This window comes from Fukomys damarensis, unplaced genomic scaffold, assembly GCF_012274545.1.
Source record: "Fukomys damarensis isolate Sample0158 unplaced genomic scaffold, DMR_v1.0_HiC HiC_scaffold_16, whole genome shotgun sequence".
Lineage (NCBI taxonomy): Eukaryota > Metazoa > Chordata > Mammalia > Rodentia > Bathyergidae > Fukomys > Fukomys damarensis.
Window position 1 is genome coordinate 131,673,541 of NW_022900928.1, and position 129,514 is coordinate 131,803,054.

At 51.2% G+C, this 129,514-nt stretch overlaps 1 protein-coding gene and 1 long non-coding RNA gene across 2 annotated transcripts; both read left to right on the forward strand.

Moving 5' to 3' along the window:
- Window positions 1-21,668: 21,668 nt before the first annotated feature.
- On the forward strand, window positions 21,669-32,344 carry LOC109118121. The gene is made up of 3 exons (XR_002025411.2): window positions 21,669-22,007; window positions 31,468-31,518; window positions 32,137-32,344. It is a non-coding gene; the product is annotated as an uncharacterized LOC109118121 (long non-coding RNA).
- A 13,158-nt stretch (window positions 32,345-45,502) lies between these two features.
- Sh3bp4 (SH3 domain binding protein 4) lies at window positions 45,503-66,837 on the forward strand. The gene is made up of 5 exons (XM_010626110.3): window positions 45,503-45,746; window positions 50,277-50,493; window positions 55,398-57,757; window positions 63,036-63,224; window positions 63,829-66,837. The coding sequence occupies exons 2-5, from the start codon at window positions 50,376-50,378 to the stop codon at window positions 64,051-64,053; spliced, it is 2,892 nt and encodes a 963-aa protein (XP_010624412.1). The 5' UTR covers window positions 45,503-45,746; window positions 50,277-50,375; the 3' UTR covers window positions 64,054-66,837.
- Window positions 66,838-129,514: the final 62,677 nt, after the last annotated feature.

Genomic DNA, 129,514 nt, shown 5'->3' on the forward strand with positions numbered 1-129,514 from the left:
TGGTGGGGCTGGCGTGCAAACCCTAGGCTTGCTGTGTAGATGGGCCGGCCGTGTGCGTGCGTGCGTGTGTGTGTGTGTGTGTGTGTGTGTGTGTGGCGCGGGTGGCCCTGGCTCTTGCCGGTGTGGGCCCCCGCGGAGACTCCTTTCGGGAGCTGCCCAGAGCCTCCCGGCTCTCTGGCTGCCGAGAAGGTCGTGGAGCCTCCGGGATCAATGACACTCCGAAAGGCATGCTGTGCTGGATTCTATTCGTACCTGTTCTTTCCAAGTTGTTCAGCAAATCGGTCCTATGTGATGATCAAGCATGATAAAGTTCTGGTAACTTTCGTTCTGTTTACAAAACCAGCGTGTGCAGGAGACGTGGGAATCCACAGCACAGCAGAGCCATCCTTGGTCCTGTAGATCCCACCGGCCTTTCATATTTACATTCCTGGGGTCACAGCCGCGCCTTAAGTTACAGCTAAGCCCTTTCTTGCTGAAACCAGCCCTTCCCTCTCCACGCTTGTGAGTGTGCTTGTCTCCAAAGTTTGGGGTTTGGCCTAGCTCTCCGTGCAGCAGTCTCTACTGGCCATGAGTCCCTTCGCAGGGGCTGGTTCTGCCTGAGACTGTGCACATGGGATGGGAGACCTGGTGCCACTTCCCCCTCTGTGGCTTTGTTTCCTTGCCTTGTAAAAATGATGGTAATGACCTTCAATCTGCTTCTTGGGCCATCATAAAAATTAATGCGTGGTTTGCAGGGCGCTTGACAACCCTTATGGACCGCGGCTGTACTTCAGATGCTGGGGAGCATTTTGCTGTTCTATACTGGCATCCAATAAAACAAGCTGCCTCCTACCTGTACACCCTCCCTGCCTAGGAAACAGACCCCGGGTGTGTCAGATGGATGCTGGGGGAGTAAGTAGTTCCTGGTGCCAGCCTGTACGCCAAGCCCCTTCCTCTAGAGCAAAGGGGCACCGGCTTCCAGCTCCACTGCCTGAGCCTGGTGCTCACAGGGCTGCTGTGGAGGGAGAGGCTGGTGCTGGGAGACCCTCGAGTGACCAGCCTGGCTTCCCAGGGCCGGTGTGCGGCTTCTGCTTACTCAGAGAACAATGCCTGGCTTGGGGCTCAGCTGCCCAGTGGCTTCTTTTGGCCTTCTTTGATTTCCTGTTGTCACCAGGAGGTTCAGGCGGGGTGGTTTAATGCCCTTGAAAACAGTGGATAGGGACCCACACTGCCTGGAAAGCCCAGGCACCACAGCCCCTGCAGGGGGAGGTCCAACTAGCTTTCCCTAGAACCAGTGTGGAGGATCCTCTGGGCTCCAGCAGGCCACCCTTGCATAGTTTCATTTTTATTGTTCTTCACACCAACCCTTTGTGCCAGGCCAAGTCTAGCAGCATAGTAGCAGATCGCAGCCCAGATAGGTTTGGAAGGACCCTGAAAGTGGGCTGGATAGGTCGCTGATAAGATCTCTCTCCGGCCCATTGTCCGGTAATACAGATTGTGTTGTTAATTTTCTGTGTGGAGAGAGTAAAGGGAACTCTTCCTGGAATTTCTTCTTTGCTCCGTGCTAATCCTGCAGCCTCGAATTATTTCCCTCTGGGCTGTTTGAATAGACTTTCTTCTTATTCTAATGTTGGTTCTTAGTCTGATAATAAGATGTGGGTTAATGCTGAATGGGGTTTGTGTCCTTGGGTCCTGAGAGACCTCCTTGGTGTAACTCCTCCCCCAGCCACCTGGCAGCTGTGTCCCCTCTCCCTGGACCCACGGGAGGTTGGAGGCTGGCTGTACCCTTGGCCTGGTTGCGCCTCAGTAGCCAGTTCTGTGGGTTTCCCTTCCATTTGTTATCGTCAGACTCGGGTTCTGTTGTGATTTTTCTTCTGAGAGTTGGAGTCAGGCCCCTGGGACAGTTCCCAGGGCCCTGGAGATGGGCACCAGAGTTTCTTTGTCCCAGCCCGGTGGCCTGACAACCAGGAAGCAGGAAAGGTCAGCAGGCAGATAACCCCACTCTACAGGGAGTGCTGGGGGCACTGGGCCATCCCCGTGTATGCTGCAGCTTCCAAGGCTGGCTCTTTGCACAATAGAAGTCCAACCCAGTCAGCACCCTTTGGAAAGGTGACAAAATAATTCACAGAGCCCACAAGACACCCAGTGAACAATCCAGCTACTTATCCAGTGTCCTCCAGGAAGCCTGGGCCTGCTCAGGACCTACGCATGTTACATAACTCAGCACCCCAGCCCTGGGGAGCAGCTCCTAGAGGAAGGGGTGCCAGCAGCCAGCCCTTAAAGGACAGGGGTGCAGCATGTGGAGAAACGGAGGAGGGAAGGGCGAGATGCCTCACAGACCACTCCCCTCCCACCCACCCGGTGCATGAACCTTCTAACACATCTGTAAACAAATGCGGCTTGGAGCGAGTAAAATGGTGTGCTGGGTCCATCTGATGTGGCTCAAAATTTGGGGTGTCTGGAGGGATATGAAAGAAAATGACTTTTGGAAGGCTCGTGTACACACTTCCCAGTCTCCACGCACTGTCGCTGCAGGTAACTCCTCCATTCTCAGTCCAGTGTGTGCTCAAGCCGGGATTTGAACTGAGATCTGGCCCATCCAGAGCCCCTGATCACACCCAGTGTGCTGAGACTGAAGAAACCAGTGCTCTTGGTCATGCATTTGGGAGCTTGGGGACACAGGCCTGGCTATGGCGGATGCGCCTCCTTGTGCAATCACAGATGAGCTGGTTCTCCCTGGGTGATGAAACCCTACATACCTGGGCAGCCTCCTCAGTCAGTGGTGGAAGGCATCCAGGGTGCACTCGTTCCCTCACCCTGGCTACAGGGTAAGGCTTGATGTGTTTGGAAGATTGTGATTTGAAGAAGGGGTAACTCAGACAGGATCCGGTAAGGAGTCTGTCCTTGTACGGCAGAGAGGATTCCGGGCAGCTGAGGTCACTAGAATGAGATTATAGGGAGGCTGTTAAGTAAATATGAGATAAAGGCTCCACCTTCTTCCTTGCGATCAAATGAATGACATCGTAATGAGATTATTCTTATCTGCACTATAAAAGGTTGTCTCAGGGGAACCCTTTGCTGATGATACCTGTCAGCCCAACTACTTGGAACAGGTTTGAAAGAATCCTTTCTTTCTTTCCCAGGATTGTACCGATCCAAATTCTGAGTCTTCTCCCTGAGGCTCATGGAGCCTCCTGAAGTCTGCAGTTCTTAAGCACTTGTGGCCTGGCACATGGGAGAGGCGTCCGGAGTATGGTAGGAGGGAACCTGCTGTGGAGAGACAGCCCAGGTGGTACATCTGCCCCTCTCCACAGTGCATACGCTCCCACCACGGCTGGTTCCAAGCAGCCAGTGGGAGCTGGGGTCGGTGCTAAGTATTTAACAGCCTGTGGGAGCTGACAGCAGCACCTTCTGGGGTACCGAGCAGCCCTTACAAGATGATGAAATAGTCGCTTACCCAGTGCTTGGGCCTTGTGTGCCTAGGAAGAGCAGAGGAAGGCCTTGGTCACTGAGTAACCCAGTGTGGCAGCGAGGGCAGAGTGCTGCAGAACTCACCCAGAAGCACAATGGCAGACTTTCAGCCTAGTGGATTAGAAGAGCTTTCCCTGCATGTGTCTGGGTGGGTCTCATAGACGTACCCGTGGGGTCTCTGTCCGGTCCCTCCCCACGTCCTCTCTGGTGCTGACCTCCTGCCCTGCTTCTTGGCTGCCCAGAGCCAAGCAGCTGTGCTCTACCGCACCTTCCACCATGATGTTCCTGCCTTGCAGCCAGCCGACTGTGGACGGCACCCCCAAAGGGAATGCAGAGTGGAGCAGGCCTGGTGTAGGAATGAGCCAGAGAAGAGGGCTGGGTGGGGCGTGGCAGGTCCTGGACCTGAGGCCCAGGGTTGGGATTGGCTGCGTAGAAGATGTGCCAAGTTCCCAGGAGAGGCTCACGGTTGCCTGTTGCCTGTCTGACCTCAGCGGCCCTCTCCCTCTGCGTGGTGAGCAGCGCGCATTGCATTGCTTGGGTGAAGAGCAAAAGTGTGGCGGGTGCAGCCGGGCGGGAGGTCCTGGGGGGCAGGTGGGCCATGGAGCAGATCTATCTCCAGGCTAAAGCAGAGGCCAGGAGTCCAGAGCAGCTCCCGCCAAAGAAAGAAGCAACTTGGCTGCCGAGGGGCCGTGGATGAGGACTTCCTAAGAGCCCTCAAGCTTGGTTGTACACGGAAGTAGATTATTTCTTCTCCATCGTCATTAGCAGTAAAATTACTTTAAAATGTGAGAGCTCTCTTTGGAGACAGCCAGCGCGAGGCAGGGGCTGACCTGCAGCTCAGAGCCAGTCTGAGTTGGCGGAGCTGGGAAGGGGCAGCATCGGCGGGGGGGCGCATGGTCTAACAGGGCAGGGGTGTGTGAGACAGGAGAACGGGGTGCTGGGGGCTTGGAGTGAGTGCCATCCTGCCTCTGCTCACCCAGGCAGCGGCGACAGGTGCTGCGTGTTCCCAAGGCCAGCCAGGGCAGAGCTGGGGGTGAAGTGGGCCATGAGCCCCATGCAAGCGGGACCTCTGGGTAGTGAAGCACTGGAGCCTTGTGGGTTTGGTTTGTAAGAACCTTATCGCTGTGGTAGTGGGGAAGTGTCTAGGAGGAAGAGTTCAGAGCTGAGGCCACTCGAGAGATGTGTGATATGAGGAAGAGGACCGCGGTTTGAGACGTAAGACAGGCGGGCAGGAGCCAGCCAGGGTAGGGTCAGAGCACAGGGAGCTGGAGTGAGGGACCCAGAAGGGCTGGGCATCACAGGTCCTGCCGGGAGGGTCTTTGGGAGCAGCTGGTTAAAGAACTTCCCAAATACCTTCCAGGTTGCTCCTCTGAGACTTGTTTCCATCGGCCTTCATGGGGGCTTGGGGGGACCCTTTGACAAGGAGATGCAGTTCCTGGGATGCCTTTGACTCCCTGGGTCTGAGGTCAGGAGCTGTCCCGTTCCCCGTAGGCTTGGTGCTGCATGGGGACATTTTGTTATCTGTGTGACCTCAGGGCAGTGTCACCAGGGAATGTGAGAACACAGAGAGAGAGAGAGAGAGAGAGAGAGAGAGAGAGAGAGAGAGAGAGAGAGTGGGAGAGAGAGAGAGAGGCTGGCCAGTCTAGCGAAAGCAGGGTGGTGACTGTCGAACATGTAGTGACAGCTCTAATATTTGCTTTGTAGACATCTTGACAGTTTAAAACTTACAATGTATGACCAGAATAATTTCTGGCCTACGAATAATAATCAGCTTACTTATAAGTGCTGTCAAGTGGCCATCCCCGGAGTTGTGTGCAATTTAATTTTTAATTCAGGCAGTCATGGCCTACCTCTGTTTACCCATTTTCTGCTGTCATCCATCCTCTGTGAAAGGATTTGAATTTTTAATAGCTTCAGGCTATGAATAGGTACAAGGAGCACCCCAACCTTGTGTGCATTCAGACTTAAAATCACCCTAAGAATTATAGCCTCGACTCCACAGGTGGCAGCAAATATTTGTATGTGTCCTCAGCATAGATGGGAAATAAAGGTCCCTGTTGGACTCTGAGGACACTGGTTGGAGCAGGCACGGTGCATGAGCAGTTCACACGGAGCAGGGCCGGGGGCCTGCTCCCTCACAGCCCAGCAGCTGGCTCAGGGCGCTGGTAGGAAGAGCGCAGCCCTGTCCCTCTGGCTGCGGCCTGCTCTCCCCGTCCACGCCCCTGGCCCCACCCCACATACTCCCTGGACACGTTGAATCTGTCGTGTTGCTCCCGCTGTCTCAGTGATCTGTGTTCCAGGCCTTCAGGAGAGGAAAGGGCCACTGCTGGACCATTAGCTCACCTGTGCAGTACAGGGTCAGTTCCGGACGGTAGGCGCCCACCGTGGGTGCCCTCAGGAGACCATCATGGGCTGGTCCTTCGCCGCAGGCCCCGCTCCCAAGTGCTCACTGTTGCTTCTGTGTTGTTGGGACACAGGTGTGATTTTGGAGCTGTTGCGTTAGGCGAAAGGACGGTTACCGCGTGGGGATGCAGCAGCCACACTCCTGACAGCTGGACTTCTCTGTGACTTCAGACTCTGCCTCCGTGTGTCAGGCACTGCGGCACCTCTGCAGGTGACTGCGGTCAGTCAGGTGGGAAGCAGGCTGCTGCGCACACCAGAAGTCACCTTGCAGTGGCTCCTTGTTTTGAGTTTTTAAGTGACTGTCACCGTTCTCTGACACCCAGTACCTGGTTTCTGTTTTGTACCCTGCTGTTGTTAGGGACAGTAGCAGGCAGAGAGTTGCTCACAGGCTGGATTACGAGAAGCCTTTTTTTCCCCCCTGATGGCCTCACCACGGCCTTTTCTTGTCCTGTTTCCTTTTCGGGTCCGTCCAACCCCTCATCAGTGTGCCTGGCCTTGAAGTTGGTGTGGGGTTCCCGGGTTCAACCTCTGGTCTGTGATGCAGTGGTCACAGCCCTGGCCTGTGCAGCCGGAAGTCAAATGAGATTCACACGTCTCCGGGTGGGTCTGGGCCTGGACTTAACCATCCTGGAGCTCTTCAAGACTGGTGACCTCTTTGGGATTTTGGGTGCCCTGTCCTTTGTTCCTGAATATTGAATAGAGAGCTTTTATGACGGGGCCGCTGCACCACCAGAAATGAATAGAGTTGAGGCTGCGGTACCTGTACCAGTGCAGTGTAGCCCTTACACAGTAGGTGTGTTTGCTCTGTTGCTTGAGCTGGGAAGAGGAGCAGATCAGAGGGAAGAGAAGCCCCAGGGTCAGGGTCAGGGCTGAGTGTCCTGTGGCCCGCAGCTAGAAGGACCGGCTGTGCCCCCGGAGGCCTCTGTGCCTTCCATGGCAAGAAGTCCTCGCCTGCAGGGCCGCCCTGAGCAGGGGCAGACAGAGCCATCTGAGCCCAGGCGAGCGCTTCATAGAGAGATGAACCGCCTGGGAATCACTTCGTGCCCCCACCACAACTCAAAGGAGAGAAAGAATTATGAAAGAGAAAAAAATTTTGGTCATTAGATATTCCCCCCCGCTTTTGGATACTGAGGATCAAACTCCAGACCTTGTGCTTGTGAGGAAGGCGGCGGCACCACTGAGCTACATCCCAGCCCAATATTTCTCTTTTTCAATTTTGAATTAATTTAAAACACAAGCTCCAGGAGCATATGTGTTTGTATTCTGTTCCATGCATTCACTATAGTTGAGTAAAGATCCAAATTGATTATTAAGCAAGTACTTTTTGTCCCTTGTATTATTCATTCAAGTAATTGCATGTTCACTTTAGAAACGTGAGAAGATATTAAAGGAGAAAAAATTCACATCAGTGAATTCCTCCCACCCTGATGGTCCTTGCTGTGCATGTTTTGGGGTGAGGTTTTGAGAAATCCTCATTTGTAGACGTGGATCTTAGCCTTCCACTGTGTTTCTGGCACACAGTAAATTTTCAGCAACTGCAGTGTTTGTTGAATGAATATTAAGCTTTCTAAGGTAAGCAGCCTTTTAGAACTGGCATGGTGTCAAACCCTGTAATCCCAGCCCTCAGGAGGTTGAGTCAGGAGGAGCCTGAGGCCAGCCTGGACTACATAGCAAGTTCAAGGCCAACCTGGATTACAAAAGAAAAAATTTGAAAAAAGTTTTACCTAAAATAGTTTGGCATATTTTCACATCAATAAGTACAAGTTTGCATCCTCATTTTTAGTATAGATAGTCACCCTGAGCCTTTAGCAAATCCTTATGGAGAGAGAATTCCTATTTTGAAGCTACGAACTGCCGTGCAGTGAGCTGTGGCCCATCAGTACAGGCCTCTTTCAGGCTGTGTTCAGTTTCTCCTTGGAGTGAGTCTTCTGTTTGCCCCATGTCCCTGAAGAGCCTCTCCCTGTGCCATCAGTGAGTGTCAGGCTACTTAGGAGAGAGCCTGGTGCCCTCTGCCTCAGATCGGTGGCTGAGCTTCCCCAGGGTCAAGAGGGATTGAGGGATTGGCGACTGTGCCCCTGATCGGCTGTGACAGCCGGCTCCCTTTCCCCAGGAGCAACTCAGACTTCTGAGCTCCTATGTGGAGGAAGCTCTTAATGCTGCTGCTGCTGTCGAGGTCATGCTTTGATTTCTGACTGCGGGCCGGTGTCCCAGGCCTGTGTCCTGGCAGGCGAAGAAAGCTAATTTATGGGTGGAATATTTCTTGGCCTGTCTTCTGCCCGTGGCCTTGGCACCTGCTGTATTGTGAGTCATCCTCCGCTGGGTAACATGAGGCAGCACTTTGGGGGCCGTGTAGAACCCTAACCAGGGTGAGGACAGGGCCCAGCCAGCCTGTGCAGGACCCTGGGGTCCTCAGTTCTGCACATTTGCTCCGAAGGGTAAGGCCCTTTTCTTCTGGTGTGAGCGAGGAGGCCTGAGAGCCCAGCCCTCTCTTGTCCTCCAAGCTTCCTCCCTGCTGTCCTGTTTGACCCATTCGTTGCCTGATTGGGGGCAGAGGAGTGGGGAGACCACCAGGGACAGCGTCTGTCCCTAGAGCACTGTTTCTACCAGGAAGGAAGAAAGGAAGGAGAAGGTGTGAAAATACTGGGGCTGGGCAGGGTCCTCTCACCCTCGGTGTTAGTTAGGGCCAGCTCTCCTGAGAAGCTGCTAGTGAGTACCGAGAAGGCCAGCAAGCAGGGATCTGGGGGTGCTCAGGGTCCAGGAGGGGGCTTGATGGGCCCAAAGAAATAGGATGAAGGCCAGGGCTGGCACTTTCTGGGCACTCCTGGGAGAGATGCCAGAGGCAGGTGGCCGGATCAGACAAATCCTTCTGGGCTTTGATCAGCTTTGAACCTTATCTGAGGACACTGCAAGACTTGATTAGATGAATGAGCCTCACTTGGGAGGCCAAGGGGTGGCCTGCCCAGGGGGTGATATAGTCAGGGTAGTGACCTGGCCAAGGGACCATCTCTCCAGGGGGTGACATGCCTGGGGAGTGACCTACCCAGAAGGTGGCCTGCCTGGGGGGTGATCTGCCCAGGAGGTGACCTGGTCATGGCCACAGGGTGACCCATCCGTCACACCTCCTTCCCACTTGGGTCCCTTTGGCACAGCCCCAAGAGCCCTGTGCCCCAGCTAGGGCCTCCACCCATGACCCACTTCAGTGACCCTTGTGTGGTGCTTCCCTCTGGACCTGTTGTGAGAGTTCCATAAAATCATCCCTGGGTGAACTTTCTACAACACTTCAAAGTTACTTTTAGTACCATAAAACAACACAGGGAAGAAATTAAGCCACCAGCTGGGTCATTACAGAGGCCACCGCCTCTTCATACCCCAGAAAGCACAGGTCCCTGATGAGGAATGGAGGCTTTCAGGGTATGGACACATCAGGAGTACCCAGGTGGACCCGGCCCTCCTGGGAACCTGACTGTCCCCCCTGGCTGGCCAGCAGCCCTGGTTTTATTGTGACCAGGTCTCTGATGACCAGGAACTGCTAACCAGGTGCGGCCTCCGGTCGGCCAGAGAGACGTCTGTGTTTCACCTGCGTTAATCCAGCAAAACCAGTCTTTTCCCCCAAAACCTGAGTCCGGCACTTGCAGCCCAGAGGGAAAGCTGAAAAGTGAGGTCATAAACACCAATTTGTTTGTCATTAGCAAAATTGTCTAGAAATTGGCCACTTGCTAAATTGGGAGCTGATTGTCATCCTGGCAAGATGGGGGTGGGGTGGGGTTATTTTGCTGAGCCGGAAAATGGGGAGAGCAGTGTGATTCCCGGGCGGATCACTGCATGGGGAGGCTGAGTAACAGGTGATGGACCCTTTCAGAACAAAATACCTATTTGCTGCTCAGCGAATGATTGTAGTTTAGGCATTATGGGAAAATCTGCACGCGTGTGACTTTGAATATGTCAGATTGTTTGTGGCTGTCCTTCGCCTTCACATTGTGCTGCTGAGAATTGCAAATTAGCAACTCCATAGAGCTTGCAAATGGGACCTGGGAGGGAATGTACAAAAATAATAGTGGTTGGCGGGTGAGAGTTGGCACGGAGTGGTTTGGGGTGGTCATTTGCTCACCCCCTCTGTTGTTATTCAGGACACAAAGCAAACTGCACATTTAAAATATTTCGGGAGAAAGAGGACAAGAGGAGGAAGCAGGCAGTACTTGTAAAATCCTACTATACTAGAAGCTTTCCCGTTGTTGAGACAAAATTCCAACACGGCTTCAAGGAGGAGAGGTTTATTTGGCTTGAGGTTTCAGAGGGTTCCGTCCATAGTTGGCTGGCTCCAAGGCAGAAAGGACCAGGCAGGAGGGCATGGAGGAAGAAAACTGTTCAACCCCTGCCAGCCAGCAGGCAGAGAGGCAGAGAGGCAGAGAGGAGTTGGCAGTAAGATACACCCTTCCCACTCACTCCACGGTGACCACCTCCAGCCGGGCCCTGGCTCTGACAGCACACTAGGCTGTGAAATCATCAGGGGATGAGTCTCTGTGATCCAGTCACCCTCCAACAGCCCCTGCCCTCAGCACATGAGACTTTCAGGGGACATTTTGGCTCCAAATTATAACAAGACCCTAGAGGCAGTCACTGTACCAGATTGTTTCACTTTATTTAGCCCCCAGGTTCACCCACTGGGGTAAATGGTCTTGTTCACAAGTCACCGAATGTGCCCGTGGACTCGAGGTGTCTGAAAACACCAGCAAGCACAGCATCACCTCAGCTGGGTGTTAACAGTGGGAGCTAGAGACCCAAGGTGCTGGCTTCATGGCTTTAATTTTATGCAGTTGCCACGTCCCACATCTGAGGATGTGTGAGCCTTGGGTGCCATTTTGATTCCTTTGTCTCCTTTGAATTATGAGGGCCCAAGAAACTTCTGAAAGAAAGTCATCTCTCTGGATGGCAAATAGCCTCGGTAGCAAACTGATTCAAATGTTATCTGCCTGGCAAAGAAGGTAGAAGCTCCACTTAATTAAGGTGCCTATATTCTTGGTAGTGGAAGTGTTAACAAATGCGTAAGACCTCGCTTTGCTGACAGATCCTGCTCGAGGATTCCCCCCTCCCCAACTTCCCCCGGCCACCCTTCGTGCCTGAGGTGCGTGGGTTGTACTCACATGGTGTTTTCCATGTGCCACCCTGTGCCTTCAGCATGGTGCCTAGAAACACTTCGTTTTTATGACACACGTGTAGAGCATAGGGACTCTTGCCATCCCATTGACACAGATAGGGAAACTTAAGGCACAGAGGGTCATGGGACGTGGGTGATCCAGAAAGTGAGGTACAGGGCCCTATCACACTGGGTTCTGTCCTGTGGGCCCCCTCACATGTTGCAGATGCCTGCCCCTTCCCTGGCTTGGTCCCCGATCGCCCCACAGCTGGTAGAGTGAAGCCTGTGACTTCCAGACTGCGCTGCACAGGACAGTCAAGGACTTGAGTCAGCTCAGGGATAGCAGTGATAACTAGAATGTTCCAGATCCTTCTCTCTGGGAGTGTGAACTCTACTCAGGGGGGAAATGTGGTTGGTAGCCATCACCCCCAGACCATGAGGTGTGGTCACCGGGTTTCCCCCGCCTTCCTAGGGCCCAGCCTGGACCATGAGATGTTTTTCTTGCTGGACCTTGTGAGGAGACTCTAGGTTTTGTTCTAATGTCCTCTTAAACACTTTTCCTCCTCTTAATTTCTCCTTATCATCTAGTATTATTGTGTTGGGGCCAGGTATGGCTCTATGGATTTTGCTGCTTCGAAGAGTTTATTGAAATTTTTCTTTGATTGTCCTGTGGATACTGGCAGAGCAGCTAGATTTCCCCTGGGTCGTGGGACTTGCTTTGGATTGGCCGAATCGAGGCTTTCTCCGTGCTGTATTTCACATTGCACACCAGGTGTTTCTCTCCGTCCTGCTCTCTCAGTTTTAAGGGACGGGTCCCTGTGTGCCTGTGGTTTATCATTTCTCTGAGTCAGCACTAACCATTTTTCTCTTGTGTTCCGGTTTTCTGCCAACGCAGTTGGGTGGTTTTGTTGTTTTGTAGTTTCATGGATACAAAAGTCCTCACGTGTGTAATGTTTTCAGTCCTGAATTTTACTTTTTCTGATCCCTTTTGGGAACAGTCCTGGTGGCTCTCGGCCCTGGTTGCAGCCGCATTTCTGGATCCTTCATACATATTTGGGGTGACTTCACTTGTGCTGTCTTTCATGTGTCTGCGCCTTGCAAAGGTGGCATGCCAGCCTTTTCTGGGCACGTGTGGCTGGCTTCTCTGATGCACAAAGGTTGCACATTGTCACGTGTGCTGGTGGGTGCCACAGTGTGTCACAGTGTGCCACAGTGGCGGGGAGTTGTGTGGCTCAGAGCCCTCCCCTCCTCTTCCTGCTCGTGCATGCACACAGTGGATGTGCACACAGTGTGCCCAGCTTGCTGCACACGGGCAGGTGCCCTGGTGTCACTGGAGAGCCGGCCTTGCTTTCCAGATGGCATGCGCAGGCCGAAACTCGCCTCCCAGCATATTGTCTCTTGGGCTGGTCCTGTGGTGGCATCTGGTTCCCCTGTGAAGCGTGTGTGGCCTGCGGCTTCCTCTTGGCCTGAGCCCTCTGCCCTGCGGGTGGGGGGGCATCACCGCCCCCGTAGCCCAGCTGCTCCTGCTCCTGCTTCCTTCCCAACGCATCTCTACTTCAGTCCAGCGGGCCTGGCAGACACAGCTGCTGTGGACAGCGATGCCACCACGTCCCCAGTGGTATCCTGGCTTTGCACCTGCATTTAAGGGAGTCTTGGGGCGCTTCTCTGTCTGGGACAGCTGACAGGGCTGCTCAGGCCTTGCCCACCGAGATGAAAACACCGGTCCCTGCTGCAGTCCGCCTCACTGCCATTTTGACGGGGTGGTGGTTCAGAGCTGGGGTGTGGCCGAAACTGTGACACCTGCATAATGGACCTGCAGAAGCCGGCCAGTGCCACACTACGAGGACAGTGGTGGCTCGGGCTTTCCTGTCTGGCTGTGTGGAGTTCCCAGGAGGGCCTCTGTACCATTCTGTGTTCTGTGTGTGGCTCTGGGGGTCAGGATCCGCTTTGCCTCCTAAAAACAACTGGGGAGGGCCTGACTTGCAAACAAGGCTTTAGTCCCTTTTGTGGGTTCTGGGCCGCCTGGAAAGGAGCCCGATTCGATTCGGCTGCGGAGGGTGTTGCCAGGCACCTTGCTTCAGAAACTGGCTTTTAAAAAAAGGCGCCTGCTGTATGGCCTCCTTGCTTATTTTTTACGTTTTTACATTTTTAAGTTTAATGAAAGATGATTAACCGCCATTAGCATTTTAAGCATACAATTCAGTCGTGTGTAGTCCCTCCCCGGTTTTGCTTTTGCGGTTCTGAAGCTCCGCCCCCTCCTGAGCCTGGTGACCCGCGGCTCACTCCCTGTCCTCCAGGGGGCGCCACAATGTTTGCCCTCGGTAACCGCTGACCTCAGAAGTCTACCTGGCCTGTGGTATGTGGAAGGTTTTCGGGCTGAGTGCTGCCCCACTGTGTGGGAGCACTACCCGGCTCTGCGGATGTCTGGGTGTCCCCGACTGCCTGGGAGTCTTCCTTGCACACTCTGCTCTGGGTCCTTTGGTCACATCCACCGGTGGTGTTTGTTCGAGACACCTGTGTCCTTTTCTCCGCAGCTGTCTCAGCTTCCACCTTCCCACCAAGGTGGAGGGATCCTCCTGCCTCAGCCTCCGGAGTGGTGGGAATACAGGCGTGCTCCACCACACCCAGCTTCACTCTGTTTTTGATAGTTGCAGTCTTCCTGGGTGTAAGGAGGTAGACAGAGCTTTGGCTTTGGGTTTCTCTGGTGATTACTGTTGTGCCTGTCCTGGTGACCTCCCCTTTTCATTAATGTAGATTTCCTGTAAGGTTTTTATTTTCTTTCCCTCTTTTTTTTTCCTTCGGTACTGGGGATTGACAGTGCCTTCACACTGATCTACATCCCGATCCCTTTTTAAATTTTTTTGTGTGTTGAGAGAGGGTCCCTCTAAGTTACCCAGGCTGCATTCGAATTTGTGATCCTCCTGCCTCAGCCTCCCAGAATGTTGGGATTACAGGCTGAACCACACCCAGCTGGTTCTTTTTCTCTCAAGGTATAAGAACTATTCATGTTAAAAATGAAAGTTCAAGTGACTTGTTTTAGCTGTCTCCCGCCTTCTCCCAGCGCGTGTTTGCGGGAGCTCATTTCTGCTGGACACATGTGAAAGCAGTCCTTCTGTGGACAGTGGGCACAGGCTGCCTCCCAGCGCTGCTCCCCACGGTCACCTGCACCCTCACGCGTGTTTAAAGGCTCAGCACAAGTGCAAACTCCGTGACACACTGAGATTCATCACGGGGATCATCAAGGACAGTACACACCAAACACACACCCACCTGGATCACAATCTCTGTGACGCGTGGAATGGCCAGGGGTTGCCTTGATGCTGATAATACGTGTGCTTAGGCTGAAAGATTTCGAACATTGAGACAGAAGTCTGTCCACCTAGGCCCCGCGACTGTGAGGCACATCAGTGGAGAGTAGTGTTTCAGTTCTGCAGTCCACCTTTGTCACCAGGCGGGATAAGGTTGGTGTCCACAGGTGACACAGATGTCACCGCAGGCCACCCAGCCATGCGGCCTTCCTGGGCACGGGGTGGGAGTTGTTCTCTGCCCCCCACCGATGCAGCACGCAGCCACCTGCCCCTTGTGTGCCGGCTGTCACATCCCGTCTAAGATCACAGTTGTCCCCTCCACGTCTCCCGCCAAGGTGCAGGCTTCATGGAAGGTGCTGCAGCACAGTCTGGAGGTCAAGCTGCTGGGCAGGAGCCGACTGCCTCTCTGGGGCAGCGCAGACCTTAGGTGACTCGCACTTTCCAGGGAGGTGAGAACTGCAGCTGGTCAGACAGTGCTCACTGTCTCACCTGGCTCCCTGCAGCCTCTCCTTTCTGAGCCTGAAACTCCACCCCTTTTCACTGCGCTGAGGTGCCCTGTGGGGGGGATTGCACTGCACTGTGCACACCGCCTGGGGACGTGGGGCTGGCCGGGTCCTCCAGCCTCAGTTTGGCCTTGATGCTTCTGCCTCCAGTGGGCTGGAATGACCCTTCCAGGGCCTGTGTTCTGGTGGGCTGGGGGCTCTGCTTGCTCCATGATGCATTTGACAGTGATGGCTCCCTGTTGCCCACCACCCTGGTGCTGCAGGCCTTCTTAGCATGGGAAGAGCGTGGGTTCAGCAGCCCAGCCTCCCCTTCTTGCCTGGCTGTGTGCTGGCTCGGGGTGGGGGAAGAATGCACTGGTCTGTGTGTCTTCGCTGACGGAGACCCGGCTTGGGTTTCACCACGGCCGGCCCTGACACGCGGAGATTCGTCACGGGGATCATCATAAAGCACCCCGATTAGAGGCAGCGCGGAATGTGCCCTGCACTCCATCCTGCCTGGGAGCTGCTGAGCTGGGCTTGGGGAGCCGTGGCCTTCTGGGGGCGTCCCAGGGACTGGAAAGGCCAGGGTTGGAGTGCCGGCATTTCTCTCAGTCCTGCGTGGTGCAGAGTCGGGCTTCGACATGGGTGTCAGCTGTTCTCTGGGCGGGGCGGGGGTGAGGGGACACCATCCAGAAGTCGGACTGCCCCTGGGCCGCCCGCCCCTTCCCTCCCACGTGTGGGGCCCACAGTCTGGTGCCTGCTCTGTTTCGCGGGGGTGCACCTGGTGCTAGGATGCTCAGTATGTGGGGAGACTGAGCCCCATGCACTTCGCCTGCACTTTAGGGACAAAAGTGGCCTAAGGATGTTTGTTCCGCATTCGATCGCCATCTCTGCTCCCAGCCCCCCTGCCCCTCTGCCAGGAGGGTGAACTTCCTTTCTGCAACTTCATCTTCAGGGCCCTTCAGCCAGGGCTTCCATGTCCTCCAGAGAGTGATCTCTGCTCAGGGCCTGTGACTGTGCTAGGGATGTGACATGGGTGGCTGTGTCTCCTAGGGACGTGGATCTCGGCATCATCCACCCTGTGACTCCTGAAAAGGATGCCTGCGGACCCTCTTACTGTCGTCCAGCACAAAGAGTGACCCCTGCAAGAGGCTGAGACCACCCCAGTACCACCCTAACCTGGCCAGGATCAGGAAGGGGCGCCTGGGCGGGGACAGTGGTGTCCAGGCCCTCGTAGAAATTGTGTGTCATCTGTCACCCTCATCCACAAATTCTGCCACTCAGAGTGTAAGCGCTGGTTGTGCTTGCAGCCCACGGATAGTTCCAGGCAGCGAGCACAGGTGCTTGTGGGGCTCCGGGCGGGCACACAGGAGGCTGGCAGGTGTCTCCCAATGCTGACCTGGGCTGCCTGTGGTTAAGCCAGAGCTCCTCTTCGGGATCTGTGCTTCCTGTCTGTCCGATCGGGCCATGAGGAGAGCAGTTCCCTCCTGAGCGTCCTCTTCTGAAATACATGGTCAGTGCCCCCAGCGCTATCAGAGCTGTCTCACATCGGGGTTCTGGAAATGTCATGGCCATGACAGTTGTCTGTCCTTGTTGTCCTGGGTGGGACCTGGGAACAGGAGAAGGCACATCAGGGAAGGACTCTAGGGAGGCCCTGTCTACGGGCACTGCTTGCTGGGCGGGTCTTCTTCAGTCCAGGCCCTGGACTGTCAGCCCAGCAGTGAATTCTCTGTTCTCCCCTGGCCCTAACGTAGGAGGTGAGACACAGATTATCTTTTAGCCGAGTGAACTTGAGACAGAGTGGAGAGGCAGGTACAGTGGCTGCTCTGAAATTCAGAGCCCAGGAGGCCCTGGAATGGCCGGCCCATGTGCCAGGTGCTGTCCAAGGCGCTGACAGTCCCCTTAGCACCTTGGGGGCCGGTGTGCATTGTGTAAACCTCATGTGAATCCAACCACCTGCTCTATTAGGTGCTTGGTTGCTGTGCAGAGCGAGCCCAGCATGGGAAGTCTCTGTGTGCTGCGCACGTGCACAAACACACTCGAGTGACCTTGCCCTAGAGCGTGTAATCTTAGGGAGGAGGCTTTCTCATGCAACCCGCGGGAGCAGAGCTGTGCTCTGGGATCTCAGCACTCTGTGTCTCTCCGATACCAGTTTTGTTCATGGAAATCTCCTGGAAAGAACTTATTAAAATGCAGATCCTGGCGCGGTGGCCCAGGATGGTGTGGGCATTTCTGCTGCCCTGACTTCCGACCTGACACAGCTCTCAGCCTTGAGGGCGCTCAGCGACCCCGCACGTCCCTTTTGGCCTTGGCCGAGCTGACGCAGAGGGTCGGCCAGCTGTGCCTGGCCAGACAGGGCAGTTGCAGCTGCGGGTTACAGGGACAGCCCTGCACCAGGTGAGTGCCGGTGGCACAGTCGGACCCGTCAGGGCGGGAGGACACCACAGACTTGCAGGCGGGCACTTTAGAGGCCCCCTCTGGCCTTTAGGTGATATTCTGGAGCTGTCCTGACAAGGACGGAACTCAGGGAGCTGTGAAAAGAGAAAACCATGGGCAGTGGGCGTAGTGGCGCACACCTGTGATCCCAGCACTCTGGCAGGAGGAGGAAGAGGAGCAAGTTCAGGCCCCACCTGGCAACTTAGTAGCTTAGACTCTGCTTTAAAAAGAGGAGGGTTAGGAATATGGCTCAGCGTGAGGGCCTGGGCTCAATCCTCAACACCACCACCAAAAAAAAAAAAAACCCCCAAAACAAACAAACAAACAAAAAACAACACAGGAACAGGGCTCCCGGCCAGCTGTGGGGTATAGCTCTCTACTGGGTAGCTCCCAGGAACACATGTAGAGTTCTCAGTGACCCCCAGCCTTCTTGCTTCTGCCCCACCCTTCTTTAAGAGCCCAGAGCTGCTGTGATGTGACCCAGGCCAGGCAGCCGCCTGCTGTCCTGGCAGTGCCCTGGCCCCTGGCAGCCCCGTCCCTAGTACTGGGCTTCCCCGGAGCTGCCCCCTCACACACTTCAGCTGAAAAGTAGGAGATCCCGTCTGGTTCCAGAGAACATTCCTCTGCCAGATTCCTGAGAGCTGAGGTGTCTCTGGGTACGCAGCCTCTCCTCACCCAAGGTGCTGAGGGAAACAGCCTGTGGCTGTGCAGGGCCTGCCGTTGCGGCTTTCCGGGGACCTGGGTGCCTGTCCACCAGCCTGGGCGCTGTGGCCGTGACAGCTGTGGTCCTGTGTGCCTGTAGCAGTTCCGTCTTGCTCCAAGGGACTGTTAATATCTGAGCGTTTCCTGCCCTGCCCGGAAAGGGCACCATTCGTTGATTTGTTCATTCATTCTTCATTCAGCAAGGATCTGGTGTGGAGGGCAGGTAGCAGTGCACGACACAGTCACTGCCCCTGCAGGCACTGGCTCACTGCTGCGGCGACCAGACGCTGGCCGGGCTCCTTGTCTGCCGCAGGCCTCATGCCTCTCTCTCCCAAAGCTCTTCTGTGTGGCAACATTGGCACGAACGAACCAATGTTTGGCCAAACAGGATGTGGTTGTGGGTGGCTCCCGGCTTCGGGCAAACCATGGTTGCTGTTTTCAGTTGTCTCCAGAGGTGCGGCCTGCCTCCCACAGCAGTAGGCACTTCGGAGTCCTGCAGGGGAGCCCTGGCCAGGTGAAGAGAGGCTGCAGAGCTGTGCCTGTTCCTCAAGGCCAAGAGGTGGGGAGAGCTGGAGAGTCTGGGTTTGGCTTGGCTAGTGGGGAGAACCGGATTTCTGGTGGCTGCTGTGCTTCTGGGCGCTGGCCGGCAGGAGGTGGGTTTGTCAGCAGGAGCCGCCGAGCTTCGCAAGGCCCCACTGTGTGCAGAGCACCTGGCCTCCCTTCCCGGGCCTGCAGAGGCCCAGCCGTGAGGTCCCCATGCTTCCAGTAGATACAGATAACACTTGAAAAGATTTGGGATAATTAAAGCACTACGAAAACAGCGAAGACTTGCACAGGCTTGTGTCGCCATGGCCCAGGCTGAGAAATGGAACTCCAGCCTTAACTTTGATGCTCCAGACTCCTGCCCCTTCCCTCCCTCCCAGGACAGGTCGCAGGTGCCCTGAGCAGTTCCTCCTGTGTGTCCGTCCTGATAGTCTTTCCTCAGCTCCATTTTTGTTTCAGCACCTAGAGTTCTGTCCGGAGCAATATTGTTTTTGTGTTTTAAACTTTTATATAAATGGAAGTCTCTGTTTGTGGATGCCCCTCTCCCCACCCTAGAACAGAACTGGCCTAGCAACCTTCTTCTAGTGAGTAGAATTCATCGAAGTGGTGATGTCCCTCCATGCCTAGGTTACCTGGTACCGCAGTGACTTCCGCACTGCTGTGCTGGCTCTGGTGACACAGCTGCTGTGTGGAGAAGCTCCATGGCCAGGGATGCAGGTGGCCTTGCACCAGCAGCCAGCACACAGCTGGTGCCCTTGGCCCTCTGGGAGAGCAGTGCCTGCAGCCAGCACCCAAGTGGGCTGGGAAGAGGATGAGTCTCCACCCAGCTGAGCCATACATGGGTCCCTGAGCTACGGAAGCAGGAGACGTGATGGGTTTCTGTCCTTGTCATTTGTTGTGCAGCAACTAAAACGCAGTCTTCCAAGAACTCTTGTGTGTTCTTGAGGTTGGTCTGTGTCGATGTGTGTGGCTGGCACCGGACCTCCCGGGGGCAGCAGTGCTCACCACCCTGCACTGTCCCGAACCTCACTGGCCGCCAGATCTTTGTCCCGAACTACAGGCCAGCTGCTCTTCCCTGGCAGGGTTCGTCCACCTTCACCTCCATCCACCTTTGCCCCTCCGGGTAGTCTGAGGGTGTGAGATGGTATCTGATTTGTTTTTAGCTTAGGTTTTCCTGTTTCCCGTGCTGCTAGATCCTTTTCAGGGTTTTGATCTATTGAATCGTAGGAGTACTTTGAACTTTCTGGAAAATAAGCTTTAGTCTTGTGACTGCCAGTTCGTTTGTGCCTCACCCTCATGAGTCTTTAAAATCAGCAGGGTGCATTCTGTCTGTCTGTCCCCGGTGGTGGTGCAGCAATATGCAGAATTCTGTACCCAGGCCTTCCCCAGGCTGGGCCTGTGGGATGGGGCTCCCCCATCATGGGACCTGGTCCAGCCTTCCTGAGGTGGACCCTGTGTGGCTCATCTGGGACATGTGGGCTGGGCAAGACCCCTTGCCTTCAGCCCAGACAGATGCAGGCTCTGGACTCTCCCAAGGTGGTGGCAGCGCTCTGTAGGAATGCGGCTGTGGGTGTGTTGAGAACCCATGCATTCCTGGAGGAAGTTAAAATTAGAAAGAGCTGCTACATTTCCTGCCATTCAGCCGCAGCCGGCTGGTGTTTGTTTGCACAGGGCTCCTTTGGTAACAATCTGCAGTGGGTCGCTGGAGGAATGCGGGGTGAAGTCATGATTTTCAGGATGGAGGTGAGCGGTGACCATGGCGACCTCTGTTGTGGGCGTCACCGCTTTCTGAGTCCTGTAGAAAGACTCTGGACTGGAAAAACATTGAAACAGTCTTCTGATCTCATCATTAGCAGAAACTTTCCATATTTATGTGTTTGTTTGTTTAATTATTTTAGAAAGCAGCTCTTTAGTGGTTAGTATCACGGAGTGGGTCTTCCAAGTTCAGCTGCTGGTCTTCCCTCCACCCTACTCCTGGGGGAAGAGGAAGTACTTCTTGTCACTTCCTGTAAGGCTGGACTTCTTGGGTACCAGGATTGGCCAGTAAAAGTGTAATAGTCAAGTATATTTGGGACATACACTAAAAAATTACATGTCGTGTCCCCTGAATTCAAATTTAAACGAGTCTCTGGTTTTATCTGGAGACCGTAGCCTTCTGGACCGTACTTTACAGTTCTAGGTCACCATGGTGAGTCTCACCCAGCCATGGAGGTGCGTGGCCTACTTGTGGCTGTTGGTGTCATCCGTGGGGACCACTATGGGTCCTCTGGGCCTGTCCACTTTCATGTTGGGGTGCTGACTCGTGCTGATGCTGAACTGGCGGCTCCCACTTAGGATAGAGCAGCATGGACTTTAAGGGAGGCCAGGGGAAGGTAGTCCTCAGTGGGTGCTAAGAGGCCGGAAGTGTGTGCTGAGCGGGGAGACCTTCCACATGGACAGGGAGACCTGGCTTCAAGAGGTCTGGGTGGCAGCAGAAGCAGGATGCTTTGTTCATGCACCAGGGAACAACACCCCAAGTGTGGGGACCCTGGGTGTCACGCGCACCTCGCCAGCAAGGAGCACGCAACACTCAGGATTCTTCTGATGCACGCTTTATTGGAGGTTCTTCTACATTCTTCAAGATGGCGGAAAGACCCCGAGCCGGATGCGAGCCTGCCTTTTATAGCCTCTCGGGTGACGTGGCCCATTTCTATTGGTCAATGCCGGCCTGCGTCATTCTGACGAACCAAGCGCCTCTTCTGCGCATGCGTGAACCACCGTCACCGGCGGACTCACCTCCGGAATTCATGCACAGCATGAAGAACCCGGAAATAACGGCGCGTGACATCTCCCCCTTCCTTAAAATAACTAGAGCTCAGGAGGAGCCTGTCAACCACCCCAGAGGCCAGGGGAAGGTAGTCCTCAGTGGGTGCTAAGAGGCCGGAAGTGTGTGCTGAGCGGGGAGACCTTCCACATGGACAGGGAGACCTGGCTTCAAGAGGTCTGGGTGGCAGCAGAAGCAGGATGCTTTGTTCATGCACCAGGGAACAACACCCCAAGTGTGGGGACCCTGGGTGTCACGCGCACCTCGCCAGCAAGGAGCACGCAACACTCAGGATTCTTCTGATGCACGCTTTATTGGAGGTTCTTCTACATTCTTCAAGATGGCGGAAAGACCCCGAGCCGGATGCGAGCCTGCCTTTTATAGCCTCTCGGGTGACGTGGCCCATTTCTATTGGCCAATGCCGGCCTGCGTCATTCTGACGAGCCAAGCGCCCCTTCTGCACATGCGTGAACCGCCATCACCGGCCGACTCGCATCCGGGATTCATGCAGGGCATGAAGAACCCGGAAATAATGGCGCGCGACACCTGGGGAATGGGGAGTCTGTGTTGGAGACTTAGCCCTTAGCCGAGCCCAGCTGACCCAAAACTCAACTGGCTGGAGGTCCCTGGCCCCAGGGGAGCTTTCTTCTCTGTTCCGGTAGCAGGTGCTCTCAAAGCAGGATGTCTGTGTGTCAGGTGCAGGCCTAAGGGCTGGAGCTGGAGCACAGGTGGATCAGCTAAGACAGGTGGGTTCCTGAACCAAGAACCACACAGCTCACTGAAGTGGTGCTGGTTCCTCAGGAGGAGTCTGCAGCTCCCCACCCCGCTTCAAGGGCTGCTCCTGCCTGGCCTGCTGGGCTTTGAGGACCCGAGTTTGCACCCTCTCGTTTGCATCCACTTGTGTATGTTGTCACGGATACTCTAGAAGTGATCTGTTAACACAGATTCACAGTGCCTGCCAGGCTTCAGCGGCTGCCATGTGCTCAGGTGAACAGTACAAAGATTGTGCCTTTGTGGGCATTTATTCTGGTGGAAGAGATAAGGAATTAACAGAGGATAGATCAGGAGTGTCAGGAGTGACAGGTAAAGCTAGGCGCAGGAATGAGGCAGAAAAAGTGGTCAGCTGTACACTCTGCCCAGAAGTGATCCACGTTGGGTTATGCATTTTTTATGTAAAGATGCCTGTTGGGGTATAAACACCCTTTGTGGTTTTTTTTCAGACTTAGCCTGAGTATGAATATATCCTGCTAATGGAACAAAACACTTGTCTGACCTTCTGAATTGGGGTTTTCTGGCACTCAGAGCAGCCCGCTGGCTTGGAGAAATACAGAATGCTGTGCTTGTTCCAGCCACTCAGCCATGTGTCGGTGTCTCGGCCAAACGCCCCACTTTACATGTAACATCAGTTCTGGTTTGTGACCCCAGAAAGCAGATCCTGGTCCGAAGACGAAGGTGCTAATGTTTTGGGGGAATTGGCTGCTGGCAGCAAGTGGGAGGAGAGGAACCTGTAGGGCAAAGTGAGGAAAGAGAAAGCAGTTGGCTTGCGGGAGTGAGCAATCGGCCACTGAGAGCTGCAGCATTGACCACAGGGCTGCCCCCCTCCACAGGGGTTCCCTGCAGCACCGGTGAGGTGTCAGCCCCTGGAGGGCTGGGCTGGGAGCAAAAGCAAGTCAGCGGGTGAGAGTCCCACTTCCTGTGGTCCCCTGGGGTTTGAGAGAGTGATGTCCTTCAGCTCCGTGACAGGCGCTGGACAGGGTCTGCCTTTGGGGTGCAGACCGCAGTGTGGGGGGCATCTGGAACGTGGTGCAGGTTAGATGCAGGAGGAGAGACACACAGGCATGGCCCACCTTGTACCTCGCACCCTCCCTGCTCGGGTGGCCCCTTTGAGACGCCTGCAGGAGCGGCTGTTTTCCGCCTTGTTCCATGTGCCTGTGAGCAGCTTTGTGTCTGCGGACGTCTCCATGGATTGCATTCTCTCCTGCATTTTCCAAGTCACCAGCCTCATTGCCTTCCTAAGAGGGGCCGAGGACAGGGGCTGGGGGCACGCGTGACACTGCAGCCATTGGCTAGCACTGAGAGCCACAAGAGAGCAGCGGGTGTGTACCTGTGCTGACCTCCATGCCTCATTTAATTAAGGTCAGGAGAGACAGATTCAGAGCACTCGAGGGTGGATGGGCCGATCACGGAGGCTCAGGGCTGCACCGCTGTGAGGGACGGGGAGAATAACCCCAGGCTCCGTATCCCCATAGCCCTGGGCCGGTGCCCCAGAGACCAGGACCTGCTCTGTGCTGTTTCATCCTGAGGGAATCCAGGAGGAGGTGCCCTCACCGGGGAAAAGTACTGTGCCCTTTGACCAGCTGTGTTCGTGGGCTGGGAATATTTTAAAAATCAAATACACAGTAATTTTATTCAGGTTTTGAGATTTAGCCAATGTTTTTGGCCAGTGATTCCCTTCTGACTCAGTTTCCACTTCTGATCTGAGGACTTGTGATCTGAAGGGGGTGGTCTGTGATGTGTCCTCAGGTGAATGAGCCTGTGTCGCTGGGGCTCGATCCTGGGTCCTTTCCACTGAGCTACACCCCAGCCCTTTTGCGTTTTATGCTGAGACAGAGCCTCTCAAGTTGCCCAAGCTGGGCTCAAACGAGGTTCCTGCCTCAGCCTCGCAGAGTGCTGGGATTCCAGGTGTGCACCTGGCTAGGCCTTCTAAGCCAAGAGTGTCCTCACAGTCCAGCTGTAAGACGAGGCCCCCTGCCCCTATACAGGGCTGAAGAGAGAAGGGCACTGTTAGTCCCAGTGAGTCAGGCAGGGAAGGAAGTTGGATCTCGCTGAAAAGCTGCCTTGGGTGTCCACAGCCGACTTTCTCTTCTCTTGCCCCTCTCACTATTGCTAAGGTGAAGATTTGACCGGCAGGAGGGAGGGCCCAAGAGGTCAGAAGGCTGGACTGTCCCAGCGCTCCGTCCTGGTGGTCCTGGTTGTGAAAGCTCTCGGGGTGGGCCGTGTGTGGCTTTGGACATAGGAGGCAGTGCTTGATGGGCATGGGTGAGCTGAGGGACCATGGTGGTGTCACTATCTTATCAGTCACCTGGGAGGTCCAGTGACTGCCCCAAGCCCAGCCTAGGCAGAGCTGGGATTTGAGTCCATGTTGACACAAAATATGGATCTATAGCACAGTGGACTTTTCTGAGTTGCTTTTAGCATTCTCGACATTTGTTGGAGGTAGAAACTCTCAAGACTGGAAGCCATAAACTCCTTTATCTGCTTCAGGCAGGATGTTTGGCCTTTTTCCCACTTCTGGACTTGGCAGTTTTGTAATCCCTCGGGAACAGGGGAAGAAAGAAGGAAACCCTGGGCCCCACACCCTCCCCTGCAAACACCCAGCCTCCCTGCAGCCCACTTTGTCTTCGGGTTGTTTTCTCTGTCAAACAGTGCTGTGTTTTTCAAGGTCTCAGCTGCTATCTTTGGGGGATGCTGCCTCGTGGTCTGGACTAAACCATTGGAGTGCTGGTTCCTCATCTGCGGAGGGACCCCGGTGGCACCTGTCTCACCCACCACACAGGTGTGTTGAGGAAAGCAACAGAGGGGCCACATGGAAAAGCACATTATCAAAGCGTACAATCATGTGTTACGCCCAGGGTTCCCCAGCGCCCCCATGTTTTCAGGATTCAAGGGAGTGACCAGCACTCTGTGCCATAGCAGTTGTCTAGGTGACTTGGTCCATGCCTTACTTGGTACAAGAAATTAAGTCCCACACCTTGATTTCACAAGAGTTTCTTTAGGATTCTGCTCTATATTTGTCACTAGGTATCTGGTATTTTATGTTTCAAAGAAGAAAGAGACAGATTCTTTGCCCTCTATATGGTCCATGGGTGAGTAGAGAAGGGAAAGGAAGGAAAACTCACTGGATATGAATTCATAGAGAAACCTCTTTTACAGTTGCATAAACCAAGGCCCAGAGACTGTAGGTAATTTAGGCAGTTCACCAGGTGAGTCTGAAATGTGAGCTCCTGATGATCTTGAGACCCCCATTTATCAGGCTGCCTCCCGGCATGAGGTAGCTCCTCCTTGTGGTGCGCCCCGATTTCCAGGAGGAGGTTCAGCGTCAGGCCTGAAGCACACAGCCCCACAGGAAGCACTTCTTCGCCAGCTTTCAGGTGCCGATTGTCCAAACATTAGGTCAAAACCTCCAACCCACCACTGGAGCCCAGAACTCTGAACCAGATCCCATTGTGAAGGCCCAGGTGATTGGTCAGTAAGCTGAAAGCATTAGTCAAAGTCTGGGAGAATAGCTTTTTTCAAAGTGAAAAAAGCAAATGCACCTGATCTGCCATCATCTAACTGCTGGGTGCAAGTCTTGCCCGAAGTGGATTTGGCCACAAGCAGGATACAGCTTTTGGTTTCCAGTTGAAAGCAGAGCATGGAATGACAAAGTGACAAAGCCCAAATCCAGTGGAATTTTATTGTATTTTCTTCAGGTGCTTCTCGTGCAGTTTGAGCATGGTTTTAAGTGATTCACCTTTATGGAGTTTTTCTGAAATTTTCCACTTGAGTTGTCATGGAAGCCACTTCCTCCACTCATGACCATTAGTTTGTGACTGGGGCCGCCAGCTCAGCCCTGTGGGAGCAGAAGCCCAAGTAAAGGGAGGAAGCAGCCACAGCCATGGTCAGCAGGCCTGGTACTATGAGGGCACAGTCACAGTAAGACAGATGCCAGGAAGGAAAAGCATTCAGATAATGTGGCTGCAAGGTCTCAAAAACCCATTGCTAGATCTTGTCCAGGTTCCAGGTAGGGGCTCCCAACGTGCAGAACCAGGGGTTGGCCAGGCAGATGAAGAAGTGAACTTGGCTGCTGTCTCTTGATACTTTTCCCCTAACTGTGCTTAATATTTGGTGGGTTTTTTTTGTTTTGGGTACCAAGGATCGAACTTTGTGCTTGTGAGGCAGGTGGTGGCACCACTGAGCTACATCCCTGGCCCCTATGCTTAATATTTGGTATAGATTTAACACAGAAAAGAGGAAGGTTATATCATCATATTCCTTTCTTCATTCTCAGTAAGATTTGAAATTTTATGTGAGTATAAGGTAAGCAATTCAGATCTGTATTCCATGTAAGAGAATTTAACTGTACATCAGGTGAGATTTCATTTACTTTCTCTTGGCTACATCATCTCTCCCTTGCCTAAATACTTTTTAGTGTCAGTTCTAGTATCAATGTTGATAGCATTAAATATAAAGGCTGTACCTGGTCTACTGGTTATTTTCCCAGTTTTATGAAAGCGTCTTCTCCCACAAACAGTGAAAACCCTGGGATTAAGTCCATGGCCAGGCTGCAGAACCCTGATCCAGTCTTGGGTATCATCTGCCTGACACACTGACCCCAGTCAAGTTGACCTGCATTTGGAGGAGATGCAGGAGCTGCTGTGCTGCCCAGAAACCAAGAATGCTGTTCTCTTTGGGAGTCAGAACCAGCTCTAGATAAACACTTGGATGCTGATGTCGGGCCTATTCCTGCCTCCCCCTCTGGCCTCGTCCTCCATTGTTTACATTGCTCCTGCTATTTCTGTTCTGACTCCCTTGGCCACCATACTTGGCCAGCCCCACTGTGCTGATGAGTGAGTGCTGCTGCCCTCTGGCTTGAACCTACAGCACCTAGTGCCATAAACACTGCATAAGTGGAACTGGCACAGAATGGCACCTGCAGACCTGTCTGCAAAAGCCCAGGGAGCAAATATTCCCAACTTTGTGGGCCACAAGCTCCCTGAAGCTGTTCCTGCTGTAGCACAGATGTGGCTTAAAGAAGATACAGACGAATCGGTGTGGCTTGTGCAGTAAACTTTAGACATTGCAGTCTAAACTTCGTATAGGGCTCACATCATGAAGTAATCTTTTGATTCCTGTCCTCACTCTCTTATGACTTAAAAATGTACAAATATTCTTTGTTCCCGGGCCAGACAAAGACAGGTGGTCAGGCTGGATTTGGCCCATGATACAGCCTGCCTCTGCTATAGGACAAGTCTTCATTTAATTCTGCTCCTCTAGCACTTGTGGATGGAAGAAGGGAACTCATTTCTTACCACAGAGAAGCTCCAGTGTGTATGTAGACAGATGCAGAAGTGACCTCTTTGATGGATCCATCAATATCTGCTGCAGTGACTGTAATCCAAAAAGTAGGTTAAGGAGCTTTCCCAGTGCCCAGGAAGCAACTGTACAGTTGCTTCATCTCTGCCTCTAGGGTCTCTGTGGATAAAACCTTAGGCTGCATTCAGAGGTTGTTGGCTGAAATTAGGAAACCACCACGGTCCTAACTGAAGAGGCTTTTGCAGAGCGCTTTCTCTCAATGGTCTTGGAAATTGGCAGGCTGGTGAGAACTTCTTTCCTATTTTGCAGATACGTTATGATGTATTTGCATCGTAGGAATGTCTGAATGGAGAACCACAAAACTCTGGGTGGCTTGGCCAACAGGAATTTCCTTTCTTAGTAATCTGAAAGTAGGAACTCGAAGATTAAGGTACAAGCATGTTGGTCTCTCCTGAGGTCTAAGAGGAAGAATCTGCAGCTCCTGCTGCATGCTGGCAGTCCCTGGCTCTCCAGCCATCGCCCACCACTGTCATTGTGTTCATATGGACCCCTGCTTGTGTGCAGGTCTGTCTCCAGTTTCCTTTTGTAACCAAGTCACTGAGTCATACTAGGCTAGCATCCTGTTCTCACTTCAGTCTGATCATTCCTTCAAGATTCTGTCCCTAAAGAAGGTCCCATTCATTCTGAGGTGCTGGGGCTTAAGACACTAACATAAGACTCTTGGGCAGACACAGTTCAGCCCATACTTTGGAAATAGAGGTCCTGGCTGAGGGTCTTGATGGTGGCTGTTGTGGAATTAGGATTTGAGAGTTTCCATCTCTTCATGAGCATAGTTTCTATCTGAATGTGGGGGTGAGGACCTTGGCCTCCTGTCACTATCCATCCAGCTTTCCAGGTAGGACTAGCTCTGCAGTTTTGCATCTGCTGAGACTGTTGTTGAGGCAGCTACTTAGAAGGGCACACAAGGGATGTAAATGCCTCTTCTGTGGGGCTGTTGCAGAAGACACTGGTGTTTTGGATTCCTGTAGTCTTGGCAGAGTGGTTTGTTGAGACTCCCCAAAGTCTGACTAATGACAACACTGATGCATCCTAACCAAGCAGAGTTAGGCACCTTAGACCTTGTGCAAACTTGCTCCTTCTGCATTAAATCCTATGGTTGACTTTTGGGGCCATGGAGACTGATGGGGTCACTGGAGTGTGGTGGCTCCTCATGCCTTCTCTTCTTAGGAGAGCTGGACCCTATCCAAGGACCTCGGACTTCAAGAGAGATGGAGTGGGGACTGTCACACAGTCCATGCAGCATGGCGGTCCTCGCCAGCTCTCCCACACTCCTCTCCAGCCTGGAGGGAACTTGGCTGAGACCTAGGGGCCAAATAAACTCAAGTCCCTGGGGCCATAAGTAAAGGTCTTCCCCTAAATAACCTGGTGGTTTGAATGGCCCTTGTGCAGAAATGCTGAGAGAGTCAGCACTTTAAGCCGCAGTGCTGTAGAAAGAATGTGAACATCTCACTTTGTCTAGATGGGAGCCTGGCAACTCTTTGGACTGGAGAGTGGTGGCAATGGGAGTATTCCAGCCAGTGCTCACTCTGTGCCTAGGAGTTGGACAGTCACAGAGCCCAAGATAGGACCCGAGACAGCTGACCACTTTGGGTTACAGCTCCTTGGGGTTGCTCTTCCCGGGCCCTTACCCTGTCCCCCCCATTAAAGATGGCCTTCGCTCCATGGAAAGCTGGGGCTGCAGGTACTTCACAGACAGTGGGGCGGGGCTGGCGGTGGGCAGGCTCTCTCTGGGCATAGGCACAGGGCCATGGCCGGCTCTGGAGCGCCCTGCAAGGGAGCTGAGTGTCTTGAAGAACCCTCAGCACCACTGGGAGAGGCTCCCTGGGCTCATCTGGGAGGTGCTCTGGCTGGTACCAGCCATAGGTGACTTCTTCAGGTCTCTCTCAGAAGATGTTCTGCTCCCGTGGGAGAGAGAACATTTCCTCAGAGCTCCCCTAGTGTTCTCCCTTTCTCTAGGCCTATTTCGGCACCTTTTAACCTGATGAGTTTCTAGACTGTTCTGTCTGGAAGAGTGTTTGGAGATCATCCAGCACCAAGCTGCGAGTGGTGAACATCCCCATCAAACCAGGCTCCTGCTGTCCATCACAAGCACCCCTGACTCCCCCGGATCCCTGTGGTTTCTCTGGAATGGAAATCTTCCGTCATGCTTGGGAATGCATTTTTCATGTGGCTGTGGCTCTTCTCTGGCTTACATTTGCTGGAGCCATGCTTTTCCTGTGCCTGTGGTGTCACACATTCCTGTGTTTAGGAGGCCCATCTCTGTCTTCTGTGAACCTTTTCCTACAGGGCCATGTTCGGGGTCCTGGTGGGATTTCTTTTGCTGTTAGGCATGCATTGCAGCCCTAAGAAGACTAAGCAGCTGCCAGGCACCTCGGGCAGCTCTCGCCTACTGGCGGGCCTGGGATGCCCTTTAAGTCACTTGTTAGATGCCTGATGATACCGGCCTTGCAGACAGAATGATCTTGGGGACGGGAAGGTGTCCAGAAGGAAGCCTTCCTCTTCCCCAGCCTGGGAGGCTCCAGGTGCCCAGAGTGGCTCTTTGCTCCTGTCTGAAGGCTGGTGACTCCTGGAAACTTGCGCTGCCTCCTTCCACCCCGCCATGCTTGGCTGTTGGTGGTCAAGTCTGCTCTGGCGATGTCAGCTCTGGAGCTGTGTGGACTTGGGGAACACGATCTGCCCCCAGGGTCTGAGGAGGAGACCCCACCACTGCCCCATGCCTGAGTTTGGCACAACATTGCCAGGCAAAGGGAGATGGGGCAGTAGGCAGAATAATTCGCTGCTGTCACAGAGCTGACTGTGAGAGACCTGTAAAGATTTCAGGGGCTCGGTGGGGAGTCAGCAGAGACTGGCAGCCATGGGGTCCCCATGAAGCCCTTTGCCAACTCCGCAGCAGCTCTGGCCTGGGACGGCCCCTCAAAGTTGTCCCTGAGCTGGATGTGGGGTGAGGGTGGGCCTGAGAGGGCCTCACGGGGGTTGTGCTGACACTGCACTCAGCAGTGTGGCTCTGGGGGTCCTGCCACGTCACGTGCAGGTGCACCTGGAGCAGAGTCCCTGCCTGGATCTGGCTCACATCATCTTCTGTCTTTAGTGTCTCCCTCTTCCCCAGACCCAAGGCCAGGCCCTGGGACTCCTGCTCTGACCTGGGGAAGCCGGTGTCCTCCCCCGGATAGTAACGCATTGGTGGTGCCTTCATGATGTTGGCATGGCTGCAGTGCCCAGACCTGAGCAGGTGACAGGTCCCACCCCTGTCAAAGGGGAGAAGTGGCTCTGGGGACCTTCCACAGGCAGCTCCCTCCAATTCTTCAGCCACCAGTGTCCCCAGCACAGGGAGGTCGATCCTCATCCAAGAGGCCGTTGGGAAGCAGGCACCTGCTTGTGTCCTGAATGGCCCACCCCATTGGCTTACTTTCCATGAATTCCAGTTCTCGCTCTACTGAGAAACCGGACCGGCAGCCTGTCAGCCAGCACAGGGCCCAGGTTGGCTGTCCTTGTGTGTATGTATACAAAGGAGCTATTGTCTCCATGAGGAAAGACATTGTGGGAGTTTCCCAACAGGGCATCCAGTGACCAGAAGGCTCCCTGTGGCCCTACAGTTACAGGTCACCCCTGTCCCCTTGCGCAGGGCTGGGGTGGGGGAGGGAGAACAGTCGTCCTTGAAGCACAATGGTGGAGAGCACCAGGAGGAAGTGTTAGCTGGTGTTCCTGGGGAAGGCTGGGCTACAGAGTGCGCTGGTGTGGGGATCTTGGTTATTTCCGGGCTGTTCTTTACCTTACTCTTGGTGGCCGGGAAGGGAAGGCTGCTTTGTAGAAGCAGCAGGTAGGGTTATCCACATGTGCTGTGCCACCTCCTTTGTTTAAAAGCCTCCAAGGAGCCTTCTCTCCGGGTGGAAAGGGCTGGATATGAGGTTGGAGGAGTTGAAAAGTAGTTTTGAAGCAGGTTTGAAGTTTTAAAAGCCCTTCCAGATAACGTGGAGAGCCACATGAATTGTTTCAGGGTTTGCTTTAAATCTCGAGTGCCCTGATCCAAGGAGGGAGGCTGCTTAGGATTTACTCTCTCCTGGTCTTTTATAGCTGGACTGTGTTCCCCAGGGCACTGTGTCAGCAAAGCTGGTGTCTGACAAGGTGAGGAGTGCAGGGACTGCTGCTATCAAGGTCAGACCTCAGCCCTTGAGAACCCTGGGGTTTGAAAGACCTGGGCCCCTGAAGCAGAAGACTCTTGCCTTATAAGTGCAGTCCTGGACTTCATGGCTGTCTGTTTGGGTTGGGTGAAGCCTGCCACATTCCTAGCATTCTTCTGGCCTGGCATCCTTGGCCAGAAAGTGGGGATTCCTGAAACCAACTGGCAAGAGCTGAAACTTGGTTCCCCCTAGAAACTCCCTAGAAACTCGGCAGGTTCCAGTGCCAAATGCAGCCCAACGCCCCTGCTTCCCTGGAATGATCTCTTGCTGGGATCTGGGCTGGGGAACAGCAGGATAGTAGAAGAAGCCCTCCCTGGCCTGCAGTTCCCTGGGTGGCATTCGTGTGTTTAACTTTCTCTGGTAATGTGGTGGGGTTCTGGGCTTCCTGGGGCCTGGTGAGGGAGCCAGCCCTGCGGGGGTCGGCCAGGGAGCAGACAGGAGACTGAGGCTGCAGAAGGCTGGATCCCCAGTTGTCCTGCTGCTCCCCAGGGTCTGGGAAAGCTGGCTCCTGCCCACTGTGGTGGCATCCGCTCAACACCTGTACATCTTGCCCATTTGACAGGGAAGCGAACAGCTCCAGAGAGCCCCTCTCTCCACTCCAAGCTCAGAAGGCTGTTAAGGAGCTACGGCCAGGAGTCCCACCGAGACTGTGCGCCCCTAAGCCACCCTTCCTGGGAGGGTGACGAGCCAGGGGCATGTGCTGTGCCCTAGATCCTTCAGGACAGAGTCTCAGATGTGAGCCCTGCAGGCTTAAAAATAAACTGACGCAGTTTTTTTTTTGAATGGTGAATGCACTTGAAAGTCCAGGACAGAATGAAGGAGTGGATTGGGCAGTGTGAAAGGAGGGTGCGTAAGCTGTGGTCGCTGGGCTCCTCTCTTTCTCCTGGGTGATCGGGCAACGCCCGCCTGCGCCTTGCTGAAGTCACTGACAATCCTGCTCTGTTGTACTTGGGGTCTTGTACCCCTCCCCACCTCCTTCGACGAAGGCTGTCCCTGCCTATGGTGCTGTTGGGATTTGGTGGACTGTTAGGAGACACACCCAGTACAAGGAAGTGAGGGCACTGGGTGTGTCCTTGGAGGGGACCCTGGGACGCCAGCCTCTCCTCTCTGCTTCCTCACCACCTTTTGGTAAGCAGCTTCTGTTGTGCTCCCTCCAAGACACACTGCTGCCATAGTCCCAGAGCCACACAGCCGGAGGACCATGGACTGTGAACCTCCAAAACCAAGAGCTTTCTTTAGAAGTTGAATTTCCCAGGTATTTTGCCATAGCGACGGGAAGTAAAACACTGAATTCAGGGACCACAATGAGACAGAACTCTATACTTTTCTAATTGGGTGCCTGCCTGCTTGGTTTTTGGTGAAATTCACCAGTTAACCATTTCTAAGTGTGTGGTTGGTCCAGTGTCATATCTAGGGTTATGCAGCTGTTCCCTGTGGAGTTCCAAATTGGCTTCAGGTCCCAGGGTCTCAATCTGTAAGGAGATCCACTTACAGACAACATAGCAGCTAAGGCTGGTGACTTTGGCAGCGCAGCCCCCAGGCCGGCATGGACAGTCTCCAGCCAGTGACCTGTAAGTGCTGACCATGCCTGGGGGCCCAGCGTGTGCCCTGGGTCAGGCCTGATCTCGCAGTTGCCAGCAGATGGCCAGGGCCAAGGAGAGCAGAGGGCCCTGCGGCGTCTCAGCCTCTGCACAAAAGTGTTCAGGGAACCCACGCGGCCTCGGTCACCACCAGGGCTGGAGCTGGGTGAGGCGAATGAAACCCAGGAATCAGGACAGAGAGAAACTGGAGCCACTCTGCCTTCCTGTAGGAAGGCTCCCTTTCATCTCAGAAGCAGCAGCCTTGCCTCTCCTCCTGGTCCTGGCAGGCAGGGCTGAGGACAGATGAGGCGTTTTTAACATTCTTGGGGGTTGGGGGATAAAAGGTGTGAGTTGAAGAAAGATCCCACTGTCATTTATTTCAAGAGCCTGTGAGTCTTTTGAAGAGCAGGACTGAGACTTTGAAGACCTTTGCAGTCTAATCTCTATCTGTGAGCCGGACCCTCCCCCTTTGTTAGACCCTAACTCAGAGTTCACTGAGCAGACTGCCCTTCACAGGCCAGCCACAAGTTGTCCCTGAGGCTGGAGCCAGGACCCCTGCCACACCAGAACCCAAGGTTTTTATATATAAGCTGCTCACATCCTCCCATGTGTTTTAAAGCATCTGTCAATTAAAATACTAACAGTGTAGATTCTGTGTAAATAGTTGTGCTGTGCAGGTCAGGGAACCTGACGAAAACGTCTGCTCATAGATGCCGTATTATTTCTCTAAATATTTTTGGTCTGAGGTGAGTTGAATCCACTGACACAGAATCTCACTTGGACCGACTGTGCTTCATTCCTGGGTCAAAGAAGTAGCTATACAAAGAGCGCGTGACTTTGATCTTCTCGATGTATAGAAACATTTAGATTCTGGCCATAATACATTTTTGCATGAATTAATCCCACTGGGACCTGGAATTTTCCCCCCGAAGTGATGGGAATGAGTGTCTCTGAGGGATCTGGGAGACTGGTAGGAGTCAGATGTGCATGCGGGCTGCCTCCAGAGGGAGACCAGAGCCCAAGCTCAGGGCTCCCTGGGAAGCCCGCTCCCAGAACTGAAGCTGCCCTTCCAGAGCAGCACATTCTCCCTCCCTTGAGCCTCTGCCCGCTCACTGCCCCGCTGGCTCTTGAGCCAGTGCACGGCTGTCCTTGTAGGACCTGCTTCCCAGGCTGCCGTGGCTGATCCAAGGCAGAAGCAGGACCACAGGGCCATCCCCGGCTGGCGTGGGCCCCCAGGGACTCGGGGAGGTGGCCCGCGCCCATCCTCAGTGGGACTCATTCGTAAGCTCCCTCCACTCGCCCTTCGCCCCTTCCCTCCTTCCTCCTTTCCTTCAGAATCTGCCAGACCCTTGTCTTTTACCCCCTGGCCTCACTGTGCTCCAGTATTGACCAGAGGCCTCAGCACCCCTCGTGGGACTTCTCTGTGGGTGTTTCTGATGCAACCAAAGGGGTCCATTACCTTTCATTGTGCGCTATTTTCCCGCTACCCTCCCGACCTCAGGCTGCCCTCTTGGTCTGCAGGGCCACTGAGGTCAGAGGAGAGATGAACAGGATCCTGTGGCCGGGGTCAGTACCCTGGGGCTCCTTCTGAGTTGAGCAGCTGGCCTCCGAAAGGCTCAGCAGTGTTGCATGGCACAGGCCTCGGGTCTGGTCTCACTGTGTCCCCGCTACCACTGCCCTCTGCTGCCTGCAAGGCTGGGCTGGTTCTTCCTGCCTTGCCTCTGGGGGAGGCTGCTCACAGGCCTCATTCTGCCCTCTTCCCACTCCCTGCCCAAATCCTCAGGCAGCCCTGGACTTTGCTCTTAGTAAACACAGCCTGTTTTGTTTTGTTTTGTTTTTTTTCTTTCACCTCCATGGCTGCCCGAAGTCCTCTACCACTTGGTCCCACTGTGTGTGAGCCTCACCTGTGCCTGGCGTGGGATGAAACAAATCATGAAAAGCACCGCCTGGAGGATCTCTTGATGCTCCACCATCGCACACTGGTCCAGCATCGGCCCGAGGAACACGGGGACTTTTGTCAGTAGAAAGCAGGTGTGAGGACCCTGCGCACATGACCCTGGTTCTGTCCTTGCAGGGGATGGTAAGGCCTTGAGAGTCTGTGCAAACTTCTGCAGGTGTCGCCATTGCCCACAGACTCTGCAGAGCCTTTGTCCTATTCCAGAGGGATTTACACCCTCAGGAACATCACTACCACCGCCATGGAAGAGGGCCCAAGACAAGACTGTGCATGTGGAGATGTGGAGAGCTGGCCTAGCGAGGGACTGAGCGTCCCCTGGCCCGCAGTGCTCAGCTGTAGGCAAGACACAGGTAGAAGCCAGCAGGAAGTCCTTCTTTCCTTCCCAGCTTTCATTTCTTTGCTTTGTCAAGCGCAGCTGTTGTGTGCACCCTCTCAGAATGGGGAACACCTGGCTTCCAAACAGTCTGTGGACTGTTGTTGAACTTGGACTCACTTGCATCTCCTGGGAGCTGAGGGTGCTTTCTGGGTGGTTTAGAACAAACCCAGGGCCAGGTCCCAGTCAGTAGAAGGCGACTGACAGGGTCCTCAGGAGTGTGCAAGGGTCTTGGTGTCTGATGCTGGTGCAGCTTCCACAGGAGGGGAGCCGTGAGCTGTGGGTCCTGGGGCCGTGGCCAGGTTGGCATGGGCAGGGCCTGAGAGCGGCGGTGGTGCCCGTGTTTGAAGAACTCTCCCCCAGGTTCATTTTATTTCAGTCTGTACTGGCACAGCTGGCAAGGAGATTTATCTCCCTTGATCTTCCCAAGGCCAGTGGGTGGGCGGGCGGGCACTCATTAGCAGCTTCATTTTACAGATGAAGAAACTTGTGCCTTCAAGAAGCCTCCCAGCAACTAAGTCAAGGTCAGAGCCCACAGGGCTGGGCCCAGGGGAGCAGGCTGGTCTTGGCACCATCATGCTACGGCCCCAGGGTTTGCTTTAGGCTCAGGACAGAAGGCCAGGGAGGGTTCTAGAACCACAAAGCTGAGGTAGCAGAATCCAGGGGGCCTTAGGAGCTTCTGGAAGGAATGTTGAAACCCTCTTCCCACCGGCTTTGATCTCTTGGTTTCAAAGGGATTTGATGTAACCGGAGCCCCATCTGCAGGTCAGGAGGGAGCGAGGGAGGTGCATCTGCAACAGCTCCCTGTGAAGTGGTCGGTCACCCAGCTTGGGCGCCATGTTCCTGTAGAACACTTCCCCCATCCCCGCCTACATAAAGAGGCTTCAGGCTGATGCACTGAGCTTCCCATCCAGTGGCCACTTCCCCTGTGGTCACTTCGTGGCTGACCCTGTGCTGTGTCTGTCCTGCTCTCTGTCCTTCCTTTAGGGCCACACCAGAGGCACCCAGGGACTGGGCCAGGCTGACCCAGGGAAATGCCTCAGTCACTTCCCTTGTCGCTGGGACAAAACACCTGCAGCACAGAGGAGGGGGCGTTTGTTTTAGTTCCTGTTTTAGTCAGTAGTCCGCGGGCCGTCTGCAGTTACCCCCATGTGGGCTATAAGGACTTGGTGTAAAGACTCAGAACCTTCGGAGGCTGTGGTGGCCATGGCTGGAGGAGTGTCATGTCTGACCCAGGTGCCTCCCTGCCCACCGCTGCACCGGGCCCCAGCCCACTCCTGCTGAGCACGGTCCGTTTAGATCTCTTTGTGGTTTCTGTGGTTTCTGTGGTTTCTGTGACTCACCCCAGTGACAGCAGTGTGCTGTCAGTACAGACGGTTTCTGAAATGAAGGTGTCTTTCCAGGCTGTTCTCTGCCTCTGCAGTATCCCAGCCCCACCGCAGCCTTACTGGTGCTGGGTCTCCTGAAGTTGACTTTGCTGCATCACCAGGTTTGCCATTTCTTTAAATTACTACTGGGGTATAATTGTTAATACTGTAATAAACCATTTTTAAAGTATTAGGATTCAGTGAAACTAGGTACCTGACGTCTAGTATGCTTGACATAGCTTTTGACTTTGTGACTTGGAGCTTCTACAGTTAGGATGGTTCCATTTACAGTTATCATCAGTCTACAGTGGGTTTATGAGGACATCCTGAGTCAAGGAACTGTAAATTGAGTCATGCAGTTTATGACCTTTTGTGAGTGTCTTCTTTTATGTAACCTGATTTCAGAGCTTATCCATGTGGTGTGGATCAGAACCTTATTCATTTTTATGGCTGTGTAATATTCCGTTGTGTAGCCAGACCACCTCTTGTTTATCCATCTGTTGATGGCCATTGGGTTGCTTACAACCTTGGCTGGTGTGTGTGAATATTACTGCTAGGGTTGGCTGTATTTTGTTCTGATTTTATTCTAAGCATAGCTTCCCCTCATCCCTGAATCCTTGAGGAGACTCCCGGCCTTAACCCCTGCTTCTGTCCGTCATCTCACAAGTCTTTGGAGCTGGGGTTTGATGTGCTGTGCGCCTCCCAGGTGTGAGTGTGGTGGAGCTGCTCACACCAAGCCGCACAGACCTGCCCAGGAGCTGAGTCCCGGGGCCACTGGGAACCACTGCTCCCTGAGTGCCTTGGCCCTGGGCCCTGCTGGCGCCATGGGGAGGATCCCCGGGCTGCTGTGTGCCTGCCTGGCAGCCTTGCCACACCTGTGGTGACAGCTCAGGCTTGATGGGAAATGACTGTCAGGAGCTGGGGGAGGCAGAGGCAGGCTCATCCCTGCCCTGCAGCTCTGCCCAGACTCGGGCTCCCAGACTGGGGGTCCCTGCCCTCTCTCCCGGTTCTGTCTGCCCCAGTGTATTGCCATACCCCTTGCCCCGTGAAAACGGGCCCTTTCCTGTTGCTACCCCAAATGATCTCTCTCCTGTCCTTTCCTGTGAAGGCCTCCAGAGGGGCCTCCGAACCTGCATTCCAGCTTCCCACACCCCCAGCTCCTCAGCCACCTGCACTCCCTGCATTGGGATGCCAACCGCCGCTCTGTGTTAGCTCTGCCCAGAAGAGCTGGCGGGAAGTGAGCTGTGCTGACTCTGCCTGGGTGTGGCGAGGCAGGAAGAGAGCGAGCCCATGCTGGGCATCCATCCTGAGGTCCTCCCTATGCCCAGGCACTCAGCTCCCTCAGTTATTTGGTCCCCGGCCTGGGCTATAGCCTGACCCTGGGAGGGTGGGAAGCGGCTCTGCCCTGTAGCTGCTCAGCCCTCTGGCTCCACGCTAATCCGAGCCATGGCCACCTGTCGTGCCCTGGTGTCCTCTGGCATCTCCTTCGTGGAGGGGAGGCTGTGCTGAAAAAACCTCAAAGGGCTGCTTGCTGCTGATCCCACCCAGGTCCAGGCGGGCAAGGATGGGCATACACAGGTGAGGGGGACTTCAGGGAGGTGAGGAGGACCTGCCACCGGTGTTGGAACATGCACCCTGACACCCCTGAAAAGTACTGCAAGGAAAGCAGAGGGGCAGGCGGCTGGCACAGGAAGGACCCTTGGAGCACAGCACTCCGGCCCCTGCAGGCTTCCAGGGGGCGCCTCGCTGGGCACTGGCTCCAGGGTGGGTGAGGAGGAGGGCGGAACAGGGGCTGAGAGCTCCACCTTCTACAACTGGCCTTTTTTTTGCGGGGCTGGATTTGTTCAGAGAAATAGTTCCCTGTGCAAGTTAGGCATCCTTAGCTCTTGGGGACTGTAGTTTAGGACAGTGCACACACTCAAAGGTGCTCTCCAGGCCCGAGCCTCCTCGCTCACAAACCTGCTACTGCGGGGACCCCCCACCCCCACCCCGCACTGTCAGGCTGCTCAGCACTGACTCCTGGCACTGGGCTTGGCCTGCTTGGCTGGGGTGGGCTGGGTCCAGGTCCTGAAGACCTTGGACAAGTGGGCTTGATTTTTATGCCCCTCGGTTTCCTCATCTGCAAAGTAGAGGTAATAATCTGTCACACACACAGGACAGCTGGGATATTTAGATGAATTCACCTGCTGAAGTGGACCCCAACAAACACCATGTGCTTATCTCCTGGGGTTGCCGGAGTGAGTTATAAAGTTGGCCGTCCACCTCCACAAACCTCAGCTTCAACTGACCGTGGGAAGAACATATTTCACCCCCAGGTTGTACGCACTGAATATGTACGACTTCTTGTCACTGTTCACTAAACAATAGAGTAAAGCAACTGTTGACACACCATTCACCTTGTATTAGGTACTAGAAGTCATGCAGAGAGGATCTGAGTGGTGTGAGGATGTGGATAGGCTCTGTGAATACCGAGCCCTTCTATAGCTGGAACCAGGGCATCTGCAAGTTCTGGTGCTATACCTGTGGCCATCCTGAATGAAACTCATCCTTTCGGATACCGAGGGACAACTGGGTCCCCAGCTAGGTGGTACCACACCAGAAGGGTTTATTCTCTTTAATCTGGAATGGAGGGGGCATCACATCGGCTGCGCCAGGCTCCCTCCGTGGGCTTCCCGGAAGAAGACCCCTTAGAACAGGCACCTGTGCTAGGCAGAGGGAAGCCCGTTGTGAATGGAGCAGCTCCTGAGAGGCCACAGTGCTGCCCTGGCAGACATTGTCCCGCTGCCCAGGTCTGAGAGAGACCCAGGGTCAAGTCAGCACCTGATCAAGTGATTCTGTCCGTCATGGGGACTGCAGACCACGCAGCCTCCAAACTGGTGACTTGATCTCTCTGCAGTGAGGGTGTCACAGGTCTGGGAGCTGCTTGGGGCTCCTGGGGACAGCTGGCCATGAGCGTGGGAAGGGCCCTCGCCCTCCCTCTGTGGACAGGGGCTGGGGTCCATCCTTCTTTTCATGCAGGTCAGCGACTGACAGCCAAGCAGGGGACCCGAGTCGGCAGCAGGGAGACACACGTCCACGGTGGGGAAGAGTGTGGCTGTGGTCTCATTCCCTGGAGACCCCCGAGCCTTCTGCTGAGTGCCCCTCGTCTCCGCCCTCGTTTTTCCACTCTGTGTCTACCTAGAGAAAGCAGCGGCCATGCCCACCCAGGGGTCCAGCAGGGAACACGAGCGAAGCCCCTTTCTCTTGCTGTGGGGACCCAGGTACTCAGGCTACACTCCAGGGCCCAAGTCCTTTCCTGCCACGCCAGGTCCCCAGCTCAGTCCCTGTGTGGCAAGGACAAGGAGGAGGACAACACCAGTGCATGTCCGTGCTTCCCTGGATGTTGGGACAGAGCCGAGGGCCACAGCACGGACCACGCAGGTCTCGGGATGGTGCTGTGGCCTCCCATTGTGTCTGGGCTGCGGGAGTGTACATTGCGGGGCGCAGAAGATGGGCGTGGATCTGCTCACAGGACAGTCGTGTCTCTAGACAGCTCTCTGTGCCCCAGTCTTTTTCCGGAATTCCTGACTAGATGAATCAGAGGAGGTGTGGTTCAGCTGGTGCAAAAAGGCACATTAATTAAGGCCCTGAACATTGGTTGGCAGGGCTTTCCCGGCCAAGGCCGGAAGAGTCTCTCTCCACAGGCCTCCTGGTTTGCTTCCTGGCCTGTGCGACTTGCTCCTAGCTCTTGCTCCTGGGCAGATGTGTGTTGGGTTTCAGTGCAGTGTGGATGTTCATGGGCATTTGCTTTTACCACTGCCGGCTCTGCTCCCCCGAAGGACCGGTTTTCCAGCAGTGTGCTTCCTGGGCATTTTAGCGTTTGCATTTTGAGGCGCGGTCTGGTCTCCTGAATGGCTGAGCTGCCCAGGCTTGGCTCCACCTTGCCCACTACACTCCTCCAGGGTGCTGGGCTGGCCACTCCCCCAGCCGCTCCCTGAACTGCCATCCCTCTCAGAATTACAGGCCATGCCGAATTTATGAGCAGATACGTAATTAATTGTTTCCACATGTGGCTTTTAGGTTGAACCCCATAAAACTGCTGACATTCAGCCAGTTTGGGGTTCTTTCTGAAACACAGCTGGGACACTCACTTGGGCCCATGCCCACACCCCATCACTGTGCATCAAACGCCTTCCACATAGAACTCACCATCCCCCACTCCCCCCAACAGGACTTGCTGGTGCCGCTGCGTGAGGCCAGATTTCCACAGCAAGCCCCAGGGTCTCGGGCCACCTGCGGTGTCTGGGAGGTCATCACCACAGCTGGGGCGGGGTGGAGATGGTACTTTCCTGCACCTTATCATGGTGGCTGAGGTCACTCCGCAGGAATCTGAGTACTGCTGTAAACACAGCCTCTGTTGTGGGTGCAGTGCTGAGCTAGGGGCCAGGAGTCAGCAAAACTTCGGCCCTGCACCCTCCTCTGGTGGGGAGCAGCAGGAGGCTGTGCCCCTGGGTCTGCCTTGGGGACACACAGGAAACAAGTGGCTGCTTTCCTGTTTAAAATAGGTAGCCACAGGCTCTCATGGGACACAGCCCAATCCTGCTTTGGGGAGACTTCACTGAACGGCCAATACTCTCCGCCACCACCACCCTGACTTGTGATCTTTGGCGAGCAAAAGTTCCTGGAGATTTTTGATCAGAACAGCATCCTTAAGTGGATTTAAACTTCGAGTCTTTCTGGTAGCTGAGAATCCGTCAGCCCAGTGTTTCTGGGCCAAAGGAGAGCAGAACACGGCGATGTGGAGCCCTGGCTTCCTGTTTCCAGACCTCACTCGTTTCCTTGAGTGACTGAGTAACGCCCAGTGGGTCCCTTGTAGGGACAGGCAGGGTTCCCTGGTAGAGCTCACCTTCTGAGAGAGCCAGGAAATAGACAAAGTGGTGGTGGACGGGAGGCCAGTGCAGAAGAGAAATCAGAAGAAGGGTGCGAGCGCGCTGTTGTGTGGCCAGGGGACCCGAGGCTGGGACAGTGACCTGAGGCCAAGGGTGCAGAGTTCTGGGGTGCAGAGCTCGGTGACCAGAGAGGACCACCAAGTCCTACGGGAGAGTTGGTCCCGGTTTCCGGCCCGTGATGCTCTAGGGAGAATGACTTGGGTATGTGAGTGTGAGGGGACCCAGGAGACTGACTGGTGGGAGGTGCTTCAGTGAACCCAGCTGCTCATCAGGGCGCAGGTACCAGGATGACAGTGGGGGATGACTGTCACCCAAGGTACTGCTAGACCCAAGGTACTGGATTCAGGCAAAGAGGAGAGAGAACTCTCAGTGTGGGGATGGTGGTGTTGGTGGCACAAAGGCATGAATTTCATGGTCACCACAGTTTGTCCTGCTGCGGCCAGCTCAAACTGGAAGAGGCCCAACCCCAGAGTATCTCACAGATCACATCCGTCAAGCCACCTCTTCGTGTGGCTTCTAAAAATGCTGAGGTGGAGAACTCAATGACTTACCTTTGCCAGCAATAATTCCCTCAGAGTAGGAGAAAGAGATAACATTCACAGTCAAGACACTGCCAAACTCAAATCTAAAAGTTTTTCAAGTGTTCTGGAAGTGTTTTCTGGAAAGAGTGATTTTTTTTTTTCACTAAGTCACCAGCCGAGAACTTGTGGTGGGTCCCAGGCTCTGAGTCTGACAGCTGGACTCCGGTCTGCATGGAGCCTCACTCGCTCCTAATCTTAGCACGGTGGTGGTGAGGTCCCATGGCCCACCACTTGTGTTTTATAAATAAAGCTTTATTAGAACATGGTCACCATCACTTGCTGAGTATCATTTATGGCTCTTTTCATACAAGAACAGAATTGAGCCTTTGTGATAGAGAATGTTTGGGCCTGAAAGTTTAATTTGCTCTGTATCCCTGCAAAGAAAATTAAATAAATAGAAACCCACCATGTTTCTAGAAGAAAAAGTGAATTAGAAAAAGTGAATTTCTAGAAGAAAAAGTGTTAGTTGTTACCAATGCAGTACCTGGAAAAAAAATTACTGTGGGATTACTTTTTTGAGGGAATTAAATGGTGGGAAATCATTACTAAATTGTCCTAAAGTTCATTTGGAACAAAAAAATTAGGGGAAAATAACTGGTAGACCCTTAAAGGAGACTAGTCCATTGGTATAGTTCCTGTACACGGTAAGACTGCTGTAGTTAAGTAAGGGTGGATCACGTTGTAGGAATCGGCAGGCTAATGACGTGAAACTGGCCCTCGAGTCTGTGACCATTAAAATGCATGAAAGTGACATTACATCAGTCAGAGGAGATGTGTTGTTTCAGAACTCCATGAAGGAATAATTGCTTAGCTCTTGGCTAATTAATTTTGTGAAATTCCTCCCTGAGAAGCAAAATTATTTCTTTGTACACTAACGTCAGCACACAAACCAGTTTTGGGTTTTTTTTTTTTGTTTGTTTTTGTTTGTTTTTGGTTTTGTTTTTTTCTGGTACTGGGGATTGAACTCAGGACCTTGCACTTGAGAGGCAGGCGGTGGAACCACTGAACTAAATCCCTGGCTTCAAACCAGCTTTTTAAATGAAGGAAGATAGGTGGGAACGCTTCCCTGACTTGTTAAAGGAGGCCTTTCCCCAGTGCAGGGTCGATAGGAGTGCATCGTGGAGACGCTGCCAAGTTAGCAGATGGTGTAGTGTGAGCACCGGCATGGGGAGCATATCAGTGATTGGGGAGGTGAAGTTTGCAAATGCAACTGAGCAAAAGCTGCAGAATGAGAGTCCACGAGGGAGAAAATAAGAAGTAGCAGATACAGTCAGTGTTGCCCAACGGGGCACGTTGTGAGAGACTTGTCAGTAGCCTGTTTCTTCGTGGTTCAGAAAGCTGAGCGAGAGCTTATGCAGCTAAGACGGGGCAGTTACCAGGCTGCCTGGTTCCCCTGGACTGTGGTTCATGCATTCAGCCAGGACACCAGCATCTGAGAAATTTCTAAAGGAAGGCAAATTTACACTCCGACACTCTCACCCCCGTCAGATTGGCTAGGCAGGACCACAGCATCCCGGAAAGCATTTGGCAAGGCTGCAGGAAGTTGCCGTGAGAAATTCATCCAAGGTTGGGTGCAGAGTGGTTGCTTCTGGGTGCTTTATCGTAGGAACTTGGGGAGAGGAGGAGGAGGAACAGGGTTAGGCTGGCTTTTGCTGGCAGAACTGTGGACGGGCCCAGTTGGCCTGGTCCACACTGCCTGTTCCTGACATCTTGTCCCTTCTCAAAACCTCCTTCCTCTCAGGTGGCCTGTGTCCCTAGATCTACCCCAGATCGCAGAGTGGGCTGGGAAGGCTGGCGTCCCACATGCTGGATTACAACGCACCTCATGCCAGGGGCTCCCTCAAGGGTAGGCTCCAGGACCCAGTGCCTGCCCTCAATGGGGCTTGCAGAGCTGGAATCATCAGGGCTGGCTCAGTGAGATCAACAATGGGGGGTTTGTTTTATAAAATACAATTTTTAATTATAAAAAGACAATTTAGAACATTTTAAACAGGAGGAAGAAAGCTTATGTTTGTCACCTGGTAAAGAAGTGAGCATTCAGAACAGAATTTACTTCTCTGTCTGTCTGATGTTCCTCTTTGAAAACCAAGTAAGAGTAAAATTTTGTGGATTTAATTTATCCTCGTATTACATCGTATGGACTTTGCATTCTATTAAATAGTCTCAGACAGTGTATTTCAGGGCTCTTTTCCCCATTCAGGAGATACACACTCTCCTTCGGGTGTCGTGAGATCCAGGGCTCCTGTATCTGTAAGCACGCTGTCCACGTCCTTCATTTTCCAAGCACAGATGTGTTTGAGGGGCACTAGTCGGGCAGGGGAGACAGAATTCACTCCTCTTGCCTTCCCCTGGTGAATATTGGTGGTGTGTGGATCTGTGATGGGCTTACTGCTCCGAATATCTTGATTAGTAATTCAGGAGCGTGGTGGCTCATCCGTAAGTAGATCCATCCATTCACTGCCACAATTTTGCTGATTGCTCACTGGACAAGGCCCTCGGTTCTCAGTCATGTAGTGGGTGGCACTGAAGCTGCTCTCTTCCGCAGCAGCCGCCAGTCTGCCTGGCCCAGAGCCTCACGCTTCTCCAGTGAAGCATGGAGGGGCCTTGAGTTCCCTGTCCCCACGTAGTCGCCCTGCCTGGCAGTGCCCTGAAGGTTTGTGCATGGAGAGCTGGGCATCCCGGGGACGGCCGTTGATCGCCTTCCAGCCTTTCCTGGCCCAGCTCTGTGCTCCTTGGTTTTCCTTTCGCCTTGTCCTGTCTCCGAGGTATTCGATGCCCGTCTTGAACAGGAGCCACAGACTCGGTGCGTGGGAGTCACTGATGAGGACTCGGCAGGTACACGGCCACCCGAGACCCTAGAAGCTGCCTCCTCCTGCTCATCCCCCTGAGGAGTCCAGGGACATCCCTCCCGGGACACGCAGCCTCCCTCCCTCACCTAGGCAGGAGTGGGCCAGCCAGAGCTGCCTCCCAGAGAGGGATCTGAGGTTGGCTGGAAGTTTCTGTGAGTTCTCAGGAAGCACACACACTTTAGGTCTGTCTGAGGCCATAATAATGATGCCTACAAAACGACCCTCAGCCTCCAGCAGTGCACAGACTTGGAGAGCAGAGTCTACATATCCTCTTTGTTAAGGAGTGTGGCACATCGGGCCCGCATGTGGAAGTCACAAGCCCTCCTTGTGCCCTTCTGTGTCTTCAGCTAGGAGCTGCCAGGGTCAGGAGCTGGATGAATGGGCACCGCGGAGATCACTGCATTCTCCTCCCAGCTGGCACTGGCCCAGAAGCCTGGTTGGTCGATCACAAGACCTCCTTCCCAGACTGCCTGCCGGCCGCTGCATCTCAGGCCTGACCACAAACCACTGTGGACACGAGCGGCCTCTTTATCCCAGGTTTGGGGGGCACTTGAGGGGCACAGTGGGGTTAGTCTCGAACCCTGTGTGGTTTTCAGCAGGAGGGTGACAGGGCGTCTGGGGACAGATGAAGGCGCCACATGGCACAACCAACACACAAGGTGTCGCTGGCCAGCCGTCTCCTCCCACATCCTTGAAGAAAATGAGAACGCTGCCCTGTTCTTCCCAGCTGGTGGCAAGTAGTGGAGAGAAGGGAGCAGGTCCCACACTCGGCATTCGCTGTGGCATGGGGACCTGTGGTGCTGAGCCAGCAGATGGCCCCATGCAGCGGCAGAGCCACCAGGAAGGAAGGAAGGAAGGAAGGAAGGAAGGAAGAAGGAAGGGAGGGAGGGGGGTGGGTGACCAAGAAGAAACAACGAGCAGAATAGCAGCTGTGACACTCTCAGGATGGGCGCAGGACAAACCCCTGGAACATACCTGGGGTCCCGGGAGGGCTCCGGCATCCCATTTCCAAGGGCACTCCCTTGCGGCGTCTGTCCATCTGGAAAGGGCAGGGATCACAGCCCTGTAGGGCTGTCGAGAAAGTGGGGTCACGAGCAGCCCAGAAGTCTTGAAGGGAACAGCAGCCATGTTAGACCCGGGGGCCACGGCATCCCGTCGTCCCCTGTAGACTTCAGGAGCCCCCGGGCCCTGTTCCCCCAGATGTGAGGAAGCACTGGAGTGCGTCTATGCACTGAGAACAATGATCCTGCAACTGGCGTGGTGGAGACAGAGGGACTGCCCCTCCCGGCCCCTTGCAGGACCCACAGGTCCCAGCCTTCCCAACCCCACGCTCTCTGTGTCTGTGTCCCACAGGGATTTCCCAGAAGCAGACTGGGCTTGGTGTCTGTCCCCAGTGCTGAGCACGGACCCGGTTCCTAGAACCTGTGCTCCTCCTCGGCGCTGCGGGGTGACCCTGTGTGACATCCAGACGGGCATGGCACCTCCAGGTCCAGGGTCTGGACCTGGAGAGCTCGGCTCCCAGCCCACGGTGTCCTGAAACATCCTGCAGGGACACTGGCAAGCGAGTCCGGTGTCCAGGTGCCCAGGGTGGCTCCTGCTAATGTCCCATGGGAGGGGGCGGATTTGAAGTTCCTGCGGGGCCACCCCTGGACATGCCAGCACAGGGCCCTGTCGCAGGTGGCTTTACCTTCACTGAGGGAGAGGTGGCTGGGTTTGAACCCGGTGGCGGCCAGAATGACCCTGTAGAAACCAGACATTCCCCGGAGCACCCTGCTTTTAGGGGGTGGCATGGGGGAGGCTGGTGATGGAAGTCACACTTTCTGCAAGCTGGAGGAAGTCGATGAAGTCAGCTGGATGCCTGGAAATTATAAGTACCTTAGGGCAGGGTGGGAACTGGCGGGAGGGACCTGGAGCCACACTTTTAGGCCAGTGCTAGCTGCCTTTTGTGAGACCTCACCTCCCTGGGCTCTGTGCTGGGACCCTTCCTGGGTGGGCTTGTGGTTCAGTCGCTCCTGGGACAGAGGCCACCCCACTGCAGTAAATGTGGACTCTGCAGAGTGGCACTACCAAAAGCCAACACTGGTCCTGCCTTGTCCAGCCGTGCCCGAACCTGGTGGGCAGAGGGTAGCCGTGCTTGCAGGGCTAGGCCATCCCAGAGTGTGCACAGGGCCACCTCAGCCCAGCAGGAGTGAATTGGGCTGAAAGGTTACATTTCAGGGAATGGGGCGAGAGAGAAAGTATGTGTCTAGTGCTGATGAGAAAGGGAAGGAGGAAAGGGTGAAGGGTGTTCTTGTAGCCAGAGACCTACATGAATGGGAAGTCCAGTCAGTCTGGTGAATAGGTAGGCTGGGCTTTTCAGGCTGATTAGGGGCAGCATGTGCAAAGGCCCTGTGGAAGAAGGGGCTCCGTGCCTCCAAACTGGGAGGAGTTGGAGGAGGGAGAGATTAGCAGGAAATGGAATCCAAGAGATAGCAGGGGCCTGTAGCACAGAACCTGGAGGCATTGTAAGCACACCCTGAGAGTTCAGAAGTCTTGGAATTTAAATAGAGGCTTGGGAGTGTGGCTGCTGATTGAGGAATGGACTGCAGGGTGCAGGGCTGGACACTGGCATCCCTGGTAGGGAGGCGCTGATTACTGTAATTGAGCTGAGATGATGGTGGTGAGCAGGTGCTGGGAAGGGTCAGACCAAGGGTAAGCGGCCCGGGCAGGTGTGTGTGTGTGTGTGTGTGTGCACATCTGGCATTTCAGCTGGTTGAACAGTGCCATCAAGGACAGATGTGGTGGGCTAGGCAGAGCTGGGCCAAGCCGGGAGCTGGATTTGGATCTGAAATTCTGGGTGCCCCTTTGGCACCGAGGTGCAGGTCTTGGTGCAGGCGGGGTCCAAATCAGGGGCCCAACGGGGACCTGGCAGAGTCCACCGCACTGTGTGGTGCAGGTTGCCGGGCACAGGCTCTGGGGCTCCTGAGGGCTTTCCCAGCCCACAGCCACCCCTCCCCACTCACGTCTGGGAAGACAGCTAGTGACCAGCCTGCTCCTGCTGCCCCTCCTGGTCTTCAAACATGGCTAATTATGGGCACGAGGGTGCATCTGCGCAAACTGGGGGAATAGCGGGGAAAACCTGCAGGAACTGTGGTGGTGTGTCCAACATTCTCCTGTAATAAAGTGAAAATGGACAGGTGTGTGGCCTGGCAATGTAGGCAGAGCCCGGGGATTGCTCATAAGTTACGACATCCATGAATTCTGAAATCCGGAGTCCTGGGGAGCAGGCGGGGCCCAGGAGGGCAGTGGAGGAGCCCGAGGCGCCAGAAGCACAGGAGCACACACGCACAGGTCAGGCAAGTCGGGGCTGCTGTTTGGCTCAGGAAGCCAGGAACAAGGCTGGAAGGTGCGGGTGAAGCCGGGCGTGGAGAGATGGCGCCTGGCCCAGGGAGGAGCGGTGAGCAGTGGTGCCCTCAGAGGCTGTGAGGCCTCCAAGGGCTGGGTGGCAGGAGTCTCAGGGGCCGGACAGCCGCAGGCAGAGACAGCAGACTCCGATCTGGACGAAGTGGTCAGCAAGGCGGGGAGCAGTGATCGCGGCAGCCACCTCTTGTCCCTTGCGTGTTACCCTCTGCCTGCCCTCTTGAAGGACCGCGGGGTCTGAGGTCTCCACTTTGTCCTGGCGCCGGCTCAGGGCTGCAGCTCTGTCCTCACCCACAGCAGACAGATCTGTGATTCATCTCGGGGACACTGTGTCTCCCTCCCAGCCACCTGCAAGCCTGGCTCTACTTCCCGGGCAGCCCTCATGCTCCTGAGGAGTTAGGAACCCCAAGCTTCCGGTCCCTCCCTCTTCGGTGCTGACACAACACAGTGTTTGCCGCCAGCGCCTGGTTTTCCGGTGCAGAGAATTTTGAAGTGCCTGCTCCCTCTGCTGACCAGGACCCCTGCAGCCGCCCCGGCTCTCCCTGCTGTGTAGTCCACAGACCACAAACCAGAAGCCATCAGAGGCTCCAAGAGCCTCAAGGGGAAGATGGAGCTGTCACCATCCATCTCTGGGCCTGGCCAGGCTCTGGGGGACCCGTCCTTGTCACCGCCAGCGGTGGGCCTCATGAGGGGGCTGTGCCTGCTGTGTGAACACTGGGTCTGTAGCACAGTGACGGCTGTGCCAAGGGCTGCAGAGTGAGTGAGGCTGTGCCATGGTGGCCCCCGCTTGGGCTGGTCTAACGCATCTCCGGGCCGGGAGCCAGAACCCAGTGAGAGGTTGCTTGAGGGACGTGAGTGGCAGAGGGGCCGGTGGGGCTCACAAGAGAAAGAGCACGCCGGGCAGCCAACACCTGCATCCTTGCAGCAGGCCTCCCTCCCGATCCTCCCACATCTGCAGGAGCACGGCCTCTGGGTCTGGAGATCAAGGAAACCTCTCCAGCCATGGGCTACCCATCTGGCTCTGCCGGGGCAGCACCCAACATGCACCGTGGCCTTGCTGTGCATCCCAAGCACCTCCCTTGGTGGAGCTCCCCGCTCCTTTGCCTTTCTGAGCCCAGTTATCTTGGGTGACATTCGCCCTGCCCTCAGCCCCAGCACTGTGGGCAGCGGATCTGCCTGGTTTTGTGGACAGCATGGGAAATTCACCCCTTGGGAATCAGCTCTCAGCTCTTCCTGTTTCCTGTCCGCGGGCCCCCAAAAAGGGCCCCCCACATCAGTCACCTCCCCCTCCCCCTCCCCCAAGCCAGCGGCCCCTACAGAATCACCTGCTGCTGCTCTAATGACAGCACCAGGGTTCAGTGCGCCTGGGCATTGCACACACATGGAGGCCACCGTTTGCATTTTGAGGGAGATTCCTTCCAGCCCCTCGGATGCGCAGTCTCCTTCCTGTGCCCAGGAGCGAGTAGTGTGGGCCATGCAGCCCTGCGTTGTCCTCTCACTGGCAGCTCAGATGGGCTGGCAGAGACTAGAACACAGTTCCCAGGCCCTGCTGTGCCTGGAAGAGCAGCTGTGGACTGGGTGGCACAGGAGAGCCAGCAACCGCACTCTGTGGGGCAGAAAGAGGAGCCCTACTCAGGGCAGATTCTCCTTTTCCCCTCTTTGTTTCAGGAAGAAGCACACTGCCAAGTTGACACTGGAAGCCACAGCCGCCGTCGAGTGAGGGAGGAGGCATGAGGCCCTAGCACCCAGGTGGGCAGGTGGTCCAGCATGGCGGCCCAGCGGATCCGGGCGGCCAACTCCAGCGGCCTCCCCCGCTGCAAGTCAGAGGGGACCCTCATCGACCTGAGCGAGGGGTTTTCTGAGACGAGCTTTAATGATGTCAAAGGTGAGTGGGGAGGCTGGGCTGCAGGCCCTCAGACCAGGAGCCTCTGCTCCACCATTTACCAGTGTCACGGGCACATGATTACGCCTGGGTCTCTGGACCTCATCGTGTTACACATGCAGCCTGGGCCAGCTCTCGGTCTCACTTCTTGGTGTCTGCTGTTTGAATGTCCCTCAGTAATGAAACCCGCCCCATGAGGACCTGTGCTGTCCTTGAAGGGTTCTGGTGACACTGTCTTTGTCACTCTCATCGCTAGAACACAATCCTGGACACCCACATTTTAAAACAGGAGAGGTTTATTTTGGCTTAAGGTTTGTAGAGGTTTCGGTCCACAGCAGGCCGGCTCCAAGGCAGGGTGGTATGGCACAGGGGCCTGGCGGAGGGGAGCTGCTCAGGGCATGGTGGACAGGAAGCAGAGAGAGCCAGGGAGGAGCCAGGGAGGGGGAGGAGCGCTTCTAGACCACAGCCATAATGCGCCCCCCGCAGCAGCCAGCCGACTGGATCACTTCTGAGAGCCCCCACCTCGGGGCACACGTAGATATACATAGTAGCAGACAGTAAGGTAGGGCTAGGAGGTGGAGAAATCTCAGAGTTAGGAGGGTGGAGAGCAATGAACTATTAGGGCTCACCAAGAAATAAATGTTTCTGTAACAAACTGCAGTCCCCCAGATAAACTCTTGGCCCTGGCCCGGTCCACGGGCTGGGTTTACATCTTACTCATCACTTAGCTGCTCCTCTCTACTGTGTCCCTGGAATCTCCCTTCCCATTCCTGGCCAAGCATCGCTTTAAATGTTCTTTAAGAGACTAGCCAGGGAACCATAGGTTTTAAGACAGCGACAGAATCCGTGGGTCACTATCAATGCCAGAACCATTTCTTTTTCTAGTCTGGTAATGGCCAACCTTTTCTTTACAACCCAAGGAGTCAGAGAGGCTGAGCATGAGTTTTGCGGTTTGGACCAGGGTCCTCAAGTGAGGAACAGGAAGTTGGATTTTAAAAAATAATCAATGATTTGAAGACAGTGAGGAGAGCCAGTGTCTCAGCCTGTGAGGGCCACAGGGCCAGGGGACCTCAGGCTGTGCCCAGACCCTTTGGACTCTGATGCCTAGGGCCAGCAAGTGAGCTAGGCCACAGCCCAGGTAGCAGCTTCCCAAACACATCCTCCTGGTAGAGACTGCACAGGGTGACCAATTTCCAGCCCAAATACCTGCTGTGAAGCCTTCTACCCTGGTGAATGTTTTGCTTGCATAAAACAGAGGCAGAGGGGTAAAAAATGTATCTTCTGTGCCCTTAACTTCCTGACACCCAGGGGAGTTATTGTATTAAAATCAAGGTAGCTGAGGGCTGGGGATTTAGCTCAGTGGTTCCGCTGCCTGCCTTGTAAGTGCAAGGGCTTGAGTTCGATGACTGGTACCATTAAAAAAAAAAATCAAGGCAGCTGAGAATGTGGGCAGCGTCCCCCTGAATTCATTAAACTCGAATTCTGTGGGGATTTTTGGCGCTGAGTGGGGTGGTCCCAGGTGCTTGGTGGCAGTGCCTGGGGGGTGTGGCTGCATCAGGGCCACACCCAAGGGTCCCGAGGGAAGGAAGGCCCCTCACCCTCCAACAAGCCTGTCCTTGAGTGATATACAGGACCCCTTCTCTTCCAAGGAGAGTGCTTGGAATTTTAAGTGAAGCCGTTCTTATTCTCCGTGAAGCTGAAGAATTCTCTTCTCTTATTCTCAGTGAAGCTACAATGATAATTTGCATGGATACGTTTTAGGCTGTGCACAAAGCATGCTTAATTGCTTTGAGTTTTTAAATTTTAAAGATAGTACTGTAAGGGAATTAATTATTCTGGAGGAGCATAATAGGGATATGACTTTGGGAGTATTCTAACAAGATTTTAATGGCTGACAAGCTTATTTAATTCTCATTGGGTTTCTGATTCCTATTTCCGGTAGAAATGTCAAGGAAAAAAGCAGTTTGCGTTACCAGAGACCATGAGCAGCCACAGAAGTGGGAGTGAAAGGGCCTGTGTGCTCCCCACCAACCTCACCTGGCCCAGTTCCTTCCCCCACTTCTCCCTCAAAGCCCTCCTCGGCACTCAGGAAGCACCACTACTCTGACCTTTTCCTGGCCGCCCATCTCTGCCCCTCGAGGCATGGAAACCAGAATTCTGCTTGCCATAGGGCCTCTTTCCCCAAGGCCTGCCCTGAGCCCCAAACCCCACTCTAACCTTCTCTCCCCACTCCCCCACCCCTGTTCCTGGGGAACAGTCGTCCCCACAGGATTGGAGGCCCTGGTTGCAGATGGCTCCGCCCCATGCAGGAGGAAGAGGTGGTGCACCAGGGCCAGAGCAGCCCTGCAGACAGCCTCACCGGGGTGCCCGTTCCCGGTTCCCACAGGCTCACACCCTTTTTTGTCCAGCCTCCTTTATCACACTCAAATGTGAAGGTGGATTGTTCCCCACAAGTCTTCGGATCTTAGCTGTGAAGCTTCGAGCCGGGAAGCTGTGGTTAGCCAGTCCATCCGTCAGTCCTGCCTTTCTCCTGCTGATCTGTTTGATGCCAGCTGATTTCTGCAGACTCCAGTAGTGGACCTTGACAGGGAACCTGGGACTGCCCCACACCACCCTCTTTTGCTGCCGCTTTGATCCCCTCCCCTTCCCTCTCTGATAAATTTGTCTCTGCTGCAGTTTTATAGCAGAAGGGCACAGCTCAGGACACTGGCTCTGCCCTTGGCCGGCACCTCAAGCCTGCAGCGAGATCTGGCCTCTGTGCTGCTCAGTGTGCCCAGCGCCTGCCCATCCTTACCACACACCTGCGAGTGCCAGAACAGGCACAACCATGAGCAAAGTGGGCTGTGGCACTCACGCCTAACGGAGAGGGGAAGCCCTCTCTCCCACAATGACCGACAGAAAGTAACCATCCCATAAGGTGCATCAGTGGAAGGATAGCTTTTTCTCCTACTCTTCTTGGGTGAGGCCTCTGACTTCCTAACAATGACAGGTTGGCAGCTCACTTAGTAGATGTTTTACTCGACACAGAAGGCTTCCTTAGGGAATGCAGAGCCAATTCCAGGCTGAACTGGGTGTGTTACCCCAGTTTTGGGAAGCACGTAGCGTAGTGAGAAATGGCGCTGTTCTGTTGACAGCAGGCTCAGGTGTCCTGAGTGGGGGAGCTGTGTGTGGGTCCCCTGTGTCTTGGGACACACCTTACCTAATCCTGAACCACCCCGGGACCTAGTTTGGCACGCTAACAATTCTGTGCACATTTTTCCCCCATGTAATCTTTGTTTCTCCCAGCAAACCTTCGGAGTCAGGGGACAGTTTCCACTGCCCTGCAGTGAGAGGGGTGGAGGTGTCTGTTCTCAGGAGTCACTGGGGGGCTGACCACCACCACAGTGAATGCCTGACCCACGCGCAGCCTCCCAGCCCAGCCTCCCTCAGCCCAAGAAGCTGCTTCTCCTTACAAAGAATCATGGGCCCCAGTGGCCGCATGGCTCTTAGGGTCCTTGATTGTAGTCCGGGTCTTGAGATCCCAGAGCCAAGAGCTGAGGCCCGAGACAGAGGGCTCAGATGGCCCCCCGGGAGGGTGGGGGCCGCTCTGTCACCTCATGAATGTGAAGGCATAGAAATCCCCTCTGTTGTCTCCTCAGACTTTGCCAAGGAAATAGAATTTAGTTTTCCTTATTCCCTTTCAAAGACAAAGGAGCCAGGCCAGCCAATGTGGTAGAATAGAATATTGACTTAACAGCACATTAGAACAGAGAAAGGTTTGGTTCAACCAAAAAGTTACTCCTTTGCTCTTTTATATAAGCTGTTGGGGAAAAGAAAAGTCCTCTTTCCCATGCTTGCTCCAGGAAGCCAGGGCACCTGCAGGCAAGGCCACAGCGAGAGGGGGCTGTTCCCCTGTTTCCTCCAAAGGGACTTCGTCCTCCCAGCTGCACTAGGGAAGGGAGAGCACAGGGCCCTGTGACAGCCGCATTTCTCAGAACACCCCTTTAGACGGCTCGTCTGTGCTGTTCCTGTCGCTGCCAGCCTCAGTAACCATCATAACTTAATGCCGAGAGGCACAAATGGGCTTAGTTCATTTTGGGAGAGTCAGTGTTTTCTGGCTGCGCAGACTGCAGTACTGTGATCCGAGATCACTGCCCCGACATAAACCACTCAGTGCCACGTGACGCAGGGGGTCCCTTTCCCTGCTGTGACTCTGACCATTTAGAATGCAGAGGCAACTGAGCTCAAAAATCATTATCCACTGATAGAAACACTTTGGGAAGGGGCAGTTGGACTTGGAAGCTTGGGGACTGGGCCTGCTTATGGGGAACCCGTGTCCCCATTCCTGTGTCCTCCACGGGAGGAGAGCCACTGCGAGGTGTGTTTGAGGCCCCTTATTTCCAGTCTGCAGCTACATGCAGTGGATCACCCAACTCCTGATGTCGCCGTGTTTTCTAAGAATCTCACACTCAGCCTCTCTTTCCAAATAGGAACAATTCGGGGAAGAAGTTAGACAATGTAAAGGAGATGTTCTGAGCCAGATGTGGTGGCATGCTCCTATAATCCTAACACTCTGGGAAGCTGAGGCAGGAGGATCGCAAGTTTAAACCCAGCGTGGGCAATGTAATGAGAACCTGTCTCAAAATTTTAAAAACACAAATACAGACATTCTGAACATAGAGGAGCGCACTTGCTGTCCCGCGGTGCGGATCGCCTTTCTGTGGGTGATGGACAGACTTCATCCACGGCCTTTTGGTGAATTGGAGAGTGAGCAGGTGTCAGAGTGCTGGGTCTGTACAACACAGGCTGCCTGCCAAGTGGCACCTGGGGCCTCGTGTAGTTTGCTTCTTATAGTCTGTCACCTCCCCACTTCTTAGCCCACTCATCCCAGAAGTGACTCACTGCCTGTCCCTCTGTCTCTCTGGCAGTGCCTTCTCCCAGTGCCTTGCTAGTGGACAACCCCACACCCTTTGGGAACGCCAAGGAAGTGGTCGCCATCAAGGACTACTGCCCGACCAACTTTACCACCCTGAAGTTCTCCAAGGGCGACCACCTCTACGTGCTGGATGCGTCTGGTGGTGACTGGTGGTACGCGCACAACACCACCGAGATGGGCTACATCCCCTCCTCCTACGTGCAGCCTGTGAGCGCCCGGAACTCCACACTGAGTGACAGCGGCATGATTGACAACCTCCCAGACAGTCCGGACGAAGTGGCCAAGGAGCTGGACCTGCTCGGGGGGTGGACAGATGACCAGAAGGAATCGGGCAGAGCCTACAGTAACAACCCTTTCTGGAACGGGGTCCAAAAGAACCCATTTCTGAACGGGAATGGGCCATTGGTAGCCGGCTTGGATGAACTGAACCCCAAAAGTACTGTGGATTTGCTGCTTTTTGATACTGGCACATCCTCATTCACCGAATCCAGCTCGGCAACCACCAACAGCACCGGCAACATCTTTGATGAACTGCCGGCCACGGACGGACTCCACGCAGAGCAGCCAGTTAAGCGAGACAACCCCTTTTTCAGGAGCAAGCGCTCCTACAGCCTGTCGGAACTCTCTGTCCTGCAAGCCAAGTCGGACACACCTGCGGCATCCAGTTTTTTCACAGGCTTGAAGTCTCCTGCCCCCGAGCAGTTTCAGAGCCGGGAGGATTTTCGAACTGCGTGGCTGAACCACCGGAAGCTGGCCCGGTCTTGCCACGACCTGGACCTCCTAGGTCAAAGCCCTGGCTGGGGCCAGACTCAGGCCGTGGAGACAAACATTGTGTGCAAGCTGGACAGTTCCGGGGGTGCTGTGCAGCTGCCCGACACCAACATCAGCATTCATGTGCCCGAGGGCCACGTCGCCCCTGGGGAGACGCAGCAGATCTCCATGAAGGCCCTGCTGGATGCCCCGCTGGAGCTCAACAGCGACAAGTCCAGCAGCATCAGCCCCGTGCTGGAGGTCAAGCTCAGCAACCTGGAGGTGAACACCTTCCTCATCCTGGAGATGAAGGTGTCCGCCGCGGTGAAGAGTGACGCACTCAGCAGAAGCACAGTGGCCCTGCAGTGTCTGCGGGGCGACTCCAAGGAGGGGCCTTACGTGTCCGTCCCCCTCACCTACAGCTACGGGGACACGGTCCAGGTGCAGCTGGACAACTTGGAGCCCTGCATGTACCTGGCCATTGTTGCCCATGGGCCCAACATTCTCTACCCTTCCACTGTGTGGGACTTCATCAGTAAACAGGTCACCGTGGGGCTCTACGGCCCTAAACACATCCACCCGTCCTTCAAGACAGTGGTGACCATCTTTGGGCATGACTGCGCCCCCAAGACCCTGCTGGTCAGTGAGGTCACCCGCCAGGCCCCCAGCCCTGCCCCCGTGGCGCTGCAGCTGTGGGGGAAGCACCAGTTCGTGCTGGCCCGGCCCCAGGACCTCAAAGTCTGCATGTTCTCCAACATGACCAACTACGAGGTCAAGGCCGGCGAGCAGGCCAAGGTGGTGCGAGGCTTCCAGATGAAGCTGGGCAAGGTGTGCCGCCTGATCTTCCCCATCGCCTCGCACAGCCCTGGTGAGCTGTCCGACTTCACGCTGAGGGTGCAGGTCAAAGATGACCAGGAGGCCATCCTCACCCAGTTTTGCGTGCAGACGCCACAGCCGCCCCCCAAAAGTGCCATCAAGCCCTCCGGGCAGAGGAGGTTTCTTAAAAAGAATGAGGTGGGCAAGATCATCCTGTCCCCCTTCGCCGCTGCCACCAAGTATCCCACGTTCCAGGACCGCCCGGTGTCCAGCCTCAAGTTCGGCAAGTTGCTGAAGACGGTGGTTCGGCAGAACAAGAACCAGTACCTGCTGGAGTACAAGAAGGGCGACGTGGTGGCGCTGCTCAGCGAGGAGCGCATCCGGCTGCGGGGCCAGCTGTGGACCAAGGAGTGGTACATCGGCTACTGCCAGGGCAAGGTGGGCCTGGTGCACGCCAAGAACGTGCTGGTGGTTGGCAAGGCCCGGCCCAGCCTGTGCCCGGGGCCCGAGCTGAGCACGTCAGTGCTGCTGGAGCAGATGCTGAGGCCCTGCAAGTTCCTCACCTACATTTATGCCTCGGTGCGCACACTGCTCATGGAGAACGTGAGCAGCTGGCGCGCCTTCGCCGACGCCCTGGGTTATGGTGGCCTGCCACTCGCCTCCTTCTGCCGGGCCGAGCCGGACAGCGAGCCGGAGCGGGTGGCGTCCGTGCTGGAGAAGCTGAAGGAGGACTGTAACAACCCCGACAACAAGGACCGCAAGTCCTTCCAGAAGGAGCTCGTGATGGTGAGTTCTGGGCGGGTCAAGCGGTGCGGCTGTGGGCATTGGGCGCCGGGCGGGGTCTGGGCCCAGGTTCTGCTGCCCGGTGCCCTGGCCGTTGGCCGGCCGGGGTTGGATGTGCACCCGGGGCAGGAGGTTGCATGTGTGACCCTGGGGAACCCTGGGAGAGGAGTGCACGGGCCCCTCGGGTCTCAGCAGGGGCTGGCGGGGGCGGGGCAGGACTTGCGCCCTGCTGCCTGGGGTTGGCTCTTGGGAGCTCTTGTGTGTGATCTAATTCCCAGCAGGCTGTGGTTCTGAGGGTGGGAGGCTGTGTCCAGAGTCCCACCTGACTTGGATGTGGGGCCTCGCTCTTCTCACCTGCAGCTCCCCTCAGCCTTGTCCTGGTGTCTTGGTGAGGCAGGGGGACACCCTCAGCTGGACCAGGCCTCTGGGAGCAGAACTTAGTGTCCCACAGCAGGGCCAGCTGTAAGCATGTCCTGAGCCCTTCTGGCACCCTGCAGCAGCCTGGCTGTTCCTGCCCCGCTCCCTACAACCCCACCCCTGTACACTGTGCTGGTGGGCACCCTGGGGGCATCGGGTGCACACGTTACCCCTGCCCTCTCCCTGGCAGAAGCAGGCTCAGCCTCTCCTTCTGGTGGAGCCCTTGCTGGGTCCCCTGGACACCCTTGTGACTGAGTCATGCTCCCCCTCCTGACCCTGTAGCTTTGATTCATTCTCGCTGACCACAGGAGTGCTGCCGTCCTGCTCCGGCCTCACCTCAACCCCTCTTGTGTGAGCCCCCATCTGACTGGGCAGTGAGTGTTTAAGTTTAAAAACTTTATTACAATAAAAGATACACTGAGTCTCCCTCAAAAGCTCTCCCTTTGTTTGAACACACTCACCCATCGTCCTGGCCACTTCCTGCAGCAGCTCTGGAGACCTCTTTCCTGGTGTCTTCAGTAGTGCACTGTCCTGGCTGCCTTGATGTCCTGAATCAACTCAAAACATGGTCCTTTTCATGGGCCCCATCTGAGGATCCCATGTCCTGTCCCGCTCGGCCAGGCTGGAATGCACGCAGTCTGTAGAGAGCCTGCCCCGTAGCCGGCCCGCCCTCCTCCTTGGGAGGTCCCATTCAGCTGGCGGCAGACAGGTGTGCAGAGCGTGTGATCAAAGCATACGGTGAGTGTTTACATTAAAAGTAGGTGCTACCGTAAAGCATACTGCCACAGACACCCCCCACCCCCACACCCTTGCTATAGAAGCACCCCTCCCACTGTTCTTGCCACTTCCTGCAGCAGCTCTGGAGCCCTCTTTCCTGAGTCTCTTGATGAGGTGTGATAAAAAATACAGCCAGTGCTGGCCCATGGAAACACAGTGCAGGAGCTCACAGCCAGCAGACCTGAGGTGTGCAGAGTCAGGAGACAGAACTGGATGTGTCAGGGCAAGGGTGGCCAGGAACGCCCTGTGGTTGGCACACTGGTGTCAAGTGGGGTGGAAGCCAGCCTGTCCTGGAGGCGCTGGGAACTGGGCAGAGGCAACTGGGCCCTGCTCGGACCCCTGTGTGCTCTGTCCTTGGCGTGATGTGGGTCCCTTGGCCGCCATCACCTGCGTGCAGTTCAGAGCAACCGGCCTGCAGGACAGACTCCAGAAGCTGGGCCAACCATGCTGGCTCCCCTGTGAGTCCTGGCCTCATGCTCACTCTCCATGATTGAAGGGTTAGGAGTTTTCATGGGACATGAGCAGTACTGATTGTCCCTTCTCCTGCAGTGGGCAGAGGTGAGAAAGGAGCGGCCGCCCGGCTCCAGCTCCTCTCCCCTCTCCGCTGTGGGCCAGCAGGGACACAGGAGGTGAGCTGTGTAGTCTCTTCCTTTCAGTTTGTTGTGAAATGATCAAATTGTTTCCTCCACTTGCCAACGCATCTGGAGAACTTTCCCCTCTACCCAGTGGAGGAGGAAATGAAACCTGGCCCGGGCTAGAACTTGGTTGGCCCCAGGCAAGGTTGGTTAAAGCAAAACTGGTTCTGAAGCTGGGTCCCAGGGCTTGGGAGCAGGCAGTTGCACTTCTCACCAGACTCCTAGAACCGAGGATGACCGCCTGGCCCAGAGCTGTGGCCATTTCCAGGGACCAGTCCCCTGCTGGGCATTCGGGGTCCTCCAGCCTCAGCCGCAGCTCCAGTCTGCCTTCCCAGCGGGGACACAGCCCTGATGAGCTGGCAAGAGCCCCTGTGGTGAGCCAGGGAGGAGGTTAGGGATGGTACCACGTGCGGGGTGTGTCCAAATCCTGGGCTCTCTCCACAACCATCAGCTTCCTTCCCTGCCCTTTTGGTCCTGGGAGGCCTGGCCCCCACCTCCCCTCTGGGGATGCCCTGGCCCAGCTCCACAGTGCTGTCCCTGCTGCTTGGAACTGCTGCCCTGCGCCTGCTGGGCTCCTGGGTCACACACACCCTGCTTCCGTTCTCTGTGCCTTCAGTCCCTGTCTGCGTAGTTTGGGAGCCTTTTTTTTTTTTTTTTTTGGTACCAGGAATTGAACTTGGGTCTTTGTGCTTGCAAGACAGGCCACCAAACCGCTGAGCTAAATCCCCGGCCTTGGGAGCCTGTTTTTATCAATCCCCAAAGGGAGCTGCATAACGGAAGGCGTCTGCCTGTTCCCCTAGTGGGGCTCCTGTCCTCAAGAGCACCTAGGTCCCTCCCCGGCAGCCCAGGACTGTATGGCAGAGAGCAGGATCCAGCCCTGGTGCCCAACCCTGGGGGTGCTGGGCGGTGCTTGCAGCTATGCTGGGCTGACATTGGCCCACAGGAGGCCTCAAGAGGACAGAGTCCTGGGTCTGGGCCAGGGAGGAGCTGCTGAGTCTCCACAGACACAGGACCTATGGGAAGGGGACCCTGGAATGGGCACCTCAGGTCTGAATAGCAGAGAGCACCAGTTCTGCTGCTGGCTGAGGCAGAGGGAGACCGCCTGGAGGAGGAGCCAGGTGAGGGCTAGTGGAGGTGCTGGACTCGGTTCCCACTGAATGTCTCTGGTGTGTGCTTGATGCTTCTCCCTGGAGAAGGATTCATTATGAACAACCACAGGAACAAGACACCCTCAGACTGCTTTCTTTCCTCCCCGAGAGATTCGGAGTATGGGAGTGGTGGAGCGGATGTCTGAGGGATGCGTAGGAGCCCACCACGGGGAAGGGTGGTTGGGTCAGGGTGCACAGCACAGGCCAGAGCCAGGGGCACAGACCTGTGAGTGGGAGAACGTGCCTGGAACCCGGGATTGTGGAGCAAGGGACGGGGGTGACCCCCGCAGTGGGTGCTCTTCTGGCCTCACTGATGAAAGCCAGTCCACCTTGATTTTCTCCCACATAAAGGCAGTGTGCTTGGCTCTGTGTGGAGCTTCAAGAACACTGCACAGGAGATGTGGAGAGAGGCACAAGTCCTGCTGGCGTCAGTAAGCCCCACCATACCCTGGGTGGAGCGTTTCCCACAGCTGTCCTGGGACACAGCACCTCTGCTGCCCCATGGGGAGGGAGGAGGACTCAGCCAGCCACAGGAACGGGGCAGCGAACAGCAGGGCAGGGGCCATGGTGGCCTTGCGGCCCAGGGAGGGAGTGCTGGAGGGCCTGGGCCAGCGTCACAGCCGATCTTGGTGCCACCACCAAAAATGAAGCCCCTGCCTGCGGCAGCCGGAAGTTGGCGCTGGTGTAGTTTGGTCCACTTGGCAGAGACACAGAAGAAGTAGGGGTGTCATGGGCTCTTCAGAGGACTTCTGTTAGAAACAAGACCCACTGCAGGATGCAGATCTGGGGGTACTGTCGGGTGGGAGGGGAGGGCCCAGGGTAACCCCAAGAGCTCAAGAAGCTGAGAGATGGAGCTAGAGGGGGAGCCAGGGGTTCCCCGTGACTGGAGAGAAACCAGCTCTTTTCTCAAAAGTTCTTGCAGCTGGGGCCCCAGGGTCCCTTCAGGAGGCCCCATGGTGAGTGGTGCTACTGGCTGCACTCTCAGGTGCACATGGGGCCCAACATGCTGGGATGCAGAACCCGAAACAGTACCCACTGCATTCCCCTAAGCTCCAGACAGTGGGCATCTGGGCCTGTGGGCGCCCATCCTTGTGAATGCCCTCCTGGGACACAGCCATGCCATCTGTCCTCTGTGGCTGCTCTCAGGCCACATCTGCAGGGTGGAGAAGTCACTGGAGAACGTGTGGCCCACAGAGCCACTGCATCTGCAGTCTGTCCCGATGTGGGTGACGTTTGGTGGCCCTGACCTTGTCATGGTTCTCTCGGAAGGAAACTCCACCTGAAGTCGGGGTTGTGCTGTATTGGTGGGGACTTTCCTGGTGCATCTGAGCACCCCGTGCAGCCCAGGGCTTGCGCCTCCTGCCACGAGGCATTTCCATTGTGACAGTGGTGTGCACTCAACACTGCCCCGTAGAGAATATAGTTTGCCCCCTGTTGGCGGTGCAGGAGGAAGCCGGCACCGAGCTTCACAGAGGATGGGAAGGGCACCGAGGTGAGGGGAGCAGGACACATCCATCTCAGTTCGTCCACTTCGAGTGGAGCCACAGCTACCCAGCAGAGCCAGACTGGCTGTGCTCTCAGGACCTTTGCGTCCATGCCCAGAGCCTCTGGGAAATAGCGATTTGGGTCGCTTCTGCCAAGAGTCAGAAGCAGGTAACTTGGATGTGTTTTGTTGACTGAAAATAAGCCCACCTTCGGAACCAGGCAGCTGGACACAGGCTCTGGTGTGTGTTTGGTGTGGTTCAGTGACTTGGTGTCAAACCTGCGGTCACCCTGCAGCTGTGTCCCAAGGCCCACACAGCACCGAAAGATTAAACCCGTACCCATCCTTGTCCCCACCCCACCTCCACCCATGCACTTGAAGGGGTACAGATGGGGCCTTCTGTTTTGCTGAAGCACAAACCTGGTCATTTTATTTTCTTACAGCAATGTCTAGAATATATCAGAACTCAGGTCAAAAACCATAAAGCCTAGCACACCCAGGCCATATTTGTTTGGTTCCAAGCGGTGCCTCAGAATTGGGTGGCCGGTGACCAGAGCCCTGGGAAGCTGGGCCCAGCGTCCACCTCTGGGACAGGCACAAGTCTCTGCCACACAGTGAGGAGGACCCAGGGGCAGGACCGCCCTGGGTGCAGGGCCCCATGTCTTCCCTCGGCACTGCTTCCGGGGTGAGGGACGCAGTTGTCAGTGGCCCTGACCAGCATGACCTCCCTCCGCTGACTGTGTCCAGAAGAGGCCTCCTCCTTGGCCGGACGTCCCCGCCGAGCCGTCCCGCCTGCCTCATCTGTGCCTCTTCCTCCCCAGGCCTTGCTGAAGATGGACTGCCAGGGCTTGGTGGTCAGGCTCGTCCAGGACTTTGTGCTCTTGACCACAGCTGTGGAGGTGGCACAGCGCTGGCGGGAGCTGGCCGAGAAGCTGGCCAAGGTCTCCAAGCAACAGATGGATGCGTACGAGTCCCCCCACCGGGACAGGAATGGGGTGGTGGACAGTGAGGTGAGGCTCCTGGTCCCTAGGGACAGTGTTATGGCCATGCTTTGTGGAGGGCCGGGAGCTGGAGTGGGGGACAGGACATGAGCCACTACCATTCTGGGCCAGGCCGCTTCTCTGACTAGCAGACGCTGCCTGGGGGGACCTCGCTCAGTCCCCATGTGTCATGGGGTGCTTGCTGGACGGCAGCTGGGGCTCAGGACACCCCAGGGTGGGAGGTGCCAAGAATGATGCTTGGTGACCTTGGATGTGTGCAGAGGTAGGGAAAGTCATGAAGATGTCCTGGCTGTGCAGACACACACCCTGTTTGCCTGCCACTTCCCTGGGCTCTTCTCTGTCTGTTTTTCTTGTGGTACTGGGGGTTAAACCCAGAGCCTTCACACTGAGCTACGTCTCCAGCCCTTTTATAAAATTTCAAGACGGTCTCCCTAAGTTGCCCCAGCTGGGCTCAAATGTGCATCCTCCTGCCTCAGCCTCCCAGAGTGCAAGGATCGTGGGTGCATCACCACGCCCAGTCCGCTCACTCCTAAATGTCCTGGTAACCAAGTGAGCAAATGTCTCGCCTCACCTAATCTTTTCCCCTGTTTCTGTTTGGCGGCTACACCCCTAGGCCATGTGGAAACCTGCCTATGACTTCTTACTCACCTGGAGCCACCAGGTCGGCGACAGCTACCGGGACGTCATCCAGGAGCTGCACATCGGCCTGGACAAGATGAAGAGCCCCATCACCAAGCGCTGGAAGCACCTCACAGGCACTCTGATCCTCGTCAACTCGCTGGACACCCTGCGGGCGGCCGCCTTCAGCCCCGTGGACCACGCCGACTTTGTGATCTGAACTCGTGCCCTGTCCCGCCACGCCTGGATCACGAGTCCTGGGCCAGGGTTCTGCACAGCCCTTGACAGGCAGGTGATGCCGGCCGCCTGGGACGGAGACGCGGGCTGTTCCCTGTCCAGCCGGCCTCTCCACTGCAGGTCGTTGCCAATCGAAGAGCTTTCTATTTGTTGAAGTGTACATTTAAACTTAAGATCACTCTTTTGTAACAGACTGGGGAGGGGACATGTGAAATGTGGTATCTAATTTTATAATGGACCAGGAAGGTTAAAAAAACAAACGTGGTAGGTGAGATCCCATTGTGTTTCTATGTTGTTGGGAGACCTTTTTAAATTATGTGACAGATGTACATAGGTATTTAAGGGCCCCGGGGCTCTGACTCAGCCACCCTGTCACCCCCCTCCTAAGTGTGCACAGGTAGATCGCGTGGCAGAGCTGCGGTGGTGGGTGGGCAGTCACTCGCTCCCTCCCCGAAAGGCCCCGCCCCCTCCCTCCCCTTCTTTTTCTTACCTTCCTCCCTTCACCTCCTGCGGACTCCCTGCCCATGCACACAATGTAGAAGCTGCTGTGAGATCTGTGGGCCGCTAAGTCCGCAGGGTGGTGCCGGGTGTAGGTGAGCTATCTCTGCCTCACTGTGTGTCCGTGCAGAGTGCAGAGCTGGGAACTCTTGGCCGCCGGTGGGGTCTCCACCCCCACCCCGCAGACCGGAAGCCACCAGGCTCCCCGCCCACGCGGAGCCCTTCCCAAGCTCTGGGTCCATCTCATCTCAGATGTACACCTTCCCCTCCTGGTGCTCCCAGAGCCCCGCAGACGTGAGCAGCAGAAGGGAGACCACATTCTGCACGGAAAAGCAGCTCCTCGGAGCAGGTCGAGCGCCTTGTGCAGAGGCGTGTGGGGTTACCTTAGTAACCTCCCATTTGGGGCTCAGCTTGGATCTGCTGTGCTGACCCCATCACTGGTGCCCGGCAGGTCCGCACAGTAGCGACCTTGGGAATGGGCTGGTCTGCAGGGCTGTTGGGTCCTTGGGGATGCCCGAATCTCTTAACCTGCTCCTTGGAAATATTAATTACGTAGGCTAATCAATGTATAATCCCTCCTTGGGCTGAAGCATTGTTCTGTAGCTGCTGATTAAGACACTGAAGAGCAGCCCACGAAAACAGCCCTACACAACTTATGCTGTGAGAGGAGAACCGAGTCACCCATCCCCGTCATCACACAAAAGTGCCACTCCACTCCTCCATCTGGCCCAGAGACGTCCCTCCCCTTCTCCCCAAAGAAGAAACGAAACCAGTTGCACCTTAAACCATGGGTATTTTTCCTCAGGGGCTTTAAATAGTTTTCCTATGCAACATGTCTTGTAGCACAAATTAAATTCTACAAAAGTTGCAGTAAATTTTATCTGGATATTGTAACCTGTCAGGTGTGTGTGTGTGTGTGTGTGTGTGTGTGTGTGTGTGTGTGTCCTTCTGTGCCCACACTGTGAATAAAACAAGAAAATCTAGTGGAAGCCCGGCCAGTGGCAGTGCGACCGCAGGCGCGGTGAGCAGCTGCTTCCTTGCTGCTTGCTGCTGCTGTTACTGCGCTCGGGACACAGGTGACACTGTCATTCGCTAGGCAGAGGCGGCCAGCGCCGCACAGAGCAGGCCCAGGGAAGCCTCATGTACCTGAACTCGGTGACCCTAGCCCACCGGCAGGGCTTTAGAAACAACTGCGTTGTTTCCGTGTGCACTACGTGTTTCAGGAAGTAGCAGAGGCCCTGCCTGGGAACGCCACACTGCTGGGAGACAACAATGGGGTACAGGAGCTGCCCCAGCCCAGCTGCAGGGAGGGATGGGGCTCAAGGAAAGCCCACTTGAGAAAGTGTCCTTATCCAAGGCCCAGAGGCTGAACAGGGAGCAGCAGAGACCAAAGGCAGGTGTGAGCTGGGACCACGGGCCACACAGGACTAGGAGAGGCTGAGCCCTTCTGCACGGCTCCCTCATGGGGCAAGAGCCACACACTCTGGACTGTCCCCTCTGCACGTGTTCATCCGGCCTGGCATGGGTTGGCTGTTTCCTAATCTTCCAGCTCTGTCCCCTTCCAACAATGGTTCCCAGAATCCAGCAACTTGTATCCCCCAGATGTTCCCAGGGCTGTGACCTGACCAGACCTTTCCTTTCTCCTGTGTCCTCAGCCCCACTCCTTCATTCACTTTTGTCCTGATGTTGTCACCCCCACTTCCTGTCCACTTCCTTCTGTCTCTGTCCCCTGTCCACAGACACAGGAACCTTTCCTGTCCCCTATCTGTGGCCCCCGTCCATCACCTGCAGGTTGCACGCTGAGCTCTGATGATGGCAACCTTGCGTTTGCGCACCCCAGACCCTGGTGCAGGCCATTTGTAGCCTGAAGGACTTGATTCTCTGCAAAGTCGCAATGGCTTTGAGTATTGGAGTAGACAGATGGGCTTCCCACTGTGTTTGCTGACGATATAAAAAATAAGGGAAAATGTGACCACTAAGGAATGCGTCAAACCCAGCTCAAATTCTAAGAGGTCAAAGAGGAACATTACAGAGATGGGACTCTGAAGTTTGTCCCACGCACAATCACATTTCTTGATGATTTGTCCTCTGGTACCAGTGAAACATTTTTGGTTTAGTCCATGATTTATGCAGCAATAGAATTCAGCTTTCTGTAGAACAGATCAACAGGATCCCATTTGACTCTCTTTTGCCATAGGACCCCCAGCCCCCCAGCTATCTGCTACAGGCTGTGATGCCTCAGAATTATGTAAAGGCATAAAATAAAACCTGGGAGAACACAAAAAAGCAGTTGTAGATTTTAAAAAATTGTAATGCAGTAATATGTTTGTTTCTTTATATGTTAGATAACTTGATCTTGTAGTGAATCTCATATCCGCCAGAAACTCGGGATGTGATGAGCATTCAGATATCGCCAGAATGCTAATGGGTATTAAGGTCTGTGAGATTGCACTGGAATGTCTTTAGCCTCACAGAGTGTCCTCACCTGCCTATGTTCTCAAAGGAAATGCTAATGCTCAGTTAGGTATTAGTGAAAGTAAAGATGCAGTTGTCCCACACACAGGCACACTCATCCTGAGGAAACAAGTCACCTAGATTTGCTCTTCATGTTTTCATGTTTTCTGCTCTACACTAGTGAGGATGGCATTTTTAAAGATTCGCTTCTCGGATTTAATATTCTGCCCAGTGGGGAGGGAAAGCCTACCATTTAGTTGGTTGTGCCTGTGACTTCAAGTCTCTAAAGTCATTTTTCCTAATTCCCTGTCCCAGTTGGTTTACTTTCTTGAAAAACTGTACTCATAGGTACATGATAGACAGACAGCTGACAGAAGACCTATGTAGGCACTGATGGATATACATGTGTGCTGTGATCTTCGGTGTGTTTCATTTTGGGGAGCAGTGAGAGACCGAGGGTGCAGAAACACCCCGGGGAGCTGCGGCAGACTGGCAGAGTGGACACACTGCCTATGGGTGTGTTTGTGGATTCTCCGTGTGGCACACACATGGTCCAAGGGAGTCCACAGAAGAACCGGTCCTGGACCTCCACAAGTTCCTCCATTTGGGAAGATCCAGGGCCAGGAGCAGATGCCTGAAGCTCACAGCCAACTCACAACTCTGTTGGCAGATCTGGAACACTCAGAACACAAACTGACAGCTTCCCTTCCAGCTAAATACATATATGTGGCCAACTCCACCAGTGTGACCGGCCTGTACCATGTGGCACCTGACTCCAGGATCAGCAGCTTGCATGAGGAGGTCAGGGTCTTAGCAGAAGCACCCAACTTTTCGGAAAGCACTGGCCACATGGGCAACCTCCAGGTCCAGCTGTGGCACCAGTGGACACCTGTGGCCATGGCAATGTGTCCTGGTACTTGGTAGGCCACTGCAGTGGTACATTCCTCACAAGAGCAACTCTGGACACTTCCTAGAAGCTTAGCCTTGGGTGGGACTTCAGCCCCCAGTCCTTGTGAATTTCCCAACTGTCCCATCGCTACAATATGTACATTAGCACCTTGACTTATTGAACTCTTTAGGATGCAACTGCGAAAATCAGGCTCCTTTGGGGTCTTCTCAGACCCTCCCCGCCATCTGGGCTACCTTCCCTCCCTTTGATTTCCACAGCCCTCTGCCTTCAACACCACTATGCCTTGAGTCTGTGCACTCCAGACTAGGAACTGGGTGAGGAGAGAGTCACGTGTCCACTCAAACTCGTGTTTGGCCAGCTGTTGGATGAATGACAAGTGACCTCGGCAGACACTTCTCTTGGGTAAACAAAGGCCAGGCATTAGTGCTCAAATTGCTTTCTTTTATCCTACACAAAGGTGAGTTTTGTGGGGAAAAATAGAAAGTTTTCTAGGAACTTCTGTGTTGACTTGCTTTAGTCCACCAGTCTTCCTAGTATAATATTACATATGTTTAGCTCAGCTGAATTTCACACTTTTGAACAGCAAGCATTTGCTTTACTTTTCACACACCCACATGTGTTTTTTGCACCCAAAGTGCAAAGTCGGCTCACACCCGATGTGTAGATCATGACACCTAGGTGCAAATAGCAGATGCAGGCAACTGCAGCCCCAGGTGAGCAAGTCCCCCTCCCCTTACGCAGTTGCCCTGACACCCAAGCCAGGCAGGAAGCCCAAGGAGGGGCAGGTGGTTGCCTGGCAACACCAGGATCTCCATACCCTTCAATCTAGGGTAGAAGAGATCTAGGGGACTGAGCCATTTTCGACTCTGGGCTTGTTTGGAACCAGTGAGCACAGAAACAGAAATTTACAGTAAAATCTAGGCCAACATGTCAGGATAACGACTTTTGCACGTGTCCAGAAGTGTGGTGTGGACAAGGACTTTGTGTGGATGGTGAATTCATCACCATATAATTATGCATTAAAAAAACCTCTTGGGAAAATCAGATTATAGCTCTCTGAGGCCTTTCACACAACATCTTTACAGATTCCTAATTATCACATGTTCCACGTGATGGAGAAGTTGAGAAATTAAAGGCAGAAAAGGTGATGAATGTGTGTTGAGCGAGTCAGGGCATTTGACCTAGTTAAAAATAATGCACTTGGATGGACCATGGAGATTTATGTGTGTTTCCTGGGATCTGGGAGGCGGCTATCATTTTTCAAATATTAGGTTTGTGCAAAATGCAGAGATGCACTGTCAGCTGACATCATCCCGCCCTATGCAGCCTATCAAAGCAGAATAAGAGCAAATGTGTTTTGCATTTAGAAAATCAGACCCAAGAAAAGTGACTCTTCTTTCTCTTCAGGTCATGCATCTGACAGCTTCCGAAATTCTGCTTAAAATATCAGTGGAGACCTTTGACATCATCAAAGGCAGTTTTTTCTCCCTCGGTGAAAGAGCTCGAATTGTGCTCTCATTTAATGGCATTATTATCAGAATATCTTCAAAGTATAATAGTTTTCCTTGCATTGTTCAAGTTTTACAATACTCTTTCTGACTCAAGTACTTTGCAAGTCACTCCGATCACAACACAGCTCTGGTTGAAATATAATTATCCCTGTGGGTTTGCATATATTTTCTTCCATTCACAGCTCTGAGAGAAGGAGGATTTGGGTACCAGCCTTGTAATCCAGAGAAAAGGAAAAAATTCAACTAAGATCACCTTTCAGAAAGGTAATTTTAGTGGCTGCTGTCCTGTTTCTTTAAATGGAATCCAGGGATCGCTTGAACACAACCCACCAGGTCTTGCTCTAAAATGCAGGTCCCGAGGCCTTGCCAACTTTATTGAATTGGATATTTGTGGGGCTCAGGAACCTGCATTTCAGCAAGCTTTCGGTCCAAATCGTAGGAGTTCTGCTGTGCAAGAACAGCTTTTTTGGGATTTACAACAAAACACTGGAGAGAAGGGAAACCGCTTTCTGGACAGGAGGGTGGGTGTGGACGCCCTTAGTGATCCCTGCACTGTAGCAGCAGTGGCTGCAAACCTTTCCCCGGCTGTTCCTGTCCCTCTGGCAGTGACCTCCTGCTGAGTGTAATTAAAATCCAGGCCCTTGTTTCTCCAAGTCTTCCCTGAAACAGTTGTGTCATTGCTGGGATGGCTGTGCAGCTGGAGGGACGAAGGCCTGGAGCCTAGCAACAGCCTGGTCTCCTGCCCCTCTGTGCTCCCCAAGATGTCAGATTTAGGTCCCTCACTGGACAGTAGGCTGAGGCAGCTGCCTACCCAGCAGAATGTACTCGGGCACGAATGTCCCAGCTCTTGGGGACCAGAGGCCGCCTGTCCCCAGGGAAGGCACTGTGCAGAAGATTCGCAGCTCCCACCCTAGGCACCCACAAGCCTTACAGAGCTCTGTCTTGCCTGCAGGGCCTCAGTGAGCTCCTGGGCAGTGGTGGGCACAAGGGCAACTTCCTGGGTGTTTGTGTGCCTACACCAGGGGTCTCCAACCCAAGTCCTGTTCACAGCCACCAGATAATGATGACCCAGACACTTACTCAGTACTCACTCTGAGACCATTGGAGTCCTAGAACCCAAGAGAAGGACAGATATTGACTCATCTGATCCCGGTACCCTGGCACTCAGTTACTCATATGATTCATGTTATATAGATGAGAAAGGGAGACACAGAGAGGTTGAGGAACTTTCTCAAGCTCACACAGGTCAGAAGGCTAGTGCTGGGGTCCAAATACAAGCAACCTGGTCCCAGATCCTCGCTGTGTCCTTTCCCCGCCACTCTCAATTGAAGTTTTTCTGGGAATCAAGAGCCCCAAAGAGGAGGCCGGGGTGTGCTGGATGGCAGAACGCTTGCTTGGTATGCTTGCTAATGGGTCCTGGGTCTGAGTCCTAACACTGGGGTGGCTGTGGGAACAGGAAGTAGAGAAAGTGAAGACATGAATAACTCAAATCAACAAATGGAAAGAATGTCATTCCCTACTTCTGGAGTGCTGTGTGAAGATGAGTAGGGATGGGCTTGGGCTTCGTTTCCTTTGGTCAAGCAGCTTCTTTGGTTCATTCTCCCTGGACAGCCAGCTCAGGGACCACCGGGTGGCCCGTGACCAGGAGTAACTTCAACCCTGGCCACAACATGTGCGTCCACCAAAGACAGGACCAATAAATAAACCAGGGTGCATATAAATGCGGGGCCCTGTTCTGCTGTTAAAAGGAAAGAGGCAGGTCCATAATTATAGGCAGAAATGGAGCTGCAAGGTACAGCACTGTAAAGGGGGTACTGGAATCCACTCATTTAGGCTTTTTTGTCTTGAGGGAAAGAGATGTTTATTCCAGGGAACGATGACTAAAATCAGGAGATTCTAACAGTTGGCTGGGAAAGCATCCGTGTGAGGATGGGCTGGCATTGGGAGAGGTGCAGCAGCAGCTAACTGGGGAAGGAACTCGGCTTACATGAGTATTGAGGGGCTAAGAGATCTGGGGAGAGAGTTTAAGATTGGGTCAGCACAGGTGCATAGACAGTCACTGGACTTCTTCCACAGGGAGATTGCACACTTCATCTTGATTCTGTTTGTCCTACTGAGAAGCTGCTGATGTTCACTGAAAGTGGCCTGTTTGGTGTGTCCTATTTGTTTAGTCCAGGCCTGACAATAGGGAAGAAAAGAAACAGCGGTGGATATAAAATTTCTCATTTTATAAATCAGGTGTGCTAGTTCACACCTGCCATCCCAGCCCCCTGGGAAGCTGAGGCAGGAAGATTGCAAGTTCAAGCCCAGCCTGGAAAACTGAATGACTAAGCAAGACCCCATCTCCACACTTTCCAAAGGGCAGGGTTTGAGGGTGTTGTTCAGTGTTTGAGGCCCCTGATTCAATCTCTGGTACTGCAAAAAAATAAAAAATTAAAATTAAAAAATTTCCTTTATGTTGAAAGGAAAAATACTGTGATACACAAAGCATTTCCAGAAGAACACTCTAAACACTTGGTCCTGGGCCTACAGATCAGCATTTTCAGGAGACATGGTTTCCCTTGTGAATCCTTTGGGCCGTTTAGTTTCCCACCCTGAGTCACTGTTATTGTCATAATTCTACATATATTTTTTGCTGCAGTTCATAATTTATGAAATGGGGGCAATTTGGAAATGGGTGTAAGTACCCAAGATATAAAATGAATATCCTAATTTGCAAAATTAAAAATCAAACAAGCACCTGATTTACATGTTATTAATCAGCAAAGTGGGCTTATAGCGGCAGATAATCAAAATTGATTGTATACACCTAAAACAAGATTTATTTTCCAGCCAGAGCTGTGGATGGGTTGCCAGGGGTCTAGGAATAAAACCCTCAAAAAGATGCACAAGTATTTAAATTTTGGTCCATACATCCTCTCAGGAAGACACCCATAGTTTTCAATAGATCATCACAGCTGTTTGTGACCCACAGAAGCCCGGCCAGTAGCCTAGAGGCTGGGGAAAAGCTCCCAGTTTGTGTAAGACTTTTGGATTCATTAGGACCGGGGATTTAGCTCAGTGGCACCACACCTGCCTCCCAAGGTCCAGAGTTCGATCCCCAGTACCAGGAAAAAAAAAAGGGACTTTCCAATTCCCAGTTGTGAAGAGCATTAGAGAGGGCACCCAGGGACACATACCAGGTGCGGGCATCAGGCTCTGGGTTGGTGCAGGCTTCAGCGACCTACCAGTCCGCCCACCTGACCTGGGATGAGCATGCTCCACCCCTTCACAACCTCGGCAGCTGGGTGCAGCCCTGTGCAGAAAGGCTTCCTTCTCCTCTAAGGAGTTGTCCCAAGTGGGTGCGGGATTCAACTTATGTGTGGCTAGGATTAGGGTTAGGGTTAGGGTACCAGCCTTGTTGTTCCCCACACCACACCCTTAAGGTGTGGCTTTGTCCTGCCCTTAGATGGCAACTTGGGGCCAGACAGGCCTTAGGGAATAGAGCAAGGACAAGGGTTAGTTTGTCTGTTCCGCCCTCCCTCCCTCCGTCCTTCCCTCTCTGCGGTCTTTGGGGACTGAGCCTAGGGACTTCACTCCCAGCCACATCTCCAAGCTATGTATCTGAGACAGGATCTCACTACATGTCCCAGGCTGTGCTCAAACTTTGGATTCTCCCATCTCAGCTCCCAGAGTGCTAAGATCACAGGGTGTACCACCACCTGGGGCTTTTTTTACAGGGGAAGGGATCCCGGCAGAAGGCTGATGCATGTCATCAGCAGAACTGTGCTGTGGCCTGGCCTGGGTTATTTGAGAGCCTGAAGTGCGGAGGGAAACTGGCTCATTGGCTGAGGTTGCTATGCAATCATAAACCACTGGCAGCTCTATTAAAACAGAAGGGAAGAGGCCAGTGGTGACCAGAGGGGCCCCAAGTGGCTCCTCCTGCTGTCCCCTGCACGGGTGTCTGCTTCCCTCCGTGAGTTGTAAGCATGGATCAGAGGATATTTTGGGCCTGAAAACTGTGTCACCCCACACTGTGAAGGTGCAAGCAGGGGTCACAACTGCCCTCATCCAGGAGGACAGCTGGGATGGAGGGTGACTGCTCTGCAGGTCTGATTCTGGTAAAAGCGCACAACCGAGCTGGGACATTGTAAGAGAATCTTCATAAAAGCAAACTGCATTTAATTTCTTTTATTTTTGTGTATTATTGAGATGGGAGTCTTCTCATGTTGCCCTACGTTGTCTCAAACTCCTGAGCTGGAAGGGTCCTCCCGAGTGTTGGCACTTCAGGCCCACCCACCGTGCTGAGAGATAAGAAGAGAGAAAATGAGTAAAGCTGGACTCTGAGTATGGCGCCCATCTTCCTACCGTGCCAGGGAATCCCTGGGGGACAGCAGTTGTCAGCCCTCCAGGAGATTAGTGAGGGATTTTGAAAGAAGGCAAACAGGAGGTGAGGCCAGGATCGTCCAGCTCTGCCTGGGCCACAGCACAGAAGGCCCCAGAGGGCTCATGGAGGCGAGGACCAAGGCCAGGGTTCAGGGGAGCAGGGAGCTGAACACACAACTGAATGAGCTGCTTGGGAAGTGCTCTTAAGGGGAAGATGTCACGTGAGAGTGGTGCCCACACACCCACAGTGCAGCTCGTCACAGCCGAACCCTGGAAGTGGACAGTATGTCCTCCGATAGATGAGTAGAAAAGAGAAAATGTGGCCAGTATCCCAGCATTATGCACTCTGCCATGAATGAGGACAGATGTGAGCTATTTGTAGGAAAATGGATGCATCTTAAAATGATCATATTAAGTCAGACATGAAAGCTTAATTGTTGCATGATTTTTATACATAAAAGAAACCCAAAGTATAGGTAATTTAAAGAGCTAGATGAAAGCAGATAATAGTAAACGGGGAGATAGATCTATTGCAAATGGAAAGGGGACCAAGAGATGGGAGGAGGGGAAAGGAGTCGGAGGGGAAGAGGCCGCCAGAAGGATTAAGATGTGTTAGGTACATGTTCCAACTTCCTCCAATGAATGTAATCATTATGTACCGCAAACAATGCTAACACAAGTTTAAAGATTAAAAAGAGGTGTCTTTTGCCAGGCATAGTGGCTCACAACTGCCATCCCAGCACACTGGGAGGCTGAGGCAGGAGTATTGCAAGTTTAAGTCCAGTCTGAACAACTTAGTGACTCATCAAGATTCTGTCTCAATAAATAAATAAAAGTAAAGACGAGTGGGGGGGGGCATTGAAGATCCTGAGGGTAATGCCCACTACCTCCAAAAAATAAAAACAAAAGAGGTGTCCTTGCATTTCATGGCCCCTGGGGTCACGTTGTGCTACGTAGCACAGGATCAAGCTGCTGAGGTCAGCTGAGAGCTGCGGGAATCTGCTGAACACCCTGGAGAGCTCACAGCGCTGTGAGCAGCCAGAGGAGAGAGAACCTCCGAGCCTCTGGGGCATTCAAAGCAGAGCTGTGCCAAGGGTAAATTTTACTCTTCTTCACCAGCCCTAAACATCCTTTAAGATGAACCTGCCAAGATCAATGTGAGTCAAAAATCATTTAGCCGCCTACCACCGAAAGCTGTGTTACTGCCTGAAAGGAAGGCAGCAGAACCTAGACACTCATGAATATGTAATACGGTACATTACACATCCGATATGGCGACAGCAAGTCCAGGTTAACTAGAGATACAGAGATGCGAGAGCGTGCGACTTAAAGCAAATATGGTCCAGTGGTACCTCCGCTGGAGAACGAATTTCTCCCACAGTTCTGGGAAGCCTGGGTCGTGTTTGTGACCCAATGCACAGTACACAAATGGAAGCAAAATTCTGCTGCATGCCTCTGTTTGCAACCCAAATTGTTAGGGAACAGAAGCGTTTGTGAACTGAGGTTTTACTGTATCTGAAACTTATAAATTTACCAGGTGACTGTGAACAGATTAGACATTTGAGAAGAAAAGACAGATGACCCTAAAGATACAATAGTAACTATGCAGCCTGAGCCCGGATGGCAGGAACGACAGGGGCTGGGGCAGTTTCAGTGAGTTGCAGACAGGGCCACACCAAGTGGTCTGACATACGTACAGTCGGAGTCCCAGACAAAGCACTGGAGAGGGGGAAGGCGGGAAAGTATCTGGCAGTGGTAACAGTGAGCAGCGTGAGAGGCATCTATGAAAAGGGAGAAAAGCCCCACCAGCCATTCTTTTGGCTGAGGGTTAATACCCAAGATATCTGAAGAAATTAACTCTAAAAGAATAAATAATCCAGTTTTTAAAATGGACAAATGAACTGAACAGGTATTTTTCAACAGAAGAAATACAAGTGGTCAATAATTATATGAACAAAATGTATAGCATCCTCAGCCATCAGGAAAATGCAAATCAAAGCTGCATGGAGATTCCATCTCACCCCAGCCAGAATGGTTGTCATCAAGAACACAAAAGTAACAAACACTGGGGAAGATGCAGGAAAAAGGAATTCGTATACACCATTGGTGGGAATAGAAGTGACCAAGCCGCTATGGAAATCAGCATGGAGTTTCCTCGAAGCACTAAAAAGACCACTCCCATTGGTTCCAGCTATCTCCCTCCTTGGCGCCCATACCCACTTTCATTGGAGAGCAACAGCCAACATATGAAGCCAGCCTGAGTACCTGTCAGTGGACAGATGGGAAAGGGAGATGGTGGGGTATGCTTATAAGGAGGTATGATTCAGCAAAAAAGAAGAATGAAGTCACATCACTTGCAGAAAGATGGGTGGAACTGGCGGTGATCGTGTTAAGTGGAACAGGCCAGGCTCTGAAAGAGGAGCACCCCATGTTCTCCCTAATATTGGATGTACAGTGGGAGAAGACAACATGAAAGGCGGGAGACTGTTGGGCCAGAGAAAGGGACTCAAAGAGATGGAGCCTAAACAAGATAATAGGGGAGTGCGTGTGACTAAAATGTCACACAGTGAATGAAAATGCCACTGTGAATGCCAACGTTTTGTGAAATTAATAGGCACCATTTAAAACATGCGCACAGGAAATAACCAGCAGAAATCCTATTAAAAAGTACTTGAGGAAACATAACTGAGGTATTTCTAAATTTTTGGAAATTCTCATATCCCAGATGCTCAATGACTCCATCGTGACAAGCAGTGAAAGTCGCCCCAAGATCTGCATGTCCGCACTGTTCTATCAATATCTGTAAAATTGCTTGAAGGTGGTGACAAAGAGGAACTCCTAAAAGCAGTCGGAGAAATTCGTCGCTGTAGAGCCAAAATGAGAATGGCACCAGAAAAGTAAGAGTATTTTCAAGAGCATAAGGTGGTTTGAATATTTGGAAATTTACCTCTGTAACTCACCAGATTTACAGAGTAAGGGATCATTGCAATAGAGCAAAAAAGCACTGGATAAAAGGTAATGCCCATTTAGGAGTACAGCTCAATCTGTTTTGACAAAGCTCCATGCTGTGTAAATGACCACATAGCCGAGATACCTGATAAATTCATCTCCCCAGAAACAGTCCTCATGGCCATTTGCAATGGATCCCCTTTCCTTCCTCTGACGACCACTGACTGGCGTCTTGCTAACACCATTCAGTGTTATTCTAAACTGTTAGTGGAATGAATCATTATATTTGCTCAGCCTAAAGGTGTTTGGTTTCATCCCTGATGTGTGATTAAGTGGGATATTTTTTTTCCTTTTGATTGTTCAATCCTATCCTACTGCACGGATGTACTACACCTGTTTACCTGTATACCTGTGACCGACACTTAGGACGTCCCCATGTAGGGGCTGTGGTGGGGAGTGCTGCGGTGAACGGTCATGAGTAGGCTTTGGGCAGACAACAGCCCTCATCCCTTGTGACTAAACACTGGGGTACGATGGCTGGATGAAGAGCACTCTGCCCTCTACCCTTGTTTCTTCTCTGTTTCCCTAGTTGTCTTACATATTTGCTGTGAGTACCATATATCATTTGTTTGAAATGTGTTAATCTCACGGTTAGCATGTCAGAGAGTTTGTAAGAAAACACTGTTTCTCCCACTATCTGCTCACTAGTGCAAGCACCACAGAACAGTTCTGGGACCAAAAAATGTGATTTTCCCCACCCTGACCCATCCTGTGGCTGACATCATGTAGCGTAGTTCAGATACTACCTGGGGAGTGTCAGACCCCTCAGGGGGAAGGTCGTTCCCACAGGACTGTCCCTCTCCAGATGCTAGTTGAGGCAGTTTATGGACCATGCTTCTGACTGACCAGATAAAAGTTGGGGCTCCCATAGCCCCCTCTTCTGGCTCAATCCATGGCTCATTGTAAAGCACAGAGAAGAGGTGCATGGGCCGGGCCATGCAGATGGGGCGAGGAGCACCCCACCCTCCAGAACCACCACACACCGGCAGCCTGGAAGCTCCATGGGCCCCGTGCTTTGGGATTCTGCTGGCTTCATAGACAGTGGATTAAGTTATAAGCCATTGATCAAGCTAACCTTCATCCCCTGTTCCTCCCAGGAGGCTGGGGTGGGGATAAAAGTCTTAGGGACTTAGGGGGTGCCTCTGTTTCTCCTGTGCCCAGCTCCCACTCTGCAGCTACCCAGGGCAGCTGGCCAATACTCATCAGTTAGCAAGGCAAAGACCCTGTGATCACCCCAGACCCCGAGGCTTTAGGAGAGGGGACTGAGGGCAGAGACCAAGTATATAATTCCCATGGTCACACAGGGTTTCAAGAGTCACAAGCCCATTCGAGCAGTTGGACTGGGAGAGGTTTACAACACCCGTAGACAGAAGAAGGCATCTTGTGCAACCCAAAGGCAAAAAATGCTCTGAGGACCCAGGAAGACCGGAAAGGAAGATCACAGGACCGGAAAGCTCCTGAGAACCATGCAGCCATGGCCTCCACTTGCCCATGGTCCAGTCATCTCTGCTGCTCCCTCCTCCATCCTTCCCCACTGCAGACCCTGGCACTGCCTGCTCACCCACTGGCTCAGGATCCACCCTGACTGTCCCCATGTGGGGGAGGACCCAGCTCCAACCAGCAGACGGCTCCTAAGGCTTCATCTCCAGCTCATTATTTAGACTTGGTGACCACAAACATTGATCAAAGCATCTGATGGGCTCAGTTTTAACATTTGCTGTCATACCTGATTCTGTGTGTGTGTGTGTGTATGTGTGTGTGTGTATGTGCGTGTGTACGTGCATGTGTGCAAAGGAGCTAGGAGCAGAGCGGTTTCCCTAAGAAGGAGCATGGTGGTGCTGGGCACCTCTCGTTAACCCCCGTGTGGTGTCAGCCGTGGCAGGCAGCTGCTGTTTGGTTGCTGACTTCCCCCAGGTGCCGTGACAGCATTTTGAGTCATTAATAATGTAACTAAGCCTGCAGGTAATGAATTATTGAAAAAGTGAACAATTCAAATTTGATTTCACTAGAAGTACATCACCGAACACAGGCATTCAGAAGGATTGTCATCTCTAGGGAAATAACTATGAATAAAGCCTCCACGTATCCTTGACTGATATGTGGGTCTCAGTTGAATCCAAAGTTTCATCATCTTCTGAAAGACTCATAGATACTTTAGTGTACTCAAATACAGAGTTTGGTGGATTTTTTAATATAGTCCCAGACATGTACAGCCATCTGTACCTCCAGGTTCAGGGCAATCTGTTAGCCCAAGAGAAAACCCCAAAAGCATTGGCTACCACATTCCACCCCTGCAACCCTCTCCCCAAGCATACTTTTCACCCAAGTGGAATCACATCATACTCTGTGACTGGCTTCTTTCACTTAATGCAATGTTTTAAAAAATGTATCCATGTAGGACATGTCAGCTGTTTGTTCCTTCTTAAGGCTAAAATCTTCCCTCACTTGGAATGCTACATTTCATTTATCCACTGATCCATCCACGGACACTCGAGTGGCTTCCATCTTTTGGACATCAGGGGTAACACTGCTATGAACATGGGGGTGTATACATCTGTGGAAGACCCTGGCTTCTATTCTTTCAGGGAGCTATCCACACATACAATGACTGGGTCACACAGTAGTCATGTTTCTAGTTTTAAGAGGAATCACTCCACTGTTCCCACAGCAACTGTACCATGTTCCTTTCCCACTAGCTTGTGCTCACCACCACACTCGTGTGCAAGGGCTCCAGGTGCTGCACATCTTTGCCAGCACTTGCTATTGTCTGACTTTTTGCTTCTAGCCATCCTTGTGGGTAGGAAGTGATATTTCTTTGCAGTTATGATGGCTCATTGGTATTTTAAATTTGCTATATCGATAGAACCATCTTTTTCCTTCTCAAAATCTGCCCCCCCTTCCATTAAGGGTGTCAGGAATCACCAAATGCCCAGACTCTCGTCATTGCTGGATTCCAGCACCCAGAGCTAGCACTGCTCTTGGCTTACTGGATGGTCGGTTAAATAAAAAAATTCTGTACCAGGTACCTCATTATTTTCCCCAATTGCAAAACATACATACATACAGGAGAACACTTGCAAAAGTGTAAAGACAGAAACTTAAGATTACCTAGAGAAAACAGTTGTTAAACATTCTCTTGAAGTTTTACTGCTGAGTACATAAACATCATGCATGTAAATTGCATATAGCTCTCCCATCTCCATTTCCTGATGGATGGAGGTGACCCTGAAGTGTGAGCTACAGTGCCCTCTTGTGGACCCAGCCTAAGTTACCCTCCAGGGTGCTTTGTTGGATACTATTTGTGGTATGGCCTCCTTCTAGCCTGTTACACCTCCTTCCTGTACCTGCCTTATCTGGTGGGAGCACACCCTGATGCATCTCTCTCACATGAGTCTGCTTCTCAGAATCTGACTCCAGGGAGTGTAACTTGAGTCCTTGTCACACCTTTGCCAACCCAGAAGAACTATCTTTTTTATCTTTTAATGGGAAAAAATTCAGATATACACAAAACAATTCTGTTCTTTGGATTTCATCACTTTTCCTAAAACTGTGCTTGGGGATCAGAGAGGATCATTTAAAACAAATCCCAGATCTCGTATCATTTTAATCATAAATGTTCAAGTATTTACTTATAAAAATGAGTGATTACATTGTAAACACACACACAATGCCACCGTTGCACTCAAAAGTTAGCAATAATTCTTTAATATTATCTACTAACCAATCTACTTTTACTTTTTCCTGATTTTCTCAAAAGGATCATCTTATGGTTCATTTTCTCTCTTCCTTGCTTTCAGCTGTTAAGCCTCTTCATTCTCTTGTGAGATCAGCCGTCCCATCTCTTCTGGCTTTCCCAGGTTGCTTATTTGTTAGACACAGTTTGATTGTTTCTGGCGTCGTCTGTCCTACCTCTGGGTTAGGCTGGTGGAATGGCTGGCCGTCACTAAGGCGTGCTGCTGGCCCACAGATGTGTGACCATGGATGCCTGGGTTCACACATCCGTGCAGCTCAGGCTCCCTTGCAAATGAGCCCCTTGCACAATGGGTGCTGTGACCTTCCTGCTGCCTGTGGTCAGGAGGCGAGTGGAATCTGGCTGTCCCACCTTCAGTGACTATGCTAGCCAGCTTTTTTCCACTCCAATGAAATACTTGGCTCAGGCTACTTATGAAGAAAAGGAGGATGATTTAAATCCATTTTGCAAGTACAAAGGCCATGACTGGGGCCCTGCGGTCTGCCTGGCGAGAGCCCTAGATAATGGTGGCAGTGGATCACAGCAGGAGCACTTGAAGGGGCAGGTGGTCACATCCCAAACAGGAACAGGAAGGAGAGGATGGTAGGTGGGTTCTTCTATAACATTCTTCCTGGAGAACTGCCAAGGGGGTCACAGAAGACACGCCTTGTGCTCCCAGTGACCTGGGGACTTCCTAAGGGCTCCACCACCAGTGCCACCTTGGGGACCAAATCTTCCTTCACCATAGACCCCAGCAGGACACAAATCACACTCAAGGCAAAGCAATGGCACTAAGATGAGTGAGGGATCAGGTGCTGTCACCCTGATTCTTCGTCCACCTTCACCTCATGGCTTTGATAGCTTTGCCAACTGAGGAGCTAAAAAACAAGATCTCTCCTTCTCTCCTTCTTCTTTCATCCTCCTTCTCTTCCCATCGAGCACCCTGGACTGTCTGATGCAGAGAGGATTCCCTTCATGGCTCCTGGGAACCCACATTCCTGACTGCAGATAGGCACGAGATGAGATGTCTGGCCCAAGTCTGGCTCCCTGCCAAGAGCTCTGCTGCCCACCCAGGTCAAGGTCAACGTCTCTGAATCGACCCCTGGTTGCAAGAGAGTTTCTGAGGCTCACCCCCATGAACCAGCTGAAGGCCAACCAGTCAACACTAGTACTGCAGCTTAGGGACACGGTAAGACTGTTCATTCCTACTCAGGGCACAGCTGTGAATCTGTGAGGGCCAGCACAGAGCAGCTTGGGGTCAGACACGCCTGAATCAAAATGTCCCCTCCCCTGCTACCTGCCTCCCTGGCCTGGGAAGACTCCTGTGTTCTTCCACATTTCTTCCACTGGGGGCGTCGTTTCTAGGAAGCCCCAAAGGTTTCCCATGACTGTGGGGTCAGCTTTGGGCCTGCAGACAAACCCTAGAGATGCACAGCCACCTGTCTGATCTCAGGCTGAGCACAGGACAGCCAGCCCACCAGAGCAGGTGGTACGGCCTCACTTTGTAACCACCCACAATCTTAAGAACTCACAGGCAGGCGTTCTGCAGGAACTGCGTTAATCTCCTCTGGTGACCTGATGACCCTCCACTAGGCTCCTTCTCCTACGTGTCGCTCTACCTGTACACTGCCACCCTGGTTCCAAGCCTCCAGCACATGAAGCTGTGGGGACACCTATAAGCTACACACAAGCCCTAGCACTGCTCTTCTCCATACATGACCAGACCTAAGGTGCTGGATCCAGCTTGTGTCTCATAGGGGGATGAATGTGGGCATTAAGACTTCAAAGTTTTCCAGGCTGGACTATCGCTTCACCTACCTCCATTCCTTGGGGCACTCTCCCGTGACTCCTGAATGCCGGTGCCAATCCCTTGCAATGGCGTATGGTCACTGATCCCATCCTGATATGCCTGCATTATCTGCACCCTGATAGAATCTAGAAGGGCTGTGACAGCTTCAGCCAAAGGAACCCAGCCAAGGTGTCGTTGTGTGATTCCTGAAGCCATGACCAAACTATGTCTTCCCTGCCTTGTTCACTGGGACCTTCTCCTGCTCGCTCTTCAAGTCCCGAATGCAACATGAGCAGTCTGAGGCCGCCATCCTCTGAGGAAGCCCAAGCTGTGTGAGGAGGCCATGTGGAAGGCTAGGTCAGCATTCCACCTGAGTTCAACCTGCAGGTCAGCCCAGCTCAGACACCAGACAGAAAAGAACGATGTTAAACAGGAAGTGTCCCCTAAACACTCATGTATTGATGGCTTGGTTCCTGAGATGGCCATGTCCAGTGCTCACTGGGCGATGAGGGCACCTACCCCTGATGGACTAATCCACCCACGAGTTTGTAGCTGATAGGCTCTGATGAGATGGGGCCCGGTTAGAGGGAGGAAGGAAGTCACATGGGGCAGGTCTTTGACAAGTGGGACTTGTCCTTGGTCACTTTCTCTCTCTCTGGCTGTTTTGTGATGGAGATGCTTGCACCCACAGGCCTGAGCACTCCGTAGTTCCTGTACCTGCCATCTTGAGCCCCAGCCATAGATCAGGCCACACCCCAGTGCACGGGGCCTGGCAGGTCTCCTTCCCTCTCCTGTGGAAGAATGTGTCTGTCTTATTGGAGGCTCTGTTCGGGTGCTGCTCTGTCTCCACCCCAGTGGACCTTCCTTGCAGACCCTCTCACCCATCAAGACATTTCAGAAAGAGCTCAGCCATCTGCCACTTCTGCCTGGCCTTCTCACACCTTGGTCCCTGTGCCCAGCTGCCACCAAGCCCCCATAGGCCTCTTTGGTCCCCAGAATGTGAGGGTGCTGACACACCCCAGAACCCTCTGTGCCTTCAGAGGGACACTGGAGGAAATGGGAACCATGCCCGGTCTAAGACCAAATTGAGCCATAGTTTGATGTGCAGGTTGTTTCCTTTCCTCCCACACTGGGGATTGAATCCTGGGCCTTCACAGTGAGCTGAATCCCCAGCTCTTTTAATTTTCTATTTTGAGGCAAGGACTCACTTGCTAAGTTGTTCAAGTGAACTCGAACTTGCAATCCTCCTTCCTCACCCTCCCAGGGTGCTGGGATGAGAAGTGTGCACCACTACATCTGGCTACAGCAGGCGATAGTCTGACTTTCCTCCAAATCCTCGTGCATTTTGAGAAATGTGGGTTCTTCCATTTGTGAGCCGGTGCCTCCCCATGGCTGAAAACCAAACCCTGCCTGTCTTTCTGGAGCAACCCCCCAGGTCCTCCTGGTGAAATGCTCCCTCCTCGGCACTGTGCCTCTGGCCGGAGCCTCCGACTGTGGGGCTGGGCTCTAACTCTGGCTCACCCTACACTGGCACAGTTCCCATTCCCGGAACACAGCTAGGCAGTGGTCTCCATGCCCCGTCCCCTCACCCCATCCAAGGCCCCAACCCGGCCCAGCCCTGGCCCTTGGGGCAGCTCCTGAGAAATACTGAGGCCCCACCCCCTTGTAGCCCTGGTACCTGGGGCCCAGACCAGCACTGTCTTCTCCTCAGGAGCTGGCTGACGGGTGCAGAGACATCACATAGCTCCTTCTGCTGCCTCTATTCTCCCTCCTTCCTGCCTCCTGCCCCACACCCTTTCCCACGCCAGGGAGGGGGCTGCTGCCCAAGGAGAGGGCAGGACAGGGCTGCATGCTTGGTTTCCCCTAATTGTCTGGATAATGAGAAACAGAAGAGAGACAGAGACAGAACAGAGAGACAGGAACCGAGAGAGACCCACGGCGCCATTCCCCATGGGGTCGTGTGTTTGCTGGAATCTTGCATCTCCAGCTGCACTAGAAGAAGTTTAGAACAATGCTGAGGGCCCTGAGGTCCAGGGCAGTGAGTGATGAGCGGGCAGGGGACAAAATCTACTGCTGAGGGACAGAACACCCGGGGATCCTCAGCCTGGGGCTGAGCTTGTCTTCAAAATCTGTCCCTCCACTCCCACAGCCAAAATAGAGCCCTGTTTCCAGGGCAACCATGGAAACATCTCCAGAGAGCGGTTATATTGTTTTGAAGTGTTTTGAAATCTTATCAATGGTTTCTAGGGAAACATGGGATGATGAATAGAGGCCTTGCTAGGTAAGTTGGAGAAGCAGCCCGGAGAGTGCAGTTCATACACAGGACGCAAGTAGCAGGCTGTTTCTGAAGGCAGACTCTTTCACTCAAGTCTGGCGTTTTAATTTTATGGCTTGTCCAGCTTTGTGCTGCTAACTCCCAGGGGAGGTCAGGATTATTTGCATCACAATGGAGGAAATTACACGATGCTTACAAATTTGGGGATTTGTGGATCCCACGGGAAGCAAAGTGTTCATTAATATTATGCTTTACCCTTAGAGAAAATACAGGCTTACAGCAGCAACCAAGCCGTCAAACTTCAGTCCACCTGCTGGCCACCCTGTTGTGGTCTGTCCTCACCAATCGGCAAAACCCCCGGCAAGTGTAAGGCCCACTTGATACCGGGATTGCATGGTTTGGAGACGGTTCGTCCCCGAAGCTCATGCTGCAGCCCTGGGCCCCAGGGTGACAGTTGGGAGGTGGTGAAGCTTTGAAGGGCAGAGCTACAGAAGGTGGTCAGGTCATGGGGCCTCTGTCTGCACGAGAGCATTAATTCCGCCTCTTGGGGCTGGACTCCTGGGCTGGATTAGTTCCAGAAAGAATGGGTTATTAGTGTGGAGACTGCACCTCCCCAGATCTCTCTTCCAGTGCACCCCGCCCCCCGCCACCCCGCATGGTGCCATCTGCCATGAGAGACCACACTGGAGCTGGCCTGAGCTGAACTGTGAGCCTCTTTTCCATAGATGGCACTCTGCCTTGGGTGTTTCCTTAGGGCAGCACACAGCCTGCTAGCACAGGGTTTTATGTTTTTTAGTGTTTTCTAATTGGTAGAAACCATCAGGACAATATTTGTCTTCCTTTAGCAGACAATATTTTCCTTCCCTTAGGTGATATGACCCCACCCAGGACCCACCTCTGTCGTCTACAGTCTGAGTATTTAAGAGGTCTCTTGAGCTTTCTGAAGATTGCTCAGTGGACCGTGATGGAAAATCTCACTCCCAGCATCTCTGAAGTCCAGTCAATTTTATGTTAACCACATCTCCTAGGCAATGTCATCACTTTAATTGAAATAAAAGCTGCATTTTAATATCCTGAGTAATATTTTCCATTGTCATGAGGCTTCATACATGGTCTCTGTAAAGTAACTCTGTTCTGTTTGTTTGTTTGTTTTTTCTTTTCGGTAACGGGATTTGAACTCGAGTCCTTGAGCTTGCAAGGCAGGCACTGGAATCACTGAGCTAAATCCTTGGCCCTTGTCCATTTTAAAGATTTTATTTATTCATTCTGACTCTGAGCAGAAATAAGTGAACCTAACTGTACATCACACTGACATCAGAGCCACACAGGAACATAGCTACTCAAGCAGTTAACTTGGAGAACCTTCTGCTGGGACAGTTTAAGGGCAAAGGGGACAAAAAGGAATATTTGAAGTGGAGATTTACATAATGACATTGTTTTCATTAGTGGCACTGGTGTAGTAATTGCAGAACTTTTTCGTATATGTTGCAGAGTTGGCAAATGAGTCTATACATGTTGGCAATGCCAGTTTTTGCAGTGGGAGAAGAGAGAAAAGCTAATGCGGGGCCTGAGGATGTGGGGGAGAGCCTACTGGTTACTGGTGCTGGGGTGGTGAGAGGAGGCAGAAAAATCAACTCGTGATTTTACAACACTGTATTTCAAATCTCTGTCCACGGAAAAGATTCAGAAGCCATGGTACCCACAGGAGCCGCACACCAGGAACCCAGATTTTGGTTTCTAAATACCAAGCTCCACCAGAAGGAGAAGCAACCATCCCCAACCCAGGACAGGGGGCTCTCCAAGCTGAGCCTGGGGTATTTCATGGTCTCAGGGAGGAGGAATCATACATGCAGAGACACAAAGCCACCCAATTCACCAGTTCTGGCACTGGGTGGCTTCTGGCTCTTCCCCAGCATGAAAATGACCATGAAAAGTCCACATTTTTTAATCAGTTCAGGACACAGAGGTGCCTTTAGTTAAAGGCACCCAGGAAAGAGGACTTCAGAGCTGCTTCAAGAACAATGAGCTAAGTATGTGCAGCTCGGGGGCAGTATTTTGAGGGGGAGTTGTGTCTTTGAAATAAATTAGTAATAAAAATTTTAAGGATTTAAATATCCACTTAAATTTACCATATTATTACACATCCTACATATGTATGACTATGTGTGTATGTGCTAAATAAGTATATGATATTATATCTATAGACAACATCTCATATTAGTATACAATAGTGTATGTGTTCTAGGAACATCATGTGTGTATAGTACATATTATGGCATATTAGAGAGCAAAAAGTATGCAAAATTCTAACTGGTAAGACCACAGGTGCTCATGGTCCTAGTCTCCCAGCTTCCTTATACATTTTCTAGCATTTCTAAGCACTTGGAGGATGGGAAAGGACTTCACTGCTCTTCTCCCTGACACTGTCTTCTAAGGTCAGAGAGACGAGCTGTGACTGTGGTTTGGGTTTTCTGCCATCCAATCCTCCCCAGAGGCACTGAGGAAGAGGTTTAGGTAGGTCTCAGGGATTCCTGGGAGGGGAAGCTGGGGATAGGGGCCTAGGATGAGGAGGCTCTGGGAGGTTGCTCAGGAGGGACACTGCCTCAGCAAGGGGTAAACAGCAAGAACGAACAGTCAGGAGGACTCCATCCATCATTCCTCTTGTCAGCAAGAACAAGCACAGCCTTTCTCCATCCTAAGTCTGAACGTGGGAGTTTTGTCTTGAAACACAATTTCTCAAGCTTTCAACCCCAGCTGCCCAATTGTGGGAGGGTTGTTTCTCAAATTGTCTCCAGGTCCCCACGTTGGACAGCACAGTGGATAGGGTGGACCAGCTTGCTGGGCAGGGTTGAAGAACGACTTCCGGTGGAGGTGCTCTCCTCATGAATGACTTCCATGGGAAGTGCACTACTCACGAGTGACTTTCCAGCAGAAGTGACTTCCGGAGGAAGTGCATTCCTTGCCAGTGACTTCCAGTGGAAATGCGCTCCTCATGAAAGTGACAGCTTGGCCTTGGCAGGTGGCAGGAGCTGGAGCTGGGTGGCAGGGCCTAAGAGGGCGAGGCCAACAGGGCTGTGTGTGGCAGAAGAGGGGCCTAGGTCTGTGGCCAGCGGGAGGGATCCCCGCCCCTCTTTCCTCCTCACCTGGCTCACGATGCCCCTGCAGCTGCCCCACACAAGGTCGGGAGGAGGGCACTGGGGAGAAGGCCTGCTGGCTGTCTGCTCTGGCAATCAAAATACAGCCTATTATTTAAAGAGAAGCCCTGTTTTCTCCTCCGAGGTGATAATTTTCATCGCAGGAAGGAAGAGAGTAATGCCACCACCTGACTGGAGAAGGCAGCAAATCCACACCTGGATGCCAGTGGCCACCAAGGCAGCAATCTTGGGGTCCCAAAAGATGGGGCAAGGAGTCGGGGAACACATCAAGTGTCAGCCAGAGGCCAGAAGCGGGGAGCAAGGTGGAATGGGGCTGCAACTGATTGCTGGGTTAGAAGGCCATGTTGGAGCAGGAAGGGAGTGGGAGGGGCTTGTCTCAGAGAGCTCCTGTGTCAGGTGCTGGCACTCGCCCCAGAGGGTCCAGAGAGCACCCGCAGGTCTGACTCAGAGGAACCTCACAAGAGAAGCCTCCCACAGCTGCCAACTGCCAAAAAGGAACAGTGTCTACCCAGGCTCTGCGCCTGCCCTGTCCTTTTACGTCACATCTTCTATTACCAGGTTTATCCATCAGCCGATAGGAGTCTAGTTCATTCGTGTCTATCCCTCAGAGACAGAGCCATGGTCAGCATAGTAAAAACAGTGGAGATTTTGAAAACCAGAATGAAGCTGCCCAGAGTTTGCCCAGGTCAGGTCCCAAGGGGCACTGTGTTTGTGGCCAGTTTGGCTGCTCACAAGGCCAGCTTGCCCTGGTGCTCAGGAAGGTGGTTGCCGAACAATTGCTGTGAAACAATGGCTGGTCCCATTTCCGGTTCTCTTTGTTAAGATCTATGTTTTTGCTTTGCCTCCGGTGTTTCCTCTCCCTTTTATTTTCACTGTTAACACAAATAAAATGTTTGATAAATGCTGATTTATTAAATAAATGGACAGATGACTAATGGCCTCAATTTTGGGGGCTGAAAATGGAGAATACCTGGGCGGAGGGAAGGTAAGTAGTGTGTGAACGCACCATAAGAGAAAAACGCTTTATAAATACATGGGGTATAAAGTACACTGTGGGCCCTGGTCACACACTGGCACAATGGCCTCGAGACGCCACTGCTTACTGTGTGGGCCTCACAGCCCTGCCCTGGGGGGCTGTGCCAGGGAGATGAGTTCCTGGAGTTATTGGACAGGGATGTCCTTTCCCGATCTGCCAATCACCTCTTGCTCAAGCAGGACTTTGGTGGAGATAAAGCTCAAAATAAAACACTAAGCAGGCATGAATCAATTATTAAGAGTCAGCTCTGGGAAACTGGACGTCTGTAGATAGAAATAGAAAAAAATCAAACAGCTCCTGGACTGAAAAGTCCACTTTCAGATCAAGGGGGCGAAGAAGGCTTAGGTATTGAGGAGAGGTTAAGAAGTCTCTGGGAGGCGAGAGGTTGATCAGGCAGACCGCACCAAAGCCAAGCACTGCTGCTCTGGGGAAGATGGTGTCAGGAGACTGAAAAGACAAGCTAGGAGCCAGGCATGGTGGCCCATGCCTATAATTCCAGCACTCAGGAGACTGAGGCAGGAGGATCACTGCCAGTTCAAGGCCAGTCTGGGCTACACAGTGAGACCCTGTCTCAAAAAATAAACAATGAACAAAAAATGCAAGCTATAAACCACGACCAAACATTTGCAATCCATGGAGGTTTGACAAAGGACCTGCATCTATAATATAGTCTCAAAATTCATCAGTAAAAACAAACAGCCTAATTAGAAAATGCTCAAAAGAAGGGAACATCTTTCACAGTGGAGGAGGAGGGGGGCAGAGGGCAGATAAACACAAGAAAGACATTTGTGGCCAGAAAAAAACTCAACAGGATAGGAGACCACTACAAGTCAGGCAAGCCAAAATAAGAAAGGACAACTGTACTTCTGAAAAAGGGGACACACTGGATGGCTGTGTGAGCATAAATGGTACAGCTACCCCTACAAAGCCTGCAGGCCACTTCTTACAGAACCAAGCACGTGCTGGTCCCAAGGCCCAGCAGTCACACTGTGGGATACTTACCCTAGAGTTAGGGTTTCTTTTGACACAAAAATGTCTCCATGAACCAGACCTGGTGGTGCATACCTGTAATCCCAGCCCTCTGGGAGGAGGAGGCAGGAGAACCATAAGTCTGAGTCCAGCTTGGGTAATTTAGTGAGACCTTGTTTCAAAATAAAAAGTATAAAGGTTAGGGATATAGCTCAGTGCAAAGGCCCCGGGTGCAGTTCTCAGGACTGCAAAAATGAAAAGAAAAAGTCTCCATAAAGGTTCATTGTAGACTGATTCAGTGTACCCCAAACTAAGGACAACCAAAATCATTCCTCACTGGTGAATGTTCACTGTGGTATGTCTGTACATGGAATATTACTCAGTTCTAAAAAAAGCAACAAATATTGAATACTCAATGTGGCTCTCAGGGCGTTGTGTGATGTGAGTCTATCAGTGATCTCGAAATGGCAGAGTCATAGAGACAGTGAACAGATCATCAATTGTCAGAGGTCAGAGACTGTGAGGGAAGAGATTTGGTTTGACCATGAGTATTGTCTGAGGGCCATTGTGATGGTATTGTCCTATGTCTTGACCTGGGTGGTCACGTGTCCACATGACTAAATACACACATACACACACACATACACACACACCTTTCCACAAATGACGCCTTTATAATCCCAGCATTCTGATGAGCTGAGGCAGAAAGATGGCAAGTTCCAGCCCAGCCTGGGCAACTTAGCAAAACCCTGTGTCAGAAAACGTAGTATGAAGGGCTAGGTTCGACCCAGTTTTATTTTCCTGGTCTGTAACAAATACCCACAAACCAGGTAACATAACATAGCAAAAATGTGGCCAAATCCTGGAGTCAAGGTGTCCACGGGCCCTGCTGCTCCAGGAGCTCGGGGAGGAATCCGGGCCTTTTTCCAGCTCCAGCTCCTCTCCAGCACTGCCCGGTCCGCACAAGCGTTTTCCCAGTGACTGAGCTGCGCTCACTGTGGCTATGATTTTACAGTCAGGTGCCCTTGGGAGAGACCCGGGGGGGACACAGGATCTCGAGCTATTTCATACCACTGCGTATGAACATCTGGCTATCTCCGGCTAAAGGGCTGTCACGGGTACCGCTTCCTGAGTGGAGGGGAGGAGGGACGCATTTCACGCCTGATGATGGAATGGGGGCAGCCTCAGAGCGTGAGGGGGACTGGAGTCAGGGCGGGAGCTCACCCTGGGGCAGGGGCCAGGGGCAAGCAGGGGGCTTCAGGACCCGAGGCCTGGGATGCAGCTAACACATAGTGTAGAGCTAGCTTCTGCATGAGTGGGGGCTCCCCATCAGCTGCACGGTTCAGAGCTGGCACACCCCGAAAACCTCCCGTGTCCAGGGCTGGGCTGATAGAAGAGGGTCTTGGAAGTGCTGTGCTCATCAGTGGATGAGTTCAGAGCTGAGTGCGCCATTAGCAGGTGAGGCCCGGGTCAGCCCCTGGAAGACAGATGGTCCTTCCCAGCTCCTCTCTCTCTGCTCCCTGGCACCCATGTCCTGGGCAGTTTTTCTCCACCTGGCCCTTCCATCATCCTGTTTCTGCATTTGAGCCTGCCAACCATGGACTAGACCTTCTGAAACTGTGAGCCGAAAGAAACCTCTCTGCCTTTAGGATGTGCACATCAGGTACTGTGTTCCAACGATGGGAAAGAGACTAAGTCGGAGGCTAATGGAAGCAGGAGAAGCCTGCTGGGTGAAAGAGACCAGCGGGTGTCAGGCACACACGCTCTCCATCTTTCTCCTTTATCACAGTCTTGCTCCTATCCAGTGAAGATTGTACCAACCTGCTCAAGAGCAAGCCGAGTTACATGAGCCTGCCGCTCAGTAGGATCTCAGCCCGGGGAAACAAAAGTTGGAATAGTCCTGCAAACGTGCTCCAAGGGTTCACACAGTGGCAGCCAGATTCGGAGCTTTGGCCTGAATGCTAGCTCACCACAGGTGCTGGCAGACGCTAAGCCATTGGTTGGAAAGGGGCTGGGGTGCCGGGTATTGAAGATGAAAGGGGAAGAGCCGTCCAGGCCAGGCCACGCCATCAGAATCTGATTAAGGAGTAGTCTCCATTTCACCTGGAGTCGGGGCTGAGGCAGTCACGGACCCTTTCATTCCACTTCAACTTTAATTCCTGAGATCTGCAAACCTCGAGTCACATATGACACTTTCTGTAATAACACATAGGCAACAGAAGGCAAGAAAGGGTTAGAAACAGCCTCGGGATTTAAAAACTTTCACTAGTGTGCATAATGGGGTGCATCCTGGGAAAATGGTGCTCACCCGTGGCTCCTTGATCATGCCTGCCCCATCCCTTCCCCTCTCCTTCCTGCCCCAGGCCCCTCCCATCTGTCCAGTCCCGCTCTCTGTTATTCATGGGCAGAGCTCGAGGCCTTAATATGAAGTGAAATAGATCAGACGCAGAAGGTTCAACATCACACGGCTTCTTTCCTAGGAGACACCCAAAGTATAAATCACTTGGCGAGCAAAATAAAATAAAATGAAAAGCCCAGGGTTCTAAAGGGGTACAGAGAATGCAGATGCAGACACAGAAGGGGCCCCCACAGGTGTCGGGTGAGGAAGGCGAAGGACAGAGTCAGGAGGAGGCCGGGTCACAAAAGCAGCCCTGAGTCTAGGAGAAGCTGTGCTGGGCAGGAGCCCTGGGGACAGACAGACTGAGGGTCTCTGCCTGACAATTTCCCCAGGCTGGAGACCAGGTGGCAGGCTGGTGGTGCCACCGACTTGTAGTGTGAGGTGCTCCGCCTACGGGTCTCAGGTGAGGGGTGAGCTGCACCTGGTGTGTTGGACAGGCTCGTGCACCTGTGTTTCTGATACGATAGAATGAGCCCATGCATCCACTGGCTTCTGATTCATCCTTTTTTAGGCACGTGGGATTGGCTCTGGGACCTCTGCCCTGAGCTACACCCCCAGCCCTTTTTAATCTTTTTTTTTTTTGAGACAGAGTCTTGCTAAGTTGCCCAGGCTGGGCTCCAACTTGAGTTCTTCTTGCCTCAGCATCACAGAGTGCTGAGAGTACAAAACTACACCACCATGCCTGTCTCAGGGGCTCCTGTTTAATTTGGTAAGTGAATGTTTTATTGGCACAAATAAGTGGCCTGTCATTCTGTACCTGAAGTCAGTCTCCCTTGGTCCTTGAACTCAAAATGGAGTCACTCGGGTCAACTGTTGCTTCATAAAATGGAGTCATCCGGCTGGGCCCAGCCTGGAGGTCGCTGTTCTGTACAGCATGAGCTACAGCCTGCTGTCCAGGCCTTCTTACAGCCTGGTCTTTTCTCTTCCTTTGCCACATGGTGTGTAGGTGTAGCGTCTGCTCCCAGCCCCCAAGTTCACTCCAGCCATGGGGAGAAAGTACCTCTTGCTACTGGTCTCAGTCCCAGTGGCCGGAGGAGAAGTCCCCTGTTCCCTACCTTCTGGGGGCCATGTGCCATGTCCTATGTGGCCAGCAGACAGGATCCTTCTACACAAGAGCAGTGCAAAAGACAATCTAAAGAGCTCTTTTGGAGCTGGGCAGGCGTCCCAAAATATATCCACCGCAGAAGTCCTTAAAGTTCTCGTGTTCGGTTCAACAACCTTATTACTACATTTGCATCTCCAAAATGGAGTCTCTGTTTACCAACCATCTCATTTCACAATGGTTTTCGACAACAGGAGCTCCGACAGACATTCGCATTTGGCTTTTGTGTATCTAGACAATTACATTAACCCATGCATTGACTCCCGAAGCATCTGAGAAGCAGTTTCATTTTGTTACAGGCCCAGATCTGGGCCTTGATGGGTTCATCCATCGCGGCCTCACCCTCCTTTCTCTGCAGCTTTCTGAAATCATTATTTATTATGCTGATAAAAGCAATTTATCCGGGGATCAGCGGTGGTGGGGTAATATCTGAGCACAAGGTCGTTTTCCTCTAATAGCGAGGTACCCTTTCTTCTCAGAGACATTACAGCGGTCACCGCACACATCAGCAGATGGAGGTGATTTATTACCACGTCGCTGACCAGGAGCTTTGCCTAACGCATGGGTCAGCCCGGAAGGTCAGAAACCACAGGCAGAACTGGGAGAAAGAGCCTGGGATTATAGTATCAAAGTGAGGGCGGTGAGCTCCAGACAGGAAAGGAGGTGTTTCTTCCTTCTCCTGTATAAAAATCCCTGGAGAAGGATTTCCCCTCTTAAAAGAACATTCATGGTCACAGGCCCCACACCTGGGCTTGCTGAATAAATAAACAGAATCCACTTCCTAGATTTGGGACTTGTTGCTTTAATCCCATAGTCTGGCCTCCTGGTGGTGTTCCATGAGCTATGAGCCACAGAGACAAAGAAACTATATGTTCTTTCATGGTGGAATTTTAAAAACATCAAAGGGGACCAAGACGTTTCTAGAAGCTCTTTGTTTCTAGTCCAGTTCCAGGGCATCCACCATGGAAGGCGCCAAAGGTCAGCCGAGGAGGCAGGGTCAGAGGAGCCCAGGGTGAGTGGGAGCTCCCTGGCGGGTGGGGAGTGTGGGCGGGGGTGGGGGGGAGAGGGTTTGACAGCGGTGTCTGGGTAACCTCCTGCCTTATCCCTGCCTGTGCTTTGAAGGCTGGGGAGGTGAAGGGTGTGAAACAAAATCACATTCCAAGCATGTCGTTGGTGACAGGGAAATAAATATATTCCGTAAAGCCAGGTTCAAAGAGGAATGTGCGTCATGTCACTCCCGGGTGAGATACTGGTACGTAGCTCTGAAATATCTAAGGTCAAAGTAGAGGTCTTTACTACCACTTTGTGCTTTTTTCTTTTCTACCTTTTTTGTTGTTGTTGTTGTTGTACTAAACAATTTTTTTTTTTTTTTTGGTACCCGGGATTGACCTCAGGTCCTTGCGCTTGCAAGGCAGGCGGCAGAACCACTGAGCTAAATCACCTAGGAGTGAATGACAAAGAATGAACAGTGGGGTGGCAGAATTCTAGGGTGTCCTGTAGACTCCTACCCCGGGGGTGCTGATACACCCCCCACCCCCAGCGTGCAAGGCCTGGCTCTGGGGTGGGGGCTGGCACCGGAGCAAGTGCTCTGGCGCTGAGCAGCACCAACAGGGCCGCACTTCCCTCTGGTCTTGAGTCTCCCACTGGCCCTCACTGTCACCCAGCTCGCAGCTTTGGAGGGTCCCCTCTTACAGGGGGGTGCCCCATCCAGAGCCACTCTGCCCTGTCCTGTCTTCCTTCACACTCCTTCCCTCTAGCTGGACTGCAGAGTTCAGTTTATGATTTCGAACAGCTAAATAACAGGAAGATCAGAAGCCTGGCCCCCTGCCTTCTCAGGTTCTCATCTTTAGGGGGTGGTCTGGGAAGGACTCTGATTTGGTAAATCGGCTACGTGCCCTGAGATCCTTGGGCATGAGCCACCAGGCCAGAAATAGCCGGGCAAATGCTGGGGTGCACTTGTCTCCCCAGAGAAGCAGCCCAAAGAGGTTATCATTGCCATCACTGGCTTGCTGTGCAACTCTGAGGAAGTCACTGTGCCCCTCTGAGCCTGCTTTCGCTCATTTGCATGAGAAGGTTTGTGTTTGGTCAGTAATTTCTCCCTTGGAGACTTGGACCCTAAGACTAGGATCCTGAGATTTGCTCCATGAGGAAAGTAGTGTGGCTGGGGCCCCTTCACTGATGTTGGAAAAAGTCGTCATCACGTCTAACATGGACCCAGACCCAGGAAGCGATCTTCCGACTCTGGCTGGGAGTGAAGACAGCAGAGACCCCACATCGGCTTGGGGTGTGGAGGGACCCTGACACCCCAGGGCTCATGCTGCCCTCTGCCCAGCACTCCCTGTCTCAGTGGGGTCCTGGGACCATCTCTGAGGTGCTGCCCTTCTGGGAGGGGTGTGTAAGGGTGTATTCATTGTGTGCAGATGTGACGTGCTGCATCCGTGGGGATGTGGGGGGGGGCTGTGCACACAGGTGTGATGAAAAATACAGTGGGTGTTTACATTTTTTAAACATCAGCCAGACACACTGCTATGAATCCTCCTCAGAGAACCCTTGCTTTGAGCACTTTTTCCACAGTTCTTGACACTTTCTGCAGCACTTCTGGAGTCCTCTTTCCTAAGGGTCTTTATAAGCCATGACCAAAATGCTGCTGTCCCTGTCATCCAACCGAAAGGCAGATTCACAGAACCCTATCGGCGAGTTCTCACCCGCCTCATCCTCATTCTCACCGCATCTGCCACCTGTGGCTTCCGGCTCTTCCCCAAAGACAAGACCACAAAAGCCAAATGTTCTGGGTCAATTTAGGACACTGAAGCCGCCAGGACCAAGCAACTAAAGACAACATCACTTCACACTGTCACGGAGGCCACCTGACTAGAAGTGCTTTATCGGTGAGACTGAGGCATCATGTTTGCACCAAGGGACTTGGTTCTCAGAACCGAGACTATCTGCCAGGAAGCGGGCTCCTGAAATACAGACAGGCCTGTGAGAAGCTGCTCTCCAGACTTTGAAAGCCCCATTTCTGCAGCTGCTGGAGTCCCTGCAGGGCAGGAGAGGAATTGCAAATGTCTCCCTGTTTGTCCTGGCAAGAGAAGGGGCCCATGAGAAAGACCAGCAGGAGGCAGGAGACTTGGAGATCAGGGACCCAGCCCTGTCCTACCTACACACCTGTCTCCTGGGGGATACTGAAGCCTGATTCCCCTATCAGTGATGGGACGCTTTGTCCAGAATCTTTCCATGGCCATTTCTCTTGAACAGGAAGTTCCTATGCCAGGAGACCTGCCCTGAGCCAGTCTTCTCTTGGAATTTCCTTTTATTTCCCTTTATTTCATTTTGCCTGGCCAGATAGATAGGAGAAGTTCCAATCAGGACATTTCATGTCACTTTAAACAGAGTCACACATATGTGGCACCTGGTGTCAGCTACCTTCCCAGCTGTAGAGAGGCTCCTGGGCCACAGGCAGACAGAGACACAGCCAGAGAGACAGTGGCACGTGTGCTTTCTTCCGTGGAACTGAGACAAATGGGCTTACTGGTTGCTTTCTCCCTTCCTTTCCTTTCCTTTTCTTCTCTCTCCCTCCCTCCCCCTCCTTCTTTTTTTTTTTTTTTTTTTTTTTTTTTTTTTTGCGGCACTGGGGATTGAACCCAGGGCCTCACACATGCTAGCTAAGAGCTTTATCACTGAGGTACCCCCTAGGCCCCTGACAGTCTCCCTTTCTTGATGCTTGTCCAAAGACCTTCTTCATCCATGAGCCACTATGGCTTTTATGCCAGACCTTTTACGCTCCTCTTAAGGTGTTCTTCCTTCAACCCTCCTGTGTATGATCTGCACCTGGGGCCCATCCTTGTAGGCTGCACAGGGCAGTGTAGTAACAGCAGCCAAGGGTGCAGGCTCAGTTCTGAGACCAGTGCTCCACTGCCCCAAGTTCTTCCCTGCTCGGGTACTTTAACCCCAGCCCTTCAGGTGAGACCCCTGTGCCCCCAAGATGTGACCACATTGACTTTGTCCCCACAGCTATTGGGCAAGGGGTGGAATCCTTTTCTAAACAGCAGCCTCAGGGGTGAGGGGTCCTGTGTCTCCTCTGCCTCAGAATTCCCAGGAATTCGCCAAGCAGTGAATTCCATACGTGCTTTACAAGTGAGGTGCAGTAACTAATGGTTATGAAACAATTAACCAGCACCCGCACCTCCCCCAGAGGCTGCAATTTTTATAAACGTGAGCAGCTTTCAGTTCCAAATAGCGATCAGAGTGGGTGGGTAGGAAGGGGGCTGTCAGTGGTGAGAAATGGTCACCATGGAGAAAGCAGCATTCAATAAACAACGTTCCACCGGTGGAAGGTACACCCAGGAGAAGTCAGACCCAGAAGGTAAAATAGTGAAAAGAGGTCTGCCTGCACCCCATTCAGGGGACCCATCTGCCTTCCCAGGGGAAGCATGACCCCTAGAATCTGTTCAGGTGAAAAGACCTGAAAATTAAGGGAAAACCCTGCAGGACTAGTTCAGAAAGATCTGTTTCTTTTTAATCATCTGAAGTCAGTAGAGCTCCTGGCACAGTGGTGCCCCTCTGTAACACTGGCAGCTCAGGAGGCTGAAACGAGCGGATGGCAAGTTTGGAGCCAGCCTGGCCTGTGTAGGGACACCCTGTCTCAAAATCGAGTAAAAAGGGGGCCGGGGTTGTAGCTCAGTGCCAGAGTGCACCAGGCTCAGGCCCTGGTACTGTGGGGATGTCAGCAATCAAAATAATGATGCCCACAACGTTCTCCAGACCCCCTTGCAGAGAGAATGCCCCTCACCCCAGTCTCTAGGGCTGTGCTTTCATGATGTTTCCTGGCAAAAAGGGACTTTGACTGTGTGGCTGAGAGAGTGCCCTTTAAAATGGGGGTGACATCCTGGGTGGGAGAGAAGGGAGCCGAGCACCCCATGCAAGCTGGCAAAAGCCCAGTGCTTTCTCCCACTTCAGTCCAAAGATGCTGGCTGAGGACGGGGCAGGATGTGAGAAGGCCTTGGATCAGTAGGAGCTGCCAAGAGCAGAGATGCTCTGCAGCCAGCTGGGATGGAGTCCTTGGTCCCACAACCCAGGCACCGGCTTACTCCAAACTCACACAGCCCGCCTGCCTGCAGGCTGTGGATGGAGAGACTCCAGCCAGTCGCCCTCCCACTGCTGAGCCATGATGAGCCCATAGTGGGCTTCATCGTGTGGCCCTGGGAAGTTGACAGGTTTATCTGGGAATGGAGCGTTCACTGGGCACGTGGGCGGGCACGTGGCCAGGCGGTCTCTACAGGGCAGACCCAGCGCACCTGAGGGAGCTGCAGAGTTTCTATGACCTTTCTAGTGGAGGGATGAGGATAAGAGGAAAAGGACCCCAGGCTGGGAGGTTGGCAGGCCGACTCCATGAAGCTGGACCTGCCTCCTGTCTCAGCTCAGCCTGGAGTTTGTTTAGGAAGGGGAGCTGATGGAGAGTGGGTGTGACTAAGTCAGGAAGCAGCCTTTTACTCACATGGAGTACATTTGCCCTGTTGGTTTGTAGCTGCTCTTATCTTTCCCTGGTTTTCCCCACTTGTGCTCAGGAGAATCGCTAGGTTGTTAAGAGAATGGACTTTGGATCTGAATTGTAGTTCCACACCGGCCATTTAACCAAGTCCTTCAGCCTAGCTGGTTGATACATAAAATGGGGTGATCACACAGCCCCCACCTCCTTATCTGCAGGTTTCTTTCTGAGGTTTCAGTGACTCATGATCAGCCAGAGGTTTGAAAATGGAAAATATCAGAAATAAGCACTTCGTAAGTTTTAAGGAGACAGGCATGGTGATGCACATCTGTAATCCCAGCACTCAAGTTTGAGGCTAGCCTGGGATGCATAGTGAGATCCTCTCTTGAAACAAAATAAAATAAAATAAGTTTCCTGACATTATTAATCATGTGACAGTCTCACCCCTCCCACTCCATTTCCCCTAGGATGTGAATAAGCCACTGCCCAGGGTATCCGTGCTGTATGTCCTACCAGCCCGTTACTCACTTAGCAGCCACCCCAGTTATCAGATCAGTCATTGAGTTATCACAGTGCCTGTGCTCCAGTGACCCTTCTTTTGCTGTGGAATGGATCCAAATTGGAAGCATAATGATACTGGCAATCTGGATACAAGGACAAGCCACATGGTGAAAGTTCTTACTTCACAGAGAAAGCACAGCCGAGGTAGGACTCAGTATCAGTGGATTCAGGCATCTGTGGAGGTCTTGGATACGCCCCCTGAGCATAGGATAGGATGATTCTACAGGGCTGGGCAAGGGCCCCAGAGGACATGTGTTTGTGGAGTGCAATGCCCGTGTGTGGTAGAGGTTGGCTCTTGGGGCAGTTAGTATTCCTAAGGCACCAATGGCTCTCTGTCCTGTGGGTGGGGGTTCCTTGTGGACCCCAGACCCTTTACCCATGCTCCTTCACATGACTCAAGAGCCCAAACAGTCCAGAGCTTCCTTAGATCTCCCTTTCAGAACGAGCATCCTTTTGACCTGGATTTGGAAGCTCGAATCTGGCCCTAGCTCCATGGGTAACCCTGTCTCCCAATGAAAATGGAAATTTTGAAACTGTCCTTCAAGGGACCCCAGGGGATGACCCACCCTGGGCATGAGGTTAAACTGAAGAATCTACAGCTTATTTCCAACCCCGGCGTAGCTGGCCCAGCGGGTGCTGGGTATAACAGGTATCTCATGCACTCTCTCTTCCAGTGTGCAGCTGGAAGTTTCATGGGGCCTTGGGCAGCTTGTCAGTGGCAAAGTGCAGCTGTGGACAGTGACTTCCCCTTCCCCACTCTCCTGTCCTACCGAGACCGCTGCCCTGAGAGGCCTCCTGTCTGGAACAGGACATAGAAATTACTGGACCCAGTAATTTCTGTAGTAGTGGTGGGGAGCAGAGTCCGAGCCTTTGATTAGAAAGCGAGCGCCACCTGCTGACAGCAGACGCCCAGTACTGGGGTCAGTCTTGGTGCCTGGGGACAAAAGTGGCCCAAATTTCCACTGTCTAGTTTTCGGACCACACTGCTAACTGGTTGGCAAGATGGAGCCTTCCATAGGCCCCAAGCTTTAGATACGAAATTATGACAGACATTCCCGTCCTGACACCCATGTGACAGCACTCTGTCTGGCACAGTGATCCTGACTCCAAACATATGCGCTGGTGAATACTGTCATGCAGGTCTCAAGGAGATGCTTCTCCATAAGTCCACGGCCTTGAGATCAAAGTAGTTTCATCCACAACGAGAAAGCCCACAGCTTGTGGGACGGCAGCCCTCAGAGCAGGTCCCCGCACCTTTAGGAAGGAGACACAATCACTCATATTTCAGATTTCTCACTGCAGGTAGCATGGATGCAATCGACTTCCCCATGACCAAGTATCGCTTCTCTGCCCTGCCAGCACCCACTCCCTGTTAGGGATTCCCCAGTACTGATGGATGGACAGACTCCTCAGAACATCTGAGGAAGACAAGCACTACTGAACCCTGTGTGCCACTTTCAAACTGTGCCCAAGGAGGTCCAGACAGACCATGTGTATGGCCAAAGCTAGCCCCTTGTGCTTCTCTGTGAATCTTGTTATTGCTTCAAGGTGCACTGAAAACCGGGAAGCAGGAATCATTTAAATGATGAAATTAAAACTTTTTTGCATTATTTTATGCTACAATGATAATCTCTTCTATGCACTCCTATCTCACTGTTTAAAGAAGATAGGTAAATTCCTCTTCTGCTACTAAGTATTCCTCTAAAACTTTTCCTAGCTATTCTGATTACCGCAATTTTAGCAAGTTGAAGTTTCTTCAGAGTGAAACTTATAAAAAGCAATCAGGGAACCTAAGTGACTCAAGAAGTTGTATCTTGGCATTCCTATCCACAGAATGCAAATTTCATGAAAATTTTGATTGTAGCAACAGAAGTAGTATTTTTTTGCAGAGATGAAAAAATTTATGAATAATATAAAACATGGATTATATATGTTGTTTTTTTAGTGACTTACTCAAACAGCATAGCCAATTCACAAGAGATTTCGGTATACACAATAATGATTAAACTTGGATGTCTTTGACACTTAACTGATTTTCAGCCATTTAAAATAACCACGTTCATATATATTGCTCAAGTTTTGTTGTTATGGAGGTTTATTTTTCCATGACAGGATGGTTTACTAGTCAATTTGATCTGTGCCTGGTAACTAGCTAGCTGTCTGCTACATCTGTCTATACACCATCCACTCACTATGTGGGTCGTCTTTGTACCCTGCCCCAGGGCCTGCAAATGTTAGGAAGGTGTGTTATTAATGGTCTTTTAGTGGTAAAACTCATGTAAGTTGCCTTTAGCAGGTGACACTGAGGCTGATAGAGGCATTCCAAGGTCAGGTTTATCCAAAGGTCAGGTTAAGAGCACTGTCTCCAGAGGGGACTGTCTGACTTGGGGAAGAGAGGGCCCAGGAAGGCCAGTGAGCCACTTCAGGCATGGCTAACAACATCAGGGGGAAGGGGGTTCAAGCCATGAAATGTTCCAGAGAGGTGGGCATGACCAGAGCTTTACTGGAGTCGTCCCTGTTGAGTTTAAGAATTCGTGAGACAACTTCTGGAAGCTCCCTCCCCTTTCCCAAGCAGAAATGTGGAGCTGTAGTGGATGTGCCATCTCCAGCCCTTCATGCGCAAGATATGGGGACTTGTCCCTGCCCAAGGGACTCCGGGTCTAGCTTTGCAGAGGAGCACCCATTCCTGAGACAGTTTAAGTTTAAAACCACCTTCCAGCAGTAGGGATTCCCCAAAATGCTGAAAATACAATTGCTATATGGCTCAGCAATTCCACCTCTGGGAAAACACTAAAATATTTGAAAGCAGAGTCAAAGAGTATTAGGATACCCATGCTCACAGCGGCCTTATTCACAAAGATGGGAGCCACGTAGGTGGCCATCCGTGGCTGAATAAGCAAAATGTAGTGTACACACAAAGGACTGTTATGAAGCCTTTAAAGGGAGGGACATTCTGGCATGTGCAGTGACATGGTGGGGATGTTAACCATTGCTACTCTACTCATGAAGAAAACGATGGGTCACACTTGTCAGGGAAAATGCTGGGATTTATTTATTAATACTTTAATTGCACTTTGACATTTCCTTTGATGAAACACATTTAATACAAATGGAGCATTTGTTATTTCAACAAAGCTCTTCCAAGACCCTAGAATTTTTTTTTCTGATCTTTACTATGCAAATGTGCTTCATGCTACCAAAATCTGCACTCAAAAATGGTTAAGATGCTGACTTTTGTTATGTGTGTTTTTCTACAACAAAACCCAAAACCAAACCTGTTTCTACTAACTCACATGTGTGCTCATTCATTCATCAAAAGGTGTTTTCCCTGAGGTCCAGCAGTGCTGCTAAGGGAGGGACCCGAGGGTCCTGCTTCTGCAGGCTGAGACTCAGGCTCCAGTGAGCTCAAAGGTCCCAGAGCTGCAGGTCCCAGATGAATGATCAGGATCTAGAAGTAATTGCAAGGAAACCTCGAGCCTTTGGCTTTGTTTAATTTAAAAGTTAGGGTCCCGGTCCCTGAGACAGAAAGAGGATGCCAGATATCACTAAGTCGACAGCTATCTCCAGTGAATGCCACACTGGGATGGAGTCATGTGATCTGCTCGAGCCCATGGGGCCAGCTAATCATGGCCTCTGATGTCAGGTGGCTGTCACATTTCTCCACTTGTAAGTAGGGCATGGGTATGGCCCAATGGACTGTCCAGGTAGCAGAGCTTTCATGTCATCATAGGAGACTGCTGCTGGCCAGCAGGAGTGAGGAAAGTGGAAAAGGACAGCCCACACCATCGGTTGGCCATGGTCCCCAGTGGGCGCTCAGAGGAGGAAACTCTCTGTATTAGTCACAGGCAGCCCAGCAGCTGTGCCCCTGGCTTCTTCTCAGAAAGGCGTTTCAGGGTAAAGCTGGCATTTCGCTGTAGATTTGTGATCTTAATAACAACCAAAATGGCCTTTTATTCCCTGGAGGTGGCAGTCTCTGGTAGTGGTGTGCAGGATGAAAATGCAGATGAATCCTACGCGCTCTCCGGAAACAGAAATCTGAGGGACAGGAACATCACCAGAGCCGCAGCTGGGAAGGAGCTTACCTCAAGCACACCAGTCCTCCCGGTGCGTTTTCACAGTCCTTTCCTGATTTCCCTCTAGGCTGGAAATTTATGAAAATCCCGACAGAGGAGGTGGGACGCGTTCCGTGATAAAGTATCGAAAATGGACTCGCTTTGAGTGACGGCAGATTCCGTGTCCGCTTGGGAGGGCAGTGGGGCTGGGTTCCCATGAGACACCATTGACATGGTGCTCTGCTCTGCAGGTAACGTTTTTAGACTGATTAGCATCGAGATCAGCAGACTGAGTGGAGCAGATGTCCTCCACCATGGGGTGTGTCCACCCCGCCGGAAGTCGGAAGAGGGAAGAAGGGGTCTTCGTGGGGTCCTATGAAGAGGAGGGGTTCTGCCTCTGAGGGTTCGCTCAAGGCTCCCACGCCAGGTCCTCTGGATTCCCAGCCTGCCCAGACCCTGCAGCCCCGCGATGGGGAGCAAATTCCTCAAATCAGCCCAGGTCTCTCATATGTGTGTGCACGAGTGCTATCTATCTATCTATCTATCTATCATCTATCTGTCTCTCTGTCTGTCTGTCTGTCTGTCTGTCTGTCATCTGTGTACCATCTGCCTATATCTACTTATCTGCACCTATACACACTTATCTCTTGCCATCTAGGGAACCCCCCGGGACACTTTGGAGTCCACAGGTGCCCCAGGCCCTTGGGAAAACTGGAGTAGCATTTGTTTTTTGTTTTGTACCAGTGATTGAACTCGGGTCCTTGTGCTTGTAAGGCAGGCCACCGAACCGCTGAGCTAAATCCCTGGCCCTCGGAGCAGCATTTTATGTGACCCTCTGGCTTCCTCCTGAATGCCTTCGGTGGGCTCTAGATTACTTCTAATACCTTGCAGGATGAAAATGCTGTGTAAAGCGATGTGCTACATCAGTCAGGGAATAATGGCAAGAAAACAAAGGCTTTATGTGCTCAGTAGGGATGCGGCTTTCTTTTACAAACACTTTCAAACCATGATTGGTAGCATCTGAGAATACAGAGGGCCAAATACACTACTACGGGCATACATTATTATACACGTGTATTGTATGTACTGGGTGAGCCTGTATATGTGTCCATTACATATTCATATATGTACCACACACACATAAAGATCAGCGTATGCATATATACAAGTGTTATCATATATAAGTACATGTGTAAAGTGATTGAACGGGTCCTTGTGCTTGTAAGGCAGGCCACCGAACCGCTGAGCTAAATCCCTGGCCCTCGGAGCAGCATTTTATGTGACCCTCTGGCTTCCTCCTGAATGCCTTCGGTGGGCTCTAGATTACTTCTAATACCTTGCAGGATGAAAATGCTGTGTAAAGCGATGTGCTACATCAGTCAGGGAATAATGGCAAGAAAACAAAGGCTTTATGTGCTCAGTAGGGATGCGGCTTTCTTTTACAAACACTTTCAAACCATGATTGGTAGCATCTGAGAATACAGAGGGCCAAATACACTACTACGGGCATACATTATTATACACGTGTATTGTATGTACTGGGTGAGCCTGTATATGTGTCCATTACATATTCATATATGTACCACACACACATAAAGATCAGCGTATGCATATATACAAGTGTTATCATATATAAGTACATGTGTAAATGTGTGCAGTGTATATAAGCATACATACTATATGTACTTGCACACTGGGAGTGTGTGTGGGGATCTACATGTGTATAACATACAGATATGCATGCATCGTATATACATGTACATGGCTCATGTGCATACATGTATGTCACATATCCTATTGGTTCTGGGATTTCTGCAGAAACTTAATTAGGATATTTAGATATTAATTATTAGTACTCATGAAAAGTTTGGCTCAAACTTGTAGGTGAAATTACTTGACTTGACTTCTTGATATTTTACTCATGTCTGGCATTTTCCTCAATGAAACGCAGTTTCTGTCAGTGGTGCATTTGTTACTTCATCTGGGCTGCTCCAAACTTCTAGAACTTTCCCTAGTCCCCAGTGTCCTTCTGGGCTTCACAGATTGGAGCCCTCCCCACACAACCCCAGCTGCCCAGCCTGCCCACCTTTCCCGCCCTGGACTCTTCCCTCTTCCTCCTTGGTCTCCTCCCTCCTCAGCCCTCTCTGGGCTCCCACAGGCCTCTCCTTGTCACCTAGCTCGGCCATTTTCCCTTCGGGCCCCGTTCCTTTCCGGCCCCCACAGAAGCGGAAGAGGAAGCTCCCTCAGCCCAGGCTGCCTCCCACCCCCAGGTACCAGCGCCAGGCCAGTGGGCTCTGGGCTGCAGTTAGGGTTAGGGATGGGGTTAGGGCTGGGGTTAGGATGTTTTCCTCAGATTCACCACCCTGGGCCCAGACACTGGAAAGGTGGGGCCAGGCCTTGGTGGAGCCAGTGAGCTCCTAGCCCTTCCCTCACCCCTCAGCTCCTGCACACCAGCCCACCCTTTTGGCAGGGCTGTGACCCCAGAGGCCAGCCCTGGGCCAGCCCAGGCCCCCAGCGAGCCCAGCCTCCTCCTCCCACCTGAAGCTGAGGCCCGGCCTCCCCTGACCACCCGAGCTGCAGGAACAGGTGGGATGGGCATACAACCCTCCCCAGGCACCTGGAGCTGCCTGGGACAGTCCTGGGGCCCGGCCCTGACACACACACACACACACACACACCCCGCCTCAGCCTGCCCTGGGATCCAACCCGGGCTCCAGTCTCCTCTCCTCCCTCACTCCTGTACCCCGTGTGAAAATGAAAAATAATGCAATACAAAAAAGATTTATGAAGTCTTATGCTAATGAGATGGAGGCTCAGAAAAACCAGACTGAGTGGGGAAAATCTCTGAGCACTATACACAGTAATTTTAAAGCTAGCCAGGAATGAGAATTCTAACTAGTTGTCATGGGGTAGGGAACTTTTCCTTTCCGTCCTTTTAAAAAATTATTTGTAGCACATGCTGTCCATCTGCATCAAAACTTCTGTGAGCAGCCATTGCTTGGTAAATGCAATATTGCTATTATTATCTCCTATCAGAATCTCTTCTAAACCATGAGGAAGTGGTTGGAATTTGCTGACAAATGCACTGATAAACTGTATCCTTGAAATAGAGGTCATGGTGTGAAAAATTGTAAGAACAAACCGGCACTTTCTGAAGTGTTCTTGTTTTAAGAGAGGAGACTGAAAAACATTAAGGATGATTCTGAAAAAATGAAAACAGTAACAAGGCCACTGAAGCTTGCACTTAAGCCACTACGATAAACCAAAGATAGTGATGTGCTTGCCAGGAGTCAGTCGGATCCCAGACCTCTCTGGGCATGGAGTCTGACCATGGCCACCAGAGAAAGCGACCTCAGAGAGAACAGCAGAACGGCCCCGCTGCCCAGGGGAGAAGCAGATGCTGCAGATGGCAATGGCGAAGGTTGAGGTCTGCAGAGATGAAAGAAGAAAGATTTCAAAGGCAGTACTGTAATGATGACGTCCACTCCATTCCTCCCTCGAGGGCACACAGTGGCAGGCACAGAAGTGACTCTGTTGTGCTGGGTGACTCCCAGAGTGCACCGTCCACATCACTTCCGTCCACGTGAGGCCCCCATGTCCCTCTCATCCAGCCCCTGGAGCTTCTGCCTTCCTTTGTCACTGACTGACTGGAGTCTCCATGACTGCCCCAGACACTGCTCTCATGCCTTTTTTTCTTTTTCTTTTCTTCTTTTTTACAGTACTGGGGACTTAGCCTACCAGTACTCTACCACTGAGCTACGCCCTCAGAATTTTTTTATATTTGATTTTTAAGACAATTCACTAAGTTGCTCAGGCTGGTCTTGAACTTGGGATCCTCCTGCCTCCGCCTCCAGAGTAGCTGGCATTACAGGTGTGTGTCACCAGGCTTGGCTTCTTCATTGCTTTGGTCTCCAGCAATCCTATCTCAGTCTCCTGCTGCTGGGGTCTTCCAGGCAGCAACCCCTATCTGTGTGCTGTTTATGCCTCTCCTTATAGACTGGCACTTGATAAATTCAAAATTGTTTCATCATAATTATTATCATTCAATGCTTATATCAGTTCAGTTAGCCTTGATGAAAATTTCAGTTGATTTCTAATGAAAACCATGTGTTTTTGAAAGAGGTATTACAGAGGGACTAGAGGGCATAAAGTGGGATTTATATCAATATGTGTTTTGTTTCTCAAAATTACAGTGTGATTTTTTTTTTTCTGAAGAAGCAGGATAAATTGCATCAAGGGGTTGTCTTCACCATGTGGTGAAGGAAGGAAGTGAGAACAGGTAATTTGCATAAATTTGGCATTCTTTCCCAACATTCTTGGAGCAGAAAAGCTGTGTTTTGAGTCATGGCTACATCTTTATCCTCTTTGTAAAATTATTGTACTTTATTTGCAATACCATGCTTCCCCCTGGTGGAAATAAACAGACTGTAACAGTACAATATTCCTTGTCCAAGGTCCATGGCAGATTAGGAAGGGAAATCAAGTCTGCTGATTTCCAGGCTTTTTAGCCCAAACTAGTAATTTTCTTCCTACTGCTCTTATGTCTGCATTGTCTTCATTCTTTATTTTCTTCCCTTTCATATGATATTGCCTATGGTCTTCCAACTTCAGTTCTTTTATTATGTTATTCAAACACAAAGGCAAAGGTTTTGTAAGATGTTTTATTTCTTAAGATTTCATCAATAAAATAAGCTTTCACCTTTGGGCATCAGTAATAGGCATAGTCTATTGGAGAGGATCACTGTGCATTAAATAGAACCTTTGCTTGCTATAATACTACACAAAGCTACAATCTGCAATTTTAGCTGTATAATGTATGGCTAAATATCTTCACTAAGGAAAGAAAGCAGAAAAACATAAATCTTCATGAAAGTCTTTTTTTTTCTCTCTCTACTTTTATACTCCCAGTGATGAGACATTTTGGCTGATTTGTTTTACAGATAACAAAACCTAGGACTTTAAGAACGTTTCTTACAAAGAACTACAATGAAAGTTTATTAATTGATTGAAAAGCGGGAACAGTTGTTTCTCTTCAAAACAAGAAGGTAGCCAGGGATTTAGCTCAGCGGTTTGGTGGCCTGCCTTGCAACCACAAGGACCTGAGTTCAATCCCCGGTACCGAAAAAAACCAAAGCAAAACGAAACAAAACAAAACAAGAAGGTAACTGTTAGGATACGAATGAGTAGACTGCATGCCTGGAAAATAGTTTTATACTGTGCAAAAGAAGAAACTGTAGGTCCTTAGAGCAAATGGAGGAACAAAAGGAAAATATCAAGGCTACCAGAGGTAAAATAATAAAACCTGATAAGTAACAAGTACATGTATTTTGTTTTCTATTAAAACACAAAACCAAATAAATGGTTGCTTTAAAAATAAATGAACAAAAAAGTGTTACCAGTTATGGAAAATATGGCAGAGAGTGGTGAGTAACCAGAGAAATTTCGAGCAGATCATCCAAGACACAGTGTGGGGCTGGGGATAGGGTTCGGGTGCAGAGTGCTTGCCTGGCATGTGCAAGGCTCTGGGTTCAATTCCCAGTGATACAATAATAAATGTGTTGAGGCAGTAAAGCTCTCTGTCGTTCCTGCTATTATTTTCCTGGACTGATGAAACTGCTGATGATGCAAAAGATCTATGACAGCAATGGCCAACTCAAAAACTTGAGACAAAATCAGACATTTACAGTGATAGAAAACACTATCCCATCTTTAAAATTGCACAAAGATAAAACTGTTCAAAATAAGAGAAAACAACAGAAGTGCATCGGGAGTAGAAGCACATGTGCAGAGGCTGTTCTGAGAAATGTGTCCGTAGGAATTTGTCACTGTGCAAACATGGCAGAGGTCACAAGCAGAGACCCAGCAGGTGCCACCTACTACACACCCCGGCTACCACATGGTATATGCAGTCCATGGCTGGCCAACGTGTGGTAATGTAGCACTTGCTGGTTTGTAGACATCTAAAGCACCAACATTCTGTGTCCAATCAAGTATTTTAAAAGTGAGGCCATTAAAGCTTTGTAAAACATAGCTAATTCAGATGGATCAGATGTCTGGTTCTGGACATAATGGAGTGACTTCAGTTGGGCTAATTTACATGCCACAGTGTGTGTGGGAGGGTCCTAGAAAAGTTGAATAAAACATACAAAATATGACATACGGTCCTACTGAAGGGCATGAATGTGGAAGAAGGAAGCTGAAAGGCGATTCTGACATCAGCCCCAGGCTCATCCCTGAGGGTTCTTAACAAGCCTTCCCAAGGGAGCAGAAAGCAGCTGTCACAGAGTTGAGAACTGAGCCTTGGTAGGATCCAGGTGGCCCCAGAAGGCCACCCAACAGAAGATATGTAAGCTTTGAAGAAAAATGTCATCATCAGAGCCTCAACAACTTCTCATCTGTACTGAGCAAAAAGAAAATTCCTGTGTTGCATGGCACTCTTTAAAAAGCAGAAACAAAATAACCAAAAACTAAGAGAAAAATATTAGGTTACTGGAGTTATGGAAGAGGAATTTGTAAAAGTTGGATTAGGATGTTCAAGAAAATAAAGGATAATGTGGAAACAACAGGGTATATGGGGAATTTAAGCAGACTTGAATGTATAAGAAAAAAAGCAAATGGACAAGCTAGAATTTAAAAGTATATCTGAAATAAGTATCTATTGGATGGGCTTAACAGTACACTGGATATAACAGGAGACAGGTGAGTAGAATATAGTCAAACTGAAGAAAAGAGAGAAAGATAAAGGACAGAACAGTACAGAGTGTAAGATAAGAATGCTAGTCTTTCCAAAGGAGAGGAAGAGAATATAAGCAATACCTCAGTTCATGAACGCTTCTGTTTGCAAACAACTTGGTTCACAACCAAAAGTGTTCAGCAAAATTTTGCTTCTGTTCACAAACTCCACATCAGGTGATAAACACAACTGCAGCTGTCTTCCCCACACAAACACAATCTCAGCCATCTTTCTCAGAATTGTAGAATTAAGTTCATAAACAAAGGAAACACTGTAAATAGATTAAATAGATAATGACTAAACATAGTTTAAAAATAATGAAAGACATTAATCTACAGATTCAAGAGCCTAAGGCAACCATAAGTAAGATAATGGACACATTAGCCAAATGGCAGAAAGCCAAAGATAAGAAGTCTTAAAAGCAGGAGGGGTCAGCAAGAATAAAACTCACAGCTAACTTTACAACATAAATCATGGGGGCAGGTACACATTGGAATGGCATATTTAAAAGGTTGGATATCACCCAACTTAAAATTCTGTGCATTTTGAAAACAAAGACAAAATAAGGAATTTTCAGGTAAATAAAAGCTGAAAAAAAATTTGTATCCAGTAGAATTGTATTATGAGAAATCTTAAAGAGGAACAACTTTTTACTTTAGTATAAGAATATATTCCAAAATAGACAAAAAGACATTACATATAACTGATAAATTGATAATTGACATTAAATATTGCTTTTTATCACAATATACCTTCAAAAGACCAAAATATGCACTATCAAAAATACATGTTTAGGGGCCGGGGATTTAGCTCAGCGGTTTGGTGGCCTGCCTTGCAAGTGCAAGGACCTGAGTTCAATCCCCAGTACCAAAAAAAAAAAAACATGTTTGCCAGGGATTTAGCTCAGTGGTTCCGCCACCTGCCTTTCAAGCACAGGGACCCGAGTTCAATCCCCGGTACCAAAAACAAAACAAAACAAAACAAAACAAAATGTTTATATTTTTAAAACATGTAATTGACCAAAATCTAACATCCAAGGTAAACATAGAGAAACATGTATAAGAGAACTTTCCAAAAATGTCAAGGAAAAACTTCAGCTTCATCAATTATCAGGAAAATGAAAGTAAAAGTAAAAAATAATATTATTTTACTAGATAAATTCTCAGATTTTTTCTAAATCAGCAAAAATTGTAAGTTCAGTTCTACTAAGTGTTAATGAGAATGTGAAGTAAAAAACTCATGCACTATTAGTGGAATTGTAAAACGTTGGTATAACCACTTTGAAAATCCACTTAATATTATCTGTTAAAACTGACCATGCACACACCCTAGGACTCATCTGCAAATGAGTCAAAATATATGTGCAAAAGTGCTCTTATCGCCTTAAGACTTTATGTTAAGTGAAATAAGTCAAACATACAAGCTTAAATATTGCATGGTTTATCTTATATGAGAAACCCAAACATATAAATAAAGAGCAAAATTAAGGACAGATAATAGAAAACAGGGAGATAGATCTTTTGCAAATGGGAAGGTGACCAAGAGGTGGAGGAAGGGGGAACAAAGGAAGGAAGAGGAGGGGGAATGTTTTAGTTACTTTTCTTGTTGCTGAGACAAAAATACCCAGCACCCAAAGTTAAACAAGAAAAGGTTTATTTGGCTCACAGTTTGTAGAGGTTTCAGTCCATAGTCCATTGACTCCAAGGTAGGTGGCTTGGCAGAGAGGCCTAGTGGAGGAGAAACAGTCCATGGTGTGCCAGGCAGGAATGAGTAAACAGCAGCAAACCTCCCTTTTCCTTTTGTCCCATCTAGGCTACAAGGCTTTTGGATGATACTATTCACACCAGCTGGGCCTTCCGATTATTCACACCCAGAACTATGCTAAACCAAGCAGTGGACTAATGTAGTTATCACATCCTTAGTCCCAGTGTCACACACCCTGATCCAGTCACCTCTGAAAAGCCCCACTTATGAACACATGAGGCTTTGGGGGAACAGCTAGACACAAGCTAAAACAGGAATGGAAGGGAAGGGAGAGAGGAGGAGGTAAAAAGAATGAAGATGTGTCTTGTACATGTACCAGCTCCCCATGATGAATGCAATCATTATGTACCACAAACATGTATGAATAAAAAGAAAAAATTTAAAATTACTTAAAAATTTTTTAAAATATTCATAGTTGTGTTTAGACATAAAGCTGAAGATCAAAAACATCACAAATACCCTTTAGAAGTAGGGTACACATATTGTGGTTTGGTCATACAATGAGATAGAAAACCAATAAAAATAAACATTGTACTGTCTAAAACATGGATGAGAATCGCCAACAAAATGAGTGAAAGAAGTCAAACACACACACACACACACACACACGGTACAATCACATTTGTATAAAATTCAAAGGCACCAAAAGTGAGTATATTGTTTGGAAATTCACAGTATGGTTATGGTCATGCTGGGGGTGGTGGTTTGGAGGAAGCATGGAGGTTCTGCAGAGGCTGACACCTGCATCACCGCCTGACTCAGTGGTGGCTACAGAGCAGTGAGATCCTTGTAGCGATTCCTTGGGCTGGAAGCTTCTCACCTGAAAACTTTTCGAGTGCAGCTTGGATGCCAATCACAAGGTCATAAAAGAATAAATCACAGATGTATCTTATACCCAGTCTCCATGAGGGCCTCTTGCTCTTCTGCTTTCAAACTCTTGGGTTGTGTCCATGATGAAGCAGAAAACTTCAGTACAAAAAAGTAGAAATTATACAGATCAAATTCTGTGACTTCAAACAAGCTGGAAATTCATGTCAGTTTTATCCCCCACATACTAACTATCTGGAAACTAAAATGTCCTTTTTCTTAACCTAGACATTGGAAAAGAAAGAAGCTGTTATTAAACTGATAAGAACAGATACTACGCTTAGCCAAAAGGCCAAGATCTTAGCCAAAAGGCCAAGAAGTGATGAGAAGCTGTTATTTAAAAAAACCACAAGCCCTGGATATTAGAACAGTATGACTTGACATCTATGTGTAGTTAATTGAAAGGACATAAATATGTCCAATATTAGGAATTCTGCAAAAAAATTTAATCACTGTAGATCAAATGGAAAAATGAAATATGGAAACTATATTTGTTTGGAATAAAAGAGTCATACTTCATAAAATACAGGTTTCATAAAGCACAATAGTACTGCTGGTTTCCCTCTTGGCCTGACAATGCCCAGGTGTATGTGAATCACCCTCCTCCATCCAGGAAACATGGTCACATGGTCAACAAGATTTATGCAAAGCTCCTTCATGGCTTTACTTGTTCATCCATGCACTGTTTCCTCCTTTCTCCACTCTGGCCTGCAGACCAAGCTGCCCCGGTGGATTTGATCAGTGCCCTTGGTGAGTAAGTTTGTGAATGTGTGTGGGGAGGGGACAACAGGTGACTATAATCATATGGCTTCTTGCTTTGGGTTAAATGGTGTCCTATTTGATTTTCCTCCTGCCTCAGCCTCCCAGAGTACTGGGATAGCAGGAATTCACTACCACACCGGGTCCCAATTCCTAGAGAATATATTTATACATTCTTCCATTAATTCTAATCTCTAGTTTTGAACATGCAGACTCATTCTTTCATTATTATTCAGGAGTAGAGATTACATTAGAGATGTTTAGCTTTAAGTCCAATCTTTATTTGCAGATATATTATTTAGTTTGGAGCTGTATTTTTAAGGATTTCTTTAGATTTTGTTAATCCAAAATTTATTCAAAATTTTTATGGTTTCTTTTCTGCAAAGCAGTGTTTCTGGGGATATATATGAGTACTTGAAAATAATGTACTTTTGCTAGTGATGGGGAAAGATCTCAAGCTTAATACTTGAATTGTTCAGCCTTTCTAATTAAATTTAAATAATGCCTACTATTTGTTCCCAAATCTGTTTTGGTTGATGGCACTTTTTATTGTAATTAAGTAATTTACATATGAAGTAAACAAGGAAATATGATTATCAAAAGAGTTTTCTGTAAAAACAAAAATGATTCTTTTAGAGACACAAAGGAATGATTTATTTATAAAGTTTATGGAATTCAGTGATGAGGTAAAGACAATGGCAAAAGCTGGGGTGAAAGGTGTAAAATGCAGATTCTGTGCTTAGAATTTCAGATTATCTTTAAGGGTTTGCTTGGATTTACAGAAAACAAAATGATACATCACACCAATATGTCTTAGGAGTGCTTTACTGTCAAAAATGACTCAGAATTCCAATCAGTGCCATTAAAAGGTGTCCACTGTACTGTAGCTTTAAAATTAAATATTTAAAATATATACGTATTTATGTATTTTATAACTTAATGCTTTTAATTCTTGTAATTAATCAATTAGTCATTTCAACTCTTTAAATAAGGTATCATCTACTGCCTATGTGTAAATATTAGTATTGCTACAGAAAAGACTAATAGTGGAATAGTCTAAAATATTAACAATAGCTCTACCCCTGGGAAAGGATTAGAGATCATTGTAAAATCTTCTTGCAACTTTTGTCTTTTTGACAAATTTTATACAAAATTTTGCAGAGGTTTTTTTAATGGAAAAAATAAGAAATAGTCATAAAATTAGATGTAGGAAAAGGAAGACCTAACAAAGAGACAAAAGCAATAATCATTTACACGATTTAACCATCCTTAAAGGAAGTTTATTTGATCTTAATAACCTTAAATATAAGTTCATAACCTTAGATATGTCCAGAAGAGAGAGGAGATTTTCTCTCTGTTTCTCTCTCTTTCTGTCTCTCTGCCTTTGTATCTCTGTCTCTGCACGCCCCACCCCATGTCTCTCTCTCCTTTCTATTTGGTGTTTCTAGGAATAGAACCCAAGGTCTCTCACATACTAAGCATTCTAACAGTGAGCTACCTCTCTACCTACATCCTTTTTTTTTTTTTTTTACCGGGGATTGAACTCGGGTCCTTGCACTTGCAAGGCAGGCCACCGAACCGCTGAGCTAAATCCCCAGCCCCTACATCCCTTTTAACAGATGCAGAAGCAGGTACTAAAAACTTCAGGAGCTTGCGCAGTGCCACTATTTTAGTTAGCTATTACTCCATAGCTCACAGCTCAAATCTTAGTTTAAACCAATAATTGTGTACTATTGTTTCTCTAGCTCTGTGGTTGACAATGCTCAGCAGAGTAGCTCTTGAGGGGTACCTCCTTTCTAGTTGTGGTCAGATGTTGGCTGGGCCATGGCCATCTGCAGGAACCCTTGGTGTCCATCAAGAGGGAACCCTCGTGTGACTGAATGTCGGTGCTGGCAAGATCTGAAGCTTGCTTGCCTGAGGCCTGTCTCTCAGCTTGGAAGCTGGATTCACAGAGAACAACTACCAAGAGTGTACCTTATGAGAGCCATGGGCACAAAGTCCACGCCTTCCCAGCAGGCCTCAGACTTCATTTCCACTACATTATACTGAGCAAGTGATGGCTAAGGCAAGCCTAAATTCCAGGAGGAGGACTGAGACCCCTCTTGTTGGTGGGGAAAGACATCACAACACAGAAGACTTTGTGGAACAAGATATGGTTGAGGTCATCTTCAGAGAAGAGGGTCTGCCATAGTTACATCACCAAAGATGGCCTGGAACAGGCTGATGCTGGTGTGCTTTACCACAACAAACCAGGTCTCCAAGAAAGTCACTAATAGGAACTGTATCACAATTGCTCCGGTTGGGATCCAGTATGTTTCCCAAAGGCCTTTAGTGTTGAAGGATTTGTTGCTGGTGAGCTTTTGGGAAGTAATTGGATCCAAAATAGTAAGTGGATCAATTAATCCACTGTTGAGAATCACGATTTAATGGTATTGTTGAAAGGTGATGGACACAGTTGGGTCTAATTGAAGAAAATCAATCATGGCACCATGACCTTCGGTACTCTGTCGCCTTCTTTGCTTCCTGGCTGCCATGAGATAAGCAGCTTTGTTCCATCACGTGGTTCCCTCTAGGATGATTCTACTCCCTCACAGGCCCAGAAGCAGCCAAGCCAAGCGACCATGGACTGAAACATCTGAAACCTTGAGTCAAAATAAACCTTTTCTCCTTTAAACTGTTCATCTCAGGTGTTTTGTCACAGTAACAGAAAACAAACACAATAATGTTTGGTAATTTCTTTGAATAAAGACTATTTTAAAGTTACATTTTTTAATGTTAGCCTTGGGGCTGCTACCTAGAAAGTCCTAAAGCCAGTTAGAATTTACTAAGTGATTCAGAGGTGCCTGTTGCTTGGCAAGGGCTCAAGAGAGACTATGGATTCACAGCTCATCTATTTTCTCAGATGAGAAGTGAGGGTGTTTAGATTGCTGATTGGTTATTGGTAATCAAGCTGTCTTCCTAGGCATAATAGTAAGACTCAGTAACTGCTTTCTATATTAAAGTCATGAATTACTCTAAGCACCTTCAGCACCCCCAGGAAATCTAAAACACTGAGTGATTTTTAGAGCCTCTTTCATTTCCCTCAGAGCCCATGTGAATGATTGTCTTCCTTTCTTCTATCTCTTTTCTTTCCCTGGACAATAGTTTCTGGTGGTGGGAGCCCAGGTTATTGGAAGATTCTGGAAGGCTGGGGTGAGTGAGCAGGGCCATATGATGCCATCATGTGCACACAGCAAGCCGCACATGACAGAATGCTTCTTACTTTAAGTATATGATCCTTCTACTTTCGTTCCTCCGGGATCTTAACAAACGTAGGTTTAGTGGGCATGGCCAGTGTTTTCACAGACGCCATAGGAGACACCTAACTGTTACACTCATTAGGCTGCACATGTTGCTAATATTTCTTTCATCCTTTACTGAGTTTTGTGGCCACTGGACATGCACACTGCTCATTACTTTCATCGGTCATCACTAGAATTGGGATTTCATGGTAGCTTCTGTTCAAACCACACTTTATAGTAGGGAGACTGAGGTTTTGAGGTAGGGAGACTGAGGCTCTAAATGTCCCCTCGCTGACCTGCCAAAGGCAGGCCCCCCTCTGGACTAGCTCTGTCCCTCTGCTCTGCATGCATCCATGCAAGGCTCAGGGACATCTGGGAATGGTTCAGAAGTGTCAGGAAGAAAGGACCCCTGAAGACTAGGAGATGAAGCTTTACAGAGTAAAGATGTTGAGCTGAATAGGTTTCTTTTCTTTTCTTTTTTTTTGTGGGGGTGAAGAGGGAATCATTGCAAAGAGAACAAGAGGCTGACATATAGCAGGCACTGGAGAGCCAGAGGAATCCTAGAGGGAGGGCAGGGAGAATTTCTGGGATTGATGATGGCATAGCAGACTGGCGTCCTGAGGTTCTCTGGGCACAGCTATGCCAGGAATGTTGGAGGGTAGGGAGCACAGCATCAAGCCCAGCTGTGGCCTGGGTACTTGCAGCAGCTGCTCTCTCTGCTATCATTCCAATTCTTGTTTATATGCACACACATGCACGCAAGTGCTCACACACACGCACACACACACACACACACACACACATACACACACATACACACGCACTTTCTCAACTTCTGATTTCTCAAAAAACTACTATCAGAGAAGTCTTTCTGCTGTCATTTTTCTGGCTGCAGTCTGACCTACTAACCGCATAGGTCTGCATTACTTTTAAGAAAGCAAGCATGTGTATAACTCTGGATTGCAAATGGCTTCCTATCAGCAGTTCAGCCCCATGGCTGACAGTGTTCTTGAATCCTACTGCTTTCATGGCTGGCTCTGCTGTTATGCTTGGGCTTTGCTTCTGGGAAACAAATAGGGCCACATTGACATTTCTGCCTGGATTCATATCTTCCCTACTGGCACTTCTGAAATTAATCCAACCATTTTCTATTTCTCTGCTCAGATATTTCCAAATGAACTGTGAGGTGCTTGCACAAGTCCACGAATAAGTCTAGCATCTGAGGTGCCTGGTAGTTGCCTGCTTTCCTGAGGGGGGAGAGCAGACCCTTTGCATCTAGCTCATGAGGCATCCTCAAGAGGGGGCCATTGAGTCACAGAGTCCCATGGGAAAACTGCTCAGCCCCCGAGGGCAACACCTCCTTACACCCCACACTTGGGTGACCCTTGCAGTTCACACCTGAGCAAGTGCCTCCCATTCACACCGGGGTTAGCCCCTCCAATTCACTTGGGTGAGCCCCCAATTCACACTTCAGCGAGTCCCTCCAATTCACACTAGTGCTGGTCCCTGCAATTCACACTTGAGTAAGCCTCTTCCACCAGGCACAAATGGTACCAGACTCGTGTCAAAATGATGTCTGACACCATCTAGCTACCCACAGCCAGCTTTCAGACCAGTGGTTACAACCAGCACTGCTCCCAGTTCCAGATTCCTTGGGGTGGGTTTCCTCTCAGGGCCCCTGGGGTCCTTTCTTGAATCTGTCTCATTAGGGACACTCCCACCCCTGAAACATGGTTAAATATTTTTGAGTCTAAAGTACAGGGGAGGGGTCCCCCTGAGAAAGATATGTGGAGCAAGCCCCAGACCCAAATGGCGGAGGGAGCCACAGTGCCTGGCTCCACCAGGTGGACAGCAGGCAAGCACCACACTGAACTCTGTCAAAGGCGTTGTCCTCAAGGGGCAGAGGGTGTCCTGAGGTCTCCAGCACTGTTTACCCCTGCAACCACCACACAAGGAGTCTGCTGTGGCAATGGTTCCTCAGAAAGGCTTGGGTGGTCCGCTGGGTTGTGGAGCTCTCTGCAGGAAGGTCTGTTGCCACTGCACTGAGCTGCTCACCCCTTCTCAGCCCAAAACCCCAGACAGGTGTCCAAATGCCTCAAAATCCTCATTCTCATTCATGCTCTCGTGGAGTCTTTCCGAGTCCCCCAAATGCCAAATGAAAAATTAGCCTAATAGCTAATAATTATCAGCTGCTTCCATCTCATTCTTTGAGATGAAAGCTAAGCATAAACTGGAATAAATTGCTCTAATTTCGGAGACACAGAAATAAGCCAACATCATCCTTTTTTTTTAATAAGGAAAGTTATTGTTTTTCAAAAATAGTCCTGTGGCAAACAGAATGCAGATTGAGCATCTCGAATTCAGAAGTCTGAAATCCAAGATGCTGTAAAATCTCAAACTCTTTGGGTATCAACATGACACCACAAGTGGAAAGTTCTACATCGTAAAATTGTTTTATGCATAAAAATTATTAAAAAGTTGCCAGCAGGCCCTGTGCATATGGTTGTTTTGAGGAAACCCAGTGTTCGAGAACCAGCCACGAAAGGCAGAAGGAACAGTGAGACCAAGGAGAGGCAGACAGATCCATGAATGGTTCACTGGGGACTCACAGACAGAAGCATATCCTGGGGCAGCAGGGTCGCTGCACCCTAACACAGGAGGATTTAGGTGCCAAGCTAGACCAAGGTGGGCATGGCCAAATGGAAAGTACCTGGCTCTTCTCAAAATCTGTGAACCTGTCAAGAATCAGTTAGGCCTCTCTTTGAACTTTGTTTGCCCTGTGGGGTTTGGAATGTGTGCTTGGGGTCACGTGGTGAGCAGAATGATGGTTGTGACCAAGGTGTCTATAGTCACATTTAGCTACATTTCCCCAGAAGTGCCTATGAAATATAAATGAGTCCTGAGCTTAAACTTGGGTCTCATTTTCAAGGTTGTCTTATTATACCCATGGAAATATTACACAATCTGAAAAAAATCTGAAACCCAAAACACTTCTGGTCCAGGGCGTTTCAGATAAGGGAGACTCAACCTGTCATATCTGTGAGCCACTCCCCAAAGATGTCCACATCACAATGCCCATGACCATGCCAAGGGCTGAGCTTCATTCTAGGGAACAATGTTCAGTACCAGGAGCTCACAACCCATTGCAACGAGCAAGGAGGAAGGGGCCAGGCAGCAGGAAGCCCGGCCCCAGAAAGACCTAGACCTCAGCACCTCCCCTCCGATCAAAGGCCTTGGGTCCTCCAGTCTCACAGAGCAGAGAGAGCTGGGCCAGGGCCTCACATTTAGGCCAGAGTCTCATCACCAAGGCTGTGCCCAGTCTCATGGAGGGAAATATTCTCCTTAGCAGCAGTTTCGTGATGCCCCGCAGCAGGGACTGGAGAGAGAGTCTACACTAAGGGCCAGGACCAGTTCAGAAACACGATACTTTCCAGCTTTAGTGGTTTAGACTGACATGGGCTTGCATCTGTCACGGTTGTAGCAAACTACCACACAGTGGCTTAAAACTGTACAAGCTTGTCTCCTTAACAGTTCAGGGGGTCAAAGTCTAAAAGCAAAGTGGAAGGGCCAGCAGAACTGTGTTCCTCCTGGAGGCTCTAGAGGGAAATGCACTTCTTGCTTTCTCGGTTATCTAGAGGCTCGGCTTGAGGCCACCTCCTCTGCCCTCTAAATGTTTCTGTCATCCCACGGTTAACTCTGACCTCCTGCCTCCCACTTATAAAACCCTGCAGTGACCTTGGGCTCACCCAGACAGCCCAGGACCCTCAGCATATCCTGTCTGCAGAGTCCTAAGGCAGGTAACACAGCCAGAGCCTGGGTTTCAGAGATTAGGCCGTGGAAGTTACAGGGAAATGCTGCTCTTCTGCCCAGGAGCCATTTTTGAAAATTAAAGTTTAAAAAATATTAGACTTGGGCTGCTCATTTCTCTGTCTTCTAAATTAGTACAGTTTGTTTCAGTTTACATTGAAGACCCCAAAGAAATTCAATATGTAACTAATAACTGCCGGTTATTAGGCTAGTTTATCATTTGAGACTGGGCTGTGCTTATTCATTCAACTAACAGTGGTGGGGAATTCATGTATTATTATTACTTAGACTCTGTATAGGTCTTTAAAAATGACTTGGGGCTGTTTACAAATCTAGTGAATAAAATTAAAACTAAATAAGGGTTGGTTAAAGAGACAAGCAGAGATCTGCAGAAGCTCTCAATGTTGGACATGGGCCTGGCATCAGGCAGGTCTGGAGGTTGCTGCTGTGGTTCGGGTTAAGAGATGAACCCATTTACTTGTGTCAGTCACATTTCCTACAGACAAAGACAAGCACACAGTGCAAAGTCGGTCATGCAGGCCAGACTCCCCGAGGTGTCTGGAAGTGGCAGCAGTGGACCCAGCTCCCCTGTGGTATCGCCAGTCCTCTCTGCCTGGGCACACCTGCCTGTGTGAGACCAGATAATCCCACCTTGTCTTGTCCCATCTTCTTCCACTGTCCCCAAGTGCAGACTCCCCTCCGCACCCCCAATCTCCTCCCTCCCAGGTACCCAGCCTCCCTCTGCTGACCCTGGAGCTCTGGTCCAACATGACAAAACCAGAACACAGTGTGCCCTGGCCTGGACTGAGCCTCCCAGGTAGACTCAACAGCCCCGTGGTCCTCTCTGACAGAAGCTCTTTGTCCCTCTTAGGCTGGAGCTGGGCAGACTTCAGCACCCCCCACACCCCCACATAGCTCACCCTGCAGGGGATGAGTTTGCAGCCCAGCCTCCCTGCTCTGACGGCTCCCCTACCTCTGCCTGCTCTCTGCCCTCTTCCATTCCAGCCCCACTCCTGCTCCACATCCTCCTCCATGCCCTACCCAGCCCGTTCCTGAGTGCAGGGTTCTCAGCTTGGCTGCACACTACCTGCAGCTGGCCCCACCCACTTGCATCCCTCCTCTGCAGGTTAAATCTGAATGTCCCCTCGACTCATGTGCTGTGGCCTGGTGCCCAGTTAGCAGCGTTCAGAGGTAGAGCATTTGGGGAACGGACTGGGTCATGAAGGCTCTGATCTCACCAGTGGATTAATTCATTAATATCCAAGACTGAAAGGACTGCTGAGACGAGAATGAGAGGATCTGGCAGCTGGCTGAAGGGACAGGCTTCTCACCATTGCAGCTTGGTGTCTGCAGGGGCCTGGCTGAAAGGAAAAGGGAGAGGCAGTGCCTGCAGGGTGGGACCCAAGGACTCTGTAGCGTGGGAGACACGTGGGTGTCTCCACAACAGGTAATGTAACAAGCAGATCGATCAACAGTCTCGGGGTTGAGCTGCATCCACCACCTCTCAGGGGTCTGTGTAGTCTCCATGGATACTGCAGAGTGCAGGGCAGGGCTCAGCTGTGACCCCACACAGCTTCCGTAGCAGCATCCTCGGCTCTCTGAGCAAAGAACCCAGCATCGGACACATTGCATTTTCTTCTGACCATGGCCCAAATGAGTTTGTCTCACTCGGCTTCTCCTTATGTGGTTCTGATTTCCTGGCAGCAGGGGCTACTGGTGAACAATCTGGCCCAGGACGGCCAGAGGCAGCAGTGGGGGCCTGGCTCTTCTCCTGTGTGTGGTCCTCCTGGGGAGGGAAGGCTCTTGGCAGCAAAAGGGGTTTTGTTAGCTGGGGGCAGTTCTGCATTTTGTGAAAAGAAGTATTTTAATCACCGAGGTGAACAAAACTGGCAAAACAATGCTCCCTCTTGTGGTCTCAGCCATTCGTCTTTTATGTACAGGGAAAACCAGAAGCTTTAGTGAGGTCATCGTTTGGATCAGAAAAGAACCAAGAACAGCACTGTCCCTGAGGGGGCGTACCCGCCCTTCCTGTCCCAGGGAGGGGAATGGGGTGCTCTTGCAGCTGCCCCCCCAACTGCACATGGTAGGGAATCTGCTGATCAGCTTTGGGGCCTTGATCCCACGTGTCCAAGGAGCCTCTCACTGTCTGACATCTGTTTTCTTCTCACCCTTAAATAAAAAGAGCTCAGTTTTTAAAAATGGTAACCCCAGTGGAATGTATTCGTTCCATGGTTCCTTGTCTCTCTTCACCTTCAGCGGAACAGTCATTTATTATCAGTAAAGCGATTATGTGCGAGGTGGTCAAGGTCAGCAAGGGGAATCGTGCGTTATAGATCCCTCTGGTGAAAAATCGGGATGGTGCCACAATCCTGTGTCTGGGGCTGGTATCGGGACTCAGCATGCTTTTCCAGGATAGATCCGAGTGACCAAAGTCTCCCTGGTCTTTGGAGAAAAGTTTTCCGAGGGGAGGGGCAGGAAAGAAAAACCAGATATTGCAAATGCCGGGAGGGACCTTAGACCAGACAGCGACTCCTGGGTTCCATCAGGACTTTACTTCGTGCACCCAAAGCCACCTGACAGCAAAGCACCAGTTCACAACATGACCCGGTGTGTGACTATTTATGTTTTGTTTCTCTATGAAGTGGCAGAGATTATGGGGCACATGGGCAGGGCTACAGAATCGATTTTCCATGGATTGATAGTAAAAGCGACCTCAATTCTCTACCCATTTCTATACTCATGATTTTTGCAGTGTGAGTTTGCATTCTTTTCTCCAAGAGTAAGAATATCTTTCTGCATTCTCTGGGTCCAGACTGCTGTTTTGACTCACTTTAGTCAACAGAATGGGGTAAAGCAGTGAGCTGAAGCCACTGGAAAGCCCAGACCTTAAGATGTTTGGTACACTTCTGCCCTCTCTCTTGCACCCTGCCTCCTTCATGGCAATGAGTCCAGGCTAAGCCACCAGAGGATGAGGAACCACGTGGGACAGAGAGAGCTGTGTCTTCCTGGCTGAGACCACAATAAAGGCAACAGCCTCCAGCCAGCTTGCAGATATGTGAGCAAGCCCTATCTAGACAAAGGACAGGATTGTGAGAAGTCACGTGGCCTTGTTTTTTAAGCCCCTCAGTTTGGGATGGCTTATTATACAGCAACAACTAATTGATAACTCTTCAGAAGCATCCTTGAGGGTGAAAAGAGGAAGATGGCACACAATCATACTAAAGTCAGACTGCAACCAGCCCTTGCCTGTGTGTGAACCAAGGGCACAGTGAACCGGAGTCCTGTCACGTATTGTCCCAAGCAAGGTAACTAGAAGTGAAAGGTACTGGAAGATGAGAGGTCTTTAGCCTTACACGGAGGCCAAGCTGGCAAAAGACTCAAGCTCCCAATCAAGCAAGCATCAAGCAGAACCCCTTCTCCAGATGCCTGGTGCAATCAAATTCCATCTCAAAGACCAGCATGAGCCATTCAGTGTTCAGAGCTACAGGACTGTAGCTCTCCCAGCTCCCTAGGTGAGGTAGCCACTCGGTCTGCAAACTGATCAGTAGCACTGCCCGTCCTACTTACTTTCCTCATTGCCAGAATAACATTCCTGACACTTGCTACCTAAAGAAGGAAAGGTTCACAGTTTGCAGAGGGTTCAGTCCATAGTCAGCTGGCTCCAAGGCAGGGTAGTGTGGCAGAAGGTTGTGGTGAAGGAGAGTTGAGAGGAGATGATCAGGACATGGTAGCAGGGAAGCAGAAAGAGAGAGGGCAAGACGCAGCCAGAAGGGGCACAGACCCTTCTAGGCCTCTCCCACAATGACTGCCTCCTCTGAGCTGACTCCACCTGGAGCAGCAAGTCAGCTATAAAGTATCACTGGACTAATCCATTAATGATGGTCACACTCCTTGATCCAGTCACTGCCCAAAAGCTCCACCTATGAGTACATGAGGCTCTGCGGGAGTCTCTAGATTTAAACCTGGGTAAGTTAGAATGTGCTATAAAAGTCCTAATACCTATTGATTGAAGCAGATGCAGGCTATCAAATCCCACCACCAAGAGAAAAGAGTGGTTAACACTTTGAATATCCTTGCAATGCCTCATGGTGTACAAACCCACAGAGTTTTCATCAGTGAGATCCCAAGATTCAGATATAACTTTCTAGAGTGACAAAGTATCCTAGGCTCATGGTCAGCAATTTCAACAATTGTCTAAAAATAAAAGGCCTCTCCTTCCCTATAGAGGGGAATTTCTTCCAGATCATTTACCATAACATTGCTTTCTTCTAATTTGTCTTTATATTCTGTGTTCGAAAACACAAATTTGTTTTTCAACTACATTTATTTACTACGCAACTCAAATATGGGTTCTTCTGTAGATGACTACTACTTGGTTTATTATTTTCAGTTTCCAAGAACTGTTTATTATCCTTTCATTGACCATTTTCATAGCAGCCTAATCTTGTTTAATGAATACAATATTGAACCTCAAAATTCTCTGCAGATATTAATTAGGCTTTTAAAAGACATATTTTCTTTCTTGTGTTAACCATGTTTCCTTGCTAGCCATTTGCTACGCTGAGTGCTTCAGCCAGTTATCTTCAAGTCTACATTGTCTTATAATTTTGGTTTGTGAAATTATATCTATTTATAAAGATCTGTAACAAGAAGTGAGACAGGAGTTATGATTCTGTCAGCCAATAAGAACAATGGTTTTAAAATGGAGTCAGAAAGCTCAATCTGGAGTCAGGAAGCCTAAAATGGATTCAGGAAGCCCAAAATGGAGTCTGCTGAATCATGAACCTCTAGGAATCTTACAGAAAATATTGGCTCAAGGTCACATGGTCCTTCACGGGCACTGTGCGAACACCGCACAGGTGGGACCCTGAAAAGTATGTAGTCTTCTATAAGATAAAGATTATATTGTTTACCCTATGGCCCAACTTCTCTTCTAAAGAAATTAAAAATCCCTGGACAAAGAGCCCTCCTGGGTATCCTACTCAGAACCGCCTCCCGGCTAGTAGGAGTGCTACTTCCTTGCCTTTTTATCTTTTACTTTCTTGCCTTTAAATACTTTAAATAAATTTTCTTACACTTTACTGCCTCATGTGTGGTCTCATTCTTTATCACCATGGGCCACAACCCTGGCCTTCCAGTAACGGATCTAGATGGAATCAGCATGGTAACTGTTGTGACCATCCTTTGAAAATGTGAAGGTTACTGTTTACTTCCCCTAGTTAGGCATATCCTTGGAAGGTCGGCTTAACCATAGTGGAAAAGAGGCAAGTATTTGCTAGTAGATTTTTTTTTCCTGTTGGTGTGAATGGAGAAGTGGGAATTGGGCTGGGATGTCTCTTTGGAAGAGGAAGAAAAACAGAAGATACCGGGGAGGAGACGGTTATTACTGAATAGGATCATTCCCTGGGCTCCACCTTCTGAGTGTCTGGTCTGAGCTTGAGCAACTGTATTTCTGATGTCTTCCCAGTGGATGCTGAAGCTGCTGGTCCTGGATGGACCCCTGGAGAAATGCAGAACTAGGGGCTCTCCTTCCTGTGCTGAGAGCTTCTTGCTCTTTGTTCCTCCTGTTGAGGTTGAAGGCAGGAAGCTGCCAATGTTCCCATGAGGACCCCAGCCCCGTAGCAGTATGTAGGGCCCTTCTAGGAACTGGCTACGGACTCACTGCCCAATCTGCTCCCCACACCAAATTTTTGAGTTTGGAAAGGTACTAGGCTATATGGGGAAAAGTTGTGTATTCACTTTTCTTGTAGCCCTGTGGGGCAAAGCGTTCAGTTCTGATTCAATTTTATTACTCCCCCTCTGCTCTAAATAGTTCATAGATATTTTTATTGTGTTATTGATATCCCATCCTAATTTCTAGCATTGCTATAACTGTTCTCCTTCTCTTTCTTCCATCTTATTATTAGCATAAGTTCTTTTTTCAAATTTAATATTTATGAGTATATGTTTGCAGTGCATAATGATTGCATTCATTCATATGACAATTTCTAAAGAAATATGCATGTAGAGAAAATAATAAAACAAGCCTTGCGTGTCCACCACTAAGCTGCAAACGTCTTTGTTACTTACATATTCCTTCTGTCCTTTAAGATTTGGAGAGGAAGGAGAGGAAATCAACTTCTGCCACCTAGGGCTGGCTCTCCCCATTGCAATCCTTAATAAAACATCATGGAACACGTTAGTGGGTCTCCATCGTTGACATCTCCAGCCCAGTTATTCCAGCCATACTCTGTACCCGAGATGCTTTTGCCCATGGAGCACATTCCACTGCATTTCGTGATTCATCTGCCCTCCACTGCTGCCACCACCTTAAGGTAGAGATGAATGAATGAGATGGGGCTGCATTTGGATGAGTGGTTTACATAGGTGGAGATCAACTATACTGAAATTCCCAAGAGTTGAGGCTCACCTTCATTGTAGGGGTCAAGAAAGTTCCCCCAAAAGCCTCATGAGCTCATAGGGCAGGGCTTTCGGAAGACGATTGGATGGTGGGGTGCTATGCAAATCCACTGTGTAAGTTCAGCACCTGAGGAGATGGGATCTTGTTACAAGACATGGGTCACTGGGTAGGGGGTTGTCTGGGAGGGCTCCTCTCCCTCTCCGCTCCTCCCTTCTCTCGTTGCTTCCTGACTATCAGGATGTGAACAGCTGTCCTTGCCAGACCCTTCCACCGTTGTCCTTCCTGCCTGAAGCCAGTGGTCTATGGACTGAAAACATGAGTTTATCACTCAGATATTGTATTTCAGTGACAGAGACATCTTTTCATATGAGAAATGTGCAGCTGGGAACAAAAGGAATTAAGAAGGAAGAGTTCTCTACCTCCTAGCATATGCTCAAAAACACCTTGCCTAACCATCCTGGTTCCTGATTCTATCACCTGTTAAAAGACAACACTAATGTCCACCACACAGAATTATCAAATGATTATGTAGGCAAAATCTTGCAGGTGTCACAGAGTAGATGTTCAGTAAAAGAGAGCACCCTTGAACCTGGAACTCATGTGCTGCAGTCCTTGCTCTGCTGTGCTGGGTGGACCTCAGGGGTTGGAAATGTCAGAACCTCTTTATTGCGCAGCTAACCAAGGACAGGAACGCGGAAGAGTCTGCCTTCCCTGGTGTATTAATCGGGACACTGTCCATTTCAAGTAACAGACTCAGCTCAAAGGGGTTGAAGCAAAAAAGAAAAACTTTGTGGATCCCCTGCCTAAAGCCATTGGGTTTCGGTCAGTGGTTTTCTGGGTGTCAGCCTCTTTCTGTCTCTCCAGCTCAGCCCTGCCTTCCCCTACATTGGCTTCTCTCTCAGATACATCTCACTGCATGTTTCCCTGGAGAGCTCATGTTTCCATCAGCATTCCAGCAGGGATTCCCAAGGTCAGAGCAGCACTCTGAAATGTGCATTATTAGCTAGGTGTAGACCATACTCCTGTCCACAACAAGAGGAGTGGAATGCACTGATTGGTCAGGCCAGAGTCATGTGTCCAGTCCTGGAGCTGACCTGCCTGTAATATTGGGAATGAGAGCCAGGGAGAATCATTTTCCAAGAGGAAACTGTCTTGTAAAAGAGAGTAGATGCCATGTAGGCAAAGACAGCAGATGGATGCTTCAGCAACTGAGGAATGTGTGACTGAGCAAGGATCTATACGTGCAGATTATCACGGATGCACCTTTGATAGTAAGTGGGGTAAGGTAGGTCACAACACTACTGTCCATTCCTGGAAGTACCATTCTGTATTCTGCTCACTTGAACATGCTGTATATGTTTCTGTCACCAAAAACAGACCCATAAGCTAGGCTGGCATGGCCATGGTGCACCCAGTGGCCTCTTCTCTCCAAAGCCAAGATCACTGACTCTCAGCACCTGGGTAATTGGTTAGTCATTCTAATAAAAAGCCAGTTAATCAGCACCATCAGCATCACCAGCATCACCGTCCCCACCATCCTCACCAACCCCATCCTTACCACCACCACAACAGTTCATATTACCGGCTTTGCGACCAGAAAGTTTGATTAGTGCTCCATCCATGGTGGATTTCCAAGTAGGTACCAATGGAAACAAGCTTGGGATTTGCAAACAAAACTGTGGAACTAAACTGTGAAATATTTATCATTCTGCACGAGAAACCAGGTGTGTGGTGAGCTGTGGGGCCCCGGGCAAGTTATGACGTAGAAGCTCAGTTCCTTTGCCCACCAAAAGGAAGCGTCTAATTGCACCGTCTAAGATCCTTGTCGCCTTACATGCCCTGACTGCTGTTATTATGCTGTCTAGGCTTGTTAGGCTTAAGGAGTTTACTGATCAGCATTGCCGTGTATGACACAAATGTGATCTTTTGCTCAGAGCACAGACAATGGACATTATTAAATCGCTCCTAACTTTCTGGGCTTCCTCATGGAGGGAGAAATATGCCAGTGGCTTCAGACCCTGAACTAAATTGCACTTTTCATCCCTTCTTGTTTTTATTACCTGGTAAAATTTTCAGAAACCTCTGTATTATGCAGTAACCCAGGACAGGAACACTGAAGAGTCTGCCTTCCCTGGTGTATTAAATGGGACCCTGCCCACTGCAAGTAACTGCAAGTCCACTGCTCCTTTACCTTCCTTAAATAATAATTTTTAAAAAGCTGTGTAGTAAATGCCAGATATTATAGGAACCAATTAAATATACCATCCATCTGAAGCACGGTGAATCATGGCCACTTTTATTTGACCATTTATCAAGTAAATGCACGATTCTGATGACCCAGTGGCGGGAAGACAAAACACTGATGATGGACCCTGAGGAGCAAGGATGACAACAGCAGTGTCCGTGACTGGAATAAGGAGAGATGTGCCGTGAATGTGAGTGTGGCTGCCATAGCTATTTTAGTTAGCAATAGCCACGTTTTCTGTGAGTTCATTTTCTGGTGTTTGAATTTTTTTTTTTTTTTTTTTTTTTGT

Excerpts from the sequence above, each read along its gene's own strand:
- Sh3bp4 (XM_010626110.3), top strand. The coding sequence starts at position 50,376 with ATGGCGGCCCAGCGGATCCGGGCGGCCAACTCCAGCGGCCTCCCCCGC. Across the intron at positions 57,758-63,035 it reads TCCAGAAGGAGCTCGTGATG|GCCTTGCTGAAGATGGACTG; the intron begins GTGAGTTCTGGG and ends CTTCCTCCCCAG. Across the intron at positions 63,225-63,828 it reads ATGGGGTGGTGGACAGTGAG|GCCATGTGGAAACCTGCCTA; the intron begins GTGAGGCTCCTG and ends CTACACCCCTAG.